This window comes from Salmo salar, chromosome ssa12 (assembly GCF_905237065.1).
Source record: "Salmo salar chromosome ssa12, Ssal_v3.1, whole genome shotgun sequence".
In the NCBI taxonomy this organism is placed as follows: Eukaryota; Metazoa; Chordata; class Actinopteri; order Salmoniformes; family Salmonidae; genus Salmo; species Salmo salar.
Window position 1 is genome coordinate 30,278,527 of NC_059453.1, and position 121,896 is coordinate 30,400,422.

The 121,896-nt window shown below is 42.7% G+C and overlaps 7 protein-coding genes and 1 pseudogene across 12 annotated transcripts in view; 1 reads left to right on the forward strand and 7 right to left on the reverse strand.

The window, feature by feature from the left end:
• Nucleotides 1–8,419, reverse strand: part of LOC106564737 (collagen alpha-1(IX) chain) — a 13,609-nt gene extending 5,190 nt beyond the window's left edge. The window contains exons 1-23 of the mRNA XM_014131047.2: nt 8,140–8,419; nt 7,460–7,534; nt 7,235–7,273; nt 7,082–7,144; nt 5,507–5,560; nt 5,245–5,280; nt 3,718–3,741; nt 3,556–3,609; nt 3,338–3,391; nt 3,028–3,060; nt 2,833–2,889; nt 2,674–2,727; nt 2,527–2,580; nt 2,280–2,333; nt 1,994–2,047; nt 1,802–1,855; nt 1,531–1,584; nt 1,283–1,336; nt 1,126–1,179; nt 969–1,013; nt 813–866; nt 611–664; nt 155–208 (exon numbers count right to left, since the gene is read on the reverse strand). Of these exons, the coding sequence (XP_013986522.1) occupies nt 155–208; nt 611–664; nt 813–866; nt 969–1,013; nt 1,126–1,179; nt 1,283–1,336; nt 1,531–1,584; nt 1,802–1,855; nt 1,994–2,047; nt 2,280–2,333; nt 2,527–2,580; nt 2,674–2,727; nt 2,833–2,889; nt 3,028–3,060; nt 3,338–3,391; nt 3,556–3,609; nt 3,718–3,741; nt 5,245–5,280; nt 5,507–5,560; nt 7,082–7,144; nt 7,235–7,273; nt 7,460–7,534; nt 8,140–8,214 (1,203 nt within the window). The 5' untranslated portion in view covers nt 8,215–8,419. The remainder of the gene's footprint in view (nt 1–154; nt 209–610; nt 665–812; nt 867–968; nt 1,014–1,125; nt 1,180–1,282; nt 1,337–1,530; nt 1,585–1,801; nt 1,856–1,993; nt 2,048–2,279; nt 2,334–2,526; nt 2,581–2,673; nt 2,728–2,832; nt 2,890–3,027; nt 3,061–3,337; nt 3,392–3,555; nt 3,610–3,717; nt 3,742–5,244; nt 5,281–5,506; nt 5,561–7,081; nt 7,145–7,234; nt 7,274–7,459; nt 7,535–8,139) is intronic.
• Nucleotides 8,420–9,399: 980 nt separating this feature from the next.
• On the forward strand, nt 9,400–20,676 carry LOC106564738 (hydrolethalus syndrome protein 1 homolog). Its single transcript, XM_014131048.2, has 12 exons — nt 9,400–9,591; nt 10,043–10,145; nt 10,305–10,421; nt 10,677–10,744; nt 10,870–11,111; nt 11,272–11,327; nt 18,390–18,547; nt 18,953–18,998; nt 19,102–19,165; nt 19,268–19,349; nt 19,493–19,519; nt 20,427–20,676. The coding sequence occupies exons 2-12, from the start codon at nt 10,046–10,048 to the stop codon at nt 20,556–20,558; spliced, it is 1,092 nt and encodes a 363-aa protein (XP_013986523.2). The 5' UTR covers nt 9,400–9,591; nt 10,043–10,045; the 3' UTR covers nt 20,559–20,676.
• Nucleotides 19,375–23,502, reverse strand: LOC106564739 (39S ribosomal protein L4, mitochondrial-like; annotated as a pseudogene).
• Nucleotides 23,503–23,918: 416 nt separating this feature from the next.
• Nucleotides 23,919–41,401, reverse strand: LOC106564761 (neuroblast differentiation-associated protein AHNAK). The gene is made up of 5 exons (XM_014131104.2): nt 41,069–41,401; nt 32,724–32,777; nt 32,341–32,461; nt 32,021–32,193; nt 23,919–31,817 (listed from the first exon to the last, which is right to left on the reverse strand). The coding sequence occupies exons 2-5, from the start codon at nt 32,724–32,726 to the stop codon at nt 24,228–24,230; spliced, it is 7,887 nt and encodes a 2,628-aa protein (XP_013986579.2). The 5' UTR covers nt 32,727–32,777; nt 41,069–41,401; the 3' UTR covers nt 23,919–24,227.
• Nucleotides 41,402–53,503: 12,102 nt separating this feature from the next.
• LOC106564740 (neuroblast differentiation-associated protein AHNAK-like) lies at nt 53,504–66,940 on the reverse strand. Of its 2 annotated transcripts, XM_014131050.2 has the most exons (6): nt 66,582–66,940; nt 59,781–59,814; nt 59,349–59,469; nt 58,956–59,128; nt 54,108–58,839; nt 53,504–54,063 (listed from the first exon to the last, which is right to left on the reverse strand). In XM_014131050.2, exons 2-6 carry the CDS (start codon nt 59,781–59,783, stop codon nt 54,035–54,037), a joined length of 5,058 nt encoding a protein of 1,685 aa, XP_013986525.1. In that variant the 5' UTR covers nt 59,784–59,814; nt 66,582–66,940; the 3' UTR covers nt 53,504–54,034. The 2 variants fall into 2 exon arrangements, with proteins under 2 accessions (XP_013986525.1, XP_013986524.1); XM_014131049.2 differs by having other exon boundaries at nt 53,504–58,839.
• Nucleotides 66,941–67,356: 416 nt separating this feature from the next.
• On the reverse strand, nt 67,357–87,349 carry LOC106564741 (ATP-binding cassette sub-family C member 10). Of its 2 annotated transcripts, none has more exons than XM_014131052.2 (24): nt 87,239–87,349; nt 86,172–86,296; nt 85,468–85,590; nt 83,557–83,758; nt 81,883–83,257; nt 81,393–81,620; nt 80,961–81,117; nt 80,636–80,799; nt 80,451–80,530; nt 80,166–80,337; nt 79,819–79,917; nt 79,395–79,584; nt 79,198–79,275; nt 78,825–79,010; nt 78,597–78,729; nt 78,107–78,299; nt 77,215–77,558; nt 76,700–76,869; nt 75,817–75,977; nt 75,244–75,497; nt 74,834–74,979; nt 70,814–70,911; nt 68,682–68,794; nt 67,357–68,523 (listed from the first exon to the last, which is right to left on the reverse strand). In XM_014131052.2, exons 4-24 carry the CDS (start codon nt 83,745–83,747, stop codon nt 68,388–68,390), a joined length of 4,668 nt encoding a protein of 1,555 aa, XP_013986527.1. In that variant the 5' UTR covers nt 83,748–83,758; nt 85,468–85,590; nt 86,172–86,296; nt 87,239–87,349; the 3' UTR covers nt 67,357–68,387. The 2 variants fall into 2 exon arrangements, with proteins under 2 accessions (XP_013986527.1, XP_013986526.1); XM_014131051.2 differs by having other exon boundaries at nt 83,557–83,773; nt 87,239–87,348.
• Nucleotides 87,350–95,226: 7,877 nt separating this feature from the next.
• Nucleotides 95,227–111,649, reverse strand: LOC106564743 (transcription factor Sp2). Of its 3 annotated transcripts, none has more exons than XM_014131053.2 (8): nt 111,546–111,649; nt 110,298–110,374; nt 101,791–102,492; nt 101,286–101,483; nt 100,209–100,503; nt 99,760–99,940; nt 98,167–98,360; nt 95,227–97,690 (listed from the first exon to the last, which is right to left on the reverse strand). In XM_014131053.2, exons 1-8 carry the CDS (start codon nt 111,613–111,615, stop codon nt 97,590–97,592), a joined length of 1,818 nt encoding a protein of 605 aa, XP_013986528.1. In that variant the 5' UTR covers nt 111,616–111,649; the 3' UTR covers nt 95,227–97,589. The 3 variants fall into 3 exon arrangements, with proteins under 3 accessions (XP_013986528.1, XP_013986530.1, XP_013986529.1); XM_014131055.2 differs by lacking the exon at nt 111,546–111,649 and adding an exon at nt 110,865–111,525; XM_014131054.2 differs by lacking the exon at nt 111,546–111,649 and adding an exon at nt 110,465–110,845.
• A 2,223-nt stretch (nt 111,650–113,872) lies between these two features.
• On the reverse strand, nt 113,873–120,994 carry LOC106564744 (suppressor of cytokine signaling 7). Of its 2 annotated transcripts, XM_014131057.2 has the most exons (9): nt 119,071–120,994; nt 118,698–118,759; nt 118,443–118,547; nt 117,612–117,743; nt 116,823–116,971; nt 116,257–116,425; nt 115,299–115,427; nt 114,960–115,095; nt 113,873–114,575 (listed from the first exon to the last, which is right to left on the reverse strand). In XM_014131057.2, the coding sequence occupies exons 1-9, from the start codon at nt 120,591–120,593 to the stop codon at nt 114,455–114,457; spliced, it is 2,526 nt and encodes an 841-aa protein (XP_013986532.2). In that variant the 5' UTR covers nt 120,594–120,994; the 3' UTR covers nt 113,873–114,454. The 2 variants fall into 2 exon arrangements, with proteins under 2 accessions (XP_013986532.2, XP_013986533.2); XM_014131058.2 differs by lacking the exon at nt 117,612–117,743.
• Between the last annotated feature and the right edge of the window lie 902 nt (nt 120,995–121,896).

A 121,896-nucleotide genomic window follows, 5' to 3' on the forward strand; every position in this document is an offset into this window, starting at 1 on the left:
GTTTGATAATCATGGTTCATACCATGATACTTGTATGGATGTCTACGAGAAATTGTCAAAGGCTTTATTTATTGTGGTTCAGGATACATATAATGGGCTTGTTTTGGGGCTATGAGTATGTCAGTTATAATGGTCTGTTGGGCTGTTGACTTACCCTGGGTCCTGGTGCCCCTGCAGGTCCGTCTGGGCCACGCACTCCTCTTTCACCCTACAGCGAAATAAGAGAAGAAGAATAGGAAGTTATAGAGAAGCAATTGTGGCGCAGGTGCAGATTTATTATAGTCTTGTAGTCCAAGACCTTCCCAAATGAATCACATGAAGTTCTGAGCTTGTTGAACAATGCTTATAGAATAATAGAGCAAAGGTTGTGCGTGGCAATAGAGTTCAAATGCTTTGTGCTGATCTTGTTAATTCTATTGTTCAGTTATTTAGCTCACACCTTTAGCCCTAATTCCCTAACCCTAAAACGGTTGCCAAATCACACAGTTCCAGATCATTTATTCAAACTGCTGAAGTTCGTAGACCTTGAAAAGAGTAATCCAACTTGATTGTGTTTTAACATGGATGGCTTTCTCACAGTGAATCACATATAACTATAGAACATACTCACTGGTCCACCTCTTGCTCCGACAGGTCCTACTTCTCCCTGCTCGCCACGTTCCCCCTGTAAACAAAGCAAGTCACCATGAGATCTCTCATGCTACTGGTGCAAGTATGAAAGGGATATTATGTATACTGTATCAAAGTATTTTGTTTCATCACTGTCAATTAATGTGATTTAATTTTTATCAATAGAATTTCTCTTGACTTACTGATTTCCCAGGAGACCCCATTAGTCCTACAGAACCTGGGTCGCCAGAGTTACCCTAGTAACAAAGAGAGGAAAACATAAGATTCCCTATAATAGAGATTAATTTACTGTGTGGTCAATAGCTGATTTTATTCATACATTTAAAATATTCCCCTACCATCTCGCCACTTTGTCCTTTTGGACCATAAGCGCCTGGCAAACCCTATGGCGAGAATCACATCAAAACAAATGAACAACCAAACAAACCCAAACAAATACAAATGTAGAATGGATATGATGAATCAGAGATGCTAGGGGTCAGAGGTCACACTTACAGGAAGTCCTTGGAGCCCAGCATCACCTGGACTGCCAACTTTCCCAGTAATACCCTTAAAAGGATAGAGAAAAAAACAACAGCTTGTCAATCTTACTTATTTCCTGTGTGTACATCCTCATTTAGTCTATGTCTTTGAACAGCAGTTTGAGCTGTACCTTAGATGCTGGCAATCCGGGAATTCCTTCACGTCCATCGGGCCCAGCTAGACCCTGTCCATGGGAGAAAGAACAGGGAAGTTGAGCGTTAACAAAGAAGATTAGCTTCATGGCATGTGTATTGAGTCAGCTGTATGGAGTCCATGAACTCACAGCTCATGCTGTGTGTAACGTCATAGATGTCATAGATGAGATGTTAGTCGATAATAAATCAGATTTAGTAAGGCTGTGGTGTGTACAATACTTACAGGCTCCCCTTTCCCCCCTGGAAGGCCCCTTATTCCTTGTGGCCCTCGGGCCCCCTGCAAAACAACACACAGTGAATAAAAGTCTTTCTACTGTACATTATTTGATAGATAGATAGAGTGCACCTGTATGAATTGACGGCAGGTTTTTTCTTTTGAAAGTGAATGACCATGTGCTCTGTTGTTCTGCAGTGATACTATAACAGTAATAATAATAATGATGATATAACAGTGATAATATATTTGTATGATGGTGTGATGTTTTAGTACTTACTTGACCACCGTTTGGTCCAGTCTCGCCCACTACTCCTCTTTGGCCCACGTCACCCTATAAAAGAAAAACACATTTCTTAAACCAAAATAGTAGAATATAAGTTCAGATGTTACTGTAATGTGAGTAGTGGCAAAGAGGTCATGGTGAAAAAGAGGTGAACGTCACAGTGTTAAAAATAAGACAGGCACTTACTGAGCCACCCTGAATTCCCTGGGGACCGAGATCTCCAAACGTTCCACGTGGTCCCTGTTATCAAACACATTTCAGATGTCAAATATACGTTTTTTTTATGCATTTACTAGTGTGCTCAAACATAAGTTCTGGGATGTTGGGGTTTGGCAGTGCTGAAACAGGCCAAGCTGAAGTAATTTCTACAGCAATATTACACCCGCTGAGGATGGCAGTAATATACAGTACATCGTTCATCTTGGGCATTCATCCTATGATGTCAAGCAATGTGTGACCTCATGACCCTTACCCTGTCACCTTTGAGGCCCATCATGCCTGTTATTCCCCTGGGTCCCCCTTGGCCCTAAAATCACTCAGCAGAGAGATAATAGTGTGTGAGAGATAATAGTGTGTGTGTGTGTGTGAGAGAGAGAGAGAGAGAGAGAGAGAGAGAGAGAAGCCAATTTCAATAAAAAAAATACATGTATCATAGCCACATTGTGAATGACACATTCATATTGATACAGATTTGTGAGAGAAATATTAAAATATTTTACTGGTAGCCCTTGAGCTCCCATCTCGCCCTCTCCTGCCTGGTCTCCTTCTTCTCCCTGTAGAAAACATCAAACAAATGTCACAGTCATTATTATTGACCTTATTGTAGTTGTTGATAATTTATCTGGGTAAAAAGAGGGAGACGTTACCTTGTGTCCTTGCTTTCCAGGCTCACCAGACTCTCCTTTTACCCCTTTGTGGCCCTAAAGAGAAACCATATAATGTTACAAGATACAGCATCAACATCTATAGTATATTAGTATCAATGAGAAACCATAGTATAGTATGAGTATTTGTTATACAGTCACCTTCATGCCTGGGAGGCCAGAATATCCGTTAAGACCTGAAGGACAGGCATTGGGACACTGAAAAACACAAGTAAAGCCTATTTGAGGTCATCTAAGAGCCCACAGGAGGGCTCTGCTGAAAAGTTCCCCATCATCAGCATCAGGGTACACATGCATAGCTGTGGTGCCCTTAAAGGAAACTTGTGAACGCCTTACCAGGTCTTCCCCCTTATACACGCCAGGAAGACCCTGGGGAGAAAAAGAGAAAAACACCATTTTAATGACATTTCTGTGTTTGAAGTTATTGTCGGCGAAACAGGGGCTGGTTGTCATACAGGCTGGTTGTTGCAATGCTCTTAAAAATGTACAGGATGCTGTAAATTGTCTGTCTCCCCTTTGATACTTTTCATGGCACACAGAACCATGCCGCTATTACATCACATGGGACTCACATGTGTTGTCCTACTGTACTAAGGATGACAACACTAATATGGAACTAATTCATCATGAAAATAAATATATTTACCCTGGGCCCTGCAGGTCCGGGAAGCCCAACTGGCCCCTTCCTGCCCTGTGATCCCTGTAAATAATAATAATAATATGTTTACAGGTGAATGAATGCAATAATTTAACAAGTAGAAGTCAATATCGCTGTATTAACTGCAATATAATAAGATATTGAAACAGTTGGATGCCCTGTGTACCTAGCCATCATTTTCTAAATGTTAAAAAGGCAGTACTCACCGGGGTTCCGACTTTGCCAAGCTCGCCCACCAACCCTTGTGCACCAGCTGCTCCCTGTCAGTGAAACAAAAAGGACATGACACAGTCGTAATGTACTGAATTCTCTTGTATTTAAATACATTCTTCCTTATTCAGGTGTGGGGAAAATGGTTAAGTACTCACATCAGTCCCATCAGGTCCCTCGCCCTGTGGTAGACAAAAGAGAATTCAAATCAAATTTTGTGCCGAATACAACAGGTTCACATTAGAGTGAAATGCTTACTTACAAGCCCTTAACCAACAATGCAGTTTTAAGAAAACATTTATAAAATATAACAAAGAATTAAGGAGCAACAATAAAATAACAGTAGTGAGGCTATATACAGGGGGTTCCAGTACAGAGTCAATGTGCAGGGGCACCGGTTAGTCAAGGTAATTGAGGTAATATGTACATGTAGGTAGAGGTAAAGTGACTATGCATGGATAATAAACAGAGAGTAGCAGCAGCGTAAAAATGGGGGGTCGGGTGGGGACAGTGCAAATAGTCCAGGTAGCCATTTGATTAGCTGTTCAAGAGCCTAATGGCTTGGGGGTAGAAGCTGTTAAGAAGCCTTTTTGACCTAGACTTGGAGCTCCGGTACCACTTGCTGTGTTGTAGCAGAGAAAGCGATACTGGAGCGCCAAGTCTAGGTCAAAAAGGCTTCTTAACAGCTTCTACCCCCATTCATGGAGAGACTTGATGGTGTAAAATTGAGGTAAAGTTAAATTTTTCTGTATAAACAAGTTAATCAATGCAGTATCAAGGGTACAGTAATAAAATGTACAATTTTAAACAATGCAGTTTCAATAAATCAGTCCTTATAGTATGTCATACCCTTAAATAGATATTGTATCCTTATAAGTGTCATATCCTAGGTGGGCGTATTTATGTCATATATGATTTCAGGTCAACCAATGGGTGTCTGTGTACAATACTTATAAAGGTGTGTTATGCCGAGTTCACAACATCTCATAATTCCGTAAATACCAGCATACAACTGTGAAAAATCCACTGGCAATTACTAGTGGGAAACTCATCTATCATCCACGTGCTCCGAGTTTGTCACTTGCACCTCTCTGTTGTCATTTGTCAAGAAAAAAGACAGCAAGCATGGCGGCATCTTCAGCAGTTGTTGTTTATGGTAAGAAAAAAATGCAAATTGTTGATAGAAAATGTATTCTGTTCATCTTCCTTTTAATTTAGAAAGTGAACGCAGCTCTAGAAATACTTGTTATGGGCAAAAAAGAACAAAACAATCACAAGCCTTCTAATGAGCCCCATGTTTGATGGTATTTCCCAAAACGTGAATGCACCCAACTTGTATTTATAAATCCACAACTGGTAATTACCACCTTCCCACTTGATTATGAACAAAGCATTAGACCATTTTATGGGTGTGTCCTTTTGTTACATGGTCCTTGAAAGGGAGTAGCCTATTCCAGATTTCCAGTCATTTCAGTGGATGGGTAAGACAAGTCCTTGGAGGGGAGGGTCCCATCCTTATGGTAATGTAATAATCCATTGAAACAAGTGAGGTCGATCCCTTTCCAGATGATGTTCGGTCATTTCTGCACGATTGCCATAGGCTATGTCATAATAGACAATACCCCTACTACATCCCTATTATACATACATTATATTAATACATTTAGTTAACCATGCTTACTTACAATCTCCCCGACTTCCCCAGCCTCTCCGGGTTCACCCTGATAGAGAAGCACACAAGATGGTTGGTGATGACAATAACATGGCAGCGAAACAATCTCAACCTTTCATTGCTTTGGATCATACTGATATTTTCTCATTCATACTCTTCTGACCAGCTCCACACACTGAGTACTGAGAGTGTATATGCATTATATTTCAGTAATATAGATATTAGACCGATAGGAAGGTTATGGATACATTTCATTTCAAATAAAGAAAACATACTTTTGGTCCAGGAGGCCCATCTGGGCCGAGATCTCCAACAGGTCCAGTGGCACCCTATAGAGAAAACAAAGCTTATATCAACCACACAAAAATATGAATGAGTAAACAATATAAAACTTCAATACGTGTCTTATGCCCTCCAGTTAAAGAGCTAATTTCATGGTCTGTTACCCCTTCTTAGTGTGATATTCTATATTTTATTCTTTACAAGTATTCAATGAGACTCCTGGGAAATTACAAAAGGACTGATTGTGAAAATATTCATTAGAAACAATAGGCAATCCATCCATTCCTCCATTCCTGAAATGAATTGATTTGAAATGGAACTGTTCCAACACTGAGTTGCTGACACAGTACACTCTGAGATCACCATTAGTAACAGGGTTGCCTTACTTCAAGGCAATATTACTATAAATCTGATTTCCTTAATTCAATTTGCGTTTGATAAACACAAAGGAAGGTTTGTAATCCAAATCTATAATTTATGAACAAGATTTCGACAAATTATGGAAGGCATCTCAATTGAGACAACTCTTATATTCCACTTTGTATCTAGACGATAATACATTACACAGTATGTGATCAATGCTCTAATTAAACAATGTACTAACTAAACCATTGCATATTTTCATCATTGACCTTTCATGGATTACATGTTTCCTGTACAGTAATTTAGCAATTATAAGACTAAAATGGGGGTGTGTCTTCTCTCACACTGTTTAGCCCCTCCCCTCTTCCACCACTTACATAAACCATAGGTCACTTAATTAGTCTAACTAGTCCTCCGCCAAGCTTGAATCAATGGACTGAAAAGAGAAGACGCTCTGAACTATCCTCTCAAGATCAAGGAACTACTACTACTCTCGAACTAGTCAATAGCTTTGGCAGGCAACAAACAACAGAAATCCGGAATCATTCAAATCAGGACTCCAGTTATGGACAGAGAAACAGAAAAAATGGATGATAGTTGACTACTTGAAGTCAGTGTTATCAAGGTATTTGCTGTTCCTTAAAATATGATCACTATTCACTAAACAAAAGAGAATAGGGAGCTACCCAGCCAAAACTAGTGCATACCTCAACACACCTGGACACTACCAACTCTGCCAGACACACAGCAGTCAGCAGTTCATCTGATAAGCCATTCTGTATTCAGCATTATCGCCCAAACAGACAGCACACACACTGTGGCCCTTCTGTTCCACCTTTCCCAGCATACAGTTCTTTCCTATCAGCCATCACTGGGCGGCCGAATCCCCTGCACCCCCCGACTCACACAAAAATACCTCTGTTTCTGTTTCAGTCAGGAAGCTATTTGAAGCATTCTCCTCTCTCCCCTAAATACCCAGGTTGATGTATTCCACTGATTCTCTCCCCCCCAAACCTTTTGCTCAGGAGCCAATATAAACGACTCACACAGCAGTAGTACCACAGATTTTCAGTCCCTTGAGTTTCAGAAGTTACAGATGTTCAGTAGACTCAGTGGAGTCTGTTATCTGATTTTGTACTAAGGTTTCCTGCTTGGGGAGTATGAATAATAAACTGTTGTAAATGTGTGTATTCTGTGTAACTTACGTCTGCCCCTGGTAGGCCGGCTGTTCCGGGAGTTCCTGGTTTGCCGTCTTCCCCATCAGGACCCTGGGAACAGAGTGACCATTTCAATACCATGCTAAAATGTATTAACCATTTATTGGTAGGTTATGGCAAAGGAAATGATAGTCCACTCACAGGGCCGCCTTCTATGAAGTTATCGTCCCCTCTGTCTCCCTGAAATGAAAGAGGAAAAAAGGAATGTTTATTTAATAACCATGTAAAACTCCACTATAGGTTGAAAATGACAGAAAAACACAATTAATGTTGGTCTGTACCAGGTGAGGTGCTGTTCAACAGATAAGTCTGAAGCCTGAAATGACACAAATAAACAATAAAATATGAAATCAAAAGATATCTCACATCAATGCCGTCGACTCCAGGCACGCCTGCTATACCAGGGGGTCCTGCGGGGCCTCTGGGACCGACCGGGCCCCTCTGTAGATAAATGCACAAAATCGTTTAAAGAGCCTCTACTGAAATGTATCTCCAAATCATGGCTGATGGCAGTGCTTTGGTCACCTCACACAAAGAGCTCCATTGTGTGAAATTACTCTTTTTGTGGGGAGAAAGGTCAAGAAAAGAAAACCACAAGCCTTTATCCACTATACAAGGGACCACTCTATGTAACTACATAAGTTGAGAATATTTTTGTTGAGATTCCAACCTATTGGATCCATATGTCAGCACAGGCAGCTGTTATGTTATTTGCCCTACACACACACCTCTAAATCATGCAGCTATTTACAAAAGAAAGAAATAGTCCACTGATCAATAGGCATATTATGGTAATGTATTTGTAAACTATATGATTCAACGAATCTGTAAATGCATAGAAGGTGTGTTTCAAAACATTTGGGAGTCTGAGCATCCCATCCCAGCCTATCCCATCCATGGGAAATTATATCCCAATAACACAGGACAATATAATCTCAAGAAAAGCAGTCATACATGCCTGTCATACAAACCAGTTATACATTGTGGCTGGCAAACAAATCGGTGTGAACCATTGGAGAAGAAAATAACCGTAATTTGTGATTTACCTGAGCGGAGCAAATTAGGACGATTTGCAATAAAATCACCAGCAATGACTCCCGATATATCCTGGCGCGAGCCATGGTCTTCCTAAAGACACAGAAGACGCAAAACGTCCCTTTTACCGGATTAGTTGGGATTTACGGACCACCTGTCAATATTCCCCAACTGAACCTCACAGTAGACTGAAAGGTACCATGTACTATTAAAATGCATGTTTATTCATGATGGACTGGAGAGCTGGTAAGTGGTTGGAGGAGAGATGGAAGGTGCGCGCAAGGGGAGGGGTTCTCTGTGAGACAGTGGGTGGGATTTGGAATGTTCTCTCAATACGTATAAATACCTGCAACTTTCGCTGACTTGTAGTTTGTGAACTAAACGCTTGTATTCCAACAGTTTTTTACAAATTGTACAAAAACAAAAAACAAATCCAACCTTTTCCCAAATAGCATAGGACAAAACCTAACCTACTTCTGAACAGGTATAACATACATCATAAATGATGTTGCTGTTGCAATCATCAATGCAATATTTCTTCAACATAGAGTTTGTAAATGAGAGAGCAAAATGAATTTAAATCTGTCAGCCTGATTTGATTTTGGACATTGTGGGAACATCACGTAGGCGTCGGCCTACAATAGATAAACGTGAGTGAGATCTATTATTCAACACATATCCCCACTGATTAAATTGTCGATTTTGATTGACTTGCTTTAATGTTTCTTTTTATATAGCTATCTCATAGAGAGAAATACAGTATATAATGGCGTATTTTATGTAGGCACCAACTCTGCCATGGTTCGTGAGGAAAATTAATGGCGTTTTTGTAGGGTTTTTGAATAAACGCCTTAAATAAGGTCTGTGATAAACAGGCATAAGAAAGTTTATACGTTTTGTTCTATGAGATAATCTTCATAAACGACCATCACTTTTTGTGAATTTTGAATAACTTATGCAATAATAAAAAAAAAGAATCATAATGGTAATGCTATTATCTCATAGAACAAAATGTATTAGAGCTCCTAATCCTGTGTTAACTTCAGAATTTATTTTGGGCGTTTTTTCCAAAACCCTATTCTTTCCCCATTCATTTTTCCATAGGGATGACTAAGGACTGCAAACTGGCGAGCACACAAACATTTCAGACAAAATCTTGTAATGGCATCATCTTCATAGGCACTGCATCATCATCATCATAGGCACAGACTGCATTGCCAGGGTATCCCCACGGTCTTCCTTCCACAAGGCGGCGATATTTCTGGACCAAGTCAAATCCACCGAAGAAAATTCAGAAAGGGCGTCGTTTTTAAAGCACGTTGTTTTTTTCGAACAACGGCTGTGTTGTTGTCTTGGTACTGAAAATACAGGCAGTAACTAGCTAGCTAGTTCAGTTCAATACTTGTGTTGCAAAACAGACGTGGCTAACGTTACGCATTTATACTAAGAAGCTCACACTATAGGTAAAACACATTTTATCAATCAATGTTAGCATTGGAAAAATGGCCTGTTGTGTTGAACTGCTGTCTTTGTTATCCTGCAAAGTTAGCTAGCTAGTTATATTATAACTTAGCTAGTTAACGTTAGCTGGCCAATGGCTCATTTAACATGTATTTGAAGCTAACGTTAGCTCCTAGATTGCATACAAAATTAGAAGCATGCATCCTTTTGGTTGATTTGGGCTAGCTAGATAAGAAAGAGATCATGAACGTTTGATTGTAGCTAGAGTTTGGTTGGTGGTTGTCTAGCCTGATGGTAGCTAACTTGTTGCTGATTTTAGTCAATCGCTTCCATCATTCTTCTCTGCTATCCATAATTGATCACGTTGCTATCTATTTAGCAATCCATCTAACTGTCCAACTACTAACGAAATACTTTTGCTTATATTACATTTACGGGACAATTATTTTTCAGGAAATGGAAAACTTGGATTTCTCAGAAGATGAAATTCAACAACAATTGGAGGCACTTGGTTACAACAACATACCAAGACACAGACTACGTGAATTCAAAAGAGGTGGGTTGATAAAATTAGCGAATATAGGTCTACATGTTGATGACCAAATGCTGACTAAACCTGAAATAACTGGGATGTTTTGTGACTTTCACTCTGCAAGTTAGCTGTCAGATTGGTGGAGAAGCAACTTTGTGTGTGTACGTGTGTGTACATATTTAGATCTAGATGAACTGATCCGACATGAAAAATCTAAGAGCCACTCATCCAGTGAATTGAACTCGACAAGATCTCAAAGCACCATCTTCAAAAGTCCTCCTGCAGTCACCAAGGTTAAAGGTAAGATCACAGTACTGTTCTCATGTCCACTGCATAATCAAATATAACTGGGCCTGGTTTCCCGAATGCATCTTAAGGCTAAGTTCATCTTAGAGCCATGGGATCCCATGTTTCCTATGGTTTTAAAGATGAACTTAGCCTTAAGATGCTTTTGGGAAAGTGGGCCCTGGTCAGTAAGTGTTGGTTGCACCGTTTGATGAGCAGTGAGGTTCCTCTTGAGTCTCAATTGAATTTCCTTGTTTTCCCCCCTAACAGTACAGGATAACACTGCAGCCTTCAGAAATGTGTTTGCCCAGGCTGGTCCATCACACCATGAAAGACGGGTACATATTCTTGTCCCAAATCATTCAGTCCCCCTTCATCCAGCAGATAAGCTAGCTGTATTGTATTTATTAAAAATAATATTAATACTAGAATGGCATGTTACTTTGTTCTGTGTTCCACCCAGGTGCTAACCTCCACATACAGCAGAGATAACATTAACTATGGTGCCAGACAGGAGTATGACTCCTACACTCAGCACTCTGTTGCCCCCAAGTACCAGCGCCCCTCAACAGCCCCTAATAGACTGGAAGTGGATCCAGACCTAACTGACCTCCAGCAGTTATCGTTTGCTGTCAGTCAGTCATCCACACCAGACCGAGACACAGGAGCGCATGGGAGACCCTTTATCAAGAGGAAAGTCCTTAGGTACGTTAAGTTTACATCAGGCGGCTTTGTAAAGACTATAATGATCACGTGTGCGACTTTGTAAAGACTATAATGATCACGTGTGTGGCTTTGTAAAGACTAATGATCACGTGTGCTATTGAGGATACTTGAATCAACCTCACTCTGTTTCTTCCTAAAGGAAACAACAAGGACAAGTTCACGTCTGCGATGAATCAACACATAGTGAAGATTCAGGTAATTCAATGTTATACATTATATTACTTATGCAAAAAGGCTTAGGAGTACTATATTTAAAATAAGGCCTGAGGGGATGTGATATGTTGGCCATTATAAACTGTGCAGTTGGGGTCCTGGATGCTGATTGGCTAAAACAGCATTCCAGCAATGTAAACTCAGCAAAAAAAGAAACGTCCCTTTTTCAGGACCCTGTCTTTCAAAGATAATTCGTAAAAATCCAAATAACTTCACAGATCTTCATTTTAACAGTTTCCCATGCTTGTTCAATGAACCATAAACAATTAATGAACATGTACCTGTGGAACGGTCGTTAAGACACTAACAGCGTACAGATGGTAGGCAATTAAGGTCACAGTTATGAAAACTTAGGACACTAAAGACGCCTTTCTACTGACTCTGAAAAACACCAAAAGAAAGATGCCCAGGGTCCCTGCTCATCTGCGTGAACGTGCCTTAGGCATGCTGCAAGGAGGCATGAGGACTGCAGATGTGACCAGGACAATAAATTGCAATGTCCGTACTGTGAGATGCCTGAGACAGCTTATCGTCCTCGCAGCGACAGACCACGTGTAACAACATCTGCACAGGATCGGTACATCCGAACATCACACCTGCGGGACAGGTACAGGATGGCAACAACAACTGCCCGAGTTACACCAGGAACGCACAATCCCTCCATCAGTGCTCAGACTGTCCGCAATAGGCTGAGAGAGGCTGGACTGAGGGCTTGTAGGCCTGTTCTAAGGCATGTCCTCAACAGACATCACCGGGGGTGACGGACGTTTTGTCTCACCAGGGGTGATGGTCGGATTCACGTTTATCGTCAAAGGAATGAGCGGGATCGATTTGGAGGTGGAGGGTCCGTCATGGTCTGGGGCGGTGTGTCACAGCATCATTGGACTGAGCTTGTTGTCATTGCAGGCAATCTCAACGCTGTGCGTTACAGGGAAGACATCCTCCTCCCTCATGTGGTACCCTTCCTGCAGGCTCATCCTGACATGACCCTCCAGCATGACAATGCCACCAGCCATACTGCTCGTTCTGTGGGTGATTTCCTGCAAGACAGGAATGTCAGTGTTCTGCCATTGCGAGGGAAGAGCTCGGATCTCAATCCCATTGAGCACGTCTGGGACCTGTTGGATCGGAGGGTGAGGGCTAGGGCCATTCCCCCCAGAAATGTCCGGGAACTTGCAGGTTCCTTGGTGGACGAGTGGGGTAACATCTCACAGCAAGAACCGCCAAATCTGGTGCAGTCCATGAGAAGGAGATACACTGCAGTACTTCATGCAGCTGGTGGCCACACCAGATACTGACTTACTTTTGATTTTGACCCCCCCCCCCCCCTTTGTTCAGGGACACATTATTCCATTTCTGTTAGTCACATGTCTGTGGAACTTGTTCAGTTTATGTCTGTTGTTGAATCTGATGTTCATACAAATATTTACACATGTTAAGTTTGCTGAAAATAAACGCAGTTGACAGTGAGAGGACGTTTCTTTTTTTGCTGAGTTTATATCATACATAAACTGGGTGGTTCAAGCCCTGAATGCTGATTGGCTGACAGCCGTGTTCTATCAGACCGTATACCACGGGTATGACAAAACAATTATTTTTACTGCTCTCATTGTGTTGGTAACCATTTTATAGTAGCAGTAAGGCACCTCGGGGATTTGTGATATATAGCCAATATACCATGCTTACAGGCTGTCCAGGCATGTTGCGTTGTGCCTAAGAACAGCACTTAGCAGTGGTGTATTGGCCATATTCCACACCTCCTCGGGCCTTATTGCTTAAATATACCACGGGTTTGACACAACTACTTGTTTACTGTTATATTTATGATGGAAACCGGTTCTTGTCATGCGTAAGAACAACCCTTATTGGTGGTATATTGGCCACAACTCCTTATTGCTTAAATATACCACGACTAAAGGCTGCTCTTATGCACGATGTGGAGTGCCTGGATACAGCCCTTAGCCATGGTGTATTGACCATATTGACCACATTGACCACAAACCCCCAAGGTATATTATTGCTATTATAAACTGGTTAACAACATAAATAGAACCGTAAACAAGTATATTGTCTGATATACACATGGCTGAAATGCTGTTTCAGCCAATCAGCACCCAGGATCCAAACTATAGGGTATATAATTGTATTTCGTTTTCAGCCTGTTGTTGGAGCCAGTTTCTATTTATTTGGTTATGCAAATATTTGTTTATTAGGTCATATTGTTCCATTTAGAATAACTTCATTTTATTTCTATATCAGGTGTGTATATATTAATTTGGTTATGTGGTCTTATGATTTGAATGAGAATAGGTCAATTACACCCTCTAGCCAGAATTAAAGTATGGGCAGGCCCGCACAGATATGTTAATTGGGTATTTTGAGACGAGAAGTAGGGCCTGCTAGTTATGGCAAATGTTTGGGTTACTGGGACCCACATACGTCTTACCTTGATCTTTTAATTTCAATGGAATATTGGAACCTCTGTTTACTTTGCACTTATCATTTTGGATTCTACATATAAAGCATTTAAAGTTTTATTCATCAAGCCATTGGATTCTTGACTTTCTATGGATTTGCGTTTCAAATCTTTCAACTGGTTTTCCCATGGCTATTTGAAAGCCACTACATTTAAGTAAAAAGTTCCACACGTTATGGATTAATCAAGACACCTGGAGCAAAGCAGCTCTGCTGACGAGCGACCGTGAGTACAATACCGGTTTAACGTGCAAGCTAAGCCTATCTTTTGTGATTGTTGGTTTGGAAATGTTTGACGCGTCTGTTTTGGAAACAAATGTTGCAAGCTATTCAACTGTGAATAGGTTCGTTAGGCGCTATTGGAAATGTACTGTTGATATTGACAAACAAAGCTTAGTGCTAGACTACCCATGGACTTTTTGGACAAGCTGTTGAGAAGGAATACATCACACAGCATTGTGGAGTTGCAGTTCCTCTGGCGACCAGCCTTCAACAGGTGGCAGTATAGAGCAACATTGAGACCACAGGGTATAATCCTCTTAGCACTACTCCTTAGCCATCTGCCTCTGCAGATCACCACACACTCCCCACAGCAGCAGCATAAGGAGACTTCTTACCCTTCGCTACCATGTATAAAATGTACGACAGTCAGTGGGATGAAGAGAGTGAGGACGGGAATAGCTCCCTAAACTCCGCTTTCTGGTCTGACGGAGAGGGGGAGGAGGAGAAGGTTGAGCAATACAAGCAGGAAGATACAGAGCCCAACAGAACCACTGAACACACACAAGAGGAGCTACCTGTCGCAGAGCCACCTGTCACGGAGCGTCCAAAGGAAACCGAACAGGAGGAGTGTAGAGGAGAAAGGGCTAAGCAGGGTGAAAAGGAAAAGATTGACGAGGAGGGTTACAGCACTCGTGATGGGAGCCCGGCGCTGAGCTTACTGACATCTGGTTATGGCACCTACAGGCCAGACTCTTCAGCTAAGAACGACCCGGAGGGAGAAGACTATAGAGACGACAGTACCATAGCTGAGTTTGACACAGAAAGCCAGGGCCTTTCTGAAATGCGATATGGCGATGAGGATGACCAGTCGCTCGCCAATTTTGATGGTGACGGTAAGGCGGATACCACTGATCTACAGAGCTGTGAGGACACCGGTTTGAGGACGAAGTTGGAAGAAAGTCAAAGCCTCTCTAATATGGCATATTGTGAAGATCATCCTCCTGTTGAATTGGAGGGCAAAGACCACACTGATGTGAACTACTGTGAAGATGACTATATATTGGCTCAGACTAGAAATGAAAAGGCAGTATTAGATGGGATATATCCTGAAGAAAGTTCTCTCACTGAGTCCAAAGACAATGAGAGGCCCACTGGAGAAGGATATAGTGAGGAAGACTCTGACAGGAAAGAAGAGAAAGGAGCAGAGGATGAGCAGGAGTGGGAGGATTTGCAGTCGCTGGCGAGCAATAAAGACATTACGTTAATTGATTCCAAGTCTACTAAGACTTATGAAGAGTGGGAGGATAACAGAAGACACAAAAGGGGTAAACTGTATACCCGGTCTATTCTCCCTATAGAAAGAAATTGTATTTTCAATAGGTAACATCCCCTTAGTCCAAGTATGTGCATAATACACTGACACCCTGTACAAGAGAACAAAGCGAAAGACCTTGCCTGAAATTTTTGCTGAAAGTCATGCCATCCATTGCAGTGGTTTCCAACCTTTTTCGGTTACTGTACCACCAACTGAATTTTGCTCTGCCCAGAGTACCCCTGAAGTACCCCTTGTTTTTTATGTTTTTTATTTCACCTTTATTTAACCAGGTAGGCCAGTTGAGAACAAGTTCTCATTTACAACTGCAACCTGGCCAAGATAAAACAAAGCAGTGCGACAATAAACAGAGTTACACATGGGATAGACAAAAGTACAGTCAATAACACAATATAAAATCTATATACAGTGTGTGCAAATGGAGTAAGGAGGTAAGGCAATAAATAGGCCATAGTAGCAAAGTAATTACAATTTAGCAAATTAACACTGGAGTGATAGATGTGCAGGTGATGATGTGCAAGTAGAAATACTGGTGTGCAAAAGAGCAAAAAAAGTAAAAAACAATATGGATGAGGTAGGTAGTTGGATGGGCTATTTACAGATGGGCTGTGTACAGCTGCAGCGATCGTTAAGCTGCTCAGATAGTTGATGCTTAAAGTTAGTGAGGGAGATATGTCTCCAACTTCAGCGATTTTTGCAATTCGTTCCAGTCATTGGCAGCAGAGAACTGGAAGGAAAGGCGGCCAAAGGAGGTGTTGGCTTTGGGGATGACCAGTGAGATATACCTGCTGGAGCGCGTGCTACGGGTGGGTGTTGTTATGGTGAGCTGAGATAATTCGGAGCTTTACCTAGCAAAGACTTATAGATGACCTGGAGCCAGTGGGTTTGGCGACGAATATGTAGTGAGGGTCAGCCGACGAGAGCATACAGGTCGCAGTGGTGGGTGGTATATGGGGCTTTGGTGACAAAACGGATGGCACTGTGATAGACTGCATCCTGTTTGCTGAGTAGAGTGTTAGAGGCTATTTTGTAAATGACATCGCCGAAGTCAAGGATCGGTAGGATAGTCAGTTTTACGAGGGTATGTTTGGCAGCGTGAGTGAAGGAGGCTTTGTTGCGAAATAGGAAGCCGATTCTAGATTTAATTTTGGATTGGAGATGCTTAATGAGTCTGGATGGAGAGTTTAGTCTAACCAGACACCTAGGTATTTGTAGTTGTCCCCATATTTTAAGTCGGAACCATCCAGAGTAGTGATGCAAGTCGGGCGGGCGGGTGCGGGCAGCGATCGGTTGAAGAGCATGCATTTAGTTTTACTAGCGTTTAAGAGCAGTTGGAGGCCACTTAAGGAGTGTTGTATGGCATTGAAGCTCGTTTGGAGGTTTGTTAACACAGTGTCCAAAGAAGGGCCAGATGTTTAGAGAATGGTGTCGTCTGCGTAGCGGTGGATCAAGGAATCACCCGCAGCAAGAGCGACATCATTGATACATACATACATGCATACATACATACATACATACATACATATACAGAGAAGAGTCATCCCGAGAATTGAACCCTGTGGCACCCCCATAGACTGCCAGAGGTCTCTCTGATTTGACACACTGAACTCTATCTGATAAGTAGTTGGTGATCCAGGCGAGGCAGTCATTTGAGAATCCAAGGCTGTTCAGTCTGCCGATAAGAATACAATGATTGACAGTCGAAAGCCTTAGCCAGGTCGATGAAGACGGCTGCACGGTACTGTCTTTTATCGATGGCGGTTATGATATCGTTTAGTACCTTGAACGTGGCTGAGGTGCACCCGTGACCAGCTCGGAAACCGGATTGCACAGCGGAGAAGGTGCGGTGGAATTAGAAATGGTCAGTGATCTGTTTAACTTGGCTTTCGAAGACTTTAGAAAGGCAGGGCAGGATGGATATAGGTCTGTAACAGGTTGGGTCTAGAGTGTCTCCCTCTTTGAAGAGGGGGATGACCGCGGCTGCTTTCCAATCTTTAGAAATCTTGGACGATACGAGAGGTTGAACAGACTAGTAATAGGGATTGCAACAATGGCGGCAAATTATTTTAGAAAGAGGGTCCAGCTTGTCTAGCCCAGCTGATTTGTACGGGTCCAGGCTCTTTCAGAACATCTGCTATCTGGATTTGGGTGAAGGAGAAGCTGGGGAGGCTTTGGCAAGTAGCTGCGGGGGGTGCGGAGCTGTTGACTGGGATTGGGGGAGCCAGGAGGAATGCAAGGCCAGCCATAGAGAAATTCTTATTGAAATTCTCGATTATCGTGGATTTATCGGTGGTGACAGTGTTTCCTAGCCTCAGTGCAGTGGGCAGCTGGGAGGAGGTGCTCTTATTCTCCATGGACTTTACAATGTCCCAGAACGTTTTGGAGTTAGAGCTACAGGATGCAAATTTCTCTTTGAAAAAGCTAGCCTTTGCTTTCCTAACTGAATGTATTGGTTCCTGACTTCCCTGAAAAGTTGCATATCGCGGGGACTATACGATGCTAGTACAGTACGCCACAGGATGTTTTTGTGCTGGTCGAGGGCAGTCAGGTCTGGAGTGAACAAAGGGCTATATCTGTTCTTAGTTCTACATTTTTTTGAATGGAGCATGCTTATTTAAGATGGTGAGGAAATTACATTTAAAGAACAACCAGGCATCCTCTACTGATGGGATGAGGTCAATATTCTTCCAGGATACCCGGTCGATTAGAAAGCCCTGCTCCTGCTTATGCATTTTAGCAATAGGCCTACGGTCTCATGAGTCTTATCAAGTACCCCCTGTGGATAGGCCAAGTACCCCAAGGGATCCTAGTACCTGGTTGGGAACCACTGATCCAGTGCATAGTACTAATCCCTATTGCAGCACTTGTATAACTAAAATGTGAGATGTACTGGACCTGTCCGGCTCAGTGATCATGCAACACCTGCCTAGCCCTTACTAGCATTGCTTATGGCCTTACACAGTGGTAACTAAGGCTAACGTGTTAATTGTGTCCCCATTATGTCTCCCTTTCAGGTGCAGTGAGTGGGCTGGGGGAGCGTCTGGGAGGGATTCATGTGTCCATGTCCACCCATCAGGAGTTGGAGCTGGAGAGTGATGAAGCAGGCAGTCTGAGTGACAGGTCGGAGTCGGACCATCTCCCAAGTACCTTCAAAGCCTACATCAGAGGCACGGTGGGTACTCTTGCCTTTTGAGAGCTAACATCGGTTTTGTTTATTAATCCCAGAAGATTAAACATGGGTACATTTACATTTGTCATTTAGCAGACGCTCTTATCCAGAGCGACTTAAGTTAGTGCCTTCATCTTAAGATTGATATGTGGTTGTCCCACTTAGCTCAGTCATAGTAACATTTTTCTCAAAGTAGCTATCAGCAAAGTCAGCTAGTAAGAGAAGTGTTAGTTCACGAAAGGGGGGGTGGTGCTGTGGGATTATTTAGGATACTCTTTGAAGAGGTAGAGTTTTAGATGTTTTCGGAATAAATAATTTATCCTCAAGTCCAGGATCTTTTTTGACAATCGTTCCAAACGTATACATGAATGTTTGTTGAAAACAAATGTTGTTTTAAATCTCTTACAGGCCAGATCTGGGAGTGAGATTGACATCAGACCCCAGCCCAAGTCGTGTAAGTACCCACACTGCTGTTACACATGTCATCGTGCTCACTGCAATCTGTCCTGTTACAATGTGCCCCAATTAAACGTAGTCACTCATGTCTGCTCTTGCAGTTATCCGCCCAGTAATGGATCATCCTCACACCAGAAATCTGAAGAAGACAGACCCAGTGGCAAAGTAAGGGGATAATTACCGAAATGTCTAAATAATCAGCCATCTTTTGAAAGATTACTGCTGTGGATCTGTGCTACATTTCATATTGTTCCCCATCTTCCAAAGGTATTTCCAGTACAAGCAGGACTGGGAAATGTTCAAGGCGCCAGGAGAGAAGGATAGGAAAGCACTGCACTGGGAAATCAGAGTATGAACACCTTCTCCATAACAAACTCAGTTGGCTTACATACTTTATTTCAAGACCACTTTTTGCATGTAGAGGACAAATCATGATTAATTGTAATGCTGCATGACCATAATGTCTGAATTAATCACTCTTTGTATTTTCAGGAACAGCTCGCGTACCAACCTTTACCAGTGAGTATGCTTCATTTATAACAATTTTATTATCTTGTAACCATCCTGTCATTCATTATTTCAGGTCAGAAATTTCCTTAAAGGGATTTCCCCCCCAAAAAGAATGTCATTAGTCCATGCCATGTTTGACACAGTCCCGCATAAATTATGCATGTCAACATTCAATATTTCAAGATAAATTGCTTTGAGTATCCTGATGCCCAAAGTGTGTATTGACACATTTCTGTGGACTGTAAGGCAAATGGACAAAGTATTCGTGTTTGATTCCTTTCTCCCCCCTAATTTAGAGAAGACAGGACAGATCTGAGTTTCTTATTCAATGTTGTTCTGAGGGCATAACCACATTTTAAGTTTGTTTAGTCAAGTAATCCAAGTTGATAGAGAATGTATAATACGGGACTCACATTAAAACCAGGGACCTGCTGCATGGCAACCCATGTTACGCTCTCTGCCACTTGGAGCAATGCACCAGGCATGCCTTTTCACTATTAATGGCTGTAAGCCCAACCCACTGATCTTTAAACACGAGAGTTAGAAAACAAAATCAGCATCATGTGTTGAACCTGGGACCTGTTGTTTTATACCCGCTAGCCAACCTGGCTCCTCTTATTTGACTCAAACCTGTCACTGGGTCGCAAGCCACGCCCACTAATCATTAACCAATCACATTCCTAAATGGCTGATTAGACATGGTTGGACAGGTGAACGCAACGACTCCACCTTTCCAGTCATTACTTCAAGGAAGGGTCCACTTTTAAAGAATTTGAAAAGGAATAAGTAAAACCACTGAGGATGCACTGAGCTGTGCTGCATTGCTCCCTGGAAACCACAGACATGGGTTTCTAGGGGGGGTAAATACCTAGCGATGACTGAAAACATTGACATCTTGTAATGTCCCCCCCCCCAGCCGAAGCCTCGAAGAGTATTTGTGCCCAACACCTACGTGGTGCCTACAGAGAAGAAACGCTCCGCCCTGAGATGGGAAATACGACATGACTTGGCCAATGGACTCCTGCCGCCAATCAACTATCGACTCTAGGCCTTATGTACTTTATGCCTTAAATAGGCTCTCTTTTAATCACCGGTTTGCACATCTTATCATTGACATTTATTTATTCACAAGTTTTTATTGAACATATTAAAAGGCATGACAAACATTTGGATCATTGAATATGTTACATGACGTTATTACTTCACCCAGTGCCTTCAAGGCAGGTCAGTGTAGGGGAGTTTGAACGGGTACAGCGGTGTGAAGCATTGGTCGTGCCAAAGCAGCTTGTTTTCCAGAAACTTCACTGCTTCCAGGGTGAGGACCAGGACCTCGTGTTTTAGCATGCTATGAATGTTCAGGCCTGTGGAAGAAAAGTTATCAGGAAACATTTTAACTTTACATTCATTTGCCCTCATCTGTGTAGTAACAGTAAATATCTTACATAGTACCATGTGAACTGTAACACAATGTTGCTCCTAGGTCAATTATACACAGTGTACGAAACATTAAGAACACCTTCCAAATATTGAGTTGCCCACCCTCTTGCCCTCAGAACAGCCTCAATTCGTTGGGGCATGGACTCTACAAGGTGTCAAGCGTTCCACAGGGATGCTGGCCATTGTTGACTCCAATGCTTCACACAGTTAAAGTCAAGCTGGCTGGATGTGCTTTGGGTGGTGGATTATTCTTGATACACACGGGAAACTGTTGAGCATGAAAAACCCAGCAGTGTAGCAGTTCTTGACATAAACAGGTGCGCCTGGCACCTACTACCATAACCTGTTCAAAGGCACTCATCTTTTGTCTTGCTCATTCACCCTCAATGGCACACATACACAATCCATGTCTCAAGACTTAAAGTCCTTTTCTAAATTAGTGTCAACTTACCTATGGCTGGAAGGACATTCACAGTCTTCAAGCTCTCAGTGGCCTGAAGGATGTTCTCAGGAAGCTCTTCGCCCCTGTAAAATATCAAAGACTCAATCCTCAGCTAGGATGTCCACAGAACTGATTTTTTTTTTGTTCACTGCTGATACTTACACATCCACTATCAAAACAGACTCCCCCCCCAATGTCGGTATCTGATGAGGTCCATGAGGTACTGTGGGTCAGGTGTGGGGATGTTCAGAGTGTCAACCACATGGAGATAATCCTGAAAAACCACACCCAACATCAATACAGTAGGAATGTAGATGGCATAATTAAAAAAACATTCATTTGAGAGGATTGATTACATGATAGAGGAAGTTTAAGATGTGAATAAACTTGTACTTGTGAAAAGTGTTTTCACAAATAAAATGGTATATACCTGGGCCAGTTTGGAGCTGAGGGCAATTTTTATCCCTTGAACACGTACTTTCATGGGCAACATGTAGTAAAAACTGGTTGGTCCTCTGGGTCCATGAGAAACACCACCTGCAAAACAGAAATTATGTAATTTATTCTAATTGTTTTAAATCCCTCCAATGACTTTGGCTCTTAGTTGGGACTGTTCCTTCTTCTGGACTGACTGATATTTAGATGACAGCTTAATCTATGTTCATTCTTAGAACTGGCATCTTAAACTAAAATGTAATACGTTTGTTTTGTCAGTGTGTGTGTTGACCTGTATGTGTCTAGTAAAATGCTGTCCTCCACTTAACATCATACTACTGACTTGGCCCATACAGACTGAGACCCTCACCTCCTCTCCATATAGGTGACCTGATGCTTCCATGTCGTGCTTTGCCACTTCCCTTCTGTCTCCAGGGTTTCTTTCCTCCACCTCTCACCTCCGATCTGACCTTAGTGTGGGCACGGCTCTAAGGGAGATTTTCAGTTTCTTATAGTAGGAGCAGGTGCATTTATTCAAATCTAGTTCAACTCAGATAAGTACAGAGCTTTGGGTATAAACCTACAGAAATATGTCTGTACTTCTCATCACCTAATTTGTATAATATGGCCACAACAGCAGTCTGAGAAAGTTGATTATTGGTTCGCTATTGCTACTTACAATTATCTTAATTTCTCTGCCAGAGTTCAACTTCATGGAGTATGTCAATCCTGGTGGCAACAAAATAATTAATGCGTCACTATTCTCACCAAACGATAACAAAGCACTGAATATGTAAGTCTCTCTGGATAAGAGCCTCTGCTAAATGACTTAAATATAAATACTATGGCTAGACATTGACAGTCTTACCTGGTAGGGACTGCAAAGACATCGGGGTGGAGGTCAACCAAACCTAACTGTTTACTGTCCCGCCTCTCCAACGTCTCCACCCATGTCTGTACTGGGCTCAGGTGTACAGGGACGGCAGCATCACACCTCAACACAGGAAAACTGGAGTCTGATGGAGGAGGGGGCCTCTCTGGAAAGAGACCACAAGTCATCAATAGCTTTCTTACATCTGACCTAGTTGGAAATTAATGTTCTGAAAATGACAGACCAACGTTGCATTCAAGAATAGGGGAATACTCTTTTTGTGTCTAGAGTCTGGACAGGGTCTTACAGTCTACATGCATCTGTATAGAACTTGCTTCTTCAAATTCACACAATCAGTTCAATGATCCATAGTGCATGATAGAAGGCAGTGAATGAAAAAGCAGACCTTACTTGCTCTTGCATGGTCCACGAGATTGGAAGGGATGAGTACATTTGAGGGTAGAGCGTTCTCTCCAGAGAAAGATGAAGCCAACTAAAAAAAGGACATCTGACAATGAAATTGTATATGTGCCAGTAATTTCAGCCACTACATCTTTATATATCAATAAAGTGACAGCTAGCTAAGTTAGCATTAGCCTAGCTTAACGCTCACCCTTTTAGAAATGCCTCGACCACACACTGTAACTGATATACGAAACATTTCTGTATAGATAATTAAGCCAACTAAATACGTGCGATTTCTCCAAAACAGTCTTTAAAGAGATCATATTTTGAAACAAACATGCATTTTCTAGATATTTCCGTTTCCAAATAAGAAAGGTCGTGCGACAGTGCTGGTGTGTTGTCGCATACTGATGACGTTTATGTTGCGTAAAGGCAAGTGTCATAAGACTGCCACCTAGCGGTGCGGAGGTGAACATCTCTAATAGATGCTATAATTGTTTTTTCTAACAAATATTTATACAAAAATAGCAGTTGAGTTAAATTCTTTTGAATTCTCAGCTTGAAATATTTAATTTGCCAAACGTTATTTCAATGTTCAAAAGTAAGGGAAATAAGCATTGCTTGCTGTTTGGGGTTTTAGGCTGGGTTTCTGTACAGCACTTTGTAACATCAGCTGACATCAGCTTTATAAATACATTTTATTGATAAGGTCTACTGTCAGAATTGGGTCAGAATAATGAAGCCTAGGCTAATGAATTTTAAAGTTGTTTTGAATTAATCATTTTGTTGAATTCATGTAAAGAAAGATAAAACAAAGATTTATAAAAGTTACTAAATCCCATTTAATTTTATTACAATGAAGAGTAAAAATACCATTCGAATAGCTTATCAACAGAACATAACAAACCTTTCATACATTTTTTTGAATCACTTGACAAAAGAAAGCTTTACACATTCGTTTTCAACATGTTCATAACAAATACCAATCAATTTACATAAAAAAGTACAAATAAGTGCAAATAATCTGATGCTTGTTTTATATGTAACAGACGTTTTCTGCATTATGTTTCAACGGAAGATTGTGATTCAAACCAGCCTAAAATTACATTTAGTCAGTTGTCTGAACGCTATATAAGCTTAGAAAGCCAGAATGTTGACCCTTTTAAGTTCTCATCTTCTGGAACTTCAAGGTCCACATTTGATGCACTGAAGTCGAGACTTCTGAGTGTATGAGATCTACGGTTTGACTCTTCCTTGTGATGATTTTTCAGGCTCCCAGTTCCGTCTGGTACATCCCCTTTGAGATGTTTGGGAAATACAGTGACAAAATATCCTTCTTGATCTTCAGACATTTTGGTGCTTGAACCATGAGTAAAATCTGACATGGATGTTCCAATTTCAGACTGTTTTGGACTTCTCCTTTTTGTTCTGCCGGTTTCACCAGCTGGGGCTTTCATATGATGTTTATTGCCTTTGAGGTCAGTTCTACTCAAATGTAAATCTGTCTGTGAAACCTCGACTCCATACCTTGGGGGTGGGAGTTTAGGGACTGAGGCTATATCAAGGTCTGGTATTCTTGTATGACTGCCCAATTTAGAAGTCTTGGATTTGGACATTTTTAATTTCCCTGTGGAATCATTAAGGTCTGAACCTCTCAGTTCCAAACCAGACGCTTCATACTCAACTTTTGGCAAATCAATATCTGCAATGGGATAACTGGCCCTTCCTTTGACCTTCCTAGACTTCCTATCAGTGTGTGGCAGTGTCACTTCTGTATCTATGTCTTCTGCTTGCACTTTTATATGCGCTCCACCTGGGATATCAGATTTGCGTTTACTATGAGATGACACTTTGTATTCTGGGCTTCTGATATCAGCTTTGGGTATGCTCAGGCTGACATCTGGGTGACTAACTTTCAAGTCTGGTGCTTTTAGATTCACTTTAGCCTTTGGAGGAGAAATGTCATTTGTTTTCATAAAGTCCATATCTGTACCTGCCCTTAGATTGGGACTTCCAAACTGAGGCAATTTAAAGGATGGCAGTTTGAGTTTTTCAGATTGTATAGCAATGTCACTGTCTGGCAAATTGAGATCAGCTTGGGGGCCTTTGAGATTACCAGAGGGAACATTTATGTCTAAATCTGGACTACCGATCCCTGTGTTTACTTTCAGGGCTGACAAGCTCAGGTCCGGTCCATCAATGTCTCCATCTATTCCAGGATCTGGACCTTTCAAGCCAGAAAGGCCGAATTTAGGCATTTTGAGTTGGGGCATTTTGAATTTCCCAGAGGGTGCATCAATGTTCATATCTGGAGTGTCTACATCTATCTTAGGGGCTTCTAGGTCAACTGTAGGTAGGTCCAGGTGTGGTGAACCAATCCCACCTTTCATCTTTGACAATTTAAAACCTATGTCAGCACTGATGTCATGATCTGGTCTTTTTGGACTAGACAACACAAATTTAGGCATTTTGGGCATTTTCAATGAAGGAGTGTTGATGTCAAAATCAGGGGCTTTGATGCTATCATTTGGCCTCTCTGTGGTTGGAACTCTGAATCTACCTGAGGGCATATCTGGAGCATTGAGGTCTAGTTTGGGCCCTCTGAGATGACCCTTAGATAGTTTCAAATCTGGGGGACTGATTCCCCCTTTTAGCTTTGGGGCTGAGAGGTCAATATTGGGTAAGTCATAATCTACATTTGGGCCAGATAGTCCGAAATCAGGCATCTTCAAATCAGGCATTTTTAGACCTGTTTTGGGACCTTTGAGGTTAGCTGTGGGGGCATTGATATCTATATCTGGGCCCTCTAAGTCTCCATCAATGTCAACATCTGGTCCCTTTAGGCCCCTGAATTTAGGCATTTTAAATTTGGGCATTTTGAATTTCCCAGAAGGTGCATTTATGTCAAAATCTGGGGCATTCACATCTACTTTAGGGGCTTTGAGGTCAGCATCTGGTAAATTCAAATCTGGGGAATCAATTCCCCCCTTTATCTTTGGGGCTTTGAGATTCAGTTTTGTGGATTTTGGCATTTTACCAGAAAGCCCAAATTTGGGAATTTTCAGTTTACCAGAGGGGCCATCAATGTCCAGATCAGGAGCATTCAGATCAACCTTTGGTTTCTTCAATGTAGGTACTTTGACTTTACCGGAGGGCATATTAAAGTTTACATCTGGTGCATTGAGGTCTAATTTGGGGCCTTTGAGGTTTACATGTGGCAGGTCCAAATCTGGGGGACTAATTCCCCCTTTAAACTTGGGGGCTGAAAGATCTAAGTCAGGCCCCTTAACTTTTGGTCCAGAGAATCCTAAATCTGGCATCTTGAAAGTTGGCATTTTGAGTTTTCCTGATGGACTGTCAATATCAGTGTCTGGAATGTTTAGGTCTGCTTTGGGACCCTTGAGTTTGGGAGATGACAAATTCAGATCTGGTCCCTCTATAGCGCCATTAATGTCAACATCTGGTCCCTTTAGGCCTCTGAATTTAGGCATCTTGAATTTCCCTGAGGGTGCATTGATGTCGAGATCTGGAGCATTCACATCTAGTTTAGGGGCTTTGAGGTCAGCATCTGGTAAATTCAGGTCTGGAAAATCAATTCCCCCCTTCATCTTTGGAGCTTTAAGATTTAATATGGGAGATTTTGGCATTGTACCAGACAGCCCAAATTTAGGCATCTTGAATTTCCCTGAGGGTGCATTGATGTCGAGATCTGGAGCATTCACATCTAGTTTAGGGGCTTTGAGGTCAGCATCTGGTAAATTCAGGTCTGGAAAATCAATTCCCCCCTTCATCTTTGGAGCTTTAATATTTAATTTGGGAGATTTTGGCATTGTACCAGACAGCCCAAATTTAGGCATCTTGAATTTCCCTGAGGGTGCATTGATGTCGAGATCTGGAGCATTCACATCTAGTTTAGGGGTTTTGAGGTCAGCATCTGGTAAATTCAGGTCTGGAAAATCAATTCCCCCCTTCATCTTTGGAGCTTTAATATTTAATTTGGGAGATTTTGGCATTGTACCAGACAGCCCAAATTTAGGCATCTTGAATTTCCCTGAGGGTGCATTGATGTCGAGATCTGGAGCATTCACATCTAGTTTAGGGGTTTTGAGGTCAGCATCTGGTAAATTCAGGTCTGGAAAATCAATTCCCCCCTTCATCTTTGGAGCTTTAAGATTTAATTTGGGAGATTTTGGCATTTTACCAGACAGCCCAAATTTGGGCATTTTCAGTTTACCAGAGGGGCCATCAATGTCCAGACCAGGAGCATTCAGATCAACCTTTGGTTTCTTCAATGTAGGTACTTTGACTTTACCTGAGGGCATATTAAAGTTTACATCTGGTGCATTGAGGTCTAATTTGGGGCCTTTGAGGTCTACATGTGGCAGATCTAAATCTGGGGGACAAATCCCCCCTTTAAACTTGGGGGCTGAAAGATCTAAGTCAGGCCCCTTAACTTTTGGTCCAGAGAATCCTAAATCTGGCATCTTGAAAGTTGGCATTTTGAGTTTTCCTGATGGACTGTCAATATCAGTGTCTAGAATGTTTAGGTCTGCTTTGGGACCCTTGAGTTTGGGAGATGACAAGTTCAGATCTGGTCCCTCTATAGCACCATTAATGTCAACATCTGGTCCCTTTAGGCCTCTGAATTTAGGCATCTTGAATTTCCCTGAGGGTGCATTGATGTCGAGATCTGGAGCATTCACATCTAGTTTAGGGGCTTTGAGGTCAGTATCTGGTAAATTCAGGTCTGGAAAATCAATTCCCCCCTTCATCTTTGGAGCTTTAAGATTTAATTTGGGAGATTTTGGCATTGTACCAGACAGCCCAAATTTCGGCATCTTGAATTTCCCTGAGGGTGCATTGATGTCGAGATCTGGAGCATTCACATCTAGTTTAGGGGCTTTGAGGTCAGTATCTGGTAAATTCAGGTCTGGAAAATCAATTCCCCCCTTCATCTTTGGAGCTTTAATATTTAATTTGGGAGATTTTGGCATTGTACCAGACAGCCCAAATTTAGGCATCTTGAATTTCCCTGAGGGTGCATTGATGTCGAGATCTGGAGCATTCACATCTAGTTTATGGGCTTTGAGGTCAGCATCTGGTAAATTCAGGTCTGGAAAATCAATTCCCCCCTTCATCTTTGGAGCTTTAAGATTTAATTTGGGAGATTTTGGCATTTTACCAGACAGCCCAAATTTGGGCATTTTCAGTTTACCAGAGGGGCCATCAATGTCCAGACCAGGAGCATTCAGATCAACCTTTGGTTTCTTCAATGTAGGTACTTTGACTTTACCTGAGGGCATATTAAAGTTTACATCTGGTGCATTGAGGTCTAATTTGGGGCCTTTGAGGTCTACATGTGGCAGATCTAAATCTGGGGGACTAATTCCCCCTTTAAACTTGGGGGCTGAAAGATCTAAGTCAGGCCCCTTAACTTTTGGTCCAGAGAATCCTAAATCTGGCATCTTGAAAGTTGGCATTTTGAGTTTTCCTGATGGACTGTCAATATCAGTGTCTGGAATGTTTAGGTCTGCTTTGGGACCCTTGAGTTTGGGAGATGACAAGTTCAGATCTGGTCCCTCTATAGCGCCATTAATGTCAACATCTGGTCCCTTTAGGCCTCTGAATTTAGGCATCTTGAATTTCCCTGAGGGTGCATTGATGTCGAGATCTGGAGCATTCACATCTAGTTTAGGGGCTTTGAGGTCAGCATCTGGTAAATTCAGGTCTGGAAAATCAATTCCCCCCTTCATCTTTGGAGCTTTAAGATTTAATTTGGGAGATTTTGGCATTGTACCAGACAGCCCAAATTTAGGCATCTTGAATTTCCCTGAGGGTGCATTGATGTCGAGATCTGGAGCATTCACATCTAGTTTAGGGGCTTTGAGGTCAGCATCTGGTAAATTCAGGTCTGGAAAATCAATTCCCCCCTTCATCTTTGGAGCTTTAATATTTAATTTGGGAGATTTTGGCATTGTACCAGACAGCCCAAATTTAGGCATCTTGAATTTCCCTGAGGGTGCATTGATGTCGAGATCTGGAGCATTCACATCTAGTTTATGGGCTTTGAGGTCAGCATCTGGTAAATTCAGGTCTGGAAAATCAATTCCCCCCTTCATCTTTGGAGCTTTAAGATTTAATTTGGGAGATTTTGGCATTTTACCAGACAGCCCAAATTTGGGCATTTTCAGTTTACCAGAGGGGCCATCAATGTCCAGACCAGGAGCATTCAGATCAACCTTTGGTTTCTTCAATGTAGGTACTTTGACTTTACCTGAGGGCATATTAAAGTTTACATCTGGTGCATTGAGGTCTAATTTGGGGCCTTTGAGGTCTACATGTGGCAGATCTAAATCTGGGGGACTAATTCCCCCTTTAAACTTGGGGGCTGAAAGATCTAAGTCAGGCCCCTTAACTTTTGGTCCAGAGAATCCTAAATCTGGCATCTTGAAAGTTGGCATTTTGAGTTTTCCTGATGGACTGTCAATATCAGTGTCTGGAATGTTTAGGTCTGCTTTGGGACCCTTGAGTTTGGGAGATGACAAGTTCAGATCTGGTCCCTCTATAGCGCCATTAATGTCAACATCTGGTCCCTTTAGGCCTCTGAATTTAGGCATCTTGAATTTCCCTGAGGGTGCATTGATGTCGAGATCTGGAGCATTCACATCTAGTTTAGGGGCTTTGAGGTCAGCATCTGGTAAATTCAGGTCTGGAAAATCAATTCCCCCCTTCATCTTTGGAGCTTTAAGATTTAATTTGGGAGATTTTGGCATTGTACCAGACAGCCCAAATTTAGGCATCTTGAATTTCCCTGAGGGTGCATTGATGTCGAGATCTGGAGCATTCACATCTAGTTTAGGGGCTTTGAGGTCAGCATCTGGTAAATTCAGGTCTGGAAAATCAATTCCCCCCTTCATCTTTGGAGCTTTAATATTTAATTTGGGAGATTTTGGCATTGTACCAGACAGCCCAAATTTAGGCATCTTGAATTTCCCTGAGGGTGCATTGATGTCGAGATCTGGAGCATTCACATCTAGTTTATGGGCTTTGAGGTCAGCATCTGGTAAATTCAGGTCTGGAAAATCAATTCCCCCCTTCATCTTTGGAGCTTTAAGATTTAATTTGGGAGATTTTGGCATTTTACCAGACAGCCCAAATTTGGGCATTTTCAGTTTACCAGAGGGGCCATTAATGTCCAGATCAGGAGCATTCAGATCAACCTTTGGTTTCTTCAACGTAGGTACTTTGACTTTACCTGAGGGCATATTAAAGTTTACATCTGGTGCCTTGAGGTCTAATTTGGGGCCTTTGAGGTCTACATGTGGCAGATCCAAATCTGGGGGACTAATTCCCCCTTTAAACTTGGGGGCTGAAAGATCCAATTCTGGATTTTTTACCTCAAAGTCAGGCCCTTGAACATCTGGCCCTGAGAACCCAAAGTCTGGCATTTTAAAACTTGGCATCTTTAATTTTCCATATGGGCTACCTACATCCAAGTCTGGTCGTTTTAATTTGGAAGATGATAAGCTCAGGTCTGGTCCATCCAAGTCTCCATCAATGCCATCAATGTCAATATCTGGAGTGTTTACATCTAATTTAAGTGCTTTCAGGTCGACTTTGGGTAAATTCAAGTCAGGTGCATCAAGCCCACCTTTTATCTTGGGAGCTTTGAGACTTACCTTTGGTGTTTTTACATCAGCATCAATGCCCAGATCTGGTCCTTTTGGTACTGTGCGAGAGAGCCTAAACTTAGGCAATTCAAAATAACCAGAGGGATCATCCACATCAAGGTTGGGGTTTTTCAGTTTCTTGGAGGACCAGACTCTGATTTTACTTGAAGGCATATTCATCATGCTGACATCTGGGGCTTGCAGATCTAGATTAGGACCTTTGAGATTAACATCTGGTGTTTGTAGGTCTCGTTGGGGACCTTTGAGATTAACTCCAAGCATATTTTTATCTGGGATCCTCATATTTGGTGTATCAACCTCAAGGCTGGGTACATTTACACTGGGTCCAGAGAGACCCAAGTCAGGCATCTTAAATTTGGGCATTTTGACATGTTTGCCTCTTTCAATATCAAACTTTGGGGCGTTGATATTTAAAGTAGGTCCAGTGACAACCTCTGGTAGATTGAGCTCTGCTTCCGGGACATTGATATTTCCTACAACTTTGGGAAGTGGATCCATAACTTTCAGGTCAAGATCAGGGCATTTGAGGTCAACTTCGGGCAAAGACATATCAAATTCTAGAATATCGATAGCATCTATATCAGTTTCAAGATATGGCCTTTCCAGGTTAACTGATGGAGCATCAATGTTTAGTGACCCATTCAAATGAGGCAGGGAGAGATCTGATGTACTAATGTTGGCATTAGGCAATGAAAGTTCTCCACTGCGAGCATCAGGTACCGCGCCTTTGACATCAAGTTTAGGCACCTTTAACTTTGGAGCAGAGAATTTGAGGTCTGGAGACTCTAGGTAGGTAGGAACATCTACTTTGGGTGTCTCCACAACTGGGTTATCCGTGGTGAGGACAGGGAGTTTGAGGTCACCTTTCACTTTAGGCTTGTCCCAGAGAGGTCCCGGTCCCTTGCCCTTCACCTGTCCATTATGGGAGCCTCTTTCCCCAGCACCTGCAGGTTGTCCAGGGCTGTCATCTGTCATGAACCTATTTATTTTGGCATTGTAGAGTCTATTATATGAATCCTTCAGCATCTGTGAAGAGAAACCAATCCTTCAAATTCCTTCAAACTACACGCAGAGACATAAAAATGGTATCCACAAGGTTATCTGACTCATTATCTGATCATTGCCAACATCTCAAACTGACCCTTTAACAAACAACATATTTTATCCAGCAACCTTCTGAAATTATTTCCCCCCCTGCTTATTCTATTTACTAACTATATTCCACAAACCTCCTCTGGTGCTTTGATGCTGTCCAAGGTCCCCATACTCTTGCTCAAATTATTTTTAGTCAGAACTTGAACCTTCTCATCAAATCCATTATCATCCATCAGCTTCAGTATTTTCAACACATCGTCTTTCGAAAGTTGGTCAAAGTTGATTGTGGCACCCACAATTTCATCTCCTGAAAAAAAAAAGATTTTCTCTGTTACACTGTATTTTACTGTTCCACATAATTCAGACAACAATCCAAAATGTGAAATTTTACATTTTCTCAAAGAAATGTAAATACCAAAACAAAAAGTGTATACATTAAATAAGAGACTCATACCTTCTTTGAGCCCATGATTGCCAGAAGAGCCACCGATAACGCTGGAGATGACCAATCCTCCCTTTTCTGATTCCTCCAGCATCAGCCCCTCAGAGAGGCTCCTTCCCCTACGGTGGCCAGGCTAAAAGCAGATATACAAAGGTAGGTGTGTAGCATCAGCATTTGTCATGTTTCAAACATCAAATAGAATTTCAACAATGAACTTAGAAATGTTATTTACAATAATTGTTTTTATAGATTTTTAAAATGAAATTCACTTCCAGAAAGCAATGTTGGGGCATAGGTGTTTTTCAAAAAGTAAATTTACTTTTGCTTAGCTTATTGTGTTGGAATATGCTTGTTATTACCATCATCATGGCTAATGGATGAATGATCTCACATACCATGATCCTGATGTTTTCACAGCAGCCTTTAATGAAACACTCTTCTGTTTAAACCTGTTGAGGAGGAAAGAATCAATTGAAAATAAATTCTCAGCTTGGTTTCATTCTATAATTATCAAATCATATAGGTCTAAATATTGCAGCATACTTTCATAGCCTTCCAGAGTATCAAATGCAAAGAAAGGTAATAGTTCCACTCCAGAATTAAAACTACAAACAAATACAATAATGGCACAGCTCATTTTACCATAAAGACCAAAATCAGCTGAAACCACAACTAAAAAGGGGCTATGGAGGGGTAACCTGTTTACATAAGCAAATAGGTACATGGTTGACACCCAGGTAGCTGCACCTTTGAGGTATTCGAGGTATGGCCTTGGGAGATGGAGGGAACAACAGGAACAAGTTTGTCCAGGGAAATAGTTGGGTGTACACTCAAAAGTGACCACACCCACCACTTTCTATTATGAAAAGCTTGCTGTGGCAGGGGCTCAAATTAAGTTATTTGTAAACAGTGTAAGTTGTGTAAGTGATTTGTGTCACATGCTTAGTGAGACTGCTGCTCTATGCTTTGCTACCAATTCCACAATGATCACAATAATCATAATTTACTTCATCATCATCAAATAACTCCAAAATATGAATATGTAAAAATATGAATCACTCAGATTTACTAAACCTCACTGAGTATACCAAACATTAGGAACACCTAATGCCCTCCCCCTTTTGCCCTCAGAACAGCCTCAATTGGTTGGGGCATGGACTCTACAAGGTGTCGAAAGCATTCCACAGGGATGTTGGCCTATGTTGACTCCAATGCTTCCCACGGTTGTGTCAAGTTGGCTGGATGTCCTTTGGGTGGTGGACCATTGTTGATACACACAGGAAACTGTTGAGTGTGAAAAACCCAGCAGGAAACTTAAATCAGTTTTACCACATTTCTATCAGCATGTTACATGTGCAACCAGAGGGAAAAAAATTCTAGACCACCTTTACTCCACACACAGAGACGCGTTCAAAGCTCTCCCTCGCCCTCCATTTGGCAAATCTGACCATAATTATATCTTCCTGTTTCCTGCTCACAAGCAAAAATTCAAGCAGGAAGCACCAGTGACTTGGTCTATAAAAAAGTGGTCAGATGAAGCAGATGCTAAACTACAGGACTGTTTTGCTAGCACAGACTGGAATATGTTCTGGGATTCTTTCGATGGCATTGAGGAGTACACCACACTCACTGGCTTTATCAATCAGTGCATCGAGGACTTCGTCCCCACAGTGACTGTACGTACATACCCCAACCAGAAGCCATGGATTATAGTCAACATTCGCGCTGAGCTAAAGGGTAGAGCTGCCGCTTTCAAGGAGCGGGATTCTAACACAGAAACTCATAAGAAATCCCGCTATGCCCTCCAATGAACAATCAAACAGGCAAAGCATCAATACAGGACTAAGATCGAATCGTACTACACCGGCTCCAATGCTCGTCGGATGTGGCAGGGCTTGCAAACTATTACAGAATACAAAGAGAAGCACAGCCGAGAGCTGCCCAGTGACACAATAGCCTACCAGATGAGCTAAATAACTTCTATGTTTACTTCGAGACAAGTAACACTGAAACATGCAAAAGAGCATCAGCTGTTCCAGACTGTGTGATCATGCTCTCCGCAGCTGATGAGTAAGACCTTTAAACAGGTCAACATTCACAAGGCCGCAGGGCCAGACGGATTACCAGGACGCGTACTCCAAGCATTAGCTGACCAACTGGCAAGTGTCTTCACTGACATTTTCAACCTCTCCCTGTCTGAGTCTGTAATGCCAACATGTTTCAAGCAGACCACCATAGTCCCTGTGCCCAAGAACACTAAGGTAACCTGCCTAAATGACTACTGACCCGTAGCACTAATGTCTGTAGCCATGAAATGCTTTGAAAGGCTGGTCATGGCTCACATCAACACCATTATCCCAGAAACCCACTCCAATTTGCATACCACACCAACAGATCCACAGATGATGCTATCTCTATTGCACTCCACACTGCCCTTTCACACCTGGACAAAAGGAACACCTATGTGAAAATCCTATTCATTGACTACAGCTCAGCGTTCAACACCATAGTGCCCTCAAAGCTCATCACTAAGCTAAGGACCCTGGGACTAAACACATCCCTCTGCAACTGGATCCTGGACTTCCTAATGGGCCGCCCCCAGGTGGTAAGGGTAGGTAACAACACATCCGCCACATCTGCCTTCAACACGGGGGCCCCTCAGGAGTGCCACCTCAGTCCCCTCCTGTACTCCCTGTTCACTCATGACTGCACGGCCAGGCACGACTCCAACACCATCATTAAGTTTGCTGATGACACAACAGTGGTAGGCCTGATCACCGACAACGATGAGACAGCCTATAGGGAGGAGGTCAGAGACCTTACCGTGTGGTTCAAGGAAACAACCTCTCCCTCAACTTGATCAAGACAAAGGAGATGATTGTGGACTACAGGAAAAGGAGGACCGAGCACGCCCCCATTCTCATCGGCGGGCCTGTAGTGGAGCAGGTTGAGAGCTTCAAGTTCCTTGGCATCCACATCAACAACAAACTAACATGGTCCAAGCACACCAAGACAATCATTGAGAGGGCACAAGAAAACCTATTCCCCTTCAGGAGATTGAAAAGATTTGGAATGGGTCCTCAGATCCTCAAAAGGTTCTACAGCTGTACCATCGAGAGCATCCTGACGGGTTGCATCACTGCCTGGTATGGCAACTGCTAGGCCTCCGACCGCAAGGCACTACAGAGGGTAGTGCGTAAGGCCCAGTACATTACCGGTGTCAAGTTTCCTGCCATCCAGGACCTCTATACCAAGCGGTGATTTCAAAGACTCCAGCCACCCTGGACTGTTCACTCTGTTAGACTGTTCTCTCTGTCAACGCACAGCAAACAGTACCGGGGTGCCAAGTCTATGTCCAAGAGGCTTCTAAACAGCTTCTGCCCCCAAGCCATAAGACTCCTGAACGGCTAGTCAAATGGCTACCCAGACTATTTGCATTGCCCCCTCCCTCTTCTAAGCTGCTGCTACTCTCTGTTAATATCTATGCATAGTCACTTTAATAACTCTACCTACATGTACATATTACCTCAATTACCTCGACATCGGTGCCTCCGCACATTGACTCTGTACCAGTACCCCCTGTATATAGCCTCACTATTGTTAGTTACAGCTGCTCTTTAATTATTTGTTATTCCTATCTCTTACTTTTTGTTTAGGTATTTTCTTAAAACTGCAATGTTGGTTAAGGGTTTGTAAGTAAGCATTTCACTGTAAGGTCTACCTGTTGTATTTGGCGCGTGTGACAAATACAATTTGATTTGATTTTAGTTGTTCTTGACACAATTCAGTGCGTCTGGAACCTACTACCATAGCCCGTTCAATGGCGCTTAAATGTTTTGTCTTGACCATTCACCCTCTGAATGGCACACATAGATGTCTCAATTGTCTCAAGGTTTAAAAATTATTCTTTAACCTGTCTCCTTCCCTTCATCTACACTGATTGACGTGGATTTGCCAAGTGACATCAATAAGGGATCATAGCTTTCAGCTGGATTCACCTGGTCAGCAATGTTCCCTCTAGACTGTGCGCTCCCAGCCCCGAGACTGCTGCGCAGCTCCCCCGGGAGAAATATCAGCCCACGGAGAGACGTTCTCGAGCAGTGGACACCAACTGGTTGATCGATTTTTATATTTGTCTCGGGCTGTTGACGGTAGGTGCACCCGATTCAGCTGCCTGGCGCACCTGGCAGGAGAACTGTTGCGATTTTGAACCATTTAATGTGTCTGAAGGTACAACTCTGCCTTCCCAATGGGCCCGGAGAGCCAGTGTACTATATATCTACCACTGGCCAATCCGAGGGCTCAGATTACCATGTCTGCAGTAACGTAGCAGGCATAAAAGAAAACTACAGCAAAGTTGAAACTGTCAGATTTAAAAACGTTTTAAACCATGAGAGACTGTCAATTAATTTTTATGTGTGTTCCTGTTTAAGTTCTTACTCAGCACTGTCAAGGCTTTGTATTCAACACTTTTATAAACCATAAAATGTGCATTCTTCCTATTTCCACTCAGCATTACAACAAGCACTGCAGTAGTAATGAATGAGCACTGGTGTAAAGTACTAAAGCAAAAATACTTGAAAGTACTACTTAAGTAGTTTTTTTGGGTATCTGTACTTTACTTTACTATTTATATTTTTGACAACTTTCACTTTTACTTCATTACATTCCTAAAGAAAATTCTGTACTTTTTACTCCATACATTTCCCTGACACCCAAAAGTACTCATTACATTTTGAATGCTTAGCAGGACAGGAAATTGTCTAATTCACACACTTATCAAAAGAACATCCCTGGTCATCCCTACTCCCTCCTCTGATCTGGCAGACTAAACACATGCTTCGTTTGTAAATTATATCTGAGTGTTGGAGCGTGGCCCTGGATATCCGTAACATAAGGAATTTGAAATTATTTATACTTTTACTTTTGATACTTAAGTATATTTTAGCAAAAACATTTACTTTTGATAATGAAGTATATTTAAAACCAAATACTTTTAGACTTTTTAATTTTTTTATTCATGTATCATTACTTTTGTTCAAGTATAACAATTGGGTACTTTTTCCACCACTGTGAATGAGTAGGAAAGTGTATCGATAGGCTTGCGTTGTTGTTATTATTAGCAGCTTGTTTTTTTTTTTTATATCGAAGAATATTTAACTGACTCTGTTTATAGGAGAAACATCATGAATTTGTGCATGCGGCAGAAATAATGTGGTGGGACTCGAGTTTTGCCATCAGCTGGAAGACGGTGACCCATTTTGGTCAGTGTCAGTGGTGTAAAGGGAGAGAGGAGGGATGTAATCAGAGCTGTAGTAGGCCTATATGCAAATATACCATTGCCATATATGGAGCTGTGCCATTACTTTGAACTGGACTGTATTTACAGCAGGAGCGGTCTTGAGTAGATGCGCTTGTTTTGGGATCAAAGCAAGAGCTGCATGTAGCCACGTGGAACTCGACCAAGACAAGGTACAGTGGGGGGAAAAAGTATTTGATCCCCTGCTGATTTTGTACGTTTGCACACTGACAAAGAAAGGATCAGTCTATAATTTTAATGGTAGGTTTATTTGAACAGTGAGAGACAGAATAACAACAAAAATATCCAGAAAAACGCATGTCAAAAATGTTATAAATTGATTTGCATTTTAATGAGGGAAATAAGTATTTGACCCCCTCTCAATCAGAAAGATTTCTGGCTCCCAGGTGTCTTTTATACAGGTAACGAGCAGAGATTAGGAGCACACTCTTAAAGGGAGTGCTCCTAACCGCAGCTTGTTACCTGTAAAAAAGACACCTGTCCACAGAAGCAATTAATCAATCAGATTCCAAACTCTCCAGCATGGCCAACACCAAAGAGCTCTCCAAGGATGTGAGGGACAAGATTGTAGACCTACACAAGGCTGGAATGGGCTACAAGACCATCGCCAAGCAGCTTGGTGAGAAGGTGACAACATTAGGTGCGATTATTCGCAAATGGAAGAAACACAAATGAACTGTCAATATCCCTCGGCCTGGGGCTCCATGCAAGATCTCACCTCGTGGAGTTGCAATGATCATGAGAACGGTGAGGAATCAGCCCAGAACTACACGGGAGGTTCTTGTCAATGATCTCAAGGCAGCTGGGACCATAGTCACCAAGAAAACAATTGGTAACACACTACGCCGTGAAGGACTGAAATCCTGCAGCGCCCGCAAGGTCCCCCTGCTCAAGAATACATATACATGCCCGTCTGAAGTTTGCCAATGAACATCTGAATGACTCAGAGGACAACTGGTGAACATGTTGTGGTCAGATGAGACCAAAATGGTGTTTGGAGGAGGAGGAATGCTGCCTATGACCCCAAGAACACCATCTCCACCGTCAAACATGGAGGTGGAAACATTATGCTTTGGGGGTGTTTTTCTGCTAAGGGGACAGGACAACTTCACCGCATCAAAGGGACGATGGACGGGGTCATGTACCGTCAAATCTTGGGCGAGAACCTCCTTCCCTCAGCCAGGGCATTGAAAATGGGTCGTGGATGGGTATTCCAGCATGACAATGACCCAAAACACACGGCCAAGGCAACAAAGGAGTGGCTCAAGAAGAAGCACATTAAGGTCCTGGAGTGGCCTAGCCAGTCTCCAGACCTTAATCCCATAGAAAATCTGTGGACGGAGCTGAAGGTTCGAGTTGCCACACGTCAGCCTCGAAACCTTAATGACTTGGAGAAGATCTTCAAAGAGGAGTGGGACAAAATCCCTCCTGAGATGTGTGCAAACCTGGTGGCCAACTACAAGAAACGTCTGACCTCTGTGATTGCCAACAAGGGTTTTGCCACCAAGTACAAAGTCATGTTTTGCAGAGGGGTCAAATACTTATTTCCCTCATTAAAATGCAAATCATTTTATAACATTTTTGACATGTGTTTTTCTGGATTTTTTTGTTGTTATTCTGTCTCTCACTGTTCAAATAAACCTACTATTAAAATTATAGACTTTCGTTGTAAGTGGGCAAAGTCAGCAGGGGATCAAATACTTTTTTCCCCCACTGTAAGCTTTTGGTTTAATTAATTTATTACCACCAGGGACTACCGGTGTAAGTGCTAAACTGCTTACTTACTGCACACTGTAACGTTACTGCATGATTGTAGCGGGTTTACTAACGTGTTAGTTCTATTAGCTATGCTGACTATTACATTACTTTAGCTAAGATGGTGACAACGATGTAAGCTGTGTCTAGCGGGTATGATATGGTTTGGCATGGAAATATTTTTTCACCTGGTCACATACAGCTGTGTTGTGCAATGAAGTCCATAAGTTGAAGAGAAAAGGTGAGAGCAGGAGAGCGCATAGATGCGAGAAGGAATACAACATGCCTGCTACGAAAGTGAAATAAGTTTTAGCGTGATCAGGGGTGTATTCGTTCTGCAGATTCTTTTGAAAAAAGTTTATTAAACGGAAGCAAACGGATCAAAACGGGGATAAACATACCTACATTTGTCCAGTAGAAACTCTCTACATTTGTCCAATAGAAACTCTGGCACTGACTGCCACTGTCTGGTAGGCCCACATTATGATCAAACAGCCTCAGTAGTCTACTTGGCCACTGTTAAAACTGTAACTTAAAGCAGGAACAGCCTCAGTGTTCACAGTAAATGCACACTGGAAGTTGCACAGAAATGTCACAATGCTGAAATTTGCTCAGTGCTGCAAAAGGTTCCTGGTTCCTGAGTTAATTAAGCAATTAACATACCATCATGTATTAAAAAAGCTGGGCGGGCCATTATTTTGGCTACCATGGCTATTCTCCCATTTTGGCTACTATGGCTATGCCCCCATAGGATGACAATGCCCTCATTCACAGGGCACGAGTGGTCACTGAATGGTTTGATGAGCATGAAAACGATGTAAACCAAATGCCATGGCAGTCTCAGTCACCATATCTCAAACCAATTGAACACTTATGGGAGATTCTGGAGTGGCGCCTGAGACAGCATTTTCCACCACTATCAACAAAACATCAAATGACAGAATTTCTTGAGGAAGAATGGTGCCTCATCCCTCCAATAGAGTTCCAGACACATGTAGAATCTATGCCAAGGTGCATTGAAGCTGATGTGGCTCGTGGTGGCCCAACACCCTATTAAGACACTTTATGTTGGCGTTTCCTTTATTTTGGCAGTTACCTGTATATGCACTTAAAGAAGAGTGGACTGACAGTAAGCTAAAAGCTGAAATCATATTTTATGAAACATGGCACTTTATTGACAATTACTCTGTTAAAATAATTCCTATTATTTGACATTCATTCACATTGTGCAGAGCTGTAAGAGACTAGAGGCTGACTGAGATTTTCTCCAAGTCTAAGGTTGTATTTTATGAGCTCTCTTTTGACTCAAGACAAACTAAAGGCATGTGAATATTTAACCTTTAATATGTACTGTACTGTACATACTACTGTACAAAAATATGCCAATTCAGTGTCTCTTCAAAATGTATGGTTTCTCCTACTCTATATGCATCCTTAATATCTTTTTTCAGGTATAAAATGTTTCACATCAGCATATTAAAACATGATCCATGCCAATAGTTACTGTAGACATTTGCATTACAAACCTGCACATACTGTTGCAAACTTGACACTCATCTAGCTACTACAATGATTACATCATTGTGGACTTCTTAAACAATAGCAATAGTACTTGGCACCATATGGTCTGGATGGAGTACTTAAGCAAAAGTTGGCAACTCTTACCTTAGGCTCCATTGGGCAATTTTGACTGGGTTTGTTCTTGTTATTCAGCCATTGAAGAGTTTAACCACCAATGTGAGAGAGTTGCGACACAGTGTTATCAGTCCCTGCCGTTTACTCCTGTAGGACTGCCTACCCCGTGCCTCAGTCAGCGAAAGCATACTCTCCCCAAAGCAGACAAACTGGTTCCACATTCGGCATGTCTTTCCAGCTGCACACCGTCACACACCCTCCCCAGTCCAGGTAGGCAGGGTGATCACTGAAACCTGGCCTATCAAAACTGGAACTGTGAGATAGAGGGAAATAAACAAACAGAGCATTCTCTACGCCAAGACAGCTGGAAAACAAATGGTCTGGTAATAGAAAAAAAATGCAGAGGTGTGCCAAAAGGTTGTCTTGTTTCAAGGGAGGGGCAGCTATGCGTTCATTCATGACTCATGGTAATTATAAGACACAACAATGAAGGTGTGGCATGATCTAGGGATTAAGACTTGAATAGAACTGATTTATGAGACATTATAACATTCTTACTATGTAACCATACCTTTTAAGGTGGGGCTACTCCTCCTTCCAATTACCATTAATGACAATTATGTAAACATATTGACATTTTGATCAACCCAAACTCAACAAAACAATAACATGGGATGTGTAAAACAGAAATATAACTAATGCCTAATTATGAGGATTATCAAAATGACGTTCAAGCAAACTCAATAAATAAAAACAGTGACAAGACGTGTAAAACCAGTAGAGACATTTTATTTTGAACATGCTACACCTTCATATTACTGTACATGAGAGTACTGACCACAAGTGAAAACGCTGTATGTAAAGGTGATTCTCCATGAGTTGTTCTCTCTTACAGTATATTACAAAACAGAAACATTCTCAAATGACTGATATACAGTAGTTCTGCTACAGAATGGCTTGAAATCATCAGATGTAACAATATTGTGAGGAGCTTCCAAACAAATGTGCTCTGTGTGAATGGTAAAAAGATGAACTTGAAATTGTCTTTATTTATCACAAAGTCTGTTCGTCTGCAACACGTCCATACAGCAAACAATGTGTAAACATGCATTTTATCTATGTGAAGTATGTCCATTATTGTGCGCTCTGTCTAGCTATAACTATCATACTGCCAACAGACCAGGTGCAAGAGGAATCTCAGACATTCATAAATGATTGACGATGCTGCAAAGTGAATGACTGACTTGCTCTAGGAAGACAACTTTTCAGTCAAAATCCATTATAGCGCTATAAAATACTCCCTTCAATACAAAAGATATTAAAGTACTTATTCCATGTTTCTTCATTACCTCTGTGCTATTGACACATCAATTCCTTTGTACCACATTAACGTGTTTCTGAATAAAAAGCTAGAAAATTAACCTGACTTCCTAAATGGTAGTAAAAGAATAATCTCGCTCAGGTTAGACTATTCAGACTTTACTCTCTGAAGTCAAATGTCAGTCGGTGGACCTCGAGAAAGAAGTCTCCGCTCTTAACCACAGATCTAGGATCAGATTTCCCTACCCCCTATCCTAACCTTAACGATCATGGGGATTAGAAAAATCATACCCTGGACCAGTAATTATTATAGGGCCAACTTCTACCACCTCCATTGGACGGATGGTTGGTTGGGGAAACAGAGAGAGATCCCCATTGACATTTCCCATTGTCATTAGTCCTCTAATGGCTTCTACTTCTCTCTCCCCCCTCCCACCAACCAGCTTGCAGAAAATGGAGTTGTCTCTTTGGCACAGATCAGCAGGGCTGTCAAACTCCACCACCTTCCCAGAATGCATCACCAGCCCTCTGTCTGAGTCCATGGTGGTGTTGATCTTGTTGACAGAGAGAGAGAATCAAGGTCTTTATGAGTCACTATTCCCACCAAGCAATAAAGCACTGAATATGTACGTCGCTATGGATAACAGCCTCTGCTAAATGTTAGATGGTTCCTTACCCTGAAAGTAGTCTATGGACCAAGATAAACTGTAATCCACGGTACAGTTTAGTTTAAACATCCACTACAACCTTCAGCTAACTAACACCACAACCAACAATTAATGGAAGTGATGGGGGCATGTGAGCATGTTTTTTTTAATGGCCAAATCGCCTTAAAAAAGTAACATCAAACCAAATATGGAATTGATTTTAATTGATTTTAAGTGATAATTCCTATTATTTGACATTCATTCACATTTTTGGGTCTCCTATATAAGATCTCTTTTGTTTCATTAAAGGTTAAGCTCTCGGCAACACACACTTCAGAGTGTGTGGTCGACTAGCTTCATTGTTGCAATAATTAATTGATATTAAATAAAGATGATTGTTTGAAGTCTCTCTCAGTATACATGAATTTCTACGACAATATCCAAAAATTATCTGATTAAAGAATTTTTGGCCTTACTGCTATTAGCCCATACAAGCACATTGACTAACAGATTCAGTACATGAACAACAAATATTCCCCCCAAAAATCGGAAGGAAGTTTGTTCTGAAGTGTCTGTCTTATATCTGAGAGATAAGAAAGATCAGGAAACTTTTTAAATGTATTTAAAGAGGAATGGAAACACTAGGAAGTACATCTAAGGAAAGAGATGTATTCAATCTACTAATACTAAACATGTGCATTTAACATAAAAACATCTCTATATTTAGTAGTTACCATTCCTTTCCAATAGATGGCAGCCAAAGCTAGTTGAATTCACTACTCTAGCGACAGGGACAAGGGATAAGCTCACGTTGAAAATAGTTTGATCTTCCAAGCAAGTTTATCTGGTTACATTTGAACCTGTTGTTATAGTGGACAAGCTAACTAATACTATTTTTACATAAGGCACAGGCTAGATTTACCAAATGAACTGTTTTTATTCAAACTAAAACCCTATGTAAATTACTTTGCTTCTGGGTATGCGCGCTTTATGGAAGAAACGACACACGCAGGGATGAAACGTCGTACACCTCGTCCAATTCTCCCTTGAACTGGAGATAAACTGCCAGCCTGTATGCTCTGCAAACAAAATCATAAGAAAACTTAGTCTGATACCAATACTAAATCACAATGTATTTATAATGAGCATGCCCCATTATTGGTTAGACTGAGATTTCATGAATCATGATGCTGTCTGCGATTCGAACTCAGGTCGTCTAATCAAAAGGTACATTTGTTACCATTGCGCCAAACAGCACTGGTGATAAACAGTGTTATAGGATACTGATTATATATATTGAACACCAGCCCGCAACTGATATTAACCTTAAATCATTTATAATCAAGCAAACTTTCACCAATTATTTAACTGGCATATCGGCTGCTGACTGGTTGAGTAACGTCTTCTGCCAGGAAGTCCTTCATAAGGATTAGTGACACATCCAATAAATACATCGCCATCCAGACAGAAAGCTCTGACTGGATGTAATACAGCCACCATCTGCTGGGATTTTGTGCTGTATCGGCACCATCTCTCAACAACACACAAACTCATACTCTAGCCATTATCTGGCAGCATCCCCACTCACAACGGTTTGTGTTTGGCTACGTCAACCCTCTAGCTGAGGTGTTTTAGGCGGCATGTCTGTGTTGTTACTGCTACGAGAACGAACTCTTTGATCTGGGGCAACGATCGGCTCAAACATGAACGGCTTCAGTAGGTTCATTGGCTCCCTAACTAACATTTATTTCATTCTCTGTAATGAACTCATTCTCAGACTCGGAGCTACTCTGTAAATTCAGTCGTTTTTGGCAGTTCCAAAATTTTCTCTCCTACCAGTGAAGCAACAATGCCAAAATGGCGATTTACAGTTACAGTTAGCTGGCATTCTAAATCCTAGTGTTTCCATTCCCCTTTAACCCCTTATTTTTGGCACTAAACTATCTCCATATACAGTACCAGTCAAACGTTTGGACACACCTACTCATTCCAGGGTTTTCCTTTATTTTTACTATTTTCTACGTTGTAGAATAATAGTGAAGACATCAAAATGATGAAATAACACATATGGAATCATGTAGTAACCAAAAAAGTGTTAAACAAATCAAAATGTATTTTATATTTGAGATTCTTCAAAGTAGCCACCCTTTGCCTTGATGACAGCTTTGCACACTGGTACCGGGGACCTTCAGACTAGTCTTGTGAAGCGTGTGAGCATCCTAGAGCAAAACACCATCGTGTTCATGAGTCTCATCTTTCCATAGAGGGGTCATAATAGTTTTTTGCCAAATGATTCAGACACTACAGATGATTTTGTGAGAAGACTGATATTCGGGATGTCTCATGGTCTGACAAACACTGCTCTAGCTCTGTCACCTTCCACCTCAGATCTCTAGTTTAAACTGAAAGATTTTGATGGGGATTGTATTATGCTAATTCAATTTTTGTGGGGGTGCGGACATCGACCTCAGGGGGTTATTGAAAACTGAACCATGGATTACAGTTTCTCTTGGCCCATAGACTACTTTTAGGGTGAGGAACCTTTACCCAAGGGTTCACTGTCCCGCCTCTCCAACGTCTCCACCCATGTCTGTACTGGGCTCAAGTGTACAGGGACGGGAGCATAACACTTCCTCAACACAGGAAGACTGGAGTCTGATGGAGGAGGGGACCTCTCTGGAAAGAGATCATAAAACATCAAATAGCTTTCTTACATCTGACCTAGTTGGAAATGAATGCTCTGAAAATGACAGACCAACATTGCATTCAAGAATAAGGGAATAATCTGTTTGTGTCTGGAGTCTGGACAGGGTTCTGCAGTCTACATGCATCTGTATAGAACTTGCACATTTTACCATTTAAATTCGCACCATCAGTTCAATGGTCCATTATAAATAGTGCATGATAGCCTTAATAGATTCCTACCTTTAATACTGCAAATTCCAGAATCTATTCTGGCTAAGTGCATGATAAGAAGGCAATGAATGAAAAGCAGAAGACCTACTTGCTTGCAGGGTCCACAAATTTGTAAGGGATGCATACATTCGAGGGTAGAGCGTTCTCTCCAAAGAAAGATAAAGGCAACATAAAAAAGGACATTTGATGATTAGCATTTATATGTACCATTGGTCATACCAGCCACTACATATCTACAATAAAGTGACAGCTAGCTAAGTTAGCATTAGTCTGTTTTAATACTCAATCTTTTAGTAATGCCTCTACCACACACTGTAAAGTTAATTGATATAGCAACAACACATTTCTGTAAACTCAATTAAGACAATCAAATATGTGCGATTTCTTTAAAACAGAATTTTAAGAGATCATATTTCTAAACAAACATGTATTTTCCAGTTTCAAAATCAGAAAGGTTGTGTGTCTTTAAAAGGAAAATGTTTAAAAATATATATTATTATTAATTTTGTTTATTCATAATAACAAATTATCAACAACTTACATCCCTATGTAGTTGTTGTAAGGGATGTAATGTAAGGGATGTTACAACTTACATCCCTATGTCCTTGTGTGCACCAAGTTGCACACAAGGACAGTTCAAGTAGGCCAGGTCAAGAGGGGATGTTAATAAGTTAATAACAATAATAATAATTCAATGTGTTTTCTTTATTTAATTACAGCTGCATAGTTAATGTTATTTTGCGGTGTACAAACATTTTTTTTATATCTATATTGTAAATACACCTAATTGTAAAAGTTTTGTATATTTTGGTTTGGTCCATCGCGGGTTATCTGTACTTACGTACCCTCTTATTGTTCTCTTTTGCCTGACCTTCAACTAGCAAGGTGCCAGAGAGCTGTGACTGCACCGAGGGCTAACATATTGTGTGTTGTCTCTTCGTGTGCAGGTCGAATAAAAATGATCCAACCATCAGAATTCCAGTTGTGGCAGTGTCCTAAGTAAAAGTACACAACGCAGAACGAACCACGCTACACCTACATAAAACATGTCTAAGAAAAAAAGCAGGCTTAAACAAGAAATTACTAAATACATACAAAAAAGAAAAGATATATATAAAACTTTTTTTTTAAAGAACAACAATTCTAGTGCAATTGTATTCACTCAGAAGAAAAATCTCATTATAATGATTCAGGAAAATGTTATTATTTTTGTTATTCACTAGGGTTAATGTCTTAACAAGATGATTAAATTCAATCCAAAATATAAAAAATGTTGGTATAGAATTATGGAATTTTTGTTTGTGTATAAAGTATTTGGCAACAAGAATAAAAAAAATCACAATCATTTCAATGGTCTTGTTATCATTGCAATAGTAACATTTTATATCCTTCATGTCAAAAACATGGGTAGTGTTCAAAAAGGCAAATAAGTATTCTGCAAAGTTTTCCCCAAAATCTGTCACAGATATACATTCATAGAACAAGTGAGTCAGATTTTCACCTCTTTCACAGAAAACGCAGATATCATCAATAGCCACAAATTTGGACAACATAGAATTACATGGATATATCTTATGTAGAATCTTAAAGTGCACTTCCTTACATTTGTTTGATATACAATATTTGTAAGGCATCAACCAAGCTTTTTTACAGACAATGTCAGGAGTTAGCATGTTCAAGAACATTTTTCCTCTAGGCGTAAGTTGATTCCGTGAATGGAAAATTTGTCTTATGTATTTATTACAACAATATTTATCAAGTAAGCCCACGCCTTCCAAACTGAGTTCTGGATAAGCTCTGTGATCATCGCCAAAGCTAAGATGAGTTTTCATTAGCGTAGTTAGACCACAGGGAATGGCTTTGATCACAGAAGTAAACTCTCTGAAAGGTATTGGAAACTGTGCATATGCAAGAATATTAGCCCTGTAGTCGAAAACAACAAGAACAAAGTCAATATTCCTCTCATGCCAGCTAGGTTAGAACAATGACTTATTCCTCATAGTTATGTCTGAATTATTCCACAAAAGAGCTTTATGTGGGGAAAGATTGTGCAGGAAACATATTTTCCAGGACATTAAGATGGCGCCGAAGAGGATCGCTGACGTTTTACATGCTCCTAACCAATTGTGCTATTTTGAGAGTTTTTTTGCATTCTTTGTAACTTATTTTTTTACTTATTTTGTACATAATGTTGCTGCTACCGTCTCTTATGATCGAAAAGAGCTTCTGGACATCAGAACAGCGATTACTCACCACGAAATGGAAGAAGCTTTTTCCTTTAACGAGTCCGATGAGAAGGATATGCTGCTCTCCAGGGAACAGACCCAAATCCCCGTAATTTGTGTGAAGAAAAGACAGAGGAAAAGAGGACTTAGATCGGGCTGCCTTCTGAGAATCCGTAGGCAAGCGAGTAAACTCCCACTGCCATCCATTCTACTTGCTAACATGCAATCATTGGAAAATAAAATTGATGACCTACGATTACGATTATCCTACCAATGGGACATTAAGAAATGTAATATCTTATGTTTCACCGAGTCGTGGCTGAACGACGACACAGATAATATAGAGCTGGCGGGATTTTCCATGCACCGCAAAACAGTCTTTTTGTCAAAAACAGCTGGCGTGCGATGTCTAATATTAAAGAAGTCTCGAGGTATTGCTCTCCTGAGTTAGAGTACCTTATGATAAGCTGTAGACCACACTATCTACCAAGATAGCTCTCATCTATATTATTCGTAGCCATCTATTTACCACCACAGACCGATGCTGGCACTAAGACCGCAATCAACCAACTCTATAAGGCCATAAGCAAACAAGAAAATGCTCACTTAAATTATTTTTACCTCATTTCTAACAGCATGTTACATGTGCAACCAGAGGGGGAAAAAACTAGACCACCTTGACTCCACACACAGAGACGTGTACAAAGCTCTCCCTCACCCTCCATTTGGCAAATCTGAGCATAATTCTATCCTCCTGATTCCTGCTTACAAGCAAAAACTAAAGCAGGAAGTACCAGTGACTCGCTCAATATGGAAGTGGTCAGATGACACGGATGCTACGCTACAGGATTGTTTTGCTAGCACAGACTGGAATATGTTCCGGGATTCATCCAATGGCATTGAGGAGTATACCACCTCAGTCATCGGCTTCATTAATAAGTTCATCGACGACGTTGTCCTCACAGTGACCGTATGTACATATCCCAACCAGAAGCCATGGATTTACAGGCAACATCCGTATCGAGCTAAAGGCTAGAGCTGTCGCTTTCAAGGAGCGGACTCTAATCTGGATGCTTATGAGAAATCCCGCGATGCTCTCAGACGAACCATCAAACAAGCAAAGTGTCAATACAGGATTAAGATTGAATCGTACTACACCAGCTCTGATGCTCGTCGGATGTGGCAGGGCTTACAAACTATTATGGACTACAAAGGGAAACCCAGACGTGAGATGCCCAGTGACGCAAGCCTACCAGACGAGCTAAATGCCTTTTATGCTCGCTTCGAGGCAAGCAACATTGAAGCATGCACGAGAGCACCAGCTGTTCTGGATGACTGTGTGATAATGCTCTTGGTAGCCGATGTGAGCAACACCTTTAAACAGGTCAACATTCACAAAGCTGCGGGGCCAGATAGATTACCAGGACGTGTACTCAAAGCATGCATGGACCAATTGGCAAGTGTCTTCACTGACGTGTTCAACCTCTCCCTAACTGAGTCTGTAATACCTACATGTTTCAAGCAGACCACCATAGTCCCTGTGCCCAAGGAAGCGAAGGTAACCTGCCTAAATGATTACCACCCGGATACCCTAGACCCACTCCAATTCGCATACCGCCCCAACAGATCCACAGATGACGCAATCTCAATCGCACTCCACACTGGAAAAACAATGTGAGAATGCTGTTCATTGACCACAGCTCAGCGTTCAACACCAGTGCCCACGAAGCTCATCACTAAGCTAAGGATGCTGGGACTAAACACGTCCCTATGCAACTGGACCCTGGACTTCCTGATGGACTCCCCCTAGGTGGTAAGGGTAGGCAACAATATGTCTGCCACGCTGATCCTCAACACTGGGGCCCCTCAGGGGTGTGTACTTAGTCCCCTCCTGTACTCCCTGTTCACCCACGACTGCATGGCCAAACACGACTCCAACACCATCATTAAGTTTGCTGACAACACAACAGTGGTAGGCCTGATCACCGACAACGATGCGACAGCCTATAGGGAGGAGGTCAGAGAACCTCCAGTGTGGTGCCAGGACAACAACCTCTCCCTCAATGTGAGCAAGACCAAGGAGCTGATCGTGGACTACAGGAAAAGGCCGGTCGAACAGGCCCCCATTAACATCAACTGGGCTGTAGTGGAGCGGGTCGAGAGTTTCAAGTTCCTTGGTGTCCACATCACCAACAAACTATCATGGTCCAAACACACCAAGACAGTCGTGAAGAGGGCACGACAAAACCTTTTCCCCCTCAGGAGACTGAAAAGATTTTGCATGGGTCCCCAGATCCTCAAAGTTCTACAGCTGCACCATTGAGAACATCCTGACCGGTTGCATCACCACCTGGTATGGCAACTGCTCGGCATCTGACCATAAGGCGCTACAGAGGGTAGTGCGTACGGCCCAGTACATCACTGGGGCCAAGCTTCCTGCAATCCAGGACCTACAGGCGGTGTCAGAGGAAAGCCAATAAAATTGTCAAAGACTCCAGTCACCTAAGTCATTGACTGTTTTCTCTGCTACCGCACGGCAAGCGGTACCAGAGCGCCAAGTCTAGGACCAAAAGGGTCGTTAACAGCTTCTACCCCCAAGCCATAAGACTGCTGAACAATGTCTCAAATGGCCACCAGACTATTTGTTTTGTACTCTGCTGCTACTCACTGTTTATTATCTATGCATAGTCACTTCACCCCTACCTACATGTAAAAATTACCTCAACTAACCTGTACCACCGCATACTGACTCGGTACCGGTACCCCCTGTTACTTTTTACTTTAGTTTATTTGGTAAATATTTTCTTAACTCTTCTTGAACTGGACTGTTGGTTAAGGGCTTGTAAGTAAGCATTTAACGGTAAGGTCATCACTTGTTGTATTCGGCGCATGTGACAAATAAAGTTTGATTTGATTAAAGCTTGTTGGTGAAACCTAGCCAATTCAAGAATATCATTACATTTCAGTAAAAATTGAAGACCTCCCAACTTATTAAACACATTGTTTGGAATGAAATACCAGAAATGTCGTGCGGTGGTGCCAAAGATATTGTACTGATGACGTTTATGTTGTGTAGAGTCAAGTGTGGTAAGACTACCTACCACCTAGCGGTGGGAGGTAAAAGTCTCTAGTAGGTGAAGCAATACTATCATTTTTAAATTAAACTAACAAATAAATAGTTCTACAAAAATAGCAGTTGAGTTAAATGTTTTATCATACTTGACAGAATTAATTTTCCAGACGTTATTTCAAGTGTAAAAATATGGGAAATAAGGCCTACTGTCAGAATCGGGTCAGAATAATGTTGCCTAGGCTAATGCATTTGGAAGTTGTTTTGAATTAATTGTTTTCATGCATTAATGTAAAGATAAAACAAATTATTTTAATACAGAAAGTGTACAGTAAAAACACCTTTTCAAATAGCTTTTCATCCATTTTGTAAAACAATTTGACAAAATGAGAACCCTTCACACATTCATTTTCAACGTTCATAACAAATACCACATCAATTTACATAAAAAGTACAACTAAGTTCAAGTAACAGAAGTTTTCTGCATTCTGTTTCAACAGAAGACTGTGATTCAAACAAGCCTAAAATTACATTTAGTCAGTTATCTGAATGCTATGTAAGCTTTGTTAGTTTTGAGCCTTTTAAGTTCTCATCTTCTGGAACTTTAAGGTCCAAATTGATGAACTGAAGTCGAGACTTCTGAGTGTATGAGATCTACGGTTTGACTCTTCCTTGTGCCGATTTTTCAGGCTCCCAGTTCCGTTTGGTACATCATCTTTGACATGTTTGGGAAATACTTTGCAGTGATCAAATATTATTGATCTTCCGAAATTTGGGGGTTTGAACCATGAGTCAAATTTGTCAAGGACATAACAATTTTAGACTGTTTTGGACTTTTTGTTCTGCCGGTTTCACCAGCTGGTGCTTTCCTATGATGGTTATTGTCCTTGAGGTCAGTTCTTCTCTAATTAAAATCTGGCTGTGAAACCACTAATCCACACTTTGGGGTGGGAATTTAGGGACTGAGACATTAATACTGGGAAGACTTGAGTCTATATCTGGTATTCTCGTATAACTACCCAGTTTAGAAATCTTGTATTTGGGAATTTAGAATTTCACTGTGAGGTCATCAAGGTTAAGGTCTGAACCTCTCAGATGCACACCAGACACTTGGTAATCAACTTTTGGCAAATCAATATCTGCAATGGGATAACTAGCTCTTCCTTTGACCTTCCTAGACTTCCCAACAGGCACATTTATATGTACTCCACCTGGCATATCAAATATTTATATGCGCTCCACCTGGGATATCAGATCTGCGTTTACTATGAGATGACACTTTGTATTCCGGGCTTCTGATATCAGCTTTGGGTATGCTCAGGCTGACATCTGGGTGACTAACTTTCAAGTCTGGTGCTTTTAGATTCACTTAAGCCTTTGGAGGAGAAATGTCATTTGTTTTCATAAAGTCCATATCTGATACTGCCCTTGAATTGGGACTTCCAAACTGAGGCAATTTAATGAGAACAGTTCGAATTTTCGAGATTGTATAGCAATGTCACTGTCTGGCAAATTGAGATCAGATTGGGGGCATTTGAGATTACCAGAGGAAACATTTATGTCTAAATCTGGACTACCAATCCTCATGTTTACTTTCAGGGTTGACCCCCTTGGGTTGTGCCGTGGCGGAGATCTTTGTGGGCTATACTCGGCCTTGTCTTAGGACGGTAAGTTGGTGGTTGGAGACATCCCTCTAGCGGTGTGGGGGCTGTGCTTTGGCAAAGTGGGCGGGGTTATATCCTGCCTGTTTGGCCCTGTCCGGGGGTATCATCGGATGGGGCCACAGTGTCTTCTGATCCCTCCTGTCTCAGCCTCCAGTATTTATGCTGCAGTAGTTTATGTGTCGGGGGGCTAGGGTCAGTCTGTTACATCTGGAGTATTTCTCTTGTCTTATCCGGTGTCCTGTGTGAATTTAAATATGCTCTCTCTAATTCTCTCTTTCTCTCTTTCTTTCTTTCTCTCGGAGGACCTGAGCCCTAGGACCATGCCTCAGGACTACCTGGCATGATGACTCCTTGCTGTCCCCAGTCCACCTGGCCGTGCTGCTGCTCCAGTTTCAACTGTTCTGCCTGCGGCTATGGAACCCTGACCTGTTCACCGGACGTGCTTGTTGCACCCTCGACAACTACTATGATTATTATTATTTGACCATGCTGGTCATTTATGAACATTTTAACATCTTGACCATGTTCTGTTATAATATCCACCCGGCACAGCCAGAAGAGGACTGGCCACCCCTCATAGCCTGGTTCCTCCCTAGGTTTCTTCCTAGGTTTTGGCCTTTCTAGGGAGTTTTTCCTAGCCACCGTGCTTCTTTCACATGCATTGCTTGCTGTTTGGGGTTTTAGGCTGGGTTTCTGTACAGCACTTTGAGCTATCAGCTGATGTACGAAGGGCTATATAAATAAATTTGATTTGATTTGATTTGACAAGCTCAGGTCCCTCAATGTCTCCATCTATTCCAGCATCTGGACCTTTCAGACCAGAAAGGCTGAATTTAGGCATTTTGAGGTGAGGCATTTTGAATTTCCAAGATGGTGAACCAATGTTTATATCTGGAGTGTCTAAATCTATGTTAGGGGCTTTTAAGTCAATTGCAGGTAGGTCCAGATCTGGTGAACCAATCCCACCTTTATGTTTGAATATTTAACCTAGGTCAGCACTGATGTCATGATCTGGTCCTTTTGGTGTAGACAACCCAAATGTAGGCATTTTGAATGTCGGAGTGTTGATAAATAAGAGGCTTTGATGCTATCATTTGGCCTCTCTATGGTTGGAACTCTGAATCTACCTGAGGGCATATCTGGAACATTGAGGTCTAGTTTTGGGCTTTTGTGATGACCCTTACTATAGTCTCAAATCTGGGGGACTGATTCCCCCTTTTAGCTTTGGGGCTGAAAGGTCAATATCAGGGAAGTCATAGCCAGGTTCATCTACGTTTGGCCCAGTTAGCCCAAAATCAGGCATCTTCAAATCTGGCATTTTTAGACCTGTTTTGGGATCTTTGAGGTTAGCTGTGGGGGCATTGATATCTTTATCTGGGCCCTCTAAGTCTCCATCTATGTCAACATCTGGTCTCTTTAGGTCTCTGAATTTAAGCATTTTATATTTGGGCATTTTTAATTTCCCAGAGGGTTCATTGCTGTCAAGATCTGGGGTAGTCACACCTAGTTCAGGGGCTTTGAGGTCAGCGTCTGGTAAATTCATGTTTGGAACATCAATTCCCCCCTTAATGTTTGAAGCTTTGAGCCTCAAGTCTGGGGATTTTGACATTGTACCAGACAGCAAGAATGTTGGCTTTTTCAGTTTACCAGAGACCCCATCGATGTCCAGATCAGGAGCATTCAGATCAACCTTTGGTTTCTTCAATGTAGGTACTTTGACTTTACCGGAAGGCATATTAAAGTTTACATCTGGTGCATTGAGGTCTAATTTGGGGCCTTTGAGGTCTACATGTGGCAGATCCAAATCTGGGGGACTAATTCCCCCTTTAAACTTGGGGGCTGAAAGGTCCAAGTCAGGCCCCTTAACTTTTGGTCCAGAGAATCCTAAATCTGGCATCTTGAAAGTTGGCATTTTGAGTTTTCCTGATGGACTGTCAATATCAGTGTCTGGAATGTTGAGGTCTGCTTTGGGACCCTTGAGTTTGGGAGATGACAAATTCAGGTCTGGTCCCTCTATATCTCCATCTATGTCAATATGTGGCCCATTCATTCCAAATCTAGGCATATTCAGATTGGGCATTTTGAATTTCCCTGTGGGTGAATCAATGCCAATATCTGGAGTGTTTACATCTAATTTAGGGGCTTTGAGGTCAATGTCTGGTAGATCCATATCAGGGGCATCAATCCCCCCTTTAATCTTTGGCATTTTTAGATTGAACTTTTGTGATTTCGCACCTGCATTTATGTCCACATTTGGTCCTTTTGGCATAGAACCTGAAAGCCCAAATTTGGGCATTTTCAGTTTACTAGAGGGAGTGTCAACATCAAAGTCTTGAGCATTGAGATCTAGTTTGGGCCCTTTGAGATGACCCTTAGGTAGTCTCAAATCTGGGGGACTGATGCCCCCTTTTAGCTTTGGGGCTGAGAGGTCAATATCAGGTAAGTCATAGTCAGGTTCATCTACATTTGGCCCAGATAGCCTGAAATCAGGCATCTTCAAATCTGGCATTTTTAGACCTGTTTTGGGACCTTTGAGGTTAGCTGTGGGGGCATTGATATCTATATCTGGGCCCTCCAAGTCTCCATCAATGTCAACATCTGGTCCCTTTAGGCCTCTGAATTTAGACATTTTAAATTTGGGCATTTTGAATTTCCCAGAAGGTGCATTTATGTCAAAATCGGGGGCATTTCCATCTAGTTTAAGGGCTTTGATGTCAGCATCTGGTAAATTCATGTCTGGGGAATCAATTCCCCCCTTTATCTTTGGGGCTTTGAGATTCAGCTTTGTGGATTTTGGCATTTTACCAGCCAGACCAAATTTGGGCATTTTCAGTTTACCAGAGGGGCCGTTAATGTCCAGATCAGGAGCATTCAGATCAACCTTTGGTTTCTTCAATGTAGGTACATTGACTTTACCTGAGGGCATATTACAGTTTACATCTGGTGCATTGAGGCCTAGTTTGGGGCCTTTGAGGTCTGGCAGATTCAGATCTGGGGGACTAATTCCCCCTTTAAACTTGGGGGCTGAAAGATCCAAGTCAGGCCCCTTAACCTTTGGTCCAGAGGAACCTAAATCTGGCATCTTGAAAGTTGGCATTTTAAATTTTCCTGATGGACTGTCAATATCAGTGTCTGGAATGTTGAGGTCTGCTTTGGGACCCTTGAGTTTGGGAGATGACAAGTTCAGGTCTGGTCCCTCTATATCTGCATCTTTGTCAATATGTCGCCCCTTCATTCCAAATGTAGACATTTTCAATTTGGGCATTTTGAATTTCCCTGTGGGTGAATCAATGTCAATATCTGGGTTATTTACATCTAATTTAGGGGCTTTGAGGTCCATGTCTGGTAGATCCATATCAGGGGCATCAATCCCACCTTTTATCTTTGGCATATTTAGACTGAACTTTGGTGATTTCGCACCAGCATTTATGTCCAGATTTGATCCCTTTGGCATAGTGCCTGAGAGTCCAAATTTGGGCTTTTTCAGTTTACCCGAGGGAGCATTAACATCTAAATCTGGATCATTGAGGTCTAGTTTTTGGCCTTTGATTTTACCTTTAGGTAGTCTCAAATCTGGGGGATTGATGCCCCCTTTTAGCTTTGGGGCTGAGAGGTCAATATCAGGTAAGTCATAGTCAGGTTCATCTACATTTGGCCCAGATAGCCCGAAACCAGGCATCTTCAAATCTGGCATTTTTAGACCTGTTTTGGGACCTTTGAGGTTAGCTGTGGGGGTATTGATATCAATATCTGGGCCCTCCAAGTTTCCATCAATGTCAACATCTGGCTTTTTTAGGCCTCTGAATTTAGACATTTTAAATTTGGGCATTTTGAATTTCCCAGAGGGTGCACTGATGTCAAGATCCGGGGTATTCACATCTAGTTCAGGGGCTTTTAGATCAGCATCTGGAAAATTCAGGTCTGGGGAATCAATTCCCCCATTTATCTTTGGGGCTTTGAGATTCAGTTTTGTGGATTTTGGCATTTTACCAGACAGCCCAAATTTGGGCATTTTCAGTTTACCAGAGGGGCCGTTAATGTCCAGATCAGGAGCATTCAGATCAACCTTTGGTTTCTTCAATGTAGGTACATTGACTTTACCTGAGGGCACATTAAAGTTTACATCTGGTGCATTGAGGTCTAGTTTGGGGCCTTTGAGATCTGGCAGATTCAGATCTGGTGGACTAATTCCTCCTTTAAACTTGGGGGCTGAAAGATCTAAGCCTGGAGTCTTTACCTCAAAGTCATGCACTTTAACCTTTGGTCCAGAGAAACCCGAATCTGGCATCTTGAAACTTGGCATTTTGAAATTCCCTGATGGACTTCCAAAATCAGTATTTGGAATGTTTAGGTCTGCTTTGGGACCTTTGAGATTCATTGAGGGTGCTTCTATGTCCAATTTTGGTGCAGACAAGTTCAGGCCTGGCCCCTCTAGATCTCCGTCTATGTCAACATCAGGTCTTTTCATGCCAAATTTAGGCATCTTCATTTTGGGCATTTTGAATTTCCCTGTGGAGGAATCAATGTCAATATCTGGAGTGTTTACATCTAATTTAGGGGCTTTGAGGTCAATGTCTGGTAAATCCATGTCAGGGGCATCAATCCTACCTTTTAACTTTGGTGATTTCACACCTGCATTGATGTCTAGACCTCGTCCTTTTGGCAATGTGCCAAGGAGATTGAATTTGGGCATTTTCAGTTTACCAGAGGGCCCATCGATGTCCAGATCAGGAGCATTCAGATCAACCTTTGGTTTATTCAATGTAGGTACTTTGACTTTACCTGAGGGCATATCTATGTCAAAATCTGGAGCATTGAGGTCTAATTTGGGGCCTTTGAGGTCTACATCTGGCAGATCCAAAGCTGGGGGACTAATTCCCCCTTTAAACTTGGGGGCGGAAAGATCCAAGTCTGGAGTCTTTACCTCTAAGTCGGTCCTTTGAACATCTGGCCCCGAGAAGCCAAAGTCTGGCGCCTTTAGACTTGGCATCTTTAATTTTCCAGATGGGCTACCAACACCCAAGTCTGGCCGTTTTAATTTGGAAGATAATAAGCTCAGATCTGGTCCATCCAAGTCTCTATCAATGCCAACGTCTGGTCCTTTAGGGCCTGAAAGGCCAGATATAGGCATCTTAAACTTTGGCATTTTGAATTTTTCTGAGGGTGCGTTGATGTCAATATCTGGAGTGTTTACATCTAATTTAGGTGATTTCAGGTCGACTTTGGGTAAGTCCAAGTCAGGTGCATCAAGTCCACCTTTTATCTTGGGAGCTTTGAGAAATAGTTTTGGTGTTTTTACATCATAATCAATTCCCAGATCTGGTCTTTTTAGGCCAGAGCCATCAAATTTGGGCATCTTCAGTTTACCAGAGGGGGCATCCACATCGAAATCAGGAGCTTTGAGTTCTGCATGTGGTTTCTTTAGTTTTAATTTACCTGAGGGTATATCAATATCTGGAGTACTGAGGTCAGGCAAATTGACGTCTGATAGACACATCTCAGCCGCTGAGAGGTCCAGGTCTGGATTCCTAACTCTTGATCCAGATATAGCAAAGTCAGCCATTCCAAGACTTGGTGTTTTGATCTTCCCAGATGGGATACCAATGTTTGAATCTGGCAATTCTAGATCTATTTTGGAACCTTTAAGGTCTACTGAAGGTAAATCTGAGATATTGACATCAGGATCAGCCCCTAAAGACCCATTCAAATGAGCTAGAGAGAGATCTGATATACTCATGTTGGCATTAGGCAATGAAAGTTCTCCACCAGGAGCGTCGAGAGTCACTGTAGAGTCTGTTCCTCTGACATCAGGCTTGGCCCAGAGAGGTCTCGGTCCCTTGCCTTTCACCTGTCCGTTAGGAGAGCCTCTTTCCCCAGAAGCTGTAGGTTGCCCAGAGCTGTCCTCTTTCATGAACTTCTTTATTTTGGCATTGAGTCTGTTATAGGACTCCTTCAGCATCTGCAAAGAGAAAGCAATCCAGTAACAATGGATATAATTGATCTAACAACCTTTTGAAAATGTACTTTATTTGTTATTCAGCTAATTCTGTTTAACTTTAAATGTATTCCACAAACCTCCTCTGGTGCTTTGATGCTGTCCAAGGTCCCCATACTCTTGCGCAAATTATTTTTTGTCAGAACTTGAACCTTCTCATCAAATCCATTATCATCCATCAGCTTCAGTATTTTCAACACATCGTCTTTCGAAAGTTGGTCAAAGTTGATTGTGGCACCAACAATTTCATCTCCTGAAAAAAATTACATTTCTCAAAGTGAAACACAGTTAAAGCATGTTGACTGAAAATGTCAATGATTCTAAATGTGTCCTTAAAAACAGCTATGTATTTTATTGATGCACAAAAGTCAGAGAAAAATCCAAAAGTGAAAGCTCAAGTTAAATTTTTTTATTGTGAGCTTTGAGACTCAACAAAATTTTTATACATTAAATAATAGACTCAAAAGTCATACCTTCTTTGAGCCCCTGATTGGCCAAGGAGCCATCGACAACACTGGAGACGACCAATCGTCCTTTCTCTGATTCCTCCAGCATCAGCCCCCCAGAGGGCCTCCTCCCGCTGCGGACACCTGCCTAAAAGCAGACATACAGTACAAACATAGTTATAAGAAATGTGCAGACAGGCGTGTGGCCTCAGTGTTGGTCATGTTTCAATAGCCCAATCATCAAATGCCAACAATGAACAATAAACTTACAAATACATGTTATTTACAATAATTTACAAATCTATAATACAATAACTTTTTTAAATAGATGTTTTTAAATGGCATGCACTTCTAGAAAGTAATGCTGAGGCATAGGTGTTTCCTGTTGCTTAGCTTATTGTGTTGGAATATGCTTGTTATTACTATCATCATGGCTGATGGATGAATTATCTCACATACCATGATCCTTTATGCAAAGCTCTTCTGTCTAAACCTGTTGAGGAGGAAAGAATCAGTTGAAAAGAAATGCTCAACTTGGTTTCATGCTATAATAATCAAATCATATAGGTCTAAATACAGCATCATACTTTCATAGCCTTCAAGAGTATCAAATGCAAAGAAAGAACATAATTAGACAATAATGCCACAGCTCATTTTACCCCTTTGAACATAAAACACTAAATCAGCTGAAACCATAACTAAAGGGGGGCTATGGGTGATTGATAACCTGTTTACATGTGCAAATTGACAGATGGTTGACACCCAGGTAGCTGCCCATTTGAGGTATTCGAGGTATGGCCTTGGGACATGGAGGGAACAACAGGAACAAGTTTGTCCGGGGAAATAGATATATATATCTAAGCGCACTATAGTCGGGTGTTTCCTTTTTAAAAGTAAACTCAGAAATGACCACACCCAGCAGTTTCTATTATGAAAAGCTTGCCGTGGCAGGGGCTCAAATAAAGCGATTTGTAAACGATCGCTTCAGGTATGTTCTTTCAGGTCCTGTAAGTGATTTGTGTCACATGCTTAGCGAGACTGCTGCTCTATGAACAATAATTTGTTCCACAATTATCATAATCATCATCATTAACTTCATCATCAAGTACTGTACATCCAACACATGAATATGTACAAATATGAATCACTCAGACTTATTAAACTATGTGTTTCAATATTCCCCTATTGCTTTTAAGTCAGCCATAATGTTTTGAATGGAATAACTTTAATTCAGGAGCAGAGATTGAATGTAATTATACCATACGCCCAACAATAACTACAGGTAACTGCCAAAATAATGGAAACACTTGAATAAATAAGGGATACAAGACATATTGATACAAAGTATGCTGGGCAGGCCATTAGTTTGGCCATTATTTTGGCTACCATGGCTATGCCCCCATTTTGGCCATTATTTTGGCTACCATGGTTACGCCCCCATAGGTTGACAATGCCCCCATCCACAGGGCATGTGTGGTCACTGAATGGTTTGATGAGCATGAAATCCAAATGCCATGGAGTGGCACCTGAGACAGCATTTTACACCACCATCAACAAAACACAAAATTATGGAATTTCCCGTGGAAAACTGGTGTCGCATCCTTCCAACAGAGTTCCAGACACTTGTAGAATCTATGTCAAGGTGCATTGACGCTGTTATGGCTCATGGTGGCCCAACACTATTTGTTGGTGTTTCCTTTATTTTGGCAGTTACCTGTATACGCACTCAAAAAAGAGTGGACTGACAGTAAGCTAAAAGCTGGAAACATGGCACTTTATTGACAATTACTCTGTTCAAATAATTCCTATTATTTGACTTTCATTCACATTGTGCAGAGCTGAAAGAGATTAGAGGCTGACTGAGATTTTCTCCAAGTCTAAGGTTGTATTTTATGAGCTCTCTATTCACTCAAGACAAACTGTATGCTTGTGATATTTAACTGTATGTACTGTACTGTACATACTACTGTACAAAAATATGCCATTTCAGAGTGTCTCTTCAAAATGTATGGTTTCTCCTACTCTATATGCATCCTTAATATCTTTTTTCAGCTATAAAATATTTCAGATCAGCATATTAAAACATGATCCATAACACCGTGGCTGTACTAAATTCTACAGGGACTTCAGATTACGAAAAGAAAGAAGGTATGGGAACTGTACAAATATCTGAACATTATGAACTGGATATGAACACACACGTACTCAATTACATGCTTGCTTACACATAGGGACTTATACATACACACACACACCTGATCTCGCTCTCTTCTCTCACTCTCTCTTTCTCTCTTTTCTCTTCTCTTCTCTCCTTCTCTCTCTATTGTCGAGAACTGTTTTATAATTTAATGTGTTTATTGTTTGTCTATCTGTTTTAAGTATTTGTCTACAAGTTTATATATGTTTACAACAAGCAAGGGGAAGATATCAGAATAGGGGCCTTGGGGAATAATAACATATTGTACGGAATACATTTGTACTGTAGTGAAGCCGTCTCTAGAGTAATGCAAGGTCTCTTTCATCATCATGTGAAACATCAATTGCTATGGAAATGCTGGGATGTGTTTTTCAATTATGTTAAAGGTAATTATGATGCAACTATGATGGTGATAAGATATGGATTACAATTATCATCATGAATATTAAGGCTATACGCACTACATGTTACACACATAGACACTCAACCATGCAAGTTGGCAGAGTTATTATTTATTTGGACATCACACATTATAGTCTTACTCTTATACAGACATTGTACACACTCTCACTATATCACATCCAATATCATACACATCAACCTACTCAGATTTGCTACACACATAATATCTTGTCTCAATTGTATAACATCTGTGGTATTGGCTCACAGGCAAACAGGCAAGGGAATAAAACACATATTGCTAGAACCTATTTCTTGAATTCTAAATATCAGACATTTGAAAGCTCTAGTTTTGACCTTCATAATACCTCTGATGGCAGTAACTTTACAAGCACTAATTATGGTTAATTTAGACTGAGAATAGTATCTAGTTATTGTAAGGGGTGAACTAAGTATAGCCAGTTATAATTATAATAACGGTTTAGCAGATTATTTAAAAAAATCAGTCTTTACATGGCTAAAAGAAAAGGAATATAACATATACTGTTTACAGGAAACTCACTCTACATCCTTAGATGAAGTTGCCTGGAAAAAGGAATGGGGTGGTGAAATAATTTTCTGTCATGGACAAAGGAACTCAAAGAGTGTGATGATATTAATTAACAAAAATTTCGATCTGAATGTGCAAATAGTCAGGAAAGATTCGCAAGGAAGGTGGATCCTTTTGAATATGAAAGTGCACGAAAAAGAGATTTGGCTCATTAATCTATATGGTCCAAATCAGGATGATCCACACTTCTTCGAAAACATTTATACCAATTTATTGAACTTACAGGCAACAAATTATCTAATCATTATGGTAGGAGACTAAACACAGTGTTAATAAGTACCTCAATGGACCGTAAAGGTAATCACTCTACAAACTACCATCACCGTGCCCTTAAGGAAATCCCAAATGTTATGGACACATTAGAAATTCTGGATATTCCCTGTGGCTCAGTTGGTAGAGCATGGTGTTTGCAATGCCAGCATGGTGTGTGCAACGCCAGGATTGTGGGTTTGAATATTGGATATTGGAAATTTTGAATATTGGATATTGGAAATTTAATCAAAGTTTACTGAAGGACAACTTATTTTTAACTAAGACAAAATAATTTATAACTGAATTTTTCCAGTATAATATAGGTTCAGCAAATCCCCTTATTGTTTGGGATACATTTAAATGTACCTTCAGGGGTTCAATATTCATCAATAATAAAAAAGCAGTTTCTGTCTAAAGAGACAAGACTAACAAGGGAAATCCATGAACTAATAGTACAGGTAGTTAGCAATAAAAACTATACTACAGAGATACAAAATAAGTTAGAGGAAAACAAAAAGAACTTGAGGAACTTATTCAAGAACAATCTAATGTAATCTATTACAAAAATAAAGCAAACTGGATGGAATATAGAGAAAAATGCACAAAATTCTTCCTGAATCTCCAATACAGGAATGCTAACAAATAGAATTTGCAAAAACTCATTACTGAAGACAGAGTCATCTATGATTCTCCGAATTATATTTTAAAAGAGGAAGCAAATTATTTTAGGCAAATGTTCTCTTTTCCGTCTCCTCCTTTCCCACTGAATGAAGACTGCGGTAAGGAATTCTTTCCAAATAATCAAAAAAATGTAAAATTAACAAATGTACAGAAAGATCAGTGCGAAGGCCAAATTACAGAGGAAGAACTTTTTGAGGCTATTAAATCCTTTCAGTCTGGAAAACCCCAGGGCTTGATGGCATACCGATAGAGGTATATCAAGTATTTTTTTATATACTAAAAGCTCCATTGTTAGATTGTTTTAACTACTCCTATAGAAATGGTAGTCTGTCAGGTACTCAGCAGGAAGGTCTGATTTCTATATTATTAAAACTAGACCCAGATGGCAAATATAAACACCCAGTCTATCTAAAAAACTGGAGGCCCCTTACACTTCAATGTTGTGATGCAAAAATACTAGCAAAATACATAGCACTCAAAATTAAAAGGGTTTTATCAGGCATTGTTCATCCTGATCAGACAGGTTTTTTACATGGACGATACAATGGACTTAATAGACGACAACTACTAGAAATAATAGAATATCATGAAACATATAAGAAGCCAGGAATGGTATTTATAGCAGATTTTGAAAAGGCATTTTACAAAGTAAGAATGGATTTTATTTTTAAATGCCTGGATTTTATGAATGCCTGGATAATTCTCTTATAAAATCAGAATTGTACGGAAAGGTCTGCTCAATCCAAGAGTACAATCAATTGATTACAGCTCTACCCCAAAATGGAGGAGGCAGGTGGCAGCGGGAGGAGGTAGGGAACTGGTCTGTCTGCTCAATATAAAGGATCAAAACTGGCGGAGGAATAAAAATAGCATAAATAGGAAAGTATACCAGTTTCATTTGAGGACCAGGATGTTGACAACTGTGCCATACAGATTGCAAAATAGTTGGGAAGAGATTTTTGATGTACCGATTCCATGGCACAGGGTATGAGTTGATATATTGAACAACGCAAGATTCAAGACTTAGTGCTTTTCAGCTAAAATTATTATATAGAATTCTTGCCACCAACAAAACGTTGAATATTTGGGGCATAAAATCATCAAAGCTCTGCAGATTTTGTCGTGAGGATACAGAATCAATAGACTATTTATTTTGGTATTGCCCTCAGGTAACCTGTTTTTGGTCTCAGGTTCAGGAATGGCTGAAAATGCATAGCGTTGATCTAAAATTGACCATAGAAATAGAAATATCAAATCAAATCAAAGTTTATTTGTCACGTGCGCCGAATACAACAGTGAAGTGCTTATTTACAGGCTCTAACCAATAGTGCGAACAAAAGGTATGTGTGTGTGTGTGTGTGTGTGTGTGTGTGTGTGTGTGTGTGTGTGTGTGTGTGTGTGTGTGTGTGTGTGTGTGTGTGTGTGTGTGTGTGTGTGTGTGTGTGTGTGTGTAGGTAAGTAAAGAAATAAAACAACAGTAAAAATACATTTTAAAATAAGAGTAGCAAGGCTATTTACAGACACCGGTTAGTCAGGCTTATTGAGGTAGTATGTACATGTAGGTATAGTTAAAGTGACTGCATATATGATGAACAGAGAGTAGCAGCAGCGTAAAAGAGGGGTGGGGGGGGGGGGCACACAATGCAAATAGTCTGGGTAACCATTGGTTACCTGTTCAGGAGTCTTATTGCTTGTGGGTAAAAACTGTTGAGAAGCCTTTTTGTCCTAGACTTGGCACTCCGGTACCGCTTGCCATGCGGTAGTAGAGAGAACAGTCTATGACTGGGGTGGCTGGAGTCTTTGACAATTTTTAGGGCCTTCCTCTGACACCGCCTGGTGTAGAGGTCCTGGATGGCAGGCAGCTTTGCCCCAGTGACGTACTGGGCCGTATGCACTACCCTCTGAAGTACCTTGCGGTCGGAGGCCGAGCAATTGCCGTACCAGGCAGTGATGCAACCGGTCAGGATGCTCTTGATGTTGCAGCTGTAGAACCTTTTGAGGATCTCAGGACCCATGCCAAATCTTTTTAGTTTCCTGAGGGGGAATAGGCTAGTCTTGGTGTGTTTGGACCATTCTAGTTTGTTGTTGATGTGGACACCAAGGAATTTGAAGCTCTCAACCGGCTCCACTACAGCCCCGTCGATGAGAATGGGGACGTGCTCTGTGCTCCTTTTCCTGTAGTCCACAATCATCTCCTTAGTCTTGGTTACGTTGAGGGATAGGTTGTTATTCTGGCACCACCCGGCCAGGTCTCTGACCAACTCTCTATAGGCTGTCTCGTCGTTGTCGGTGATCAGGCCTACCACTGTTGTGTCGTCTGCAAACTTTATGATGGTGTTGGACTCCTGACTGGCCATGCAGTCGTGGGTGAACAGGGAGTACAGGAGGGGACTGAGCACGCACTCCTGTGGGCTCCAGTGTTGAGGATGAGCGTGGCAAATGTGTTGCTTCCTACCCTTACCACCTGGGGGCAGCCCGTTAGGAAGTCCAGGATCCAGTTGCAGAGGGATGTGTTTAGTCCCAGGTTCCTTAGCTTAGTGATGAGCTTTGAGGGTACTATGGTGTTGAACGCTGAGCTGTAGTCAATGAATAGCATTCTCACATAGGTGTTCCTTCTTGTTACTTTTTTTTAAAAAACATCATCCATGCCAATAGTTACTGTAGACATTTGCATTACAAACCTGCACATACTGTTGCAAACTTGACATACTTATCTAGCTGCGGCAGGTAGCCTAGTGATTAGAGCGTTGGGCCAGTAACCAAAAGGTTGCTGGATTGACAAGAGTGTTGGACAATGTGTGTGACGGTTGTAACTGAAAGGTTGCTGGATCAAATCCCCGAGCTGACAAGGTAAAAATCTGTCGTTCTGCCACTGAGCAAGGCAGTTAACCCACTGTTCCCCGGGTGCCGTGGATGTCAATTATGGCAGCCCCCTGCCCCTCCCTGATTCAGAGGGGTTGGGTTAAATGCAAAAGATGCATTCAGTTGTACAACTGACCCTTACAATGACATTCTTGTGGACTTTGTAAACACTAGTAATAGTACCTGGCACCACATAGTCTGGATGGAGTACTTCAGCAAAAGTTTCTAAATGTAAATTGACAACAAATCAAAATCTTACCTTAGGCTCCATTGGGTTGTTTTGACCATGCAGTTTCTTGTTACTCAGCCACCGAGGAGTTTTACCACCGATGTGAGAAAGTCGAGTGTTAGCAGTCTATGGTGTTCCGTACTCCTGTAGGAGTGCCTACCCTGTGCCTCAGTCAGCGAAAGCATACCCTCCCCAAAGCAGAAAAACTGGTTCCACCTTCAGCATACCTTCCCGGTGCCTCAGTCAGCGAAAACATACCCTCCCCAAAGCAGACAAACTGGTTCCATCTTCGGCATCCTTTCCCAGCCACAAACTGTCCAGGTAGGCACGGTGATCACTGAAACCTGGCCTCTCAAGACTGGAACTGTGAGATGGAGAGTGCTCTGTTTTTCTCCATCAACACACCAAGACAGGTGGAAAAAATTGTCTGTTTATATAACAAAAATGCAGAGGTGTGCCAAAGAGTTGTCTTGTTTCAAGGGAGGGGCAGCTAGGCATTCATTCATGACTCATGGTAATTATAAGACACAACAATGAAGGTGTGGCATGATCTAGGGATTAGAACTGATTTATGACACATTATAACATTCTTACTATGTAATCATACCTTTTAAGGTGGGGCTACTCCTCCTTCCAATTACCATTAATGACAATTATGTAAACATATTGACATTTTGATCAACCCAAACTCAACAAAACAATAACATGGGATGTGTAAAACAGAAATATAACTAATGCCTAATTATGACGATTATCAAAATGACGTTCAAGCAAACTCAATAAATAAAAACAGTGACAAGACGTGTAAAACCAGTAGAGACATTTTATTTTGAACATGCTACACCTTCATATTACTGTACATGAGAGTACTGACCACAAGTGAAAACGCTGTATGTAAAGGTGATTCTCCATGAGTTGTTCTCTCTTACAGTATATTACAAAACAGAAACATTCTCAAATGACTGATATACAGTAGTTCTGCTACAGAATGGCTTGAAATCATCAGATGTAACAATATTGTGAGGAGCTTCCAAACAAATGTGCTCTGTGTGAATGGTAAAAAGATGAACTTGAAATTGTCTTTATTTATCACAAAGTCTGTTCGTCTGCAACACGTCCATACAGCAAACAATGTGTAAACATGCATTTTATCTATGTGAAGTATGTCCATTATTGTGCGCTCTGTCTAGCTATAACTATCATACTGCCAACAGACCAGGTGCAAGAGGAATCTCAGACATTCAGAAATGATTGACGATGCTGCAAAGTGAATGACTGACTTGCTCTAGGAAGACAACTTTTCAGTCAAAATCCATTATAGCTCTATAAAATACTCCCTTCAACACAAAATCAATTAAAGTACTTATTCCATGTTCCTTCATTACCTCTGTGCTATTGACACATCAGTTCCTTTGTACCACATTAACGTGTTTCCTGAATAAAAAGCAGAGAAATTCCACGACGCCCAGGTTAGAAAATTAACCCGGCTTCCTAAAATGTAGTAAAAGAAAAATCTCGCTTGGGTTGGACTATTCAGACCTTGCTCTCTGAGGTCAAATGTCAGTCGGTGGGCCTCAAGGCAGAAGTCTCAACCCTTAACCACAGATCTAGGATCAGATTACCCTACACTAAATCCTAACCTTAATGATTATGGGGCTGAATTTTTGTAAATTATCTGACCCTGGACCAGTAATTATTATAGGGCCAACTTCTACCACCTCCATTGGACAGGTCCACCGAGTCCGACCACCACTGCCCTCCTGTGGGGAAACAGAGAGATAGAGAGATTCCCATTGACATTTCCCATTGTCTTTAGTCCTCTGATAGCTTCTCTTCTCACTCTCCCCTCCCACCAACCAGCTTGCAGAAAATAGAGTCGTCTCTTTGGCACAGATCAGCAGGGGTGTCAAACTCCACCACCTTCCCAGAATGCATCACCAGCACTCTGTCGGAGTCCAAGATGGTGTTGATCCTGTTGACAGAGAAAATCAAGGTGTCAGTTTAATAAAGTATGACATCAAATTACGTTATAAATGTACCATGAAAACTTATGTTATGTATAATTCGGTATAAATGTCTACTAAAGCATTTAAGATTATTATGTAAAGTTGTGTTCACTGAATCATTTACCTATGGGCAATGGTGAGGACGGTCTTGTCTTGAAACTTCTCTCTGATTGTCTGTTGTAGCAGTTTGTCAGTCTTTTGGTCAACGCTGGCTGTAGCTTCGTCAATACACAGAATCTATAGAGAGGAAAAAATGGTTGAGAAATAAAGCCATGTTAGTTTTTTATTTCACATTTATTTCACCAGGGAGGCCAGCTGAGAACAAGTTCTCATTTACAACTGCGACCTGGCCAAGATAAAGCAAAGCAGTGCGACAAAAAACAACAACACAGAGTTACACATGGGATAAACAAAAGTACAGTCAATAACAATAGAAAAATCTATATACAGTGTGTGCAAATGTAGTAAGGAGGTAAGGCAATAAATAGGCCATAGTAGCAAAGTAATTACAATTTCGCAAATTAACACTGGAGTGATAGATGTGCAGGTGATGATGTGCAAGTAGAAATACTGGTGTGCAAAAGAGCAAAAAAAGTAAATATGGGGATGAGGTAGGTAGTTGGATGGGCTATTTACAGATGGGCTGTGTACAGCTGCAGCGATCGGTGAGCTGCTCAGATAGCTGATGCCTAAAGTTAGTGAGAGAGATATAAGTCTCCAACTTCAGCGATTTTTGCAATTCGTTCTAGTCATTGGCAGCGGAGAACTGGAAGGAAAGGCGGCCAAAGTAAGTGTTGGCTTTGGGGATGACCAGTGAGATATACCTGCTGGAGAGCGTGTTACGGGTGGGTGTTGTTATGGTGACCAGTGGGCTGTGATAAGGCGGAGCTTTACCTAGCAAAGACTTATAGATGACCTGGAGCCAGTGGGTCTGGTGCCGAATATGTAGCGAGGGCCAGCTGACGAGAGCATACGGGTCACAGTGGTGGGTGGTATATGGGGCTTTGGTGACAAAACGGATGGCACTGTGATAGAATGCATCCAGTTTACTGAGTAGAGTGTTGGAGGCTATTTTGTAAATGACATCGCCGAAGTCGAGGATCGGTAGGATAGTCAGTTTTACGAGGGTATGTTTGGCAGCGTGAGTGAAGGAGGCTTTGTTGCGAAATAGGAAGCCGATTCTAGATTTCATTTGGGATTGGAGATGCTTAATGAGTCTGGAAGGAGAGTTTACAGTCTAGCCAGACATCTAGGTATTTGTAGTTGTCCACATATTCTAAGTCAGAACCGTCCAGAGTAGTGATGCTAGTCGGGCGGGCGGGTGCGGGCAGCGATCGGTTGAAGAGCATGCATTTAGTTTTACTAGCATTTAAGAGCAGTTGGAGGCCACAGAAGGAGTGTTGTATGGCATTGAAGCTCGATTGGAGGTTTGTTAACACAGTGTCCAAAGAAGGGCCAGATGTATACAGAATGGTGTCGTCTACGTAGAGGTGGATCAAGGAATCACCCGCAGCAAGAGCGACATCATTGATGTATACAGAGAAGAGAGTCGGCCCGAGAATTGAACCCTGTGGTACCCCCATAGAGACTGCCAGAGATCCAGGCAACAGGCCCTCCGATTTGACACAATGAACTCTATCTGAGAAGTAGTTGGTGAACCAGGAGAGGCAGTCATTTGAGAAACCAAGGCTGTTGAGTCTGCCGATAAGAATACGGTGATTGACAGAGTCGAAAGCCTTGGCCAGGTCGATGAAGATGGCTGCACAGTACTGTCTTTTACCGATGGCGGTTATGATATCGTTTAGTACCTTGAACGTGGCTGAGGTGCCCCCGTGACCAGCTCGGAAACCGGATTGCACAGCGGAGAAGGTACGGTGGGATTCAAAATGGTCAGTGATCTGATTGTTAACTTGGCTTTCGAAGACTTTGGAAAGGCAGGGCAGGATGGATATAGGTCTGTAACACTTTGGGTCTAGAGTGTCACCCCCTTTGAAGAGGGGGATGACCGCGGCAGCTTTCCAATCTTTAGGAATCTCTTACGATACAAAAAAGAGGTTGAACAGACTAGTAATAGGGGTTGCAACAATGGAGGCGGATAATTTTAGAAAGAGAGGGTCCAGATTGTCTAGCCCAGCTGATTGTCTAGTAATTGATATGGAATGTTGAATTCAAAGCCATGTTAGTAATTGGTATGGATGGATGAATTCAAAGCCATGTTAGTAATCGATATGGATGATGGTGCGGGCTGGTTCTTACATTAGCTTCAGTCAGCAGAGCCCTGGCCAGACACAGCAGCTGTCTTTGTCCCAGAGAGAGAGACTTGCCCCGCTCTCCCACCTCAGCACCAAGACCACCTAAGATACACAGATGTTAGTGAGGCCACCTGACCGAACTCTTACAGACAGAAACATGAACTAATTACTACCGTCACTCTCTTCCCTCCTTCTTCTTTCACTCTCACTTGGTTTGATACCAAACGTGAAAGTAGAATTAATTTCTTACAGGTACTAGACATACTATGTTTTTTTTAAATGGGTCTAATCTAGGGCTGTTGCGGTCATGACATGTTGTGATTGTAAAGCAAATGACTGCCGGTCACACAGTAATTGACCGTTAATTAACAAACACATTTGGCATCTCCTGGCTTCCACACTGATGTAGACCTTTGGAACCTCTACATTTGAAAATGTCTAATAAATCTATGTAATATAACCTACACCATGACAATAAATCCATTATTTATTTTAGGCAGGTCTAAAGAAACATGATATGAAGAAAATGTAGTCTATTTCAGAAGAACAGAATAGCATACTCTGAGTTGTCGTTATGTTAGGCCCTGATCTGGCTTTGCCATATTGCTGTGGGATACACTAGTTCATTTAGCAGACAAGATTTGCTTAGAATTCCGTGGCATTATTTTATAGTATGAAGAATACAATTGAACATACAGTTGAAGTCGGAAGTTTACATACACTTAGGTTGGAGTCATTAAAACTAGTTTTTCCACCACTCCACAAATTTCTTGTTAACAAACTATAGTTTTGGCAAGTCGGTTAGGACATCTACTTCGTGCATGACAAGTATTTTTTCCAACAATTGTTTACAGACAGATTATTTCACTTATAATTCACTGTATCACAATTCCAGTGGGTCAGAAGTTTACATACACTAAGTTGACTGTGCCTTTAAACAGCTTGGAAAATTCCAGAAAGTTATGTCATGGCTTTAGAAGCTTCTGATAGGCTAATTGACATTATTTGAGTCAATTGGTGGTGTACCTGTGGATCTATTTCAAGGCCTACCTTCAAACTCAGTGCCTCTTTGCTTGACATCATGGGAAAATCTAAAGAAGTCAGCCAAGACCTCAGAAAAGTAATTGTAGACCTCCACAAGTCTGGTTCATCCTTGGAGCAATTTCCAAATGCCTGAAGGTACCACGTTCATCTGTACAAACAATAGCACGCAAGTATAAACACTATGGGACCATGCAGCCGTCAAACCGCTCAGGAAAGAGACTCATTGTCTCCTAGAGATGAACGTACTTTGGTGCGAAAAGGGCAAATCAATCCCAGAACAACAGCAAAGGACCTTGTGAAGATGCTGGAAGAAACAGGTACAAAAGTATCTATATCCACAGTAAAACGAGTCCTAGGTCGACATAACCTGAAAGGCCGCTCAGCAAGGAAGAAGCCACTGCTCCAAAACCGCCATAAAAAAGCCAGACTACGGTTTGCAACTGCACATGGGGACAAAGATCGTACTTTTTGGAGAAATTTCCTTTGGTCTGATGAAACAAAAATATAACTGTTTGGCCATAATGACCATCGTTATGTTTGGAGGAAAAAGGGGACCGCTTGCAAGCCGAAGAACACCATCCCAACCGTGAAGCACGTGGGTGGCAGCATCATGTTGTGGGGGTGCTTTGCTGCAGGAGGGACTGGTGCACTTCACAAAATATATGGCATCATGAGGATGGAAAATTATGTGGATATATTGAAGCAACATCTCAAGACATCAGTCAGGAAGTTAAAGCTTGGTTGCAAATGGTTCTTCCAAATGGGAAGCTTGTGGAAGGCTACCTGAAACGTTTGACCCAAGATAAACAATTTAAAGGCAATGCTACCAAATACTAACTGAGTGTAAGTAAACGTCTGACCCACTGGGAATGTGATGAAAGAAATAAAAGCTGAAATAAATCACTCTCTACTATTATTCTGACATTTCACATTCTTAAAATAAAGTGGTGATCCTAACCGACAGGGAATTTTTACTTGGATTTAAATGTCAGGAATTGTGAAAAACTGAGTTGAAATGTATTTGGCTAAGGTGTATGTAAACTTCTGACTTCAACTGTAGCTGAATAAAATAGAAAGGATGTTTTCTCCAAATGATTTCTGATGAAGTGCACACATGCAGCTATTCTGTGTTGAGGGGTTGTCTCATCGTTGTCGGTGATCAGGCTGTTGTGTCGTCAGCAAACTTAATGATGGTGTTGGAGTTGTATTTGGCCACGCAGTCGTGGGTGAACAGGGAATACAGGAGGGGACTAAGTACACCCCTGAGGGGCCCCAGTGTTAAGGATCAGCGTGGCAGACGTGTTGTTGCCTACTCTTACCACCTGGGGGCGGCCCGTCAGGAAGTCCAGGATCCAGTTGCAGAGCGAGGTGTTTAGTCCCAGAGTCCTTAGCTTAGTGATGAGCTTCGTGGGCACTATGGTGTTGAGCTGAGCTGTAGTCAATGAACAGCATTCTCACATAGGTGTTCCTTTTGTCCAGGTGAGAAAGGGCAGTGTGGAGTGAGATTGAGATTGCGTCATCTGTGGATCTGTTGGGGCGGTATGCGAATTGGAGTGGGTCTAGGGTGTCCGGGAGGATGCTGTCGATGTGAACCATGAGCACCCTTTCAAAGCACTTCATGGCTACCGACGTGAGTGCCACGGGGTGGTAATCCTTTAGGCAGGTTACCTTCGCTTCCTTGGGCACAGGGACTATGGTGGTCTGCTTGAATCTCTGCACTTAAATAGCAAATGAAGGAAACTTTTCCTGTGGTTAGCTTTAATGCCAGCCAGGTAGGCTATACTTCTGTTTTAAAGCAAAGCAATGTGTTTAATATTAGGAAAGCCTAGCTTATAGAAAGCTGATGGGATCCTCCTCTTTTTAATAGAGGCCATCAAAACACTTTTCTCGCGCAACTGCATATCCTATAGAAATGTTGCGCAACATGAGCTCATGAAGTGTTTGATTTGATTTTCGATTACATTTGCATTGATGTCAGAGTGATTAGACGGAGAATAGAGTGCTGAGTACCAGGCAGTTAGCAAGTTTGGTAGGCTACTAATGACGATCAGCCGCATCAGAGCTTGGAGAAGCTTAGTTACCATGACTAAACGGTCACGTGGAATTTGACTGCCGGTGTGGCGGTAATACGGTCACCCTAACAGCCCTAGTCTAATCATAGAATGACATATAGATGCATATATTACATATAGAATCGCTATTAATGTCATATGATTGCCGTGTCATATAACTTTTATCATGTATTAACTTTTAATGTGGCATAAAAACAACCAGTCATGAGGTTTTCACTTGATTGTGAAACAATCACTTCAAAAGGCACTCCTGTTAGCTACACACGCACGTTTGTCCACTCACAAAATAATTCCAGCATCCACAGTGCACCCGCAATTTTCTGAATGGAAAGACAAATCTGTTACAAAAAAACTAAAAGTGTAATGACATTCGTCGATTGTCATTAGGCCCACTACACTTGTAGCCTGTCTTGATGCATCCACTGCTGTACGCGTGCATCTCGGTCACTTATCTCCGCCTTGGCAACATTTTTGTGTTCTCTTCAAATCACAGCGCAATTTAGAGGGTATACGGACCGATTTCAAGACAACTCACTCATTTTCATGCAGCTGACATGCGGTAATGTTAAATAATGGTGTAATTGCATATAGTTTTCTTGGTATTTCCTTTTAATTATTGCGATGGGCCACGTTTTACCAGGACGGCATACCACCAGTATTTATTTTGTCGGGACATGGTACCGGCTTACTTTCACCCGTTTGATACCCCTCTTCTCTCCATTGGTCTCTCATTCTGTTTGTCTGTTTAATTCAACTACTCTTCCTATTTCTTATCTGCTATATCACCCTCTCATTTGCATGCTTTTTCATCATCCATCTCCCTTCTATCACCATCACAATCTCCCTCCTCTACTGGCCTCAATCCTCTCTTCCCCCTCTCTTTCTCTCCCACCCTCCCTCTTTCTCACCGATGCGGTTGATGACAGGGCTGAGGTGACAGTGTTCCAGGACCTCCAGTAGCTGGGGGTCAGGGTGACGTCCACATGGGTCCAGGTTCTCCCTCACTGTCCCGCTGAACATGAACGGGTCCTGGGGGATGATGGCCAGTTTGGACCTGCAGGGGGAGCCACAAATACAGTGTGAAAGATTGATCTGTCAACTACTCTAGATTCATGAATGAATGAAGGAACACAGATTTTTTGTAGTTCAAAATATGTAGACGTGCTCGATGAATGTCGTCACCAGATGCACAGATCACCATCATCATCCAAGTACACAATAATGTTGAGTCTAGCAGTTGGAAAAGTACAAAAAAAACATTCAAATCCATTATCATACCACCACCATACTCATCAACATCATCTCTTAATCCTCTCACCTGAGCTGGGCCAGTCCCACCTGTCTGGTGTCCACTCCGTCCAGTAAGATCTGACCCTGGTTCAGCTCCACCATGCGGAAGAGGGCCAGGAACAGGGTGGACTTTCCTGAGCCCGTCCGGCCCACCACCCCCACCTTCTCCCCAGGCCGGACCACCAGGCTCACCCCGTCCAGGGCGTTGGGCAGGCCCTCTCTGTAGGACAGCACGGCCCCACGGAACTCCACCCAACCCTGCTCCGGCCACGAGGTGGGCACCTATGGTAAAGACGGAAGTAGATGGGTCCTCAGTCATTTTACAAATGTACTTGTTTTCTATTCCCCTGAATGGCCACTTCAGTAAGAAGTAACTGACCAGGCTAAAAGACCCAAAGAACAAATAGATTTAGTAATTTTAGAAATAACATCTATCCAACACCTCATAAAGACAACCACTGAAAACCTGCCACATAACCTTCTAAAGGTCTACAGAGTGGCGTACACTTCTGACATTGAAAAAAAGGAATTGTGAAACCACCTCAATGAGGTGCAGCTGAGTGGTATGCTATAAGACACACGCCCTCACAGGACTCCTCACCTGTGGGTTGCTGTGTTGTGGCTCAGTGGGCAGGGTGGTGGAGTACTCCTCGGTGCGCTCCACACTCACCAGCTGCATCTCTGTCTGGGTGAAGCTGAAGATGAGGCCTGACAGCAGGCCTGTGATGGACAGAGCATAGGACAGGGACAGACCCACCAGACCTGGCAGGGAGAACACCCATAGGACAAACAGTCATTATTAAGGCCTAGACACAGCAAACAGGACATGTCTAGAGTATACTCAATACAAAAGAATATTGCCTTCAGAACAGCCTCAATTCGTCAGGGCATGGACTCTACAAGGTGTCAAAAGCGTTCCACAGGGATGCTGACCCATGTTGACGCCAATGCTTTCCACAATTGTGTCAAGTTGGCTGGATGCCTTTTGGGTGGTGGACCATTCTTGATATACACGGGAAACTGATGCGCATGGAAAAACCCAGCAGTGTTGCAGTTCTTGACACAAACGGTGCGCCTAGCACCTACTACAAAACCCTTTAAGGCACTTAAATATTTTGTCTTACCCATTCACCCTCTGAATGGCACACACACAATCCATGTCTCAATTTTCTCATGGCTTAAAAATCCTTTAACCTGTCTCCTCCCCTTCATCTACACTGATTGAAGTTGATTGTACAAGTGACATCAATAAGGGATCATAGCTTTCACCTGGATTCACCTGGTCAGTCTATGTCATGGAAAGAGAAGGTGTTCTTAATGTTTTCTACTCTCAGTGTACATGTACTGATACTATTTCTAGATTCTCCTCTGCAGCAGCCTCAACAACTAGTAGACATCAACAGTGTAATCTGAGTCAAGGCCTGTGTTGTGCTAGGCCTGTGCTGACTATGGGACACATGCTAACATGCTAGCTGGCTGCTCACCTGGGTCGATGGATTTGAACTGGTGCTGGACGACGGCGATCACGCCGATGCCCGTCACCACGATGACGCCGATCATCTGCAGGCGGATGTCCAGCCACTGCATGGCGGCGTTGCTAAGGAACAGACAGCGCTGGTTCTGCTCCAGGCGCCGCTCGTTCTCCTCCTCGAATCTGGAGCCACAACAGACAGAGAAGATGAACCTCCTTCCACTCAAAGGTTACCTAATTCATGCATTGACAGCAATATTTCAGCTGTAACCGCAGGCAGACAACTGTGTATTTACACTGAAATCCTATTCACTTATTTTTACATTTTCAAATATTACAGTAGTAGCCAGCACAAAAAACATGTTTTGGCTTGGACCTTGGACTGGTCCTACAGGTTAAGCAGGCTTTTGTGCCAGCTCAGCACTAACCGCTAACACCCCTGATTCAACTAGCCAAATCAAAGTTGGTAACCACAGATCTAGGTTGGCCCAAAATATCAATTCCTCATTCTAACTTTACCGTCCTCACCTGGAGGCACTGGAACTTGCTCGGATGGTACCCAGGCCACTCAGCGTCTCAGAGAAATGCGAATACACCGGCGAGAGGGTGAGGCTGCACAGACGCTTTAGGTCTCTGGATGTGTGTCGGTAGAAGCGCTGTGTGCAGTGGTAAAGCAGGCCCAGGGGCAGCAGGGGCACTAAGACCCAGGGCAGCCCGTAGCTCATCACTACCAGCATTCCCAGCAGGCCGAAGATGTTAGCCAGCAGAATGTTGAGGAAGAAAGGGAGAGTATCGTCCACGCTGTACAGGTCGGAGGAGAAGCGGTTAAGGACACGGCCCAGCGGTGTAGTGTCGAAGAAGGTAACTGTAGCCTGGATTGATATAGAGAGGCGAGTCAGGGTTAGTTAGGTGTGTTTGTACTCTATCATGGCAATGTAAATAGTAAACATTACAAACACGTGGATTAAGGTGGTCTTAGCAGTCTAAACCGCTGCCTCCCGATCACATATAGCGCTGCAGCATGGGACCAATGCCTTTTCAGCCTATATATATATATATATATATATATATATATATATATACACACACACACACACACACACACACACACACACAATTACAAACAGTACCCAACACTAGAAATGTATAATAATGGCTGGAATGGAGTCAATGGAGTGGTATCAACCACATGGAAACCACGTCTTTGATGTGTTTGATACCATTCCATCGACTCCATTCCAGCCATTACTATGAGCCATCTTCCCCTCAACTGCTCTCACAGCATGAGTTGAACAATGAGAATCTTTCAGAAATAAATCATATTTATGCTACAAATTTAAAATACTGCCTTTGCATGATTGAAACCATGACCATGACTAAACCAGTTTCCCGAGGGGTCAACTGAACAGAAAATGCCCACCTTGAGGACTGTGTCCAGCAGTCTGTTGTGGACGACCGATGCTGCACGGATGCCTCCATAGGCGAAGAGGAAGGCTCGGACGGCGGTGAAGATCGTGTTAGCCCCCGCAATGGAACCGTAAACTGTCAGATAGAACTTCACCTCTGAGCTCATGTTGGCGAAAGGTGTCGTTTCCATAATACTGACCGGGTACCTGGAGATAAGGGGAGAAAACACACATTTTAATATGCAATTGCTTAATAAATCTTGTCATGCGTGTGTGCTGCATCATGGATGTCTGTGGGATTTGACACCTCTATGAAACCTAATCCTTTTACTGCACAATCTAAAATATTTAGAGGCTCTGTATATAAATGTATCTAAGTATGACTTAAAGCAGTGTGGAGTCGTAAGTGGATTATATAAGAGGAATCACACTGCACATTCTGAGTAATTGGAATCTTATCTAGGGTATCAGTCCCAACGTTGTAAGAACCTCTATCTAACTTACATTAGTCTTCCAGGAGAGAATAGCAGCAGATGTGGTGAGCTGTAGGCAGGCATTAGAACACTCTGGGCGGAACCATTGTTCTTCAGGTTAGAGATCCAGTGGGACAGCCACCAGTCAGACACATTCTTAGAGGCTGAGGGACAGAGACAGCAAAATGTGCAAAACATATACAAGCCTGCAAAGGCAACAGAAGTGTGATGTGATTAAGGCACCAGGTGGTCACTGTACCTTGCATGAGGAGTAGGGACAGTAGGATGGAGACAGCCAAAGCCCCTCCTACCGCTCTCCAGTAGGCGTGGTAAACCTTCCAGGCCAGCCCGCCCACAGCCTTCTGCTCCTCCCCTGACAGTGAAGACTCCACCTCTGCAAACAGCTCATTGGACGGGCCCTGCTCCTCCTCTCGCTCAATAACATCTGATTCAAGTCAGAATGCACATAAAAACACCTGGCAATTTTTCCATACAGTAGTCCACCACTCAATTCAAGATGTAGAAAGTAATTAAATGGAGCTTCGTTCCTCTGCATCAGTGATATTAGCACTGTGTCGCAAGCAATATATTCCAAAAACACAATGCTAAGAGACATTAATGACTACTGGTACCTTTCTCCTTTGCATTACTGTCATTCTTCCGGTTCTTGGGCACTGCTTCTACTAAAGGAAGGACCTCTTCAGGTGTACCTATTTAAAACGAATGAGAAGGACATACAGAGTTTATTCAGACATATAAATGTGTTAACACAGAAAAGTAATTCATTATTCCATTATCAATTGAAGAACATAAGGCCAGAGTTCACTACCAGTTTTAATAATTGTTCCATTGTCCATGAGAATCACCACATCAGCTTTGTCCACAAACTCTATGCGGTGGGTGCAAAGGATTCTGGTCTTGCTCCTGAGGATTCCCATGATGCATCTCTCCATGAGGTGATGGGCCACGTCAGTGTCTACTGCTGCCAGTGGATCGTCCAGGAGGAAAATGTCTTTCTCCTTGTATGTTTAAAAGAGAGAGGGGGAGTATGCAGATGTGTGCAAGAGAGATAAAGACAAAAAGAGAAATTGACATTCAGTACAAAAATATAATCATTGAATGTTTTCTGCTATCCAAACTCCTAACCTGGTAAAAGCTTGCTTGTTAAATAAAGTTGGAGATTCACTGAAACACAGTCTCTGTCTTTTCTAGATGGCTGTTGTGCTACCATGGATTCTGGTGAGGACTCTTACCATGTAAACAGCTCTGGCCAAGGCCAGGCGAGCTTTCTGTCCTCCACTCAGATTAACTCCGTTCTCTCCCACCTCGGTCCTGTCCCCATTAGGCAGAATCTGGACAAACAAGACAATTCAGTCAAATACTTTCATATGCACCGAGTTTGGAATTTGTGTTTATAACAGTCATTGGATATATCACAAATATATTAGGGGTTGTCAAGTAAAGCTTGTACTTGGCCAAAATAAAATGGAACGAGGGAGAACGGTAGCATTGAGGTTGTCTGTGAGGATAAGAGAGATTGAAGTAGAGACAGAAACAAATAAAGAGAGTTAAAAAGAAAAAGAGAGATGGTGAGTCTCACATTGATGTCGTCTGTGAGTGCACAGGCCTCCACCACGGCCTGGTAGAAGGAACTGTTGTAGTCTCTGCCAAACAGAATGTTGTCCCGAACTGTTGCATGCTGGATCCACGGCTCCTGAGCGGCTAGACCAAACCCATTCTCCCTGCCCTGGACGTATACAACACCTGCACGCCTACAGAGGGAAGTAATAACTCAATGATAGATCCAAAAAGGTCATTGAAATAAACAAACAAAACAAATTTACTTGAGCTTTGTAAACTTAGTAAATGAGGCGATGAGCATTACCTGTTGAGTTCTCCAGTGATGGCTGCCAGTAACGAGCTCTTCCCACAGCCCACCTTGCCCACCACAACAACTAGGGATCCCTGACGGACAAGAAAAAAAGCATTACAACATTGCAGTGATTAGATGGTAGACCCCATGATTTACACACTGTATAGGTTACATAGTTTGTGATGCAGGGTACACACCTTAGTGATGGTGAGGTTGAGGCTATGGAGCAGCAGACTTCCTTTGGTGGATTCAGTCTCAGAGCCTGTATCTCCCTCTGTGGGGTGGTCTGGCCCCCCAGGCCCCTGCCATGAGAATGTGCCCTGACTCATCACAATGGTGTCCTGGGGGTCCTCAGAGGCCACTGTAAGTTGGAGCCACAAAGTCAATGAAAAACATTCATACACATATTTGCATATCTCACTTTCATAGACAGAGTTATTGCACATGTATTAATTAATAATGTATGTACAAGCAAAATGTTCTTTATTTATGCTGCGCACGCACATATACACACACACCTACCATGACTGAAGTATGCATCGAGGTCCTGGTTGGGCAGCTTGAGGAAGCGTTGGATGCGGTCCAGGGACACCTTGGCCTCCAGGGTACCGTTGAGGACCCAGGGGAAGCTGTTGAGGGGGAGAATCAGCATGCCCACTAGAGCCAGTGTGGTGAACACCTGCAATGGGGGAGGGAAAGTGTCCCTATTCGAATTAGTCTCATGTACCCACATCCTCATTGTGTTCCTGGGTATCAGCTAGTAGGTCTTTCAACAGTTAATACGTCTCTTCCCATGTCCATTTTGGCATAGCCACCACTTGGAATGTTCTAACCGAAACATTACTTCATACAAGGTGGTATGCTAGTGAGGACATTGGAACAGATTGATTGCAAAATAGTTTGCTCACATTTAAAAGCGAAGCGCTCTAGTTTCACAAAATGAAACATGCCTACCTTGGCTGCAGTGAGCTCATGGCCGAGCAGCACGTATGTGACGAAGGTGATGATAGATATGACTACGGGTAGAGCTCCCCAGGTGTACACACACAGAGCATCCAGGTACTTAATGGCCTTGAGGTGGGACAGCTCTTGCCTCCGACAAGCTGCTATCTTCTGGGCAAAGTAGGCCTCCCAGTTGTAGAACTTGATGACTCGTATTCCAAAGAGGACCTCTGTCATTAGCTGGAAGGCAAGGACAGGGCAAACAGACGACATTGAATGAGTTCACATCTCACATCTGATATCAAAGTATTTTAATATAAAAGCTGTAGGACTAGGTCTACAAGAACCCGTACAGTATGTATGAAGTTGTATAATGCAATTACTACGTTATAACTACTTAATAGTACTACTCTAAACATAATAGTGTCCATATTGATGTTTGCTATGGTTGGTGTGTTAAGATAAAAGTCAAAGATAGCCAAAGCCATAGAGAATTTCTCACCTTGACACGACTATCCTTATGTGTGAGCATGTGCTTGTTATTCTCCATGATCTTCGAGGCCAGCACCTTATTGAGCGGCACCAGCAGCAGAGCCACACCCAGTCCTCCTAGGAAGGCCACGCCCACCTGCAGGTAGAGCAGGTAGAGGGCAATAGAGAACTGGAAGGGCAGACTCCACATCTCGTGGAAACTGTTGAAGAAGTTGACCACGCGGTCCGTGTCTGTGCTCATGAAGTTGACCACCTCACCCAAGGTGAACCGCGCCGCCAGGCCGCCGCCGTTGACCCGCAGTGCTTTGCCGTAGATGGAGGAGACAAGGGCGGCGCGCGCCGAGAGTGAGACCTTTGAGACCTCAAAGACGAAGAGGTTCCGGATGAGGGCGGAAAATAAGGTGCTGAAGAAGAGGCCTGTGGCACACCAGGCCCCCCGGCTGACGGGGGCCCCCTCCTCCTCCATGTAGGTCACCAGGCTGCTGAGGAGCAGGGGCCCCGCAAAGCCCAGCATGTTGCCCGCTAGCTTCAGCACACCAAGCAGGTAGTAGCGCAGCCCGAAGGCTTTGTGCAACACTTTTAACAGTCCTACCTCCACTGCTATACCAGATAGTTCCTCCTGGAGGGGTGAAGTCCATGTTCCATTCTGTAGGCTCATGTTTGCAGGCCTGGGTGTAGTGTTCCCTCTCTGTGTTGCTGCCCGCTGTTGGCAGTCCTCCCAGCAGCGGAGGAAGTGTCGGCGCACTGCGCTTGTGCGCAGTCTCCGAGGAAGGAGATAGACATCGCATGGCCTCTCCAGCTCCCCGCGCCGCCCGCGCCTCAGCAGAGGGTTCAACCACAGGTACAGCAGGCGGGAGATGCAGCCACTGCCATCCTCTGCCACCATCTCTCCCGTTTCCTGGTAGGAACTCTCTGGGATGAGGAGAGAGCTGTCTGCATCATTGACGGACATGGAGGTGTAACTCCCTTCACCGACGCAGGGAGCAGCGAAGGCCAGGAGATAGACCAGGAGAGGGAGTCCCCGGGCGGCTGCGAGCACCAGCCGTGCCACTCTAAGGGGCTCCGCCAGGTCCAGGTAGGTGGTATCCTGGGCGTAATCCAGCAGGGTGACCACCAGGTTAGGGATAGGCAACAGCACCAGCAGTAGTAACATAGAGGGACCCCTGGTTCTTCTATGGATGGACCTCTGGAGGACAAGCAGGGCCCCAAAGTGGACCAGCCAGGACAGAATGGCACATCCATCAGCCAGGACGTCCAGGTACATGTCCCCCCGGTGGAGGAGGGCCACCAGGACCAAGTCCCCCACAAAGAACAGGGCCACCAGCAGGGCCGAGACCAACCTGAGGCCCCAGCCACATGGGGGAGAGGACCGGAGGAGGCTGCATCTGTGTAATGCAAAAGGATAAAATGGTAGATGAGCTGTCTGAAATATGGCCTGGCTAGATATAATAACTGATAAAGATGCCGATCTACAGAATGGGATCCAGTACAGACATGAACTAGACATGAACTTACTGTTCTGGAGGTAGAAATCATGCATCTTCATTTTACCTAGGTACATGTAGGTACAATATGCGGGCCTGTATCACATGCTACTGTATGTGCTGTAGGATTAATAGTGGCCAGAATGTTCTAGCCTACGCCTTGTGATTTTGTGAGCGGCCTGACTGTGACCTAACGTTACCTCTGAGCACTCAGGTAGCAGGCACTGAAGACGGCCACCACAGCGTGAGCCAGGGCTCCCAGAACCAGCTGGTTAAAACAGGGGCTGATGGCTCCATCCCGCCACACTGGGAACGGGTCAAGGGTGTCCGTGTGGCACAGGCCAGAGATTAACTCACTGGGGCCAAAATCAGCCACCACACCTCTCCCCATTCTCCAAGCATCTGGGGAAAAGATATCTACACAACTTACACTACCATTCAAAAGTTTGGGGTCACTTAGAAATGTCCTGGTTTTTGAAAGAAATGCACATTGTATTTGTCCATTAAAATAACATCAAATTGATCAGAAATACAGTGTAGACATTGTTAATGTTGTAAATGACTAGTAGCTGGAAACGGACGATTTTTTATGGATTATCTACATAGGCGTACAGAGGCCCATTATCAGCAACAGAACGGCAGAATGGTGAACTTACTAAATGAAATGAGAGTTTGACTGAGTGATAATAGGTTGCTTCTTGTGAAAGTATTTCTGTCTGGATTTTAATGATTTGTATGGGAATGGCACGTTGTGTTAGCTAATCTAAGTTGATCATTTTAAAAGGCTAATTGATCATTAGAAAAACCTTTTGCAATTATGTTAGCACAGCTGAAAACTGTTGTTCTGATTAAAGAAGCAATAAACTGGCCTTCTTTAGAGTAGTTGAGTATCTGGAGCATCATTTGCAGGTTCGATTACAGGCTCAAAATAACCAGAAACAAATAACTTTCTTCTGAAACTCGTCAGTCTATTCTTGTTCTGAGAAATGAAGGCTATTCCATGCGAGAAATTGCCAAGAAACTGAAGATCTCATACAACACTGTGTACTACTCCCTTCACAGAACAGCGCAAACTGGCCCTAACCAGAATAGAAAGACGAGTGGGAGGCCCCAGTGCACAACTGAGCAAGAGGACAAGTACATTAGAGTGTCTAGTTTGAGAAACAGACGCCTCATAAGTCCTCAACTGGCAGCTTCATTAAATAGTACCAGCTAAACACCAGTCTCAACATCAACAGTGAAGAAGTGACTCTGGGATGCTGGCCTTCTAGGCAGAGTTCCTCTGTCCAGTGTCTGTGTTCTTTTTCCCATCTTAATCTTTTATTTTTATTGGCCCATCTGAGATATGGCTTTTTCTTTGCAACTCTGCCTAGAAGGCCAGCATCCCGGAGTCACCTCTTCACTGTTGACTTTGAGACTGGTGTCAGTGGAACACAGGAGTGATGGTTGCTGATAATGGGCCTCTGTACACCTATGTAGATTGTCCATTAAAAATCTGCCGTTTCCAGCTACAATAGTCATTTACAACATTAACAATGTCTACACTGTATTTCTGATCAATTTGATGTTATTTTAATGGACAAATTTTTTTGCTTTTCTTTCAAAAACAAGAACATTTCTTAGTGACCCAAAACTTTTGAACGGTAGTGTATGTAATTAGTTTTTTAACGTGACTGATTTAAATATGCAGTTGACTACAACTAGACCTACCTGTGTTTAGCTCGTCAAACAGGTTGGGCTTTTAATGAGGGTGAATTTAAATAGGCTACAGCACAGTTCTGTACTAGCTAGCTACACTACATATAGCTAAATGATTTGTTTTAAGAAATGTGTTTGTCTCTCAATAAGCAGTCTACTGTCAACTCATTTGAGGCCTCTATGATTCAGTTGCACATGGTTTAGCTAGCTGTCATATTCTACTGGTCAGCCACACTTGCTTGGGGAGAACATTTGTAAACATTGGGATGAGGGGCTAGCAAATCTCTCAACAGCAGCGTGTTATTGTTCGTCAAGTTAATTAAACATTGCCTTTTGCATGATATAAAGCGTATATATGGCAAGACTCTCTCTGCAACTTGGGATAACACAATTGTCAATATAAAGTTAAATACCTGTTTTACAGCTTTGGATTTATGGGGGAATGTAGCATTTGGTGGCGGAGCATCAGCAGTGTGACAACTTCCGGTGACGAGACGTAGACGTTTTTCTCCAAAGCATAGGTCGCGTACGCAATTCTATACAAAATGTATAAAGATTAGAATGAAGTTACAATAACTTTCTAGATTAGAAATCCAAATGAAAAACATATTTTCGCCCAAAAAATGAACTAATGTAATCAAAAACAACATTAAAACACTTAGATTTTCAGGCTACACCATAAATACAACAATAAAACAATGTATGGTTATTAGTTACATTGAGCATAAAAGACACAGGAGGCTTCTCTATATGGAATGTTTTTTTTATTCCGTATCAGAAATATCAGTAAGAAAAGTCCTATAAAAGACATGTAGGTATGTCTTTAAAATATAAAAGACGTGTAAAACTCACAAAGTTGAATAGTTTACAAATAATAAAATGTTTTTCTTTTTAAATATAATTAAACTGCAGGTGAACAGAATATTATTTGGTGACAGACATATTCAGAGGCTATCAATACTATGAAGGCCTACATTGAAAATAAGACATACTATTGGACAAGCTCTACATTGTGTTTGGTTTGAGGTAGGCTATGTTGTATTATCTGTGTCTCTGTAGATGTGTGTGCGTCAATAAGTTTGATTAGATGGCAACTCTAACATACACAATTCCAAACCTGCGCATCTCCTTGTTCCAGTATTGCGCCCCAGGTTTCTTCTTGCAGCCAAACAAACCGCAGAACCAGCCACAACACTTATTTTTCTTGGGAGCCCGCTCCTGCCAGAAGAGGGGTTTGAGTTCCTGTGAACAAACAGAGCTTGTGAGCAGTGGTGTGTATTCATGAATGCCAAGGGAAGCCAGTCTTTCCCAAAACATTTACCAAGAAAAAAAACATAAAATAATTAATCTTTCATCTTTCTGTGTTTCATAATTTTCCTTCAATTCGCAAGAGGCTGAATATGCAGTATATGAAAGCATCCACTCGACTGAAACAGCGCCCCTCTGCCTCTCTGTACAGTATGTGTAGGCCATCTATCTGATGCTGTCTGGTCCAAAAGAGTATGACATTGTTGCCGGCTATAGCTTTGAACGCAAGGGAAGCCAGCGAGCATTTGGCCTCCCTTGATAAAATTGTATATAAAATAATAGCCAATCAGTAATAGCCAATTAAACTGAGTGAGTTCAACTGTAATTGGTCCTGGCGCACCAAAAACGTGTCAATGGATGCCAGTTTGGATTTGCCTTCACTCTTATCAAATCGTATTGAGAGCGTACTGTCATTGAAAGAAACAACTTGAATTGTTGCATTTTGGTGATTTCATGCAAATTGCTATTTCCTAAATTAGTCATGGATGGAGATAGGTATTTGGACTTGTGGTTTTACTTAATTCTCTGTACTGGCCAATGATTATAAAAGCTATTCTGATCCAACCATTAAGTCATACATTGTGCCCTTGGCCTGAGAGAATGGACGTTCAATATGTAGCTAGATGTAGAAGACTAATGTTAACTAGCTAACGTTGCCCATGAAAGGACGTAAGGCTAGCGAGCAAGCATTTTAGCCAGGTAGCATAGGACAACCAAAAATAAAAGCATGTACTGTTTGACAGAGTGATAGACCATTTTGTCAACATGAAAGAGAGAAGGATGGCATTGGCTGAAGCTGCAGCTCAGTACGGGACAGACAACATTCAAATTGACTGATATTATCAATGAGACAATACAGAATACAGTGTAGCTTACCTTCTCAACTGGGGTAAGGAGTTTTTCCAGCGCTTGCTTTCTCGATATGTAGCTCCAGCTTGGTTTTGTCTGGGGTAAATGGTAAAGTGACAACATAGGAACTGATTGAACGGAAGTGCAAGTTGTTATTGCCCAACATGTTAGTAGCTGTGTACTCAGGGGAAGGGGATGTAACTTCCTTTTCTATGTATGTATTCATATTTGCTGACAATTATGACTAAATAAAAAACATTTGATCACATAAAAAAAGTAGCTGTGTCCTCAACATTGGATATTGTTGTAAAATTATGAATGAAAAAACATTGTGGAATACAAGTAATTTACAAGAGACTAGGCCTGATTCTGAATGTACCACAACAACAGTAAACAGTGTTCTGCCTGTATAATTCGGTGTGCTGGTCTTTCTCTTGACCGGGATGTTGATGCAGTATGGCCGGTCATCACCCTTCTTGGTGTCCTTGGCGAAGGTCAAGGTAGACCTCAGGTGAGCCATGACCTCACTGACCGCAATGTTGCATACCAGCAGAGATCGTCTGTCTGGATACAGCTGGGATTTACATCTTGCACATTGACAGAAGGTCTTGAAGTATTCCTTCCTAATGTAGAGTTTGATGTCTTCTAAGAATTTGGCTATGTTGTCTGGCTGATTGTTGAGTTACTTCAGTGCCTAAGACTATATTCTTTGGTTTTGGTATTTCAATGCTTCATTCTGAACGTGGATATGAATGTGCTGGACCATATCATTGCAAAGTGGGATGTCATTACATTCGTAATAGTGCTTGAATGTCCATGAATCCTGGAACACACTTTCCTGTCAATAATAACAGGAACAATATCAAGGTTTGTCACCTTTGGTTTGTCCCTCTCTGCATCCTTCTGAGCCTGTTCTTGCGGTGTCTTTCCACAATCCTTTGGTGTTGGTCTCTGATGTTACAACCTCTTCATAGTCGTCCCCAACAAAGTATTTGGGATGGATCCAGACCACATCTCTGACGGAGGAGCGAGGCAGAGTTACACAGTGGATGTATTCCAAATTGTCGCTGTCAGTCAAAGGAGGGAATGCCTTCTGAGGAGGGGAAGCTTTATTATGGAACAGTGCCAGTTTCCCAACCTGAGAGCTGCACTAATGGACATTTTTCTTCTTTAGGTCTTCAGATAGGGCAACTGCAAAGAACTTCCTCTCCAAAGCCTCTTCACAGCTCTTAGCTATTGGACGCCGTGGGCTGCGGACTTGAAGCGGATAGGTGTCACTTGTACACCATCAAGATTCACTCACAGATATAACTGGGAATGGTGGAGATGACCGCTGGGTCCTTCATGGCCACAAGTTTTTTTAAATCTTACTCGTGGTACCAAGGGTACAGTGCCTTGCAAAAGTATTCATCCCCTTGGCGTTTTTCCTATTTTGTTGTATTACAACATGTCATTTAAATTGATTTTTATTTGGATTTCATGTAATGGACATACACAAAATAGTCCAAATTGGTGAAGTGAAATGAAAAAAAAAATACTTTTTTTTTAAATTCAAAAAAATTCAAAACAGAAAAGTGGTGTGTGCATATGTATTCAGCCCCTTTGCTTTGAAGCCCCTAAATAAGATCTGGTGCAACCAATTACCTTAGGAAGTCACATAATTAGTTAAATAAAGTCCACCTGTGTGCACTCTAAGTGTCACATGATCTGTCACATGATCTCAGTATATATATACACCTGTTCTGAAAGGTCCCAGAGTCTGCAACACCACTAAGCAAGGTGCACCACCAAGCAAGGTGCACCACCACGCAAGGTGCACCACCACGCAAGGTGCACCACCACGCAAGGTGCACCACCAAGCAAGCGGCACCATGAAGACCAAGGAGCTCTCCAAACAGGTCGGGGACAAAGTTGTGGAGAAGTACAGATCAGAGTTGGGTTATAAAAATATCAGAAACTTTGAACATCCCACGGAGCACCGTTAAATCCATTATAGAAAATGGAAAGAATATGGCACAACAACAAACCTGCCAAGAGAGGGCCGCCCACCATAACTCACGGACCAGGCAAGGAGGGACATTAATCAGAGAGGCAACAAAGAGACCAAAGATAACCCTGAAGGAGCTGCAAAGCTCCACAGCTGAGATTGGAGTATCTGTCCATAGGAGCACTTTAAGCTGTACACTCCACAGAGCTAGGCTTTACAGAAGAGTGGCCAGAAAAATTGCTTTAAGAAGAAAATAAGCAAACACGTTTGGTGTTCGCCAAAAGGCATGTGGGAGACTCTCCAAACATATGGAAGAAGGTACTCTGGTATGATGAGACTAAAATTGAGATTTTTGGCCATCAAGGAAAACGCTATGTCTGGCGCAAACCCAACACCTCTCATCACCCCGAGAATACCATCCCTACTGTGAAGCATGGTGGTGGCAGCATTATGCTGTGGGGATGTTTTTCATCGGCAGGGACTGGGAAACTGGTCAGAATTGAAGGAATGATGTATGGCGCTAAATACAGGGAAATTCTTGAGGGAAACCTGTTTCAGTCTTCCAAAGATTTAAGACTGGGACGAAGGTTCACCTTCCATCAGGACAATGACCCTAAGCATACTGCTAAAGCAACACTCAAGTGGTTTAAGGGGAAACATTTAAATGTCTTGGAATGGCCTAGTCAAAGCCCAGACCTCAATCCAATTGAGAATCTGTGGTATGACTTAAAGATTGCTGTACTCCAGCAGAACCCATCGAACTTGAAGGAGCTGAAGCAGTTTTGCCTTGAATAATGGGCAAAAATCCCACTGACTAGATGTGCCAAGCTTATAGAGACATACCCCAAGAGACTTGCAGCTGTAATTGCTGCAAAAGGTGGCTCTACAAAGTATTGACTTTGGGGGGGTGAATAGTTATGCACGCTCAAGTTTTCTTATTTTTTTTCTTATTTCATGTTTGTCTCACAATAAAAAAATATGTTGCATCTTCAAAGTGGTAGGTATGTTGTGTAAATGAAATGATACAAACCCCCTAAAAAATCTATTTTAATTCCAGGTTGTAAGGCAACAAAATAGGAAAAATGCCAAGGGGGTGAATAATTTCACAAGCCACTGTGTGTATCATGGCACTCTGCATTTGCAACACTGCTTCATACTTGATCAAAAGTTAAAAGTAAACGCTACACATCAAATTCCTTATCTTAAGCAACCCGGACAGCATGATTGTTGTTAAAAAAATATATATTACAGACAGCACGATTGTCTTGTTTTTAATTTATTTACAGACAGCAGGGGCACACTTCAAAACCTGACTTCTTCACCTGCAGGATCGTCTGAGACCAGCCACCCGGGCAGCTGATGAAACTGTGGGTTTGTACAACCAAAGAATTTCTGCACAAACTGTCAAGAAACCGTCTCAGAGAAGCTCATCTGCGTACTCGTCTTCTTCACCAGGGTCTATAGCAATTTGATGAGATCCTGAGGCCCGTTGTTGTGCCATTCATCCGCCGCCATCACCTCATGTTTGAGCATGATAATGCACCGCCCCATGTCGCAAGGATCTGTACACAATTACTGGAAGCTGAACATGTCCCAGTTCCTCCATGGCTTGCATACTCACCAGACATGTCACTCATTGAGCATGTTAGGGATGCTCTAGATTAACGTGTACAACAGTGTGTTCCAGTTCCTACCAACATCCAGAAACTTCGCACAGCAACTTCGCATCATTGAAGAGGAGTGGGACAACATTCCACAGGCCACAATCAACAGCCTGATTAACTCTATGCGAAGGAGATGTGGAAAATGGTGGTCACACCAGACACTGACTGGTTTTATGATCCACACCCCTAACTTTTTTTAAAAGTTATCTGTGACCAACTGATGCATATCTGTATTCACAGTCATTTGAAATCAATAGATTAGGGCCTAATTTATTTATTTCAATTGACTGATTTCCTTATAAGAAGTTGTTGCATGTCGCGTTTATATTTTTGTTCAGTGTAGAAGAATAGCAAGACAGGTGGGATTTCCATCAATGCCATCAGACCAAGGGCGAAATGGTGGTGTAGATATTGGGGGGACGAACACGAGACATACAATTTTTACATTTTAAAAACACATTTCCTGCAATTCTACAGTTTGACATAACGTATTATGTCCCTCGAGGGGTATTTGAGGGATATTTTTGAAAACACAGTGTAAGTGAAAGGATAAGTCATCACCATCATCAATGGTATTTCAAGTCACTGCTCACATGCATATTTATTTATATTAAAAGACACAAAAGATGAAGACTTAGTTTTATTATAGTTTGACATTGCCTACCTTATGCCCAGTCCACATTTGTTTATATATATACATATATATACTGCTCAAAAAAATAAAGGGAACACTTAAACAACACATCCTAGATCTGAATGAAAGAAATAATCTTATTAAATACTTTTTTCTTTACATAGTTGAATGTGCTGACAACAAAATCACACTAAAATAATCAATGGAAATCCAATTTATCAACCCATGGAGGTCTGGATTTGGAGTCACACTCAAAATTAAAGTGGAAAACCACACTACAGGCTGATCCAACTTTGATGTAATGTCCTTAAAACAAGTCAAAATGAGGCTCAGTAGTGTGTGTGGCCTCCACATGCCTGTATGACTTCCCTACAACGCCTGGGCATGCTCCTGATGAGGTGGCGGATGGACTCCTGAGGGATCTCCTCCCAGACCTGGACTAAAGCATCCGCCAAATCCTGGACAGTCTGTGGTGCAACGTGGCGTTGGTGGATGGAGCGAGACATGATGTCCCAGATGTGCTCAATTGGATTCAGGTCTGGGGAACGGGCGGGCCAGTCCATAGCATCAATGCCTTCCTCTTGCAGGAACTGCTGACACACTCCAGCCACATGAGGTCTAGCATTGTCTTGCATTAGGAGGAACCCAGGGCCAACCGCACCAGCATTTGGTCTCACAAGGGGTCTGAGGATCTCATCTCGGTACCTAATGGCAGTCAGGCTACCTCTGGCGAGCACATGGAGGGCTGTGCGGCCCCCCAAAGAAATGCCACCCCACACCATGACTGACCCACCGCCAAACCGGTCATGCTGGAGGATGTTGCAGGCAGCAGAACGTTCTCCACGGCGTCTCCAGTGTCTGTCACGTGCTCAGTGTGAACCTGCTTTCATCTGTGAAGAGCACAGGGCGCCAGTGGCGAATTTGCCAATCTTGGTGTTCTCTGGCAAATGCCAAACGTCCTGCACGGTGTTGGGCTGTAAGCACAACCCACACCTGTGGACGTCGGGCCCTCATACCACCCTCATGGAGTCTGTTTCTGACCGTTTGAGCAGACACATGCACATTTGTGGCCTGCTGGAGGTCATTTTGCAGGGCTCTGGCAGTGCTCCTCCTGCTCCTCCTTGCACAAAGGCGGAGGTAGCGGTCCTGCTGCTGGGTTGTTGCCCTCCTACGGCCTCCTCCACGTCTCCTGATGTACTGGCCTGTCTCCTGGTAGCGCCTCCATGCTCTGGACACTACGCTGACAGACACAGCAAACCTTCTTGCCACAGCTCACATTGATGTGCCATCCTGGATGAGCTGCACTACCTGAGCCACTTGTGTGGGTTGTAGACTCCGTCTCATGCAACCACTAGAGTGAAAGCACCGCCAGCATTCAAAAGTGACCAAACATCAGCCAGGAAGCATAGGAACTGAGAAGTGGTCTGTGGTCCCCACCTGCAGAACCACTCCTTTATTGGGGGTGTCTTGCTAATTGCCTATAATTTCCACCTGTTGTCTATTCCATTTGCACAACAGCATGTGAAATTTATTGTCAATCAGTGTTGCTTCCTAAGTGGACAGTTTGATTTCACAGAAGTGTGATTAACTTGGAGTTACATTGTGTTGTTTAAGTGTTCCCTTTATTTTTTGGAGCAATGTATATATACTGTATATATACCGCTACCTCCGCCTTTGTGCAAGGAGGAGCAGGAGCAGCACTGCCAGAGCCCTGCAAAATGACCTCCAGCAGGCCACAAATGTGCATGTGTCTGCTCAAACGGTCAGAAACAGACTCCATGAGGGTGGTATGAGGGCCCAACATCCACAGGTGGGGGTTGTGCTTATAGCCCAACACCGTGCAGGACATTTGGCATTTGCCAGAGAACACCAAGATTGGCAAATTCGCCACTGGCGCCCTGTGCTCTTCACAGATGAAAGCAGGTTCACACTGAGCACATGTGACAGACGTGACAGAGTCTGGAGACGCCGTGGAGAACGTTCTGCTGCCTGCAACATCCTCCAGCATGACCGCTTTGGCGGTGAGTCAGTCATGGTGTGGGGTGGCATTTCTTTGGGGGGCCGCACTGCCCTCCATGTGCTCGCCAGAGGTAGCCTGACTGCCATTAGGTACCGAGATGAGATCCTCAGACCACTTGTGAGACCATATGCTGGTGCGGTTGGCCCTGGGTTCCTCCTAATGCAAGACAATGCTAGACCTCATGTGGCTGGAGTGTGTCAGCAGTTCCTGCAAGAGGAAGGCATTGATGCTATGGACTGGCCCGCCCGTTCCCCAGACCTGAATCCAATTCAGCACATCTGGGACATCATGTCTCGCTCCATCCACCAACGCCACGTAGCACCACAGACTGTCCTTGAGTTGGCGGATGCTTTAGTCCAGGTCTGGGAGGAGATCCCTCAGGAGACCATCCGCCACCTCATCAGGAGCATGCCCAGGCATTGTAGGGAGGTCATACAGGCACGTGGAGGCCACACACACTACTGAGCCTCATTTTGACTTGTTTTAAGGACTTTACATCAAAATTGGATCAGCCTGTAGTGTGGTTTTCCACTTTAATTTTGAGTGTGACTCCAAATCCAGACCTCCATGGGTTGATAAATTGGATTTCCATTGATTATTTTTGTGTGATTTTGTTGTCAGCACATTCAACTATGTAAAGAAAAAAGTATTTAATAAGATTATTTCATTCATTCAGATCTAGGATGTGTTATTTTAGTGTTCCCTTTATTTTTTTGAGCAGTGTATATAGTAGAAGGTTATTTTAAAAAGTCACCAGAACAGTGCTTCAGTCCTTCTACATAAAAATGATCCCGAGGAGGACACTGAACCCACTAAGCAAGGGGACTGGAATTGGTCAAACATGCAGCTTAATACATGTACAAAGTTATCCTCTTTCCCTAAAAATACAATAGTCATGACTTATTTTTTTACATGAAAGAGGTTAACTTGGCCCCGCAGGCAATCGATCTGAGATCGACTTACGTTTGCTTTAACCCTAAAGAACATTATGTGACAAACACATTTATTTCTGAAGTCAACTGTCCAGACATCAATCCATGAAGGGGATACAGCACCGAGACCCTATATCTTGGAATCACTCAATCCTTTTGTTTTCTGAAAATACAATTTTTACAATAAATTATTTTATTTTTTCATTAGCCATGCACATTTAGCATAGGGTTTCCCAAGCTCGGCCCACGTTTCGGGGTGGCACATAACTGGCCCAGCGACGTCCCGGTTTGGCCGTCATTGTAAATAAGAATTTGTTCTTAATTGACTTGCCTAGTTAAATAAAAGGTAATTATATTTGAGCACTACACAGCTGATTCAAATAATCAAAGCTTGATGAGGAGTTGGATATTTGAAATCAGCTGTGTAGTCATAGGGCAAAAACCAAAACATGCACTCAGGGCGGGGCCCCAGGACCAAGTTTGGGAAACCCTGATTTAGCACTCTTATCCAGAGCAACTTACAGGAACAATTAGGGTTAAGTGCCTTGCTCAAGGGCACATCAGAGTTTTTTCACCTGTCAGCTCAGGGATTCGAACCAGCAACCTTTCAGTTACTGGCCCATTGATCTAGGCTACCTGCCGCCCTATGCAAAACAAATGACAGCCAGGTAAATATTATACACAAACAGACCTTTTTCAAAATTCACCATACGGTTCTCAGTGAGGGCAATCTCTCATGAAGGCTGATGGAACCTGGATGAAGAAGGACAACACAGAATACAGTTTGAATGCTTTATTGAGGGGGTGGGTGACTGTAAAAAAGGAGCAAGCACCTGTAGTAAGCGCCTTAATACAAGTTATAAAAGATGGGCAATAGCTGGATATCTGAGGACTCCTGTTAAACAAAGGAAGTCTGAAATGTCACCCTATTCCCTATATAGTGCACTACTTCTGACCAGAGACCATAGAGCTGTGGTTGAAAGTAGTGCACAATATAGGGATTAGGGTACTATTTCAGACATACACAGGGTCTGTATCTATTACTGTGGTAGATCAGGTTTAGAGAGGGAAAAGCACCTGGTTAACTGAGACCAACATTAGGACCTTTTCAGTTTAGGTAAAATAACTCATCCACTGATCATTACTTAAAAATCAAATAAAAATCACACATTTTCAACCTGGGCTCAAGTCAGTGCACATTTGGCATTATGTAACATAAGTTAGACAAAAATAAAAGGAATTCTACAAATGCCATTCCCTGGAAATTAGACAGAAATCTCTTTAAATACTGGGTGCAACTGTCTAAGGCAACTTTAAATTCAATAGAAAAGGGATCATCTAGAAGTAATGGTGTACAAAGCAGGAATGAAGCTATACAATGTCACATTACGCATTTTCCTTTCACACTGTACAGAGTCCACTTCCTTCAGCTCTGGCCAGGCCGGCCAAAATACAAGGCAGTGTAACTTTCTATCCTACATTTTACTGTGTCTCCCAGACACATTGTATATACACATTCAGGACATACAATACAAACATAAATACGAGCAGGACTTTTTTTCCGTCCCCAAGGCCCAGTTTAGGCATCCTGATATACTGGACATGATTTTCATATTGTCTATTCAATGAAATGTTGATCTTATTTAAAAATGCATGAGGATCCTTTTTTTGTTGGGGGACATTTATAAATCTTTCCGATTAGTTGATTAAATATTTGAAAGAAAAATATAAAAAAATGTATGCTGTTATGCAGTTAGCTACATAAACAGTCAATATGTATTCATTGAACAGAACATAATGTAATACTACGAGTAAAGGTCTAGCGCAGGTGTTCTTCCTTGAGTGTTAAAGGAATTCAAACACCAGAAACTCTAGATAAATAATAGTAGATAGCGTGTCAATTTATGTCATACGAATCGGAAATGTTTTATCAAACATATTTGCCTCAAACGGATCTTAATGTAGATCATAATAGACAAGTTATGACTTCTAATGTAATCTAATAACTTGTGACAGGCCCGAGAAAGCATTTGAATGTCGATTTTTTTTGCATCTTATGACATGATTGTCATGCCAGACCAATATTTGGGACATATTTAGTTAATATCATAATGATATACACATAGCAATGCACTACATTTAAACTCATTAGGAGGGAGTCTGTATTCAAAATAATTTGTAACTCTTCACTCAAACAAAAAAATGCCAAAACCTAAATTACATTTTCGATTTACAAAAAAACTCCCGAAAAGGGTATTATGTCTGAACATCATAAATATCTATATTTGCCATTGTACGTGTGGATGTATGTTTGTATGCAGAAAATATTTTGCCAACTTGGGTTTTCCGAGTCTGGAACTGTGTAAGGTTTCAAAGTGGTCACCAAGGCCTCATAGGTATGCATGTTTTCTTTGCAACCAAATCATTTATTTGTTGGAAAATCAATAATATTACTTTGATATTGAACAAGAATAGAATTACAAATACCGTTCAAACCATGTAAAAGGATATGATATGCATGTAGTGCAATTTACTGAATAGGATTTGTTTGACTGAAAAAAGTACCTTGGATACTCGTGGGGCTTGAGGATCAACTTTGAAAAAACCTTATTCTGGAGCTTCAACAACAATATTTGTTATTATTAATAATGAAAAGAATAAAACATGGAAAAACAAGAAGGGGCAAGAGTGGCTGGAGTCTCCTTTGGGCTCGGGTACTTTGGTAGACTAAATCTATCCGTTTTGCTCTCATTCCTCCCTCAGGCCTGGTGACTGGATTTGGATATGGCGCTCAGAGCGTGAGGTCATCAGAACACAGCAGCCACGCCTGTCTGTCTTTCTGGGAGACCGCCTTTCGCTGTTCTACGCATTCTGCCTACGTAGGTAAGCCTGCTGTCCGTAATTATATGTATATTTTTATCATTAATAACTTGACTGGAACAGTTGAGTCCATGAGGAGGAGGATTGGTATGTACACCAGGCTATGAAGCCTCTGTGGGGGAGTAAGGAGAATGGGGCGTATGGGGCCTTTTTGGGGTTCACCCATCATGGGACTACTCTCTTGGTATCCTCTCCTGCGGCCCTCTACGGGGTTTAGTTCATCAGGGCATGTCTGTGTATACAGTCGGTATACAGCACAGCTCACAAGTTCTTGGTGTTTATGTGTGTTTTGTAATGCTTCGTGAGATGGTCGCTCCTCATGAACCGTTTCTGACACTGGTTGCACTCGAAGCGCTTGTCTCCTGCAAGGAAAAGACAGAATAAATGTGTGGTTTAATTTTCCTGCATATCACAAAACTATGAAACAGCAATACCATTCTTCTCTGCTGCAAGGGAATCTCTGCTACAAATCTGAGTGCCTGCTTGAGTCCTGGAAACTTCAGCAAAACTAACATACTGTATGTGCATCGTCTGCTTGAGTCCTGACGTGGTGAAAACAATGGTGTATGAGAATGATTTGGCATATGGAGCATTGTCGACTGACTTGTGCTAACCTTGCTGTGTACGTACCTCCTGAGTGTGTGTTCAGTAGGGGGAAAACGTTTTCAAAAACAGGGGAGGTACTATCTGAACTTGTCCAATAAGAACACAGAATTTTATCCATTGAAAAACGTTTTGCTACGGTGTTCCTTACTGAACATTACCCAGTGAGTGTTTTGCAGACTGACCTACATTCATCCTACAGTGTGCATCAGTGTGTCTCCTGCGGTGGACAGACCTGTGTGTGTCCTGGCGTGTCGCTGCAGCTCGTCACTGCGCGTGAAGCGTTTGCCGCAGAAGACCCAGTTGCAGACGAAGGGCCGCTCGCCGGTGTGCAGGCGCACGTGGGCCCGGAGGAGGGATGTTTTCCGGAACGTCTTCTCACAGCCCGGGATGTGACAGATGTGCTTCCTCTTCCCTACCTCGCCGGGCCTGCACAACACAGAAAACACAAACTTAACTACACTATATATATATACACAAAAAAGTATGCAGGCACACCTTCAAATTAGTGGATTTGGCTATTTCAGCCACACAGGTGTATAAAATCAAGCACACAGTCACGCAACCACCATTGGCAGTAGAATGGTCTTTACTGAAGAGCACCGTCATAGGATGCCACCTTCCCAACAAGTCAGTTCGTCAAATTTCCGCCCTGCTAGACTTGTCATGGTCAACTGTAAGTGCTGTATTGTGAAGTGGAAACGTCTAGGAGCATCAACGGCTCAGCCGGGAAGTGGTAGGCCACACAAGCTCACAGAACAGGAGCGCCGAGTGCTGAAGTGCGTAAAAATCATCTGCCCTTGGTTGCAACACTCACTAACTCTGGAAGCAACGTCAGCATAAGAACTGTTCGTCGGAAGCTTAATGAAATGGGTTTCCATGGCCGAGCAGCCGCACACAAGCCTAAGATCACCATGCGCAATGCCAAGCATTGACAGGAGTGGTGTAAAGCTCGCCGCCATTGGACACTGGAAGTGCGTTCTCTGGAGTGATGAATAATGCTTCACCATCTGGCAGTCCAACGGACTAATCTGGGTTTGGCAGATGCCAGGAGAACGCTACCTGACCCAATGCATAGTGCCAAATGTAAAGTTTGATGGAGGATGAATATTGGTCTGGGGCTGTTTTTCATGATTCGGGCAAGGCCCCTTAGTTCCAGTGAGGGGAAATCTTAACGCTAGAGCATACAATGACATTCTAGACGATTCTGTGCTTCCAACTTTATGGCAACAGCTTGGGGAAGGCCCTTTCCGGTTTCAGCATGACAATGTCCCCGTGCACAAACAAGGTCCATATAGAAATGGTTGTCGAAGATCGGTGTGGAAGAACTTGAGCCCTGATCTCAATCCCATCTAACACCTTTGGGATGAATTGGAACTCCGAATGCGAGCCAAACCTAATCGCCCAACATCAGTGCCCGACCTCACTAATGCTCTTGTACCTGAATGGAAGCAAGTCCCTGCAGAAATGTTCCAACATCTAGTGGAAAGCATTCCCAGAAGAGTTGGGGCTGTTATAGCCATGATTTTGGAATGAGATGTTTGACGAGCAGGTATCACATACTTTTGGTCATGTAGTGTATTCACTATATTTCTGCTTGGTGCACAGGTATTAATAGCAGGAGGATGGAAAGTAGTTGCTTGCAATCATGGTTGTTTCCCTGCACCAATCTCACAAAAGGGTAAACTTTGCCATACAGGTATCAGTTTGTATCAACCAAGACTTTCCATATTGGTAAAAAAATATATGGGTTTATACTGTATATCATGTTTTTTCCCCCCACCAGGTGCTCAGGCCTGTATCTAGTTTGCTAGTAAGAGCCACTTGCCTCTTCTCGGAGTCCTTACAGTTGGGGCAGGTGCAGGCCATGCGGCGTTTCTTCTCCCCAGGCTGGCCCTGCAGCTCCAGAGCTAGAGTCTGCTCCATCTGCACCTGGTGGCCCTGGGAGGTCACGCCGCCCAGCTGGAGGGCCCCGCCCTGTACCGTCTGCACTGTCAGGTGCTGCTGCCCTGAAAGAACAGTAGAGAAACTTTAACATATTGCACATGAGTAATAAACATATTGAACATATATAAACATACTTTACACAGACATGACCACACACACACATACTGACACACACATGCAGGCCTCCATTAGCTTGCTAAAAGTCCATTGGAATGCAAACCGTTTTTAAAGGAAGACAGTATGGAAATAGAGAGGATATGGATATGCCCTTGTGGATTTGGATACGGACAAGCACTTTTTATATTTGTCACGAACATACAGTACACACACCTCCTGCGTTGGTGATGGTGACGGGCACTCCTTGCACCTGGACCCCGTTGATGTTTATAGTCTGCACGGCCTGTCCCGCCGAAGAGAGCTGGGCTGCATTCAATGCTATCATCCCACCCGCCGGGGCTATTTTTGGTAGGGTCCTCTCCTTCCTGCCCCCCGCCAGTGCTCGCTTGGTGGCCCCCACGGACGACAGGGTGGTGGTGACCATGCTGGAGGGCGTTGTTGCCGTGGAAACTGTGGTTTCCTGGAGCTGCACAGTCTGCCATTCGCCTGATGCTGTTTTGATCAGCAGCTGAGAGGAGCACAGGGGTGTCAGACTAACATGGAACATATCTGTCAGATTAGGACACATTTCTGTATTAAAGTCCCATTTCCACTTTTATGGTTTCATTACATTTCAGCTGTTTGGAAAGCGCATGTGCAATCAAGACTCAATCATGGACACCCTTACTGACAGTTGTAGCTGCTTCGCGTGATGTATTGTTGTCTCTAACTTCTTGCCCTTTGTGCTGTTGTCTGTGCCCAATAATGTTTGTACCATGTTTTTTGCTGCTCCATGTTGTGATGCTACCATGTTGTTGTCATGTGGTTTTTCTACCATGTTGTTGTCATGTGGTGTTGCTACCATGCTGTGTTGTCATGTGTTACTGCCATGCTGTGTTGTCGTCTTAGGTCTTTCTTTATGTAGTGTTGTGGTGTCTCATGGCGTGATGTGTGTTTTGTCCTATATTTTATTTTTAATCCCAGCCCCCGTCCCCGCAGGAGGCCTTTTGCCTTTTGGTAGGCCGTCAGTGTAAATCCGAATTTGTTCTTAACTGACTTGCCTAGTTAAAAAAGGTTAAATAAATAAAAATAAAGAATTAAACATGTGGATAGCCTGGAGTGAGTGTAGAGAGGTGGTGTGCATGCAGCACCTGTAGGTGTTTTGTGTGTGTGTGTGTGTGAGTGTGTGTGTGTGGCCTGTGTGCATGACTACATTGACAACTTCAGACTGACCTATCTACAAAAAACTCCTAGATCTGTCAGTTTGCTGAGAGAGCTACATTGATGATCTCTAACAACTTGTGTGTGTACCTGAGTAGGCTCTGGCTGCAGGCTGGGTGCAGGCTGTCTCTGGGGGACCTGAGGCAGGGTAGCGGAGGCGGCCTGCACCACCTTCAGGGCCTGCTGGGGGATCTGGACCACCTGCTGCTCCTGTTTCTGCTGCACCAACTGCACCAGCTGCTGCTGGCCCGACCCGGTGTTCTGCACAATCAGGAGCTGGTTCCCCGCCTGGGGAGAACACAGAGAGAGCAGCAATGAAACACAGCCCTAAATCTGTCCAACACTTACTCATACAGGGACCCCAATACTGGAGGTTGAAGGGGTGATAGAGTAGGCTAACCCTCACGTAAAGCATAGCATTTTGAGTTTGAGAAATACAGATGAAATCATTAGATACTCATTTACACACACACACTCACAAGCATTGTAGACACATTCAGTAATTAGTACCCATTTGTAGCCCAATCAAGCAAGTGAACTACTCCACAAGTCATGGTTGACCCCCACACCAAATGCAGCAGAACAACAAACATACCTGAATAATATTCTCCCCAGCTTCTAATAATATCGTCTCCATCTGCTCGGGGGGCGGAGAGGTGGTCTGTGGTGGAGGGGCTGCTGCCACCAGCTTCTTCCTTCCTCGTCTGCCCTTTGTTGGAGGGGGAGGAGCTGCCGCTGGCTCCTCTCCGGTGGCTACGTTGAGGGGCAGCGTGAGCCCGCTGGGCAGCCTCACCACGTTGGCTGCATTGGGTTTCCGCCCCCTGGGGGACGGCTTGATGGCCACCGTCTTCTGCGGGGTGATGGGCGTGGCAGCGGGCTGTGGCTGGGGGACCGTCATGGGCGTGGTGATGATGGCCTGGTTGGTACCCGGGATGAGCTGGATCTGTCCTCCCTGCTGCATCATCTGGATGGTCTGTGTGCCTCCCAGTTGCGGCATCACCTGGTATTGGATGTTGGATGTTTGATTCGAGCGGCCAGGGCTCTGCTGGATGGTGAGGACGATGGGGGTGCCGGGGTTGTTGGAGCCCAGGCCCGCTGGCAGCTGGATCACATTTCCTTTAGCGGACAGGAAGCCCAGGTTTTTGGGAGGGGCGGGGGCGATGGGGGCGGGCTTGATGGGGAGGAGACGGCGAGGTTGGGGTTGGGTAGGAGGGGCACTGACAGGGGCCTGAGCAGCAGGGGGGCCGATCTTACTACAGGTGGCGGCCAGGAGGGCCAGTGGGGAGGGCTGGGAGTCCTGTAGACAGGACCAAAGAGAGAGAGACAAATGGTAAGGGGTGCAATGAGTCGGACACAAATGATTTACTGCTGATACCAGACCTGGGCCAAATCCCTGTCATTCGCATGAAGAAGCGACGCCGATACAGGGGACGTAGGTCCGGGTGCCTTGTGAGAATTCGGCAATCGGCAAGACAAAACAGCCGTCTCCGGTAAGACAAAGGGTGGCGGTCTGTGTCTATTTGTAAATAACAGCTGGTGCACGAAATCTAATATTAAGGAAGTCTTGAAGTTTTGCTCGCCTGAGGGTAGAGTATCTCATGATTAGCTGTAGACTACACTATTTACCAAGAAAGTTTTCATATATATTTTTCATAGATGTCTATTTACCACAACAAACTGATGCTGGCACTAAGACCGCACTAAATGAGCTTCATATGGCCATAAGCAAACAAGAAAAAGCTCATCCAGAGGCGGTGCTCCTAGTGGCCGGGGACTTTAATGCAGGGAAACTTAAATTATTTTTACCTAATTTCTACCAGCATGTCACATGTGCAACCAGAGGGGTAAAAAACTTGCCCCCTTGACTCCACACACAGAGACGTGTACAAAGCTCTCCCTCGCCCTCCATTTGGAAAATCTGAGCATAATTCTATCCTTCTGATTCCTGCTTACAAGCAAAAACTAAAGCAGGAAGTACCAGCGACTCGTTCAATACGGAAGTGGTCAGATGATGCTCATACTAAGCTACAGGACTGTTTTACTAGCACAGACTGGAATATGTTCCGGGATTCATCCAATGGCATTGAGGAGTATACCACATCAGTCACCAGCTTCATCAATAAGTGCATCGATGACATCGTCCCCACAGTAACCGTACGTACATACCCCAACCAGAAGCCATGGATTACAGGCAACATCCTCACTGAGCTGAAGGGTAGTGCTGCTGCTTTAAAGGGAGTGGGACTCTAACCCGGATGCTTATAAGAAATCCCGCTGTGCCTTCTGACAAACCATCAAACAGGCAAAGGGTAAATACAGGACTAAGATTAACTATTACGAACTACAAAGGGAAGCCCAGCCACGAGCTGCCAAGTGACACGAGCCTACCAGACGACCTAAATGACTTCTAAGTGCACTTCGACACTGAAGCATGCATGAGCACCAGCTGTTCCCGACAACTGTGATCACGATTTCCGTAGCCAATGTGAGTAAGTCCTTTAAACAGTCAACATTCACAAGGATGCCGGGCCAGGCGGATTAGCAGGACGTGTACTACAAGCATGTGCTGCGCTGACCAACAGGCAAGTGTATTCACTGACATTTTCAACCTCTCCCTAACCGAGTCTGTAATACCTACATGTTTCAAGCAGACCACCATAGTCCCTGTGCCCAAGAACACCAAGGTAACATGCCTAAATGACTACCGACCCGTATTACTCATATGTAGCCATGAAGTGCTTTGAAAGGCTGGCCATGGCTCACATCAACACCATCATGCCCGAAACCCTAGACCCACTCCAATTTGCACACCACCCCAACAGATGACGCAATCTATATTGCACACTGCCCTTTACTACCTGGACAAAATAAACACCTACGTGAGAATGCTGTTCATTGACTACAGCTCAGCGTTCAACACCATAGTACCCTTAAAGCGCATCACTAAGCTAAAGACCCTGGGACTAAACACCTCGCTCTGCAACTGGATCCTGGACTTCCTGACGGGCCACCCCCAGATGGTAAGGGTAGGAAACAGCACATCTGCCACGCTGATCCTCAACAAAGGGGCCCCTCTGGGATGTGTGCTTAGTCCCCTCCTGTACTCCCTGTTTACCCACGACTGCGTGGCCAAGCACGACTCCAACACCATCATTAAGTTTGCAGAGGACACAACTGTTGTAGGCCTGATCACTGACAACGATGAGACAGACTATAGGGAGGAGGTCAAAGACCTGGCAGTGTGGTGCCAGGACAACAACCTCTCCCTCAAGGTGATCAAGACAAAGGAGATGATCGTGGACTACAGGAAAAGGAGGGCAGAGCATGCCCCCATTCTCATCGACGGGGCTGTAGTGGAGCAGGTTGAGAGCTTCAAGTTCCTTGGTGTCCACATCATCAACAAATGATCATGGTCCAAACACACCAAGACAGTCGTGAAGAGGGCACGACAAGAGCATCCTGGTTGCATCACCGCCTGGTATGGCAACTGCTCTGCCTCCAACCGCAAGGTGCTACAGAGGGTAGTGCGTTAGGCCCAGCATATCACAGAGGCCAAGCTTCCTGTCATCCAGGACCTCTATACCAGGCCGTGTCAGAGAAAGGCCCTAAAAATTGCAAAAGACTCCAGCCACCCAAGTCATAGACTGTTCTCTCTGCCACCGCCCAGCAAGCGGTACCGGAACGCCAAGTCTATATCCAAAAGGCTTCTTAACAGCTCCTACCCCCATGCCATAAGACTGTTAAACAGCTAATCAAATGGCTACCCAGACTATTTGCAGTGACCCCCCCCCCCCCTTTACACTGCTGCTACTTGCTTTCTATGCATAATGACTTTACCCCTACCTACATATTACCTCAACGAACCAGTACCTCTGCACATTGACTCGGTACCGATACCCCCTGTATAAAGCCTTGTTATTGTATTGTTGCTCTTTAATTTTTTTGGTTTATCTTTTGTTTATTTAGTAAATATTTTCTTTCCTCTTTTTTCCTTAACTGCATTGTTGGTTAAGGGCTTGTAAGTAAGCATTTCATGGTAAGGTCTACACCTTTTGTATTTGGCAAATTTTTGGAACCAGGGATAGAATTGGGCTGCAACTAGGGCTGGGCGATATATTTAATTAGAATGTATGTTTTAACGCAATGTTCCAAATGCCTGTATCACAAGAATCCGTTTTTTTTTGTCTGTTTTTATGAGCGGTTTTCCGTTTTTGGTCTCGTCTCCTTCTGTGCTGTGTGCACTGTGCACCTTCCCACTCGCACAGACACCAAGCCCCTCCCCCTGCCACTCACAACAAGATCACTTCTTCCTCTCTGACAAGCAATTCCAACTGGCTATTTGCATTTGAGGTTTGGTCCAACAGAATCGGTTAATTCCCCTTCTAACAATATCCTTTTTATTTCTAAACTTTCAAAATTTAGAACAGAGCAGATCATACTAAAACGGGAGTGTCAATGAACATGATTGTGGAAAACGAATGCTCAGTTTGGTGCACAAGGTATTGCAGTATGGTTAGTGCTATATGTGATCCTTGGGACGTGCCTACCGTAAACCTTACCTAGCCCCAACCATTTAAAATGTCAACTTCAATGGGGTAGGGACGTCCCAAAGATTCCAGATAGCAAATACCATTGCGGTACCATGTACCGCTAGCAGCATTTTAGCCACATACTGTTATGTGCTAGCTGTCTAGTCTGTGTTTTATACATTTGCAATGAGCATAAAAATACGCATTTATATAAGGTATTGGCAACTCATTCTCATTTTGAGAAATAAACATCTCATCCAGGTAGGTCACTTGATTTCAACATCTAAACAAAGTGAACAGGCTGTTGGAGACTGACAGCAGGGTGTATTCATAACAGTTCAACTGTTCGACACTGCTAGCAAGCAAATAGATCCACGTTGGCTAGACTTTAAATATAAAGATTAGCTGGCTACCCACTGGCACCTGGGCTTGTGCTTGAGACAATTGTTATGAGACCCGTGTTAATTTTCTATAACGCCTGTTACAAGAAGTTGGACATTATTAGTGGATGTGCATTATGCATGGTTCTAGTGTTTGATTAAAAAAACCAAAAAAGGGGATTTTCATAGACTGACTTGAAAGCCAGATCAGTGATTATTGCAAAAAAAAGCAGGTTTAACTATTTTGATTAAATTATTAGTGTGTCTTATGTTGGTGGAAGGCTTATATTTAGCCTAGGTATATTTTTTACAATCCCTGAATTCATTAGATTATTCCTGACTGTTTGAAATGCAGTGTATTGACCTTTAATTGTGGGTCATTCCATGTCATTTCAGCAAGCCATGACACCCACCATCTCAGATTGCTCTGAAATTGTTTCTGTAGTTAGAAACATATGATTGGCATTCCTGAAACATCATTTTGTTGAAATATGATTTGATCTGAGAAATTAAGCTAATTGATTGCACCCAAATTGCCCATTTTAAAATGTGTAGGATTCATATAATCTTCCATAAATATAGTACCTAACATCCGATTTGGACCATAATTCTTGCTAACAATGAGTATGGCATGAGGAATCTTATAAAATGATGAAAAGCCACCCACGGACCTCCCACACCCCACGCCAATCCCACCCCAACAACCAGTATCAGTTCTCTGTCTGACAGTAGTATGGAACTGCTGCTTGGAGTATTGCTTCTTCATTCTTTGGAATGTATTCCTGGTGAATCTGGTGATGTTTCCCACCGTTCAGAGAAATTAGCCATTGAAGTAGCTTGCATTCTTTATCATAAATGAACGTGAAAGTACCAAGTTTTGCCCACTAGATGCCGCTGTTCCTGCTTCTGCCACCACACCCTTTATCCACTTTGTTGTTCTCCTGTGTTCATTAAATGTATCACAAAATTGTTTTTGCAACTTTGGATAGAAAACCAATAGCTATTGCTCATGATGAAAATAAATTGTGTGGTCATCCTCACAATTTAAAGCCAGTCCTCCATGAAAGCAATTCAGTTTTTCCTTCTCTTAGGCTTCATTTGTGTCCAGGAAACGTCCCCTCTGTGTCTGGTTTATTACTCCATTAAAAAAAAGGTCTGGATTAGACCATTCCTGATGATTGGCGAACAAGCAAACCATTAGGCTACAGCAGTTCTAATGGTTTCCATGCTACGGTCTCCAATGGTCTTCAATAATTAAAAAAAGTCCTAAACACACACTGTATAGTGTTTTGCAATGGTATTGGGTTGGGTATAATGGTAAATGTCACTAATCACACTACATATAGATATTTTCTAATAATTTTATTTAAAAAACATACGACTGCCATGCAATGGTTTATAATTGTATTTTATTAGGGTTGTCACATTTTAGTAACTAGCACATTTTTCCATCAAAGTTTTGGGCGTGTAGAAAAAGTATTCACCATTCGGATAGCCCTCTCAGAGAGCTGCAATGTTTTGGACTATTCAAGGAGAGTTGGGTTGAAACATTAGGTAGCTAAGAGAAGGTCAACCTGAATTACTTTCATGGAGGACTGGCTTGACAACACAATTTTTTTTCATCATGAGCAAAAGCTATTGGTTTTCTATCCAAAGTTGCAAAGAAAATTTTAATCCATTTAATAAACACAAGAGACTGGCAAAATTTATAAAAGGGTGTGGTGGCAGAAGCAGCGGCAACAGAGAAAAACTTGGTACTTTCACACTAATTTATGATAAAGAATGCAAGCGACTTCAAAGGCTAATTTCTCTGAACATCGGAAAAAAACATCACCAGATTCATATACAGTTGAAGTCAGAAGTTTACATACACTTAGGTTGGAGTCATTGAAACTAATTTTTCAACCACTCCACCAATTTCTTGTTAACAGGCTATAGTTTTGGCAAGTCGGTTAGGACATCTACTTTGTGCAGGACAAGTAATATTTCCAACAATTGTTTACAGACAGATTATTTCACTTATTGATCACTGTATTACAATTCCAGTGGGTCAGAAGTTTACATACACTAAGTTGACTGTGCCTTTAAACAGCTTGGAAAATTCCAGAAAATGATGTCATGGCTTTAGAAGCTTCTGATAGGCTAATTGACATCATTTGAGTCAATTGGAGGTGTACCTGTGGATGTATTTCAAGGCCTACCTTCAAACTCAATGCCTCTTTGCTTTGACGTCATGGGAAAATCTAAAGAAATCAGCCAAGACCTCCGAGAAAAATAATTGTAGACCTCCACAAGTCTGGTTCATCCTTGGGAGCAATTTCCAAACGCCTGAAGGTACCACGTTCATCTGTACAAACAATAGCACACAAGTATAAACACCATGGGACCATACAGCCGTCATACCGCTCAGGAAGGAGACGCGTTCTGTCTCCTATAGATGAACGTACTTTGGTGCGAAAAGGGCAAATCAATCCCAGAACAACAGCAAAGGACCTTGTGAAGATGCTGGAAGAAACAGGTACAAAAGTATCTACATCCACAGTAAAACGAGTCCTATATCGACATAACCTGAAAGGCCGCTCAGCAAGGAAGAAGCCACTGCTCCAAAACCGCCATAAAAAAGCTAGACTACGGTTTGCAACTGCACATGGGGAAACAAGATTGTGCTTTTTGGAGAAATGTCCTCTGGTCTGATGAAACAAAAATAGAACTGTTTGGCCATAATGACCATCGTTACGTTTGGAGGGAAAGGGGGAGGCTTGCAAGCCGAAGAACACCATCCCAACCGTGAAGCACGGGGGTGGCAGCATCATGTTGTGGGGGTGCTTTGCTGCAGGAGGGACTGGTGCACTTCACAAAATAGATGGCATCATGAGGGAGGAAAATTATGTGGATATATTGAAGCAACATCTCAAGACATCAGTCAGGAAGTTAAAGCTTGGTCGCAAATGGATCTTCCAAATGGACAATGACCCCAAGCATACTTCCAAAGTTGTGGCAAAATGGCTTAAGGACAACAAAGTCAAGGTATTGGAGTGGCCATCACAAAGCCCTGACCACAATCCTATAGAGAATTTGTGGGTAGAACTGAAAGAGCGTGTGCGAGCAAGGAGGCTACAAACCTGACTCAGTCACGCCAGCTCTGTCAGGAGGAATGGGTCAAAATTCACCCAACTTATTGTGGGAAGCTTGTGGAAGGCTACCTGAAAAGTTTGACCCAAGTTAAAGAATTTAAAGGCAATGCTACCAAATACTAAATGAGTGTATGTAAACTTCTGACCCACTGGGGATGTGATGAAAGAAATAGAAGCTGAAATAAATCATTCTCTCTACTATTATTCTGACATTTCACATTCTTAAAAATAAAGTGGTGATCCTAACTAACCTAAGACAGGGAATTTTTACTCTGATTAAATGTCAAGAATTGTGAAAAACTGAGTTTAAATGTATTTGGCTAAGGTGTATGTAAACTTCAACTGTGTGTGTGAGTATATATATATATATGAAACAATACTCCAAGCAGCAGCTCCATACTACTTGTTAGAGATACAACTGATACTGTATACTGGTTGTTGGGGTGGGCTTGGTGTGGGGGTCCGTGGGTGGCTTTTGATTCATTTTATTGGATTCCTCATGTCTTACTCATTGTTAGGAAGAATTATGGTCCAAATTGGATGTTAGGTACTATATTTATTGAATATTATATGAATCCTATAAATTAAAATGGCCAATTTGGGTGCAATCAATTGGCTTACATTTCTCAGATATCAAATTATATTTCAACGTTTCAGGAATGCTTATCTTATCTGTTTCTAACTACAGAAACAGATTTCTGAACAATCTGAAATGGTGAGTGTCGAAATGCTCTTTCTTGTGGTTTTTGAAGTGGAATGACTCTAGTGCAACAAAGCTTGGAGAAAAAGTAAAATAAAATAAAAATAAAAGATATATCATGAATTTCACCCAGCCCTAGGTGGAGCACAGTTTACATAAAGGAGGTTAAGCTACATCTCACCATAGGCTACCAATAAAATACATAAACTACAAACTTCATGATTCACAATAGGATAGCATTGCTGGACTCAGTATGCATGCTAAAGTCAAATAATGAACCCCTCAGTTACTTTTAAGACACCACTGGGTGACATTTACACATCTAAGAACAAGCAGGAAGTAGTCTAGCTGTGACTCACTTGAGAGGAAGTGGCAGAGGGCTGGAGATACTCGCTGGGACTGACAGCAACAGTGGTGGCCATACTGTCCTGTTGATCTGCAACACACATGGAAACACACATTGCATATACTGTAAATAGTCTAACACATTTCAAGTACCAAAAATAATGATGGTCACTGTCAATACCTCTGCTGCAGAAATTCAGGAAAGTATTACATCCGAGGGAGCTGTTTTTCCCTAAACGCATGTAAAGGCATTCAAATAAGACAGTTCACAAAGGAGATGGGAACTGCAACTCTAATAGATGAGTTGTGGATGGCTAGCTACCACCCCGTGAATGCCAGTCCCGGCAGACTTGTGTGTAAACTGCGTGACCTTTAATCCGTAATAAAAGGGCTGGTCTATGACCAAAAAAAAAATTGTCAGACACATGCATTGCCAACTACAACTCCTCGTCTACGAAGTACAGAATTAAAAGGCCCTAAACAAAAGTACAGTATGCTAAACAAAAGTACAGTATGCTAGCTGGCAAATGGGCACAGCAGAGGGCTACGACTTGTGTACAGTAAATTGGTGACTACTGTACCTGGCTGATTTCTCACGCAATCTCACAAATAGCTCGAGCATGATAATGTATCGCGAGAGTATCGATTAAAAAAAAATGGATTTGTACAAGAAATATGCACTGTGGATTTTTGGGGTCAGTTGCAATTATGACCAATGTGACTGTCTCTTTAAAATCTGATATTTAGTGCTTAGAAAGAAATGTTTGAGCGCGGCCTGAAAATAGCGCCGCCATCAAACGTACACAGATAGCCAGAAAACCGTTTAGTTAGCAAGAAGCTAACTGGCAGTCAGAAATGAAACAATTAGATAGCATTGCAAATACTTTTTAGTGCAGCTGACTTTTCAAACTGAGTGGAATAGACAGCCCATGGCGATACGTGCATGTGGAATTTGTTTTAATGTGAAATATCAAATGATTAGCATCAATGTATAGCTAACGGTAGCTGGAATTACAAACAGGATTCAGCTTTACTAGCTAGTATGTTAAGCTAGATACGCGTAGCAAATCAAACTCTTTGATACTGGAAAAAAAGGCAGCCCTTTTCCGGAAATGCATAGCTGGCTTGCACAACGCTCCTACTCAACCTCAAACATAAGGAATTTCCAGCACAAACTGTTCAATGTGTTTTGTTTAACACAGACCAAATTGTTTTACGAAGTACAATGTAATATAAACACCAATGTTTTAATTCCTACCCACCGCTCATGACGACACTCGCTCTCCGTGAGCCTTCAAGAGCAAGCCCCTGGAAGATTCCGCCCGCGCTCATGGACCAATCCACGCGCTGTTGTTCAATGAACGATGCCCAGGCCAGCCAATCGACAAGAGCTCTCAGTGTGATTGAAATTCAATTTAGCCAATGAAAAACCTGAAACCTCTCACAACCGTCGATGGACGCAATTTTAACCAATGGAGTATATAGATTAGGGTCAATAGGGTGGGTTTTAAGGGAACAGGTGGACCAGGCAAAGGGCCTATTATAATGGCTTTACATTTAAATGACGTCTATAATGTCCAATAAGAGCTCTATGGGACAAATCGGTCAAACTCAGAATGACATCCATTTTGATCAATGAGCTTGTTTCAAACCATTTGAATCAGATACTACCTGCGACAAAAGCACAGATACAGTATGTTATTAGAATGGATAGGCTATACTCAGTCTGTCATAGTCAAAACACAATAAGGCTTACGGATAACAAGGTAGGAAGGCAGTGCTGATAAGAGCACAAGGCAAACTGTTACAAACTTGTTTTTGTCACTCTAACTAATTTACAGCTGATCTGTAGTGATGTAGGTCCTCAGGTAATCTATAGTAATAACATGTGCATGTTTTCTAAATACTCACCTACACCTTTGTCAATACCCCAGTCATTAGTCATCTGTTACAGGTGTAGCGCAATCATTGAGTGCATGCAAAATAGGCTTATTATGCATGATGATCAAGCTTGCAAAATTATGTCTAGGGGAACTATCAGATGTGCATTTCTGTTTATTAAAACATTATAGTACCACTTTACACTAGTACCTAGTGGCCTACCCTTCTTAGGCTGATTTGATTTATGACATGGATAATAAGAGCAGGGGTATTCAACTCTTACCCTACAAGGTCCGGAGCCTGCAAGTGTTCTGTTCTGCCTGATAATTAATTTTAACCACCTTGTGTGCCAGGTCCAGGTCTAAATCAGTCCCTGATTAGAGGGGAACAATGAAAACAAGCAGTGGCACTGGCTTCAAAGTCCAGAGTTGAGTTTGATGGGTATAGAGGGCAAGAATTTGAAACCAGTCAGCAACAAGAGACCAGTTCATGGTTAGAGTCATTTCCATTTCAACACAATCAGAAAAACAATTATACAAAAAAAATCAGCTCAGAATTTATAATATCAAATTATTAAACCCTTAGTGTAGACCTGCTGGGCCTTCTTATCTAATGTCCTATTTCAATGTATCATCACAAACCCATTTACAAAACTGGATTCTCTCTATAAAGGCAAATCACCAATACTGCTGGCATCGTTAGCTGTCAAGTTCATCTGTTGTCCATCCATTGAGTTGGCCCCCAACATAGGAAGGAGCATGTGTGAATGAGCAGTCCTTGTTCTCCTAAAATCATCCTTCCTCTCTCTGTGTGTGTGTGTGTATGTGTGTGTGTGTGTGTGTGTGTGTGTGTGTGTGTGTGTGTGTGTGTGTGTGTGTGTGTGTGTGTGTGTGTGTGTGTGTGAGAGAGAGAGTCTGTGTGTGTGTGTGCATGCATGAATAGGATAACAATGAAAAAAGGGCACTATGAAATAAACATACGTTTGGTAGGGGGGAACTAAAAAGCAAAGCAGTCAAAATTACAGGATGAGTTGTTTTTGTTAAGTGCTAAAGTGTTAAGTGTTAAAAACGATTCTGTGTTAAGATTGACATTGCCTTTATGCTTTGCATGCCTCTTGTCCCCACAACTATACAACAGGGTGTGTGTTGTCATTGGTGGTTTAGCTATCAAGAGTGTATGACAGAGTAAAAACATTTGACCTTGATGCTGTTTACACTACTACTTAATTATTACATCAGTGTATATGGATTGAAAGGGCCATTTTCATCATTACCGCAAAAACACCCACACAGGGAACTGACATACACTGAGTGTACAAAACATTAGGATCAACTTCCTAATATTGAGTTGTGCCCCCTCATGAAGGCCTGCATGTATGTGTCAGTGGTCATGTGTCACTATGTATGTGTGGATTGAGGTGTGCATTACCCTCAGAACAGCCTCAATTTGTCAGGGCATGGACTCTACAAGGTGTGAAAAGTGTTCCACAGGGATGCTGGCCCATGTTGACTCCACTGCTTCCCACAGTTGTGTCAATGTGGCTGGATGTCCTTTGGGTGGTGGACCATTGTTGATACACACAGGAAACTGTTGAGCGTGAAAAACCCAGCAGCGTTGCAGTTCTTGACACACTCAAACCGGTGCACCTGGCACCTACTACCACTTTACTTCAGTCAATTAAAAATGATTGTGCAAAAGAGGGAAGCCATATTTTTTTTCTCTTTTACTGAAAATGCTGAGCCTGTGGCCAGCTTGGGGTACGAAGGAACAGAATGATGAGCAAGTTACAATCAGGGATTTGTTGACAATTAAAACCAACAAACAAAGATCAACCATGGCCTCCTGTGGGCAAATTGGAGTCCACAACAACCCTCATAGCAACAGGAGGGAAGAAAACAAGGAAATTATCATGGAAAAAAATAGTAGTACAAATGGACCAGTGCATCAACTTCAGTTCATAGGTACAGTGAATATCTATCCAGGGATTGATTCAAAGTCTAGGTTCAAGTTGTTTTTTTTGTTTTCAGGTTGTTACAGGCTAGAAGAGTCCGTTCTCCAGTCCGTTCTCAATGAGGCTGTGTCCTTTTTTGTCCATGCCCCATGTGTGCACTCCATATGGACAATTTTCCAGCATTCCACTGCTGTCCCTTTCTACTCTCATTGGCCAAAGTCAAGAGAAGGGCTAGGTCATCTGGATCCCTTTGACTGCAGCCGACTGGATACAGAGGGTGCCGAGGACTTTGATTGGCTGATGCTGGAAGACTGGCAGACCAGCAGACACCTCTTCCAGTTACGTCTGAGACTCCGCCTCTTGCTCTACTCCTGCCCCTGGTCGAATGCTCTTGATTGACAGGTACATCTCTTCCTCTGCATCATAGTAGTAGAACTTCCTCAGGTACATGATCAGTGGTCTGGAGAGGGAGAGGTCAAATGATTAACCCCTTATGCATAAAGATACCTTTACATTATGTTTAGCATGTGAAGTAGTTTTCTCTCTGTAGAACACTCTCGATAAAAGAAAGGAAACTGATGATGATGATGATGATGATGATGGATTGCGTTAAAGTACAGCTGCTATATATAGCACTTTTCACTTGGTCTCAAAGCGCATCATCCATGTCTAGTCTTTTAGGAATCAAGGATTATTTCCATGAGTTCTTTATTTAGACTTTGAGGCATTTCTGTCAAAGCTCAGGAGAGAATGCTAATTCACTAACAACTATTTCCAAGAAAACAAATACAAGGTTAAAATGAATGACTAAATCAATATTTTGCTGAATTGAGTATGGCAGTACTTGGGCAGCGGCAGCTCCTGGATGTGGTCGATGCGGACCATCTGTCGGATGCAGAAGCGACAGAGGTGCTGCAGGGACTTGACATTGCTGAACCGGGACACTGGGTAGAGCAGCTGCACCGGGGTAGGGGGGAGCCCTGGAACACACACACACACACACACACACACACACACACACACACACACACACACAAATGAACACAAACAACCAATACAGATGCTCGTAACCTCTCAGCAACCTTGTATGCTGTGCTTACTGTCATTACAACCACTACACTAGGTGGTAGTTCACATAAATATCTAATTGGTTAGGCCGTGTAGGAATGGGGGACGTTTTTACCTGGCACACGTGAACGCAGGAAGTAGAGGAATTTTCCATTCTTTGAGTGCATGATGGCTCGCTCGATAAACTCCACCACAGAATGACATCGGTCCTCAAACTTGGGATGACACCACAAGCTGAATGTCCCTATAGATGGAAACATGGAAGGGACACACCACTTAAGGTTACACTGAACACTCACACGTACATACCATTTAAAGGGGAATGAAATAGAACCAAATTACATTTAAAGGGGAATGAAATAGAACCTTGTGTTACCACTTTATTTAAAGTGTTCAGGTATAATGCTTTATACTTTTTTATTGGCACATATTATATCATATGTCATGTATCAAACTTGTTTTTCTCAACTACCCTGTGGGTTGGGTGGCTGATATGTGCAGTATGTGTAAAACATAAATAAAATTAACTGCATGCTTTCTATCTGTCATATATTTACACTGCATGATGAATGTGTCTGTATGTGAGTAAATCCTGTTAGAAGTGCTTCATGCATATGCCATGTATATTTGCGAGCATGTCTTTGTCGTTTACCCATTTTGTGTGTGGGTGACTCACCACTTTGCACTGTGTGTGTGTGTGTTTGTCTGTGTGAGTGCATGGGTGTGTGTACGTGTGTTAATAAACATAATGACTGAGTGAGTAGCTCCAACATTTATATTTGTGTGATTGACTGACTGTGTGTTTCTGCGTATTTACGGTGCACACGACTCACCTCTGTAGTGCTCCGTGCGCGTGTGGTGTGTCTAACTCACCTCTGTAGTGCTCCGTGTGCGTGTGGTGTGTCTAACTCACCTCTGTAGTGCTCCGTGCGCGTGTGGTGTGTGTTACTCACCTCTGTAGTGCTCCGTGCGCGTGTGGTGTGTGTAACTCACCTCTGTAGTGCTCCAAGCGAGTGTGGTGTGTGTAACTCACCTCTGTAGTGCTCCGTGCGAGTGTGGTGTGTGTAACTCACCTCTGTAGTGCTCCATGCGCGTGTGGTGTGTGACTCCCTGGGAGCGGAAGCTGAGGCTGAGGATGTAGCGGGGGTCAGAGCTGTCCCTCACCAGGAACGCCCCATCAGGCTTCCCCTTCAACTTCATCTCTGCATCTTCCCAGTTCATAGGACCCCAGTACCAGCCACACTGGGGATAGACATGTAGGTGATTATGAATGAATATCATAGAAACATACACACACACACACACACACACACACACACACACACCATCCATAGAATCGAATACAAACACAGAACTGAATTAATGTCATGAGGCAGTTATCAATTAAAGGTTTGTTATCACACACACACCCACACCAAGGCAGTTAACATCAATTAAAGGTTTGTTATCGCACACCCACCCACACCAAGGCAGTTATCATCAATTAAAGGTTTGTTATCACACACCCACCCACACACCAAGGCAGTTATCATCAATTAAAGGTTTGTACCTATTTGTTAGTATGTAACCCAATCGATTAGTAGTGATTCAGTCAATATGTATGTGTACTTGCGAGTGTTGTTGAGTGTGTCGCAATTACTTTTTCCAGCTCTCTCAGACTAGCGGTGAAGTTGCTGGCCTCAGGCCGCCTCAGAGGACAGAGCCTTGGGGGCGGGGCCAACCTGGAAGGGGGAGGAGCTGAGAGGAGCTGTGAAGAGGTGGAGTGAGGCAGGGCCCGGAGGAATGCATCTGAAACAAATAGAGAAATATTCAGTTAGACACAATGATATGAATGTGTAGCCAAAACCATTGCATTTGGTATAAATGGGAGTTGCTAGAAAGTTCAAGTTACATGCATAGATCTTAAGTTAGGACTTGTTACTAATAGATGATAACAGTGTTCAATTTGAGTAAGACTGCTTAGACAGACCAGGTGCCACAAATACTAATTCTCAAGGCATATAATAAAAATATTAGACAAGCATTGGTTTCCGACCGCACACCTTCACGATTCATTTCCATGCTGATCGGTCTGTATAGTCTTTCCTTAATACAAGCACTTACAGTATTTCACCTGAGGGAAATTATGCAACCTTCACCACAACACGCAAGTGTCACACCATATCACTCTATGAACTTAGGCATTAGCCGACAGGCATATAGGTCTTATGTTACATATATATTCAGAATTGCAGATATTACACATATTAATGATTACTGATATATTCACACGTTTATAAATACAGCATTATAAATATATCATATTGGTACTGTTTTGTATTATGGTCTTTTCAGAGTCTTAGCTCTGGCCATTACGTGCTCTATCACGACACCGTCCGCCCGTTTGCCCCATGCACAGCTCCCAGCTCTCTGCTCTCTGGTGTCTTACCATTGAGGCTGATACTATGCTGGATGGTGGCATGGGAGGGATGAGGAGGAGGAAGAGGCAGGGGGAGGGACTGTAGGGAGGCCCCCATAACACTCACTAGGAAAGGACCAGGCTGCGGCCCACCTATGTCATCTGGAACAGAGCAGGGGGGGGGGGGGGTTCAGACCAGGGAGGGGTCTATATCACAGGCTTTCTCAACTCCGCTCCTCTGGACCCACTGTGAAGTGAAGTTTTCATATCAACTTTTTTTTTAAATATTTTTTTTAATGCACTCCTTGAAGTATTCTAGGGTAACTAACAAATCAAAACGACATCTGATGTAAGTTTATATTTCTAGGTTGCGAGAAATGGGTGATTCAACGTGACATTCAGCAAATTGGTTTGTCCTTGTTCCACTGCTTGGCTGAACATTCAATTCTGATAGGTCGAGAGGGTGGGTCCCCAGGATCTACGTTGAGAAACACTGGTCTATAAGGCCACAATACAACAGTCCCTCAGACTTATGGCTGTTGATGTGAGCGTTGCCGTGGGGATCAGAGAAGGTGTAAAGCTATTAGGCTCTCCATCACCATAGAACAGAATGGGTATGTTTATACACTGTGATATAGCTTTCAGGAGAGGGAGGTAATACGGTGGGTATAGGAGAGTAGGGTGAGTGAGGGTATGCAGGAATCATTTTTAGTGTTTGTGTGTGCCTACAGGTAGAAACAAGCAAAAGAGATGCGTGCAAGAAAGGGAGGGACACAAGGAAACACACAGAGAAAAATAGGCTACTCTAACAGAGAGACACACAGAGAGAAAGAACAGCGAGAAAGAAAGGAGGTAAAGTACCTAATAGACTGAGACTTCTGCGTGGCGGAGGTGGAGGCGTGGGAGGGTGCGGAGTGTTCACCCCTCTCCTCGAAATATCCACATCCACCAATGAAACAGTCTCACCTGCACCCAGAAATGGAAAGAAGGAAAGAGAAAGAGAGAGAGGGAATGTGAGAAAGGAAATGATAGAGGAAGAGAGTGATGCTAGTAAAGAAACGTGAGTTCTTGGACCAGAGTTTGCCTCCTCAGCCAAGAAATGGTAGAGCCCCTTACCAGTGAAAGGAGCAAAGGAAGCAGGAGAGAAAGCACTTTGGGCCCTGGTCATTCGGGGTTGGCTGTGGCAAGAGAAAGACAGCAAAATAGGAATGAAATAAGTTATAGAGGGATGGAATATAGAGGTGATCGGGTGAAAAATAGATATTAGAGTTAGGTAGCCTAGATTTAGAAAAAACCAGATTTAGAAAAGATAAGGACAGTTACGGGCCTATAATATCCTGATAGAAAATATTATATTTTAGGATAGGCTCTACAATATTACCTGGCACTGTAACCAATCAATAAGTGAGTTGACCTCTATAGCCTGCTATAAATTATAGGCATACAATCAGTAATTACTCACAATGCTTAAAAGTGTGGAAGTCCTTACCTGTCCACGTCATGCTCCCCACCACTTCCACTGGCCATATCCATCAGACTTCCAGCGGAGGAGATTGAATAGGCCACTGATGGCCTCTTATCCAGAAGGCTATTGGAACCACTACAGCTTTTAGTTCTGAAAAGTTTACTCAGGCGTATTTTAAGTGAGCCCTTTCTGGACTTCCCTGGAACTTTTAGTGTTTTCTCGACCCGACCAGTTGGAGTCCGGGGCTCACTGACGCACTTGTCCGCCCGCTTCCGGGGTGTCGATGCCTGGCTAATGGTTGGACTGACAGGTCGGTCCGAGCTCGGTGTAGCCGCAGAGGCCCCAGGTAATATCGACACCTCCGGATTCTGTTCTGTATCTCCCGGGCTCGGTTGAGTTGGGTTAGGTACGTTTCCATGCAGGCTACATACTTGTGCGTCGCCGTGCGCCGACGGACAAGGTTCTCCAGCCACCCCTTCCATCTGTCTGGTCAACTCTGCCTGAAAGCTACTGAGAGAAAATGCACCGGACATCTTCTGAACTCGACGTGCTCGACTTTCATCCGAATCGTCCTCCGGGCATCCAGTGATACCCAGCCTGGCCACGTCCCCAGTCCCCAGCCCCTCCAGCACCAACAAAGCGTCGCTAGTCTCAGTCGGGTCATCCCCATGCCCCATCCCCGCTGGTGCCGGCCCATGTGCACCCTGACACGAGCACTGGGGCATCTCCCCGTCCTTGAATAATATCTTGGGTACCGCGCCGAGCCCCAGCTCCCCGAACCTTCTGGCCAGGTCGAACACTGGGCCGTCGGGCAGCTCCCCGGTTGTGCACCCCCATTTCGACTCTATCATGGTGAAAGGGTTGGATTTATCCGATAAGGGAGGCCAGTCCGATGGGTTGGTGATCAAACTGTGCCGGTGGCATAGCTCACCTCTCTCTATATCGGCAGCAACCGTGGATAATACCACCCGGGGATGCAGACCCCAGCTCTGGGACAGATGGTTCTGCTGTTGCGCGTCGCCGGCACTGAGCGTATTGTTATTGATGCCTCCGGTTAGGTCGGAGACAGAGCCGGAGGTCTTGTCCAAACCAATATGTTTCCTCGACTGATTCCGACCGTCGGATTCACAGTCTAAAATCCCCTCACCATCCCTCAATATGTTAGGAAACACAAGGAGCTGAGGCCGTAAGCCGCCTCTGTGAGCGAACTCAAAGCCCTTGGCCTCCATGGCGCTGTGTGGAGGAGGAGGAATAGACACCGAAGGTTTAGTCGCCAACACCCCGGTGTCAGGTGCCGCTGTTCCGCCGCTCTGCTGTGCATTGTTCAGCGAAGAGAGATTGCCGGAATGCGCGAGGCCTGTCGTGGGATCTCGGGCGAATTCTAAGCCCCCTTTCATGTTGCTATGAGCCAAGACCTCTTTACCGAGTCCTGCCACCACTCCAACCGACGACAGATTCCCATTCTCCTCGTCCAAGCGGTCATCCTCGGCCGCGGAGACCAGGCGCATCAAGACAAAATCGGGAGACATATCTTGCGCGTTGTTCATAATTATTCCTCAATTCACGAAAGGGAATAAACGATTTCTACGCTTCACATAGCTACCGACGTTTGATGGATCCCCGTTGTCTTATAATAAAGAAGGGCCAAAGCGCTATCTACCATAAATAGGCTACAAGCGAATAAACTATTTCAAGCGTTCTTTCATTATCGCACAGATAAGCGCCTACAAAAAAACGACATCCATTTCTATTCTAACGAAGACCGAGCGAGTGCACGCATAAATATATCCAGCTTGCTGTTGTAAGCAGGCGAACACCGGGGTAAAACATACGGTCTCATTTGTTAGAATAAAAAGCCTCACAAGTCTGACTACTCTCTTTTTCTCTCCCTATCTCTCTGTCTCTGTCTCTCTCTGTCTCTCTGTCTCTCTCTCTCTCTCTCTCTCTCTCTCTCTCTCTCTCCGGTTCCCAGCGAAGCCCCACCCGCTCCCTCACTTCCGCAAATCCTATGCATTCTGCGTTCATTTTGTCCCTTGTCTCCCTCTCCCTCCCCCGTTTCAATACAATTCAAGGGGCTTTATTGGCATGGGAAACATATGTTATTGCCAAAGCAAGTGAGGTAGATAATATACAAAAGTGAAATAAACAATAAAAATGAACAGTAAACATTACACTCACAAAAGTTCCAAAAGAATAAAGACATTACAAATGTCATATTATGTATATATACAGTGTTGTAACGATGCACAAAGGGTATTTACAATGGTGTTTGTTCTTCACTGGTTGACCTTTTCTTGTGGCAACAGGTCACAAATCTTGCTGCTGTGATGGCACACTGTTATTTCTAGCATTCTGAAATTATTAATTATTTGTTTTATTTTGTGTGTATTTTTTGTATTGCTAGATATTACTGCACTGTTGGAGCTAGAAAACACAAGCATTTTTCTGCACCTGCGATAACATCTGCAAATCTATGTACACAACCAATAAACTTTCATTTGATTTCTCTCTCTAATATGGTGCAGGAGTTTAGGAAGTGCAGCTCAGTTTCCATCTCATTTTGTGGGCAGTGTGCACATAGCCTTTCTCTCTCCCTGTAGTGTGAAGTGATGAGAGAGAGAAATGAAATGAAAGTTTATTGGTCGTGTACACAGATTTGCAGATGTTACCGCAGGTGCAGCAAAATGCTTGTGTTTTCTAGCTCCAACAGTGCAGTAATGTCTAGCAATACAAAAAATGCACACAAAATAAAACAAATAATTAAACATTTCAGAATGCTAGGCTACTTTGCAATTTGTGACATGCATAGTAGCCTAAATATTCCAACATTCAAATTGTTCCTATTATTGA

Bases quoted from the DNA above. Each gene is read 5' to 3' on its own strand.
- LOC106564738 (XM_014131048.2), top strand. From the start codon at position 10,046: ATGGAAAACTTGGATTTCTCAGAAGATGAAATTCAACAACAATTGGAG. The intron at 18,548-18,952 runs GTGGGTACTCTT...AATCTCTTACAG, and splicing joins AAGCCTACATCAGAGGCACG to GCCAGATCTGGGAGTGAGAT. The intron at 18,999-19,101 runs GTAAGTACCCAC...CTGCTCTTGCAG, and splicing joins CAGACCCCAGCCCAAGTCGT to TTATCCGCCCAGTAATGGAT.
- LOC106564761 (XM_014131104.2), bottom strand. The intron at 32,194-32,340 runs GTATGAGTCTCT...TTTTTTTTTCAG, and splicing joins CAATCATGGGCTCAAAGAAG to GAGATGAAATTGTGGGTGCC. The intron at 31,818-32,020 runs GTTTGTGGAATA...TTCTCTTCACAG, and splicing joins GCATCAAAGCACCAGAGGAG to ATGCTGAAGGATTCATATAA.
- LOC106564740 (XM_014131049.2), bottom strand. The intron at 59,129-59,348 runs GTATGACTTTTG...AATTTTTTTCAG, and splicing joins CAATCAGGGGCTCAAAGAAG to GAGATGAAATTGTTGGTGCC. The intron at 58,840-58,955 runs GTTTGTGGAATA...TTCTCTTTGCAG, and splicing joins GCATCAAAGCACCAGAGGAG to ATGCTGAAGGAGTCCTATAA.
- LOC106564741 (XM_014131052.2), bottom strand. From the start codon at position 83,747: ATGGGGAGAGGTGTGGTGGCTGATTTTGGCCCCAGTGAGTTAATCTCT. The intron at 79,585-79,818 runs GTAAGAGTCCTC...TAAACATACAAG, and splicing joins TGGCCAGAGCTGTTTACATG to GAGAAAGACATTTTCCTCCT. The intron at 77,559-78,106 runs GTGGGCATTTTC...ATATCAATCCAG, and splicing joins TGCTGGACACAGTCCTCAAG to GCTACAGTTACCTTCTTCGA.
- LOC106564743 (XM_014131053.2), bottom strand. From the start codon at position 111,615: ATGAGCGCGGGCGGAATCTTCCAGGGGCTTGCTCTTGAAGGCTCACGG. The intron at 110,375-111,545 runs GTGGGTAGGAAT...TGTGTGTTGCAG, and splicing joins AGCGAGTGTCGTCATGAGCG to ATCAACAGGACAGTATGGCC. The intron at 100,504-101,285 runs GTACACACACAA...TGCTCCTCTCAG, and splicing joins TGCAGCCAGAGCCTACTCAG to CTGCTGATCAAAACAGCATC.
- LOC106564744 (XM_014131057.2), bottom strand. From the start codon at position 120,593: ATGAACAACGCGCAAGATATGTCTCCCGATTTTGTCTTGATGCGCCTG. The intron at 118,760-119,070 runs GTAAGGACTTCC...CTCTTGCCACAG, and splicing joins GGGGAGCATGACGTGGACAG to CCAACCCCGAATGACCAGGG. The intron at 115,428-116,256 runs GTGAGTTACACA...TTCCATCTATAG, and splicing joins GCGCATGGAGCACTACAGAG to GGACATTCAGCTTGTGGTGT.